The sequence below is a fragment of the Uloborus diversus genome, chromosome 9 (assembly GCF_026930045.1).
Source record: "Uloborus diversus isolate 005 chromosome 9, Udiv.v.3.1, whole genome shotgun sequence".
Lineage (NCBI taxonomy): Eukaryota > Metazoa > Arthropoda > Arachnida > Araneae > Uloboridae > Uloborus > Uloborus diversus.
In genome coordinates, this window is record NC_072739.1 from 88,039,787 (window position 1) to 88,183,965 (window position 144,179).

The 144,179-nt window shown below is 33.2% G+C and overlaps 1 protein-coding gene across 1 annotated transcript; it reads left to right on the forward strand.

Annotated features, from left to right (window-relative positions):
- Positions 1 to 37,319: 37,319 nt before the first annotated feature.
- On the forward strand, positions 37,320 to 72,879 carry LOC129229485 (transmembrane protein 163-like). The gene is made up of 8 exons (XM_054863800.1): positions 37,320 to 37,563; positions 54,575 to 54,706; positions 56,479 to 56,522; positions 59,759 to 59,850; positions 61,906 to 62,002; positions 64,057 to 64,168; positions 67,677 to 67,818; positions 72,393 to 72,879. Exons 1-8 carry the CDS (start codon positions 37,413 to 37,415, stop codon positions 72,454 to 72,456), a joined length of 834 nt encoding a protein of 277 aa, XP_054719775.1. The 5' UTR covers positions 37,320 to 37,412; the 3' UTR covers positions 72,457 to 72,879.
- The last annotated feature ends 71,300 nt before the right edge of the window (positions 72,880 to 144,179 follow it).

The following is a 144,179-nucleotide window of genomic DNA, read 5'->3' on the forward strand; positions in this document are numbered from 1 at the left end:
AAAATATTCTTTTTTCTCTTTAAAACCACCAAGATTTCTGCAGGGGTAGTATTTTGTTCTCTTTAATGATTATAGATAGCAGCAATGCAAAACAGCTGATTCTGCTGGCTCATTTTTTTTTTGTTCAAATCACCCCAGTTTTCAAACTCAAAATTGTGAATGTTTGTAAGATTTTAAAATTTTTATTTACCCTAAAACAGTTGACCATTTTTCTTCATTTTCCCTGAGGTATTCCATCATATTTTTTTGTGAAAGACCCAAATTTATTTTTGAATGCATAAATACATTTCTTTCGTGCCCTTGGTGTGAGCAAATGGGGACGTAACCCCTTGGGAAAGAAATAATAAAGAAAAAAGGTCTGTAAAATCTATGTCTAGATGATCAATTAAACAAATTCAAAGTGGTTTTTTTTTTTTTTTTCATTTTCTGTGAAAACTTTTATTGCCTCACTCTGAAAAAGATTTTAAAGTTTATGGTATTGTCTTTATGTACAAATTTACATTTGCTGTCTAAATCCTTTCAATCATGTTTAAAAATATCATTTGTAAATATTAATTTAAATGTTGTTTAAATCTGACAGTTCACAGTGAAGTTCATTTTAGGCTACTTATTCCTAAGGTTTTTAACATTTTGTTATTGATCTCTGAAAGATATTTTGTTAGATTTATCTATGTATAAAACTTTTTTTTTCTGCGAAATATTTACTATATGGGCAAAATCTTTTGTTTTACAGATGTTCGATTATAAGCATCTTTTTAATAAAAAAAACGAAACAAATATATTTAATTAGCATCAAAATCAGTTATAATTGAACTCTGCTTTCAGTATTACAATTCCTTTTGATCTGCTTTAAAGTTATGTATCTTATTTCTATGTGGTTTTAATTAGAGAATAAAAAGTAACTTTAGAAAAAGGAGCAAACTCGTGTCAGTAAATAATATCTCATTTAATGAGCTTAATTAGAAAATACAGAACAAAAGATAGGTATATTTCTTTTAATTTAGCATCACAAACATTCATTATTGTAATGCATATTTATTGTATATTTTTCAGATTTTTGTTTCAGTTTTTTTTTCTTTGATTTGGTTGATGGACTTTTTAAAATTAGGAACTGTTGTAGAAACTTTTGACCGATGGAGAAGAAATTATTTTTAGTTGAATTTTTTTATTTGAAAAATGTAGAGTATTAATATAAATCTTTATTATTTTTTTAAATTTGTGGTATTGTGAATAGTTTTAGTTCAAACCACTCAAACCAAAGAAATAGCACAAACCAAAGTTAAAAAAAAAGATGATTATATGTTGCTTAATAATTGGTTTTAAAATACATATTGTGATAAATAAATTCCTATTCTAAATGAAAATTTATTTACATCAAATTTTGTTAAATATTATTGAGGTATGATTGTTTTAAATATGGTTAATCATAAAAAAAGTTTCAGTTTTAGCATGTAGCTTTTTGTTTTTATTTTTGTCATTTTGAAAATTTACTTGCTGTTTAGACATAAATGATAAAAATTACCTACACTTAGGATAAAATATCATTTATGCTCATTCATATCATGCAGTATTGTCAAATTTCAAATGATTTTACAACATTTTGAGGTGTTGAATGAATGAATTTGGCTTTCCTCGGATGACTTTTCATCCAAAAGCTCACATTTCTTTGCTCTGAAAAAGGGGTTCTTTGTAACCCTGAAACACATGTCTGCTGTAATTTGCAATTTTTGTGCATTAAAATGTTGGTAATTCATTCATTTAATTTTCAAGCACTAAGGTATTTATTAATTATTCGTCGTGTTGAGGTGTTATAGTGCTGAAAAATCAAAAATCTGTAATAAGAAGTCTACACTTAAAAGTTATATGCTTTCAAAATTACTTCTGTTTTTTCTTCTTGTCATTCACTAGCATTTTAAAAATATCATTGAGTTTCTTGTAAAAATCAAGATATTTTTACTGGGATTTGTTAGAGTTCTTTAGGACAGTATTGTATTTTTTTATATTATTTTTGTGAAAATTGTATACAGAATTTAATGCTCCACATTTTAAGTTAATTTTATGTAGTGCTTGATCAATTGATGTTGCTTACATGAACTCATATTTCCAACTACAGTTAAATTGAATATTTGCTACTTCTCATCATTTTTTAAAAACTGATTTTACTAAAAATATGTTAAATGTTACCTTTGTGACGTAATTTTTCAGCCAATTTTACATCCAAAGTAAAATTTAAGCTATCTTTTTTGCACATTCCATGCATCAGTTATGCACCCGCAATAATTTAAAAATTAAGTGGGTCAGTAGTAATGCATTGGCCATTATAAAATGTTAACTATGTATTTTGTATCACTTTGCTACATGATATTTTTTTCATTGGTCAATAAATTTTTAAGGTTTTTTTTTTGTAATGCATGCCATTTCCAAAAAAAAAAAGCATGCCATTTTCTTTTCTTCTTTTTTTTTTAATGTTCCACATCGTAAAAAAAAAAGGTTTTTGAAAGAAATTAAAGGTCATTTATTATTTTCACTTCTGTTTATATGACTCATTAATTTCTTTCACTTGAAATGTCTGCCAAATTAAAAAATGAGTAAGCATTTACTAATTTGGTAACCAATTGATGCAAAATGAGCATGATACATTGTCATTTACTGGTTCTTACATTAATCTGTATTATGCATTGTTTATAAAACGTCATTATTTTATATATTTTTATACCTAAATTTTGCTCAAGAACTCATTTTAAAAAGTTAAAATTTGAATAAAAATAAGAGATTTCGATTATTTCTATAAGATATGTCAAGAGATTATGTGTTGCTGAATTTTTTTTTCTTTTGCATGTTGGCCCTAAGTATTTGGAACTTTTTATTCACAACCAACTGATATGATTTTAAAATACTATCTATCAAGTTAAATTTATTATTTAGTCATTTATTTAAGAGCTTTGATTCTTTGGTTTCATACAGTTTTTTAAATTGTTAGGATTGTTTTTGATACAAAGTAAACACTTTTCTATGAGTTTTTTAGAATTTACATGCATGGGAAAAATTTTGGAAAACTAAGTTATTTCAAAATATTTTACAGAATTAAGTACTTTTAATATCAATAAACAAGCTAAACATTTGAAATAAAAAAGTTACTTTTTTATCATGACAAATTGTTCAAGCAACATCTTGCCTTATTTTTTTTTTTCCTTTTTTCAGTTAAAAATTTTTTAAAAAGAGTTATGTCAATGAAAAATATTACAAAGCCGCTTTATTGAATCAGTCTCTTTATGAAATCAAAACTGTTTAGAACAAACGTGATTCATATAAGTGACAGGCACTGTAAAGGGGTTGTTACCAAAATTTTAAAAGTTTTTTTCTGAAAGAGCATATTTAAAAACATAGAAACTGACCATTTTTTAAATAATTTGTTTTTGTTTAATATTTAAAAAAAATTACTTAAACTCGGTTCACTTTCATTGTTTACCGCTTCTGCCGGATGACATCACAAATGATGAAATGCCATTTATTGTTGCTGTTCACAGGGCAAAATATTTAATTCGCATCTTTACTCACGTGTATTGGCAACGATATGGTTGATAGCAAGCGTAGAGCAATTTTAATTCACTTCTTGATTATCATAACATGGAAAGGTGGTGAAAGATGCAGAAAAGTGCACCATTTGTGACATCATCAAGACCACACCTTGTTCGAAAAATCGGACATTTTAAAAAAATAATTAAAAAATAACGGTTAGGAAAATGAAAGTATTTTCTGGGTCCAAGTTATTTTTTTTTGCTTGTTCTATCAATTTCAGTGACTAAAAGTACTACTTTTGACTGAGGGGAACCACCGCATTGAAATTAAGTTTGCTGACCCACTTCATTTTTAATTATCATGTTATGCAAAATATTTTATTAGAGTAATTTTGTACTTTTCTAACAATTGTGCAGCTAATGTTTTAATAATCTGTGCCAAATACTCTACTTAAGACTCACAGTTTTCCAACAGTTGGTAATCATATTGTCATTGATTGATTCATATATTCATCTATCTTTCATATGTATAAAGAAGTGAGAGGATATGATGTATAATTTTAGTATACTCATTTCACAGATACTCTCCATGCAGTGTTTTTGTAAGTGTATCTTATGAAAATACTGTGAATTTTTTACATTTGTATCTATTTTAAATTATAATTTGTTTGTGCATATGTTTTGTTTTGCAACTTTTTTTAAAAAAATATGATTTAAAGTGCCTTTTTTTGCAAATATTCTATGCCAAAAAAAAAAGAAAAAAAAGGACACACGAAATTTTACTGACGTTAGAGTTGAAAATAATATTTTACAACTTTTATAAACAACATTAAAATGTAAAATATAATAGTACACACGAAAATGTGCACAACCTTGCAGGAAACTAGAAACCTTTTTCTGGGTTACAAGGAACTAACTCTCTTTTCAAAACAAAAGCTTTTGGTGAATATCTTTTTTTATCTTTTTCATCCGTAAGCTTGTTTTTTTTTTTTTTGCATTGAAAAGGGATTCATTGTAACCCTTGTGCAGTTTCCTACACATTTTTGCAGATTAACGTTGTGTTATTATCTTTTACTTTTCAGCACAAAAGTATTTCTTGAATTCTAACATGGAAATGTCTTGATTTACCTTACTTGTAAATTTTGTTTTTAATTACAAAAAATAAAATTTCCTCTGGAAAAAAAGGCTTTTTCAAAGAAGCGATTCTTTTACATGAGCTTTTGTAAAAATATAGTTAAATTATGATCTCTTCATTAATATTAAATCTGTAGGAATTTATTAAATGATGAAATTCATATGTATGAAACTAAAAACAATTTAATGATATGTAACAAAAATACTTGGGGGTGTGAGGAATAAGTACAATCATTAATGGAGGTTTTGAAAACATGTAGTGGTATGTATTTAATTGTGGTGTTAAATATTACAAATTTCTTAATTTTAACGACTATACAAAATGTGCAAAATATCTAAATTATCTGCTCTGCAAAAATGTATTTTATAATTTGACATTCATATGAATCATTTTTATATTTTGTTGTACTTGTTGAATTCACGCTCTGGTCTATTTTTTACAATATAAAGTTACTTTATGATAAAATTACCGGAATTAAAAAAGCAATTACAATGTTACACAAAGAATGCTTAATTTTTATCTATTAATTGCTTAGTTGAGTTAAGAATCAAATATGTTTTTTAAATTACTAAACTCTTGACTAACCTTTCAACAAAAAATTATTTTTAGTTGTCAGAAAATTGTATTAAAATTATTTATTTGTAAATTTATTATCCGTAATTTAGTTCAACTGTTAAAATGTTTTTTTTATTTACAAGGATCTACTGTATTTTCTAGTAATAATTCAGCTTAAATTCTAAATATTAAAAAATGCTTTATCAATTGTAACTGGTTTCTACCTATAGCAATTAAAGCTTTTTTGGCTGTAACATTAGTTGTAGGCATATTGAAAAATTTGAAGAATTTGAATTTCAGATACAGTAAACATCATACTCACTACAATTTTCAAAATTGAAATTAACCATTATCTGTTGTTAAGATGATTATTTAAATCTTAGATAGTATGTTATTAATGCTTATTCCCTTTGTTTCTGAAACTTTGTTTTGTGAAATTTTCCAAAATATTTCTACTACACAAAACTATGCTCAATTGCAGTTTCTGTTTTTATAAATATTTTATGATTTTAACTTTCTGAAAGATTGCTCCTGCAAAGGAATTATTTCATTCATAATTTCTGGGTTTATTGATTTTATATTTGTTAATGTGATTTTTCTTTCGTTAAAAACTTTTTTTGATTAGTCACATCTAGTTTTCTTTCTATCAATCATATTATATTCTGGTTCTTTGTTGTGTTAGTTTTTTTGTTATTTTTTAAAACATTTTTGGACATTCTTATGTTTATTATTGAAGAATAAGATTTTGAAAACATTTTCTTTTATTTATGGGAAAGGGCACTGTGATATGCAATTCTGTCGTATACTCTTTTTTTTTTTGAATTTTTAAATGTTTTTTTTCATGGAATATTTTTGCATTTTTAATGTAGCGCAGCTTATTTTATACTTTTCAATTTGCAATTTTGAAGATTTTCCGTCTATATATTTCATTGAAATCAATATAATTATACAGTAGTTAATACTTTTAAGGATAAATTAATTGAAATTTATGTTTGATTTAGATATTTTTAAATGTAGTTTGTCTTTCATAACACTTGGTAGGTGATGCGTACTAGGGATGCACCGATTAATCAGCCATAATGGGCTACTTTGCCGATTATTCACAATCGGGCAAATTTTGCCAATTAATTGGCCGAAAAAAATATTTTTCAAAATATATTTTTTAAGCATACCTTCAACAAGAAACTATGATGAATACATTTTTGAACGATAAATAAATGTAATTTGCCGCAAACTTTATTACAGAACTGCAGTATGAAAGTGTACAGAGTAAAAACAAATAGTTTAGAAAGTGGTGTAAAACTGAATAAAATGTTGAAGAATAATTTTCACAGCTTACTACATTGATAGAATAAATACATTGATAGTTTGTACATGATACTACTAAGAATAATTAAATTCCAGTACTTTTGAATTGGAATGCGAAAAATATTTACTCCTCCCCCACACTTTTTATATCCCCTGCTTTGCAGCTACTTTTTATTTTTATGTTATTAGTGTCATTTCGATTTATCTTTTGAAGGACAGAAATAAACAAATGTGCATATGATTCCACTGGAACCTCACCTTAACTCTCTATATAGCAAAAAAAAAAAAAAAAAAAACTTCCAAATCCTTTTGTTTTGTTTCTTAAAGAAAATCAGGATCATTTCCTAAAGTTTACAATGATACAGTCACCCCAGCTTTTGGGGACACAACTTGATTTTTTTTCTTTGTTATTTCGTTCTTCCTAACTATACATATAATTACGTTATACATTTTACAAGTTACTATTTATATAATTAATTTTTGATTCAACAAAAAGTATTTTTTTAAATATTATTTGATGTAAAATTTGAAAAAAAAAATGTACGTACTTTAACTATTATTATTATTATTTTTTTTTCACAAACTGATGGTTGAAGTAATATTATTTTTGAAATTTAATTTTTTATTTTGAATTAATATGCACATATATACAATGCTGCATAATGTTTCATAGGCTGATAATTTTCCCCTTTAAAATAGTGTTTTTAGATAATCTTATAATTTTTTATAATGAATTGAAAACTTGGATTAAATGACTTCTAATAATTTTAAAATAAATTTAAATTAAAAAATGCTCTAAATTTGCCTGCTGACCACGGGCTGCCCCCTAATATTTTTAAATTTTCATGTCTAGTTAACAGTATGTGATTTCATTAACATTAATGTATAAATTGCATGAAATTTTGAAACTGTATTTTGAAAATTAGGAAAGAGGATAACAAAAAAGCGACAGAGGAATTGATAGCATTAAATATAATTATTAAGATCAGTAATCGGCCAATTATCTACAGCCGATTAATCGGTAATTGGCCAATTTGCTTATCGGTGCATCCCTAATGTGTACAAAACATTTTGAACTGAATCATTCATATCATATCTGTTAGCAAATGTTGAAATGTGTAAGTTGAATTCTATTATAAAATGCCTCAAAAATCTGGGTGAACAACTGGAACATCAAACTGGTAGTCAGTATTATGTTCAAATTAGACACCTTAGTTTCTATAGAAAAGAATATACAGTGGAATGTCAAAAATTCAAGACATCAAAAATCTGAATGCACCTCCCATGGATAATAAGTAAGAAGAAATGGAAGACAAGCAGCAGTCATGTAAATTCACTTACAGTGACTTAACACAGTTTACCCAGGGGTGCCCACCACTTTAAGAGCAAGGGAACATACCCCCTAAATATCACAAAGACGCCCTCTCCAAAGCAATACCCCCCCCCCCCCCCCCCAAATAAGAAAAATACCCATCAAAACGACCCCATCTAAAAATGTAAATGGTGCACTCTGCACCATGACCAACCCCCCCAGGTGAGCACCCATGGTTTATCTTATAGGGCATATATATAGGATATAATAGGATACTCTGAAAAATTCTTCAAAGGGTGCCGCAAATTGGTCAAGTTTGGGAACCCCTGGTCTAGTCCTGGTCCTTTGGGAAACCCCTGTTCTTTTTGAGCTATTTCATTTTTATGGGTTGGTGCTCCATAGCATAGGACAGAGGCACACCATCTCTCTTGGGGGGGATGGAACCACCTAGTATTTACCCACCATACAAACAGTTTATTGTTCTACTTCATTACCAGTGTTGGACCTGGATCATTGCCCCGGTGACAAATTCTGGGGGGTAGCAAATTCGCTTAATTTTTGTTGTGTTTTGTTTCCCATTCAAACTCGATCTGAAAACTTGAAGGAAGATGGGTAGGAGTGGCAGTTTCAAGATTTACTCTGACTAAAGATTCGGCAGTGTTCCTTGCTTTTGTTGAGTGTTTTTTTTATGCATATTTCTTTTCTTGCATTGAAAAGGGGGTTTCTTTTAACTCTGAAACATGTGTCTGCAATTCTTATGTCCAATTTTAATGTTATAATGTTTTTTAAATAATGTAAGTTTATTCAAATGCAGCAGTATATTAAGCAAAGTAACCTACTAAAAGGTATCACAAAAATAATAATAAAAGTAAAAATTTTCTCAAAAAACCCATGATTTTTCTGCATCAGAAAAAATTTGTTCCAATGTTCCAAGGTAAATTAGAACGTGAATTATAACTGTTTTTAACTAATTTCATGCTAAAATGTAGATAGCCTTCAATTAGAAATTCATTGTTGAACCCGGTCATTGTTGAATAATGATTTTATTAAAATTTGTAGCGTAGTCATTGAGAAGAAAGGTATGTTGCCATTTTTTTCTCAAATATGAGCAAATAAAATTCTGGTTTTTGTTTTGAGGCTTTTCATGTAATAGGGGGATTAATTTTTTTTTCCTTTTTGGTTATTTTTTTCACATTTAGCCTGGAAATTTCAGATTATTTTTGTTCAAGCCAAATTGTTGAACACAGTTCACGTGACGTAACTTTTATTTTTTAAGTAGACGGTGAAAAGCCAGGCGACACTGCTAATGAATAATAAATAAATATATAATAATAGAATCAATAAGATTTAAAAAGAGAAACTCTTATTTAATCAAAATCTTGAATGTTTCCCTCATATTATCTCATCCATTGGGGAAACATCTGTTATAAGGTATTTCGACCTTTAGAAAAGTAATTGATAAATGCTTCCTTGTGCTTGCATGAGCAAAGAGATGTATCTAATCTTGAATGAATTTTATTTCAATATATTTTGTGCAGATTTTTGGTTAAGATTTTGAGGAAATAAAAGGACATGCTTTTATACTAAATAACATCTTAATAAAGTTGTAAATTTTTCTGAAGACTAAATTTTTTATATGGCATTTCTTAAAGAAATATTCTTATTTATATTTTTCTTTTTTTCCCATTACCTATTTGGGCATAGGTATTGACCAAAGAAAAGAGCTATCTTTGATTGTTCCTTTTATAGTACACATACAAAGTTCTATTCAATATATTTATTCATTTTGAAAGTTAAATTGGAAATTACTGAATTTTTAAACTCAAAGCAGTGGTAATTACTTTGTAAAATGTTGTACAATTTTTTATGTGTTTTTATGGCTAGTCGTATAAACAACACGCAATGCAATCTTTTAGCTTTGCAGATGAAAAATAATTTATTCAAAACAAATGAATAGATGAGGGGGGGGATGAAGTTTAGAATACTTTATGAAATATTTTTGTATGATTTTTGTTTTGTTTGTAAAAATTGTTTTTAAAATTTTTCATATCACACTGCCTTTTTAACATTTACACTGCATATAGTAATGTATAAGTATTTTGAGTATTTCACTTGAGTGATACGGGTTTTATTTTCACTCATCTTTTGCAAAAGACATTTCAAAAAAGTAGTCTTTTTTAACAAAATGTTTTACATACATACATATATATTCTGTTCTATCATACAATTTTTAAATTTCAGAAAGTTAAAAAAGTATTCTTTACACTTTAAAATATTATTCATTTTCAGTATTATAATACTATTATTTGATGCCAACGGTTTCAAAGTAATAAGTGGTTTAAGGATATCTGACATTTTTCTGTGTATGAGATATTTCTCAAATTGCTCATTATGAGAAATATTTGTCTTTATAATGTAATTGTTTGGCTCCGAGCAATTTCATATTTTAAATGTGTTGTGTACTTTTCTATAATTGTAAAAAAAAATTCACCTTTTAAAAGGTACTTTATGTACAAATAAAATGTTCTTAATTTATGCTTTCCTTGTTTGAGTTTTGGCTCTTCTACTCAACTTGATTTTTTTCTCATTTGTGTGCAAGATGTTAAAGAAAAAAAGAAGGGGGGGGGGGGAACAGGGTACTCCTTCTTTATCTATCTTTTTTCTTCTTTTTTTGTTGTTGCCCAGCATCTTGTTTCAAAACAGCATTCAAATCAACTTCTTAGATATGTTTTTTTTCTCGAAAAAAAAAATATTTTGAAGTAAAATTTTTAATTGCTTTTTCATTGTAAAAAAAAAAGAAAAAAAAAAAAAAAGAAAACTCTTTGCAGTGAAACAATTTATGTCATCATTTACATTAAAAATAATTAATTTTGGCCATGTTTTTAACATTTGTGTGCAATACTTTCGTAGTTCCAGAGAGAAATCCAACAAAGAAAGAAGAATTAATTTTATAGTTTATTCATTATTGAATGCAAACAATAGATTTACAACAACTATTTTAATTTAATAATGAAACATAAAATCTTGCTTTAGTTTCCAATTTTTGATTAAAAGAATAAAATTTCGAGTATAATATTGATTGATACAGATTGTTAATAAACGACTCATTAAAGAGAACTTAAACTTGTTAAAATTTAACCTCATACTGATGAAATGACTAATTTATTTGAACTCTTATTGTTACACAACGGGGGAAGTGAGGCAAAATGAAAATTTAAAAAACATTCTTAAAGCTTTGGAATAGCGCTTTCTATTGACATATTGCACAACTCTACTGGGATTGATTTCATTTTGAAGGTCATTCAGTGCGACCTTAAATGTCTCAAAACATTTAAACAAAAAAAAAAAAAAAAAAAAAAGTCGTGCTATTTCATAAAACCAAAATGTAGGCTACCACTTCTATATCATGGTATTATAAAGTTCACATTTACAAACAGTCGATGCTTATTTTATCCATTGTGCGGCTAATTTTAATTTAAAGTGCCATCAAACTAAGGATAATTAAAATATAGTTTAACGTTTGTATAAAAACATATTAAACCACAATTGGTAAACTCAAAAACATTATTAAAAACAATAGCGTACATAGCACCTTGCGATTTCGGAGGGGGGGGGGGTATGAGTAAGAGGTATGAGGGCTCACCCTCTGAAAAAGTAACGCTATGTTAAAAAAAATAAAACTCTTAAGTGAGGGGGGGGGGGGTACCGAAGTCTATGTACGCGTACGCTACTGATTATCAAGTTCATGTTAACTTCAGGACAAAGCTGATAGATAAATCATCACATTCAAGGCACTGATAATTCGTTATTTTCTTTTGATTGGTAACTCCAGCACACACAGTTCGTGCTCATATATGTGCAGCATATGAAGCGCAGGATCATGTCCTTCCCCTGATACTCCGGTGTCCTAATAAGGAAAACCATATGGCCTTATTAAATTACAATCTATACTTTTCCGGGTTTTAAAACCACCGGAAAAAACGGCAGTACACTATGACAGTTTTCTTTTGAATTCGTTTAATTACACAAATTCTCATTGGCTTAAAAAAATATAAATAAATAAGATGTGAATAGCTTTGAATCAACTGTCGGACATCATGATGAAAAACATACCATACTATACTAATGTGTAAAATTAAAACAATGCTACAGAAGAAAGTTTGCACGCGTTTCTCTTTTAATAACACATATTTTGCTTCAACTGTCATTGTGTCCCAATTTTTATCTAAAATGTCATTACGCATAATAGTTGACACCTACAGGGTGCGGCAGCTGTTTGAGGACACACATTATAGGAGCCACATTTTTCTGTATTTTACAAAAATATACATTTTTTCATTGGAGATAGAAATTGCAGACCCTATTCTTACTCAGGAAATGAAGAGGCATGCCGTTATTGTCTCTCTGGCTTCAGGGCAGACCGATTCAGAAATTGCCGAGTTCTTGAATTTCGCCCGATCATTTGCTTACGAAGCTCGTAGAGAGTTGGGAGCTGCAAAGGGGGATGTGGTAACAGTTTTGCAAAGGAATCGACATTGTCGACGTTCTGAGTGTCTGGACGCATGAATTTGTCAGCCGGTCCATGCTGCTATCGATGATGACACTTGGAAATCTATGAGGACACTCGCTAATGAGCAGCAGGTTAATGAGGCTACTATCCGACGTGTGCTTCACGAGGACCTCCGTTATAAATCATACGTGATGCGGAGAGGACAGCTCATGTCCTACAGGACCAAGGTTAATCGCTTGACCAGAGCCAAAAGCCTTCTGATCAATCTCAAACACCCCGAGGAGTCAAGGTTGCTCTGGTTTTTCTCGGATGAGAAGAACTTTGTTCAAGACTAAAAGGTGAATTTCAAAAAAGATCGTTGGCTGTGTAAAAGCCCTGTTGAGGTACCAGCGGTTATGCATACCGAATTTCCAGCATCAGGGATGGTTCTTGGTGTGGAGAAAGACATGTGATGCCTCCTCATTTTTTTTTTTTTTTTTTTTTTGTCAAAGTGCCAGAGTTGCTTACACAAAGGTATTAGTCCGAGTTTTTCAGCCCTGGATCACTACTGTAGCATGTGGGAGACCGTATGTTTTTCAACAAGACTCGGCACCAGTCCATAAAGCCAGAAAAAACTCAAGATTGGTTAAGCAAAAATTTTCACGATTTTGTCATGCCTATCATTTGACCCCTTATCTCCCCAGATCTCAATCCAATCGACTACAATGGGTGGGGCGTAGTTGAGAGAGACTCCAATAGTCGTTCCGACATCACAGTTGCAGCTCTTAGAACTATTATTTTTGAAACAATGACAAAAATTCCGAAGACTCATCTTAATATTGCCTGCGGTCTTTTTCGACAGCGTATAGAAGCTGTCATTGCCGCTGTTGGTGGATTTTTTGAATGGTGTCGTCGTTATGTATCTGACCACCTGAACGAAAACTTCAATTTGTAGGGTCTGGTGGGGGAAAGTGGTCAATGGGGTAAAGTGGTCATAATTCAAATAAATGGCTATACCTTAGAAATAAATGTTCGAATGAATGTGAAAATTTTATTTTAGAGTAGTGCAGTTAGAAACTACATTTTGAATACAAAATTTTACAACTGGCAAAATTTTATTTGGTAAAAAAAATATTTTGTGTGATTATGAATTTTTTAAAAATATAAACACCTTTTTTAACTTCCTTGGGAAATTTTGTTTGTTAGAATTATGAACAGATTGACTGTACAGGAAGCTTCCTACATGTCTCAAGAACTCATACTCATTAGCAATTAGCTGAATCTATTTTGAATATTTTTTTAGAACAATTTTAGTAAGATGGGGTAAAGTGGTCATAATATTAGGCTTAACGAATATTGTTCTTTTAAAATCACTTAATCTTTAAGTATAAGGCAGATATAAATTAAATATTATTTTAACTTAATATGTATTGTTTTTACAGTAAACAAGGTTAAATATATGAGTATATGCGCATGCATACGCATATATTCGTGTAGGCACGTATATATACGTATTCACATAAATGCACCAATAAACACGTATTTGGGTATCTCGTAGTATTTTTTATCTATACAGATATACATTCGACTATACACGTATATACCCGCTTATACTTGTACAAATACGAACACTTATATACTCAGGTAGACACGACGTATATACGCGTACGTACTCGAGCTGACACTTACATACTAGCATATGATATACATGTATGCAGTGTGAGTTTAAACTCTCGGGGAAATTTTTAAAAGGTGTTAGAGAGGAGGATAAGAAGTAAGAATCATAAGAAACATATGGCCACAAACACAACGCTGACGCACTACATGCACGCACAGCCAGAAACTAATGAATGCAAAACAGGTCACAAATTTATTACAAAATAGACAATTTTACACAACGACTTAAGAAAGTTTTAAAGTGATTGATGAAACTTGCGGCCGGCATCTGTAATACATGCGTCGCAATCACTCTGTTGCAATTACGAGACTCTTGAAAAACTTTCATCAGTCGCTGCACCTTTGTTGCGATGCGTGTATTAGAGCTACTACAGGCTTTACTTTTTAACAACTGTCTAAATATTTCTTAAGTACTAAAATGTCGGGTAAAATCAACTTTGTGTAACAAATTTGTGACCTGTTTTCATTCCATCGATTTCTGGCTTTGTGTGCATGTAGCGCGTCAATTACCATAAGTTCCTTATGATTTTTGCTTCTTATCCTACCCTTTCACACCACTTAGATTTTGCCAAGATCTTGGATTCACTATGTAAGCATACATGTATATTAGCGGATATACTCGTAGATATATGTGGATACATGTACTGGTGTTTATACGTAAATGTACGTATATACGTCTAACAAGTATAGAATCGTGTTTACACGTAAGCATACGTATATACTCTTGCTTCCACATATATATACGTGAGTAGACACGTACCAAACACGCACTGGATATATCAACGAATTAACTCGTGTATACCCGTATATGTATGTAAGTACACTACTGGCCGTTAAAATTGCTACACCAAGAAGGAATAGTCTGAAAGAAACAAAATTTTGCACACGTGATGGCAACATTGACACTAGAAAACGATTACAAAATGAAAGCAAAATGATCATTTATTACTGGAAAAATCTCACATGAATGGAGGTTTAAGTACCCTGTTGCGCCACCTCTACTTGGAATTTAAGAACCGATACGGTCGAGCATTGAGGTACAGCCGTTTCGTACGATGTCTTACGTCTTCTCGTACCACAGTTGCTGTAAACGCGCCACTAATTTGATCAAACTTACAGGCTGTCCAATTTAAAGTCTCAAGTGATCCCAGATATGCTCAATTTGTGACAAGTCACAAATCGCAGACCATAGAAAGTGATAATGCGGAAGAGGAAATCCCTTTACACCCTTGCTGTGTTTCACCGAGCATTGTCATGTTAAAAAATGGTTCCTGGGAGCCCCGTCGTGAGTGCTAACACGTATGAGTTTGATCGAATGAGTGGCACGTTTACAGCAACTGTGGTACGAGATGAAGCAGGATATCGTAGGAGACTGTTATGTCTCAATGCCCGATTGTTTCGCTTCAAGTACATCATACATTCACGCTAGAGGTGGCTTAACAGGGTACTTAAACCTCCATTTATTCGAGATTTTTCCAACCATAAATGATCAATTTGCTTTAATTTTGTAATCACTTTCTAATGTCAATTTTATTATCACGTGTGTAAAATTTAGCTTCATTCTGGCAATTTCTTCTTGGTGTAGCAATTTTAATGGCCAGTAGTGTATCTATGTACACTTATATATGCGTATATACGTCGACTATACACGTATATACTCAGAAACTCAGGTATGCACGTATATACTTGAGATACATGTACAAACACACAAATGATGCTCGTTTTGCGCGTATATACTCGCATATACACGTGACTCGTATGTAGTAGTAGTCGTGTAGACACGTATACACTCCTGTAGGCAATCACGTATACATGCTTATATGCTCGTATATACACGAATATACTTGAGTAGGCACATGCATGCATGCATCTGATGTATACATGTATTTATTCATATGTGAACATGTTTACTCTTGTTTACACGACACGTATATACTCGTGCATACCCGCATATACTCGTACATATACTTCTAACTATAAAAATAACCGAAATATACAAATAATAGGGTAATTTGTAACAGTTTTGCAGCTGTTTTTAACTATGACCACTTTACCCCATGCTATGACCACTTTCCCCACCCTATGGGGTAAAGTGGTCATAAATACAAAGGGAAATGAAAATGTTATAAAACTACTTAAATCAATATTTTTTTTCCTGAAATTCAATGTACGTGTTCTTTAATAATGCAATGTAAAATAATAACAAAAAAGTTTGAAGTATTTAAAGAATTTATTGTATTTATTATCCACGTAAGTTGAAAACCTACGATTTTATGACCACTTTACCCCACCAGACCCTAATAAATGCTCTTCTTCCTCAATTTGTTCCTTTTTTTTCTATAGACATCAATTTGTTCTCAAATACCTGCCGCACCCTGTAAAATACATTGTTTCCGAATGATTGACATTCTACAAATACCTTGAATTTGAAATTCGCTTACCCTGTCTTAATGTTACAAAATCGATTATTGTATTTAGGATGCGGTGAAATCGTGCGACAAAACATATGGCGTTATAATAAGTATTGATTACTATCGCTTTAGCTTCGAAACATAGTAATAGGCACGTAACTCATAAAAGTTTAGTTGCGAAAAATAGCTTTTATAAGCTTTGCAAAATGTTAAAGGAAAAGGGGGTCACAAAATAAATTACCGGTTGAAAATTTTATTAGTGATAATTTTATTAGTGAAAATGTAAAGGAAGGAAAGTTTCTCGACTACGAAACTGTGATGTGATGAAATTTCTCTTGGGGCATTCATTTTGAATTAATTTTACGAACAAGATGCATGAAGTCTAGTTAGCTTTGCAAATCATTTCAACGAAAAGTAGACAATCTATTTATTTTCAAGTTGTATGAGAGATTAAGAAAATCGGGATGTTTCAACTTACAGTGTATAATTTTGCTATAAATAGCTTTCTTTTTCTTTTTTTAAAAGAAGGTGTTTGCTTTATTAATATTGGATAATATTGATTTTTTTTTTGCTGTCAATGCCATTGCTTGTTTTGAACACTTGCACCAAGAATGTCAGAAAGCACACCGTCATCAACCTGAAAAACTCTCCTTAAAATAACGTAACTGATGTAACACAAATTAGTGACGTCATGAGGGGGCGTTAAATAGTTCAATTTTTGAAACATTAATTTCAACTCTTTCTTGATTTCGAAGCTTCGAACAAGTTCAAGCAAAGCATTAAATAAATAAAAAAAATAAATAAATAAATAAAAATAAATAAATAAATAAATAAACAAAAAAAAAAAAAAAAAAAATCAGACCTTTTGAATGGTTTTAAAATTTAACTAGGGGGCTATCGCCCCCTGCTCGCTATCGCTCGCCAACCCCCGGAACTGCTTACGCAGTTCCCTGTGGATCGCTTCGCGATCCATGCTCGCTTCGCTCGCTCGCTGTATGCCAATACATTAGCCTAGCTAAAATTTTCCGTAAAAATTAAAGTTGGTAATTGCATTTAGGTCACCATCCATTTAACCAATATGAAAATTACGTTCATAATGTTAATTTGTCTGCTTTAGCCAGATTTTCGACAGTTTAACTTTGCTGTATGTAAGATGACTGCCTTGGCAATGTGCACAACTTTACCATTATAGATACAAAAGTGTCTGTGATTGCTTTGGAGAGATTGCACTTCTACCTGTTGGTCCGCGGAAGGTATTTTATTTCCCTTCTACCACCCATTGGAAAACCAATGAAGGCATTCCCCTATCCGCCACCTGGGGACGCGCCCTCTAGGGGTTACAGGCTCCCCCGAGGGATGTATTTACATTATTTACACTCTTATATATTTACATATTTACACTCTTATATATTCTAATCTGAGAAAACTTCCTCATATACACAATTAAAAATGTCCCGTTTGGGAGCCACAACTGACACTGCTTCAAAAGATCTTGTTCTTGATAATGCCACATAGAGCTGGCCATGACTAAAAACAGGCTCAGAGAGCACCAAACATATTTTCTCAAACGTTTGTCCTTCTTGTTGTTATTCTGAATCCTTGCCACGTCACGAACAAAAAATGGTTTAACTAAAAACGCGAAAACTCGCCAAGGCTACTTTGCTTGCACAATACTAAAACTACTATAACCCTAAACAAATTTGGCGAAACCTTTCAGCTGAGAATAAAAGGAATAAAGTAAATTCTTTCTCGGTTATTCATTTTGAACTGAACTGTCGTACTGAAGCAGAGAATAGACGACGCTCAAAGCGCCTACGCGTTCAAAACAACATTGCCGATGAACATGATTGTGGAGCAATGTGTGAAGAATGCGAATTTTGTGGTGCTCTTTATTGGCAGAAAGAGCGTAATACTGCAAATAAATATACTAAATGTTGCCATGACGGAAAGGTGCGGTTACCGGCATTGTGTGACGCACCTGATCTGTTGAAGGAACTGCTGACTGAAAATTCCCCAGCCGCTAAAAATTATCGGCAGCGAATCAGAGAATACAACTCTGGAAATGGCTCGTCTTAAATTGGATTCAAGAACTGTTTCCTGCCTTCTTTGAGCTTTTCTTTGCTGATTAAGGTTGAAATGGGCCACAGCCCGACTCAAACTCATCTCAAAAAAAAAAAAAGTTCGTTGAGTATTCTGTGATTCAAGATTTCAAAACAACGTAGAAGTTTGTTTACATGATTTATCGGCGAAGTGTTGCCAACAGAGGTTTAGAAATTCACCCCTTCATTTGCCGGCACGTAAGAGAATTATATATATAGATGCCTGCGATGATTTTTCTTGCTCTCAAAATAGGTAATTAACGCGAAAATTTTGTAAAAAGCTAAATGAAGAAATAACAAAGTTGAAATAAAAAAAAGTTATCGGGTGCACACACACAGGGTCCTGGCGAATTGAGTCCCAAATTTTTATCTCTGTTGATAAAAAGAAACGTGAAATGGAAAATATAACCGCGGAACCAATGATTAAAATGGCACAGTATATTTCAAACTATATAAGTTTCATTCCTCTCCTTTCGTAACTCTCTTACCATAAGATGTTAGTACAAATTTCAATGTTTTTACGTATTAGTTAATGCCAAAGAATAAATATCCAATGACGTATTAATTTGTTGTTGCTTGTAGCCAAGAAAAAAAAGTCGTTGTTATTGAAATATTAGTGGCACCTCATTTGCTCCTGAGAAGATTCCTAAAAAATATTTTCGTAAAAATGGCGCCAAATGTTTGTGTGCGCATCAATGTTGAGCAACAACAAGTAGTAGAGTTTTACAGAAAAAGGTACCCGTTAATTGATGAAAATGGATAATTGTAACGAGCCAAGAGACCTTGATTTTATTTTTATTCAAATAAGATGTGTTATTCAACTGTGAGATCTGTTCATTTGCACTGGACGTACGTCATCATTTGCGGGACCGGTTTGCGAGTAAATAGTGAATTGATAGTAGCGAAGGGAAAGCCTTTGACGTCAATCGATCGACGATTGATTTGGTCCAGGATACAAGCTGTTGAAATGTAAATTATCTAAAAAACATTGTAAATAACCTGATTGTTCTTTGAGACAAACTTAATTGTTCTTCAAGACAAAATTTATTGTTCCTTAATCTTTTTTAAATTATGAACCGGTATCAAAAAAAATACAGGATGTTTATAAACCTTGCACTAATCAACACAATTTCCTACCAAAAAAAAACTATTTTATTCAGTTTTATGCCTTATTATTATTATTATTTTTTTTGTTTTGATTATTATCTCAGAAAGTTTTGTCTGCTGACAAAGTAATGCTATTTGAACTGAAATACACACATGTTTAAAAATATTACTCAGTTTCAATGAATTTAATATATTACCCTTTTTAAGTGTAGAGTAAAATCTTGATCTGTATTACGTGGGTTCACAATACTCTTTGGAACGCAAAGGTGTCGAATGCTTTTGCTTAATGTAAATAACTTAATTTCAAACACTACATCCTTTTCTGTTAAAAAATATTCAGAGTACATTTGTAAAAGTATAACGAAATCTCACTTAATGTACACAGCTTCACTAACATTTAGTTTAACATGAAAAAAATGATGTTGTACACTTTTTGCAATATATTATTTTATTGTATTGTGTTTTTAAATCCAAAGAAACTTCGTTTGTGTGTTGACTGAGTACAGTTTTTGGGTAGTTTAGAACAGTATACGGGCAGCATGTTGATGCTTGCTAGATAACAATGACACCGATAAGCAAACTGCCCAATAACCGATTAATCGGTGATTATTATTCGTTAATCTATGATATTGTATCGATAATGGTTAAAATTTATCCATTACATTTTTTTCTTACTATTTTGACTTTAGTAATATTTGATAGTTTATTTTTGAGTGATGTATATTTTTGATGATTTATTTTTCACCATTTTCATATTTTATTTTCAAAACAAAATTTCATTCAGTTTCTGTGAGAAAATTTTCATATTACTGTTAATAAAGTTACGTTATGGAAACTGGATATGATAATTCAAATAGTTAGTAGCCTGTGTTCAGCAGATACTTTTATTTTAATGGCTATTTTTTATTGTCAGTAGCCACTTCATCCAAGACTTTTATTCTTTATGAAAATTTTAAGGTAATCTTTAAGCATCATGCTAAAGGTAAAGGGTAAAGAAAAGTATCAACACATGCAACTTACATTAAATTTTCGTAGAACTGAACTTAGTTTTTTTTTATCACCAGTTTTTTTTTTGCAGAAAACAATTGTTATTGTCCAAATCAAATCGCACCTTTGTAAGAAAAAAATAACTTTCTTTTTCTCGAAGCTGAAAACAATTATATATTGGTATCTTTAATGGGTTATCATTGCTCAAATTATATGATTTTTTTTTTGGATGTAAAAGGATAAGAGATTTGGATGTAAAAGGATAAGAGAGTGTGCGACTTGAAAAATCAACCTTCGATTTTTTTTTGGGGGGGAGGGGGATCCTGACACACACAAACACACACACCGTAAGAAAATTGAACAAAAAAGATTGATAAATTAGCTCATCAGAAGACATTAAGAAAAATGTCCGTTATTATATTCTCACACACTGTAATGCTCGTATTTATTGTAAGTCCTCCAGAACAGTTCAATTTCATCCTTTTCTATAATATTTTAAGTAGCTTCTTTTTATTTGGTGAATACTGTCAAAAATTTAAGCCTCGCTAAAATATTTTTGTTTTTTAATCTTCGCGGTCAGTTCATATAAAATTCACCAAATTTTCAACTCGCGAAATCACCGATATCTTTATTTTCGCGAAAATAAGTGCTTTTTGCAATATGAATATTGTTGAAATGTGAAAATTACAACGGCAAAAAAACTAATGGCGTCAAACAGATAGAACGTATGGCGTCAAAATGAAATGCCTGAGGTCAGCTCGTATTTTTATGAGTCTTATTTCTCATTGCATCCGCTGATGTACTTGTGTAACATTTGAGCCAATCAAATTCGTTTGAACCTTTTTTTTTGTTTTCAGTTTATTTAAAAGTAGTTTCCAGAAATCGCTACAAACTACTATTTTTTTGTAGTTAACTACTCACTACACTATTTTTTAAAAAAAGTAGTGCGCTACACTACTAACTACTCAAAAATGTAGCTACTACAGTAGCGTCGCTACTTGTATGTATATATATATATATATATATATATATATATATATATATATATATATATATATATATATATATATATATATATATATATATATATATATATATATATAAGATGTATCGTGTTATATCGGAACCAAGTTTCATAAAAACATAGTAAAAACTTATTAGAGTTATCAAACATAACCAGAATGTATGAAACAAAAATGAAATTCTATCTTTTACAAATATAACATGCGAGTTATATCAAAATCATGAAGTATTAAATTCAAGTTTCGCACCGTGTAATATCGAAACCGTCTCGTAGAAGTATCGTGTTATACGAGGAGCACCTGTACTTCATTTTTCGTTTTACAAGAATCGATGGTTGAAAATCTTAATTCCATAATTTCCATTGCTCTATTTTCCATAACTATTCATATCATAGCGCTGCAGTTAGGTCTCATATACCAATGTTTTTATTTAAAAAAGTTCTGGATTAAAGAAAATAGCTACTAAACTAAAATTGTCTACCAACCACCGTAGACTAACTAAAAATTTAAAATTTCAGGTCTAGTTCATTTTTTCCCCCTGTGGTTTTATTTGAGTTTTTACGGTTTTATTTATGACCATCACCACTGAACTATGCTTTTGATTATAAAAATTAATTTATTATGGAAAACCACTTCATATGTTACAACAGAATTTAGTTGAAACTGTGTACGTGCTGACCGCAAAGCTTTTTTAAACAAATACAAAACATATTTTTCCATCCCATTTCCGAATCTCTAGATAAATAGGTCACCTACGCCCGTGTTGTTTACTACGTGCATTTCTCGTAACTTTACCGTGTCGATAAAGAAAATGTTTCACAAAGGTGATTTGAGTAAGCTAAAAGTGTCCCACACCATCAAAAAAGTTTCCACTTAGACACATAAAAGCGCACACAAAAAATGACCGAAAATTCTTTGCGCTGAAATATGAACAAAGCCACTAAATAAGACTGCACGGCAAAAAAAAAAAAAGCGTCTGACACCACTCTTGCTGATTCTTATGTATAATGACTTCCTGAATCTGAATATGACCACCGTTCCCCCCCTTTTGAAGATGCCCCCCAGTTTTTTTAGTTTTCGATAGTTTCGTAGCCTTTATTATTACTTGGAGGGGAAGGGAGCATTTTAATAACCTTTGACATTCTTTTGAGGGACGACAGCAGAAAAATTTAAAAGCATGAACATTTGTCGCTAGGAAGGAGACTTATTTAGGTATTCTCCCCTGAAATAAATAAAAAAATCAGCAAAAACAATTTTTTTCTGGGTTTTCTGTATAAAACCAGAGTATCAGACTCACACACTTACTACAAGTCACATGTCCGAAAACATTTTTTGAAAAATCCTTGGAAATACCGCATTTTGTATACGAGTCGTACCTTAGAGCTTTACTAAAGAATCTTCCCGTGTTGTGTATTCGATTTACAAATTAAGATTATAAATGAAATTAAGTATGCTTATAATATAGTATTAATGAAAATTCATATTTTCGGGATGCATTGCCCTCACTGTTTATCACTTCTGGATATAGGGATAACATTAAAATTCTGTAATAATATGAAAGGAAAATAAAGGATAGGTTCATGTCAAACGCAAAATTTTGACTTTTGAAAAGAACTCTGTTGACTTTACTTGTCTGCTATCGGAATCCTCCAATATCATTTTTTTTTTTCAACTCAGATTCTCGCAGGAACTACGGTTTGAAGCACCCTTCAGGGAAGTTTTCTGGAAGAACAATGTAGGGGATTCTAGCACAGATGTTAGCAATCATTTTGTGTTTTTGTAGAAGAGATTGTTTCCCATACTCAAAAATAAATGAATTAATAAGTGCAAAAAGAATAAAATATCAATGAGGAAATAAATAAAATGACCCAAAAATGGTATAGTCATGGTTGCATTGCATTCTCACATTGGTTTCAACATATAGTATTTAGTAAGCCCGTCTAACTTTCACTAAAGCCGATTACGCGTGACTTGTTACGTCATAGAAAATTCACTCACAAGTTTTACAGCATACAAATACCGTTCCGCGGTGACGTCACGAACGAACGTTGCACTGATATCCCATAATGACGCAACCGCGACTGTGGTCACTTAGTGACAGTTTTGCGATGTCACGACACAGTCGAATGAACTGTCGGGTCATATCAGTGATCTTTTTGAGTCGTGGTGGTGAAGCCTCATTATGTTTTGTGATTTAATTAGAGAAGAAAAAGTTGATGAAATATAGCTGTTGAATAATTTTACTCAACAGCTAAATTTTAACAAAGCATTAAGTTCAATGACTTTAGTAAAAAAAAAAAAAAAAGACAAAAGCATTCTGCGTCAAATCCCATGAAGGTCATATATAACATAACATATAATAACATCTTCATAACGTAAAAAAAAAGGTCAAAAATTAATTTTTACAGCGATGACCAAGTTGAGTCAGGTGTAAAATATGTCACAACGGGACTCGTGTGAAGATCACAATTCAGTCACTTAGGAACTGTGACCATTGAGACTTGCAGTGACCTCACTACGACATAATATGTTATTATGCATATCATCTGGACACTACTAGTTTGAACAGTGATCGAGGACAGCCAGAAACTTTTCCTTCTCTCTTCTGACCAACTGTCCTCTGATTTGAAATAATATATCTAACCAGGGAGCCACACGACTTCAGTAATTATGAAAAAAATTCAAAATGGTCGCATTCCAAAGAGCATATTTCGACATTTTTTTAACCCATGAACTGTGTACCTTCGTCCTCTCGTTTTTGAGACATAGGGTCCTAAAATTTGTCGAAGTCACAAGAAAATTCGCCACATTTAAAGACTTGGCGACAAATTTAAAACACCACGCTATTTCATCGTCTGCAAGGGTCAATTCTGCCGGGGAAGTTAAAGTGCAGTATCAGCAGAAGTGAATTTTTTAGATATGTGAAGAACCGCGTTTCGGATTCTATAAAGAGAAATGTTAGAATATAACGTTCCTTTCGTGCTTGAGACCAAAAAAAAAAAAAAAAAAAAGAGAGAGAGAGAGAATGTCATAATATTTTCAATGTTTTTACAAAAAAAAAAAAAATCGGGTGACAGCGTTCCCCCGCGTCCCCCTCCCCTATCATAGAACTACACTTTTGCAAGTGACTACTTTTTCTTAAAATACCAGGAGGGTCAACTGACACCTCCTGACCCCCCTTAAGTGGTGGGCCTGCTTTCATCACCAATAATGAGAGAAAACTTAAGCTTAATCTTGCTTTAAAGTTGTCGTTTCTCTGGAAAAACTTTCCATTTGATAAGCTTGACAGTGGTGCTAAACTTTAACACACGCAAGTAAAGCAGTTGTTTCCTCCAAGAGCGATAGTACTACCCCCCCCCCCCAATACCTGCATGATCTCACAAAAACAAAAGTCATCCTCCAGACGAGAAAAGAATACCCCTAAAAGCAAAACCCCTAAAAATTTTAATGGAATAGTCTGTGCCACGACTCGCCCCGGTAGTTACCCCTGAGTAAAGAATTTATTTTAAACATCTTTCTCGCAATTTGTCCAAAAATGACCAAAAATGGCAATGAGCTGTCTTGTCAGATGCAGATGTTGAATTCGTGACGTACATTCCGCAGTTCCGAACGAAACTCGTTAAATTTGGCGACTTTACTTAAAATTTCAGCAATCTTTAAGACTTCGTATTTCGATGATGGGGCCACGAGGGCACGTAATTTTTGTGCCACAAATATATTTTACTATGCTCTTCCAAATGCTACCAGTTTAAAATTTTTTCGAATTTCTTTGATCGTGTGGTTTCCTGGTAAGAATGAGAAAAGAGAAGAGAATGGATAATATTGCCGTGCTAAACACAAAAGGGCAGAGCCTGATTACCGCAGGGGCATGCAGGGAACAGGGCCCTCCTCATTGATTTTGGGTCCCGAAGTTCCCTTAATTTATCACGTTAATTAAAAAAGATAATGATTTCACTCAGAATCTAGGGTACAATGATATCATTGATATCTTTGCAAATGCCAAGACAAGGAAAAAATATTTAAATTGCTGATAAAAATTCCCCTTAAAAGTTTGATCTCTTTGCAAATCTCAAAAGCACTCCAAGTTTAGTCTGTATTTACTATTAAAAGTTATATCATAGACAACTTTGATATTTAGGTAAACTGGCAAAGTTTAACCACATCTTATATAATTATCGTATACTATATCTCTTCTATTTTTTGAATGTGATATGAGGTACCACCGAATTTAGCATGGTTGTGTTAATACGCAAGTATCGAAATATTTTATAGCTTCAGAATGAGCGAGAATGGGAATGGGGGGGGGGGGCACAAAATGAATCTCATGCCCAGTGTCTTTAAAAATCTTGGGCCCTGAAATAGAATTGTGTCCCATTTTCAATATCAGAATGATCGGGCTCTGCAAAAAGGTATCTGCAGCTGAATTCAAAATGAGAAATCACCTTTTAAAATTGTGTGCCTTCATGTATTTGATTCAGATGAAACTTTTTCAGAATTTTTTAAACGATATTTCCCATCGACAAATGACCAGAAAACATTGTATTCGGATAAAATGTGTGGCAAAGAACCATTTGGTGGCAATAACTGAATATTGACAAAAAGTTCAGGTACGACTTTTGTGCTCAGCACGGCAGAATATATATGAAGCAAAGAAAAAGCAAAGTTTTTTTTAGAAAAGGGATTTCGCCTGGGTTTCATCCATAGAGTAACAATCAAACTAGAATGCTTTTTAGGGTTATGTTTGGGCTAAACGCATAAAAGTGCTTTTGACCCTTCTCGGTTTTGGTGGTCGTTAACCAAACGTTAAGGCAACTGACGACAACTCCTCCACTTCTCTCCCGAATGGTAACAAGACCTTCTCGGTTTTGGTGGTAAGGCAACTGAAGACAACTCCTCCACTTCTCTCCCGAATGGTAACAAGACCTTCTCGGTTTTGGTGGGCCACCAAAACCGAGAAGGTCTTGTTACCATTCGGGGCAGAAGTGGAGGAGTTGTCTTAACGTTTGGTTAGGTTAGCGGAAAAGTTCGACTTTCTCCCAAATAAGCAAACTTTTTTATTCATTTATACAGAAGCTAAACAGTTTGTCATAGATAGAGGACTGCGTGCAAAGCGCCTTGCCTCCGGACACCCACAGGAAAGATTTACAAGGCAAGAGAAGGAAATAACATCCGGAGCACCGGCGGAAATCGAACCCACTTAATACAGGGGTGCCCACCCCACCTGAGAGCAAGGGCGCACCCCCCTAAATATCGCGAAGATCCCCCAAAAAGAGCAGGAGCTCCCCTCCCCCCAAAAAAGGAAAAAATACTCCTCAAAACCCCGCTCAAAAAATTACAATGGTGCAGTCTGCGCCATGATCTCACCCTACCCTAGGTGGGTACCCCTGCGAAATAATTTAAATTCATTTTAATGTAGCGAGAAGGACGCCAGTTATAGAAGCCTTCTTATTTAATCACCTCTTTTTCCTCATGTCCACAGGTTTTAGTCAATATTTTAGTGGAATTATTAACTTATCTTAGCTGCCAAACAAGTGTTTCCTCTCTCTTCGAAAAAAGAAAAAAGGGTAAAAGTTATTGAAAACTTGAAAAGATTGTAAAAATTTCATCATAGTGTACCCATGGGTGTCCCGATGAGAGGTCACCATGGTCTACTAAAAATTTCCTTATTCGGCAAATTTTGTCTGACGATTCGGCAAAAGTTGTAGTTCTGCTCGGAAAAATTTCATCATTCGGCAAAATTTGGAGTTCCATACAGCAAATTGAGAACTTCTGCCCTTCCAAAATTTTGAGTTCGGGGTGCTCCTGAGTGTACCACTGTATATAACATCCATAAAAGTAACGAAAAGCGAGGATGGGTGACGCTATATACAACGAAAATAAGATTCGAAACTTAATCTCAAATCCGCGAATCTTTTCTCTTCTCGGTTATTGGCCATTAAAGATAAAACTCCTTAAAAGCAAGAGAAGAGGAGCGTCAGCGGACGCACTTCGATTGAATCAGGTAGAATCGTTATCGCTTCCACTAATCACTTGCTGAAACGTTCGTCTCTTACCTTCACTGGCTGATGACACAATTCTCGGTAATGAACGTGATCCACTTCATCGCTACAAAAGCAATTCACGGTTATCTTGTTTCTGCCTTTGTCTTAAGTCGCTGGAGGGACCGTCTCAAATTGCAACGATGTCTTGTTTGCCGGTAGGACAGTATCGCCTCGGAATCACGCTTTTTTCGTCTTGAATAGATTTTAAGAGTTTTCTCAGGGACGGGATATATGATTCCGTGGCGTCGTGAAACGTTTTTCATGAATGAGATTTCGTCTTTCGCTTATAACTAGGACTGCGGAGTCGGAAGGAAAATGACCGACTCCGACTCCTTTATCCAAAAATCATTGTTACTCCATCTTCACGATTCAAACTCCTACCCCTCAGTCATGGCAAAGTTGTAGACTCAGAGGGAAAATTACATGCTGCAACTTGACTCCAGGAATTTTAAAAACTCTGACTCCTACTCTATCATCTCAAAATCAACGTGACACCGACTTTTACTCTGCAGCCATGGCAGAGATGCAGACTCGGAGGGAAAACGACTGACACCGACTCCTGGAATTAAAAAAAAAACCGTTTACGATTCCTGTACCCCAAAATCAATCCGACTCTGACTCCACGATTACGACTCCAACTCTGCAGTCATGGAAAAATTGCAAACTCGGAGAGAAAAATGAATGAGCCTGACTTTTGGATTTTTAAAACCTTCGGGTTCGACACTATTTCCCTAAAATCGATCCGACTCTTACTCCACGATTTTGACTACTACTCCGCAGCCATGGCAGAGTGTCAGACTCGGAGGGAAAATTACCGGCTCCAATTCGACTCCAGGAATTCTAAAATCTCTGACTTCGACTCTTTCATCCCAAAATCAATCCGACACTGACTTTTACTCCGCAGACATGGCAGAGCTGCATACTCGGGGGGAAAATCACCGACCCCAACTTGACCCCTTGAATTAAAATCCCTGACTCCGACTCTTTCACCCCAAAATCAATCCTTCACCGACTTTTACTCCGCAGCCATGGCAGAGTTGCAGACTCGGAGGGAAAACGAGTGACACCGACTCCTGGAATTTTAAAACCTCCGACTCCGTATCCTGTACTCCAAAATCAATTAAACTCTCACTCCACCACTCCGACTCCTACTCTGCAGCACTGAAATTGTTGGAGGAAAACTGATCGACTTCGATTCCTGGAATTTTAAAACCTCCAAATCGGTACAACTCCAACTCCGCAACCCTGCTTACAGCAGCTGCGCTCATCGGGGAGGAGGGAAGGAGACAGAGTGAGCTATTGGAGTTTTTGGTTGATTTTATAAAGTTTTTGATCTCCTTTTATGGGGTTTTCGTTTTTAACTGATGACCGTCCGAATGAAAAAACTTTCATGTACTGAAAAAATGATAAATTTTGCCGTGCGAAATGAATTAAAAAGTGTTTTCCCAAACTGAAGCTGGGTCAATAGTTTCCTTGCAAATTTTCGGCAAACATTTAAAAAAAAAAAAAAAAAAAATATATATATATATATATATATATATATATATATATATATATATATATATATATATAAAATTAATTTGAATTCTGAAATTTTTAATTCAAATTATGTTTTTCCCAATCACGAACTGAGGCAGGACCCTACTCATTGGAGTTATTGTTTCTAGAAACAGCTCCTGTCCCTTCCCCCCAAGCCTGGCTCTCCTCCTGGGCGGTTATGTGTGCATAGTTGTGTGTGTAAGTGTGTAGGCTTGTGTGTGTGCGTAGACCTGTGTGTATGCACGTAGGCGTGTGTGTATGTGTGTGAGTGTGTGAGCGTGCGTGTGTGTAGGTCATGGACGCCTCCGACCAGGAGAAGCGGATAGCTCAGGACCGGAGCAGCCGCGCCGCGCCGCCTGTTCAGCAATAACCCAGCAACCCTCTTTTGAAGAAAACCAACATCTTGCCAATTTTGAGCAATGTGAGGAGAAAAAAACTGACCGAAAGAGTACAGAACACTTTGTGCTATTTTAGGAATGGCATGAGATGTTTCTATCGATATTCATTGATATACACAGTGAAATTTATTTTGCATTCATACAAGAAAGGTGAGCTGCCAATTTCTATCACCAAATTGAGAAAATTCCTACCAGACAAGAATATTGCTACTGAATTTTTCAACGGAAATGCTTTTTTTTTGTAATTCTAGATATCAGTAACAAAGTACTAAGGTCCGGTAATTATGGAAAATTCATCTTTGGTATCACATTGCAAAATATTTTGTTATTTTCCAACTATTCGTGCAAAATTTTGGTTCCTACTTATTCACGTAGTCATTTTATACATTAAGATTTCCTAACCAAAGAATAGTAACATAAATTAATTGTTTAAAAAGTCCAATCTTTTCATCTATCATCATTATCATCGTTAGTGCTACAGACATGAGGACCCTCGACTTTCCTTTAAGACCTTTCGGCATTCCACACCACTTGTTGCCTTTTGCTTTCAGGCTAGTTTTTTAAGTCTCTTTAAATCTTCCTCAACTTGACCTTTCTATCTGAGACTTTTGGTCTTCCTCTCGATCTTGATCCGCTAGGGATCTCCTTAACGAGTCTTCTTGTTATTCTGCTTCACTCCCTTCTTTCTACATGATCCAGTCATTGGATCCTCTTTTTATCTCCGTGACAAAATCTAATTCCTTATAGCAATCATCGATTTCTTTGTTTGTTCTTATTCTTCATTCGTTGTTTTCATATACTGCTACAAAAATCTCTCTCGTTTTATCCATGTACAGATAATTTAAGATTTAAAAAACGATGCAACTTAAAATTCCTTTGCAAAATTGAGCAAAACTTTCTGGGACAAGTCTTAGTTGGCAAATTAACATTTGACGACGAGAAAGAGAAGGAAGTTGTAGTGTTGGCGAAATGGACGTGAACTTATGATGATGTCCCCAGTTGTGAGAAATTCGCCACCGAGCGTGGGAAGGACATTTTAGTGTTGGTGAAATGGATGTGAAACGGTGAGGATTTCTCATTTTTCAGAAATTTGCCAACGAGTGTGGGAAGGAAATTTTAGCGTCGGCGACGTGATCTCATGATGATTTTTATTTTTTAAAAAAATTGTCAACGAGCGTGGGAAGGAAATTTTAGCGTCGACAAAATGAACGTGAATTCAGGCTGATTTCTCCATTTTTGAGAAATTTGTCAACAAGCGTGGGAAGAAAATTTTAGCGTCGGCGAAATGAACGTGAATTCATGCTGATTTTTTCTTTTTTTGAGAAATTTGTTAACGAGCATGGGAAAAAAAAAATTACTTTCGGCGAAATGGATGTGAACCCATACCCATGACGGTTTCGTCATTTTTGAGAAATTTGTCAATGAGCTTGGGAAGAAAATTTTAGTGTCGGCAAAAAGAGGGATAAAACTGAAAAATATGGAAAACCTCGAATTTCTCTATTTTTAAATCCGCAAATATTTTTATTTAAATTGGTGCATTATTTTTGAAACTGGAAGAAATTTAAACAACATTTGCTGTTTACATTCTAAATTCAGTCTTTTGTGTCTTGATTTTTCTCAATAAATTTTTTAAAGTTTTTATTCATACTAACGACTCTAAGAACATACGTAAATTTCGCAAAAATATTTTACATGCTACATTGCTGCACAATAAACCTTTACAATCTGTTGTAATTGCAATAGAATACTACTAAATATCAGTCAAGCGGACAAAATATGTTTTTTTGTTTAAAAAATCAAACATTTTGCTACAAATTTGTTAAAGTTTCTTATTTGTAATTCAGTACAACTTATGGCAGTCAATGATGAGATGGATATTAAATGTTTGGAAAATAAAGAGAAAGTATATCGCTCAATTGGAAGAAGAGTGCCACAATACGAAGAAACGAAATTTTACAGGAGAAGCGTTTAAAGTTAAACTCTTCAGGAAATTAGCTGTGCTCTCCAGTGGTTATTAGAACAAAAAAATCTGTCATTATTCTCCAAAGAAAATAACGTCGTTTGAAGTCTTTTAAGAGGGGGGGGGGGGGTGGAAGAAAATTAAAAATTTCATATTGCGTCACTTTTCGTCCAAACAAGCGATATAGTAGAAGTATTAGAAAAATGTTTATTTTTATGTGGAAAAAAAAAACAAAAAACAATGCCTGTTATATCAATTAGTTATGCTGGAATTCAGAAAGGTATAAGAAAAAACTGTATTGAGTGTACATCTATTTTTAGAAAATTGATTTCAAGATTAGTCTTATAATGAATCTTGAAGACACAAAGATAAAAACATAACTCTTGTGCCATTTTAAAGTCATGATGAATTTCATTTCCAAAAATGGATAAAAACTGAGAACTTCAAATCAAATCTGAACATGCTTATCAACCTGTATTTTGAATTCCAATACAGATATAGAAATACTATATGCTTAAATTGTATATATTGTATACAAAAATAGCGCAGGATTAAGTATTGAGTTGAAAATTAAGCTCCGCTTTATGAAAGAAAATGATCATTTTTTTTCCCTTTGTGAACTTTAAATTCCTCTTGACTTATATACCAACAGTTCCACTAACATTTTGGTATTTCATCTTCCACTGTAACATTTTTTAAACCGTTTAATATCCTGTTGAAAAGCTTTCTCTTTGTTCTTCACTTACCATTGCAAGGTTAGGATGAGACCAAATGAGAATACAAGATACGTATTTATAAAGGTATACTGCACCCCATTATTTCATGTTTTTGCAACGAGTCTTTTCATAAATTCAGCATTCTCAGTTTTATGTGTACCCAAAATCCTAGAATCGAGATAACCAAACCACTATTTCTTTCTCTTCAAGATTTTCACCGAACTCATTGTTCATCTTAAGTTTTTTTCTTTGTGGATCGAAAAAGAAACCCCTTTTTTACTTAATTATCATTTAATTTGAAAAATTCACTTTTCAAATACAAAATTTCTTCACGATTTTCATCCTATCCTCTTGATAAAATTTTAGAAATGTTTAAGAATCACATTTTCTTGATGAATAAGAAGTTCATATATGACATTTGACTTAATCGATTAAAAAAATCTATATCAGCGTAAGCAGAGCCGCGGGTAAAAGCTAGTAATGACACATTTTGAGATATTTCAAGCATTATTTTTAAAATTTGGTGCAAGAACGTCCAAAATAAAACGCAACTTTTTAAAACTTGATACTTTTTACACTTAGTATTCTTGAAACAGAGAAATCATAATTACTTTATTACAAAAGACCTTATGCACGAAATGTTTCAATCAGCGGAATTATATAGATTTTTCTTCATGATATCGTACTTTTAAACTTTAAAATCGCCTTCCTAAAAAATCACTTTTTTTTGAGTTTTGACGTTGTTGAAAGGAGTGACCGATACATGCAAAATAAGTTAGAATGCGAACTCCTATATTAATTATATAAAATTCACTATCAACTCCTATCATGTCGTCTCTAACTCTTTAATCCTCTTTCAGAGAAATGAAAGTGATTTCAATTTGTTTTATTCTTAACCTATTAAGAGTTTTGAAGGTTGAGAGAATACGTCAAGAACGAGCTTGAAGTTTGATAGAACTTAGAGAAGAAAGTTTAGGCGATGTAATTATCTCTCTGTATATTTAAATAAATTGTTCTGTTCATTTCATATCCTACAGTTGTAAACATATTAATATGCTGCCTCATTTTTCACAGAAATTCTTTGTCCTTCAATATTTTTGAGTGACGCAGATAAAGAAATTCCAAACTATTCTCTCAATTTCTCTTAAATATATTTTTTAGCAAATTGTGCCTTTTGAACGAAATCGCACTTGTTTTTAAGATTTTTTAAAAGTTAGTTTATGAGCAAGTTGTCTGTGAATAAGACAGACTTCATCTGCTGACAAATGTATAGCGATCTATTGATGAAGTCTCATTTTTGAGAGAGAGGAAAAAGATTAGAATGAAATACAGTAAAACCCCTCCTAACGGACACCCCTGAAACGCGGACACTCCTCTTATGAGGGCAATTTTTAATTTTCCCATTCCAATACAAATAACATTATTAAATTAATGTCTTGCGGACACCCTTCTATTACGGAAAATATTTTTTGTCCCGTTAGTGTCCTCATTAGAGGGGTTTTACTGTATTTACAAAATGATGGGTTTGTAATAATATACAATACATTAAAAAGGAGTGCCAGTTATCACATGTAAGCATATAAGTGTACAAAGAGGCCCATCTGTAAGAACTTTAAGCCATTCCAATTAGAAGGTTGTATTGTGGGTATATATCAATGAAGACAAGCACCGGCAGCTGGGTTTAAAAATGAAAACGCCTGGTCTCTCAGTGGATACCTGAGCATTATGGCATTTTAGGAAGAAATAGGCCTTAACTCACCCAGTACTCTCTCTTTCTCTCTCTCAAAAAGAAGGTCGTGACTGGGCCGCCATTTCAAATGACTTCGAGGTGGGGGGGGGGCAAAGGATTAAAATTCATGCAAATTGATCGAGAAACAACAAAAACCACTCCCACTTATATAAAAACACAAAAATTTCCCTAAGCCGAGGAGGAAAACTACCCCTATTGACCTCCCTCCCCAATTGAAAGAGCATAGGTCGAGAATACTGAAAAATAAACTTTCCTTTCTTTCTTTCTAGTCAATCAGGCTTCAAACGAATTATAGAAAATGGTTTGAAATTGCGATTTAAAGAAAGATTAAAGTTATACCTTTGGAGAACTGAAGATCTGTTTCGCCTCCTGACTGGACATGGCTGCCTGGTAGAGCCATCTCCATCGATTTAGCATTTTCTCAAACGGTAGCTCTCTCAGGGGACCCTCGGGTGTGAGGTCATTCGGAAGATTTGATAAATAGATATCACCTTCGTTGTAGTGTATCACTTCTTGGCAACTCTATAACGACTCATTACTATTGATGTTCGTGTACTTATGAAATATTCCTAGGCTTGCCAGAGTTCTGAAATGTTCATCCGGGACACCGGAGGACCCCCTCCCCCTTGCCAGGGATTTTGTTGCGGGGGAATTTGGTTTTCACCGGGATTTTTGTTGAAAACCGGGACGTCTGACAAATCTAATTATGCCTATGTCTTCAATCATTTTCGTTTTTGTTCTTTGTGTGCCACTTAGTACAGTACCACTTTTGCACTTTTAGTGCCATTGGATTAAAATATTATCGACAATCTAAAAAAACTTTTTGAGGGAAAATTTTTCTTAAAAATTCCTTTTTTTCTATTTGCCATTTTTAAATAAGATAGGTGTAAAGCAGCCACTGTGCAGCAAACTAGAAATCGCTGTGACATTTTTACGTTGGCTACCGATAGTTTATAGGAATGCATCTTTTTTCTGGCTTGTATGACTGATCGTGAAACGTATAGGCTTGTAAACTACGTCCTATATTATGGATGGAACACGAGGGATTTACTGGGATTTACAACAAAGAGGATGACGGAAATTACATTCACGGCGATGGAGGGGATCGGGCTGTCCGCTTCTTCCGCGCTCATTTTTTTTCCAGTGAGGGGAATCTTTAGAGTAAATATCCAGAGATGACATAGGCTTGCCTCCTTGTCGCCAACACGAAATAGGTTTTCGTTTGATTGGCACAATGTCTTTCCTTCGCGGCACCAGATTTCAATTGTTAGAACCCTATCTGTCGCTTTTTCTTTTGGCAAGAAATTTTTTGAACTACTTGACATGCCATATTGGATCATATTGTAATCAAGAATTGCCAATGAATTGTCACGCCAAGGAGACTGGAAAAACCTGGAATTGAAAGGTCCTCGCGAAGATTTTTCTCGCGATTCCAAAATGGATTTCATTTCTCCACTTGAATTGAGACAATGAGAAACAGAGGGATGTAAGTGGACTTCTCTGTTTTAAGTAAAATACGTGCATACTTCAAAAAACGTAGGAGTGTTTTCTAACTCATGCTGTACAGCAGCACCTCCCGGGTTACTAGTACCATCTCTTACTCCAAAACAAATGAAAAGTCCTTGTGACATTAGTACTAGACATCTGTAATTCTGGCACTTTCACCCCTTTGCTTCTAGGTGCTCCAATTCTTCTTATGAGGCGTGAAACTACTAGGCTTTAAAAGCCTCTCCTTGATAAGAAATCCTTTAAAATTTTATTCTGATAACATTATGACTCAGATGCCGCTTAGGAATCCAAATTTTGACCAAAGCTGCCCCTGATCCGTAAAAATTAAGCCAAGAATATAAATAAGAAAATGCACATCATGCCTAATTCAAATAGAATAGAACTACGGGTACTGCTTGACCGTAATTCTACTCAATGATTTTTTATCACGCACTCATTTTTAAACTCCACGAACAATGTAAATAGTTATTCAAGCTTGCTGTCAGGATCAGATGCAACTAATTTTTTTTTCTGGGTGAGGATTCGATTCCCTCATACATCATACAATGTATTCCTTATAAGGACTGCACAATACTCAAACCTTCAAAGGGTGAATTCATAAGTTTTCTAGTTCTGGAACGCCAATGAGACATAATTGACTCCTTAGTCGTTACCAATTTCATGTGAAAGGGGAATTCCTCTTCCCCCAAGAAAGCAGTACCAGAACCTGGCACCAAATCACCCCTGATACACGCAGACAAAAAGTTGCTCTGGGGAGGAGGGATTCTCGATCCTAAAAATTTTACTCTATAGTTGGGGCAAACCTAACCTGGCAGAACTGGGAAGGCTGCGCAGATCCTAATCACAGCATTACGACGCTCCGAGGATAGGTTTTCCCCAATTTAAGTCTTGGCTCATCAGAAAAGTGACTAAGACATAAAATGTAAAAAAGCAACCTGAGACATAAGACGACTTTTCAATATGACTGTCTTATTGTCGACCATTGACCATACATGTCATTAGGACCACACGAAGTCTGCAGCATTTTTTAAAAATCTTCCTTGTTTTCTTTCTTAGCAACTCATATTTTTTCTAAAGCTCAATATTGTCAATAATTAACTTCGTGAAATTGTATCTTCAAGAACTACATACAGAAAAAATAAATAGATAGATAAAAAATAAATAAGACGGAAAAACATCAATAAGATGCGAAATACATCAAAAAGCGTCAAAAAGATTTGTAGTTCACAAATAATGAAATGAACTAAAAAGATGCGAAAATATTTATCGCCCCTGAAAAAATAAGAGCAATTGATCACGTGACTGGATATATACCAATCGCAATACGATATCGTTGGACTTAAGGTTCACTCCCCACACGAAAAAATGTATCATATGATTCGCTATCTACCAATCACAAACGAAAATGGAATGAGAAAAGTCAAGAGAAAGTGAAATCAAAAAACGATCTTGATTGCTCAAAGTGAAGAAGAAAAAGAAAGAAATTGAACGGAGTACTTGAAAGAAAACTGATCTCGTCAAACAGTTGGAAACTAATATATGATCCCTCCTTGAATCATTTTATTATCAATTCTTCTTTAAAGTGGACTTCAAACAGTGACTCGATTTCTACGGCGAACAGTAGAAAACTATTTTGTTGCTTCACGTGCTACTTGTTACTTGAGGTCACAGAAAGAAGATAATATCGAGAAGTTTCGCGGCCGCAAACAAGCGTCGTCTGTCCAAAGGTCGCCAAGTGAAAACGGTGGGGAAAACGGAACGAAAACATGTCTAATTTGATTGATGTATAAAAGCTGATAACCTGGCCAATATGTCATCAGTTTAATATCGATTTCGCGCCTGAAGAGATCGCAGCATCCCCGATTAGGGAATCCAGTGAATGTCTAACTTCTTTTTCTCCAGAGTTGAAATTTTATTTGCATTAATGTTGTGTTTATACTTTTTTGCGGATAACGCGATGGCAACAGGACTCATCGAAAAGAAGAATGGCGGCTATTATAAATATAGTCTTTCACATTCCTCCTTAAAAGGTTAGTGTTGTGATTATGTTGATGGTTTAAATGTGCTTTATAAAAAAATTCGGATTTTGTGCTTTTTTAAAAATCATGTTTGGCGTTTTGAGGTACATGCATCGGAAGGTAATGATTTACCGATGAAGATTACAATGAGTAAGTTTTTTATGCATAATTTTGTTATGTGTCGCAACGTGAGAAATATTTTTGTGACGAAAAAAGGGTAACGTGCTTCAAAATCTGAACCCTTGATAATGAAATTGTTGTCTTGATTTCTTCAATTGAAGGGCTCGGGGCGGAAATGTGACAAGCCACAAGGAGTGATTTTTCGATCAAAATCTTTATTTCTCATAACTAAAATTGAAATAAGCATAACAATGGATCATGTCAATTGGAGAAAAACATATCTGGTTTTCGTGTTGCAGAATATAAAATGTATAATACCTATAAAAAATATTTGTAGAATTTTTCAGAAGTTGGAAGTTGACCTACTAAAAAATTCACATCATGTGGCTCATCAAGTCTTGCCCGAGCCCTTCAGTTCTTGAAAATTGATTCAATTCTTGCAGTTCGTTCAATTTTGTGTCACATGCAAGCAATATATGAAATAAATGCCACAAAGAGTAGGAATTTGAAATTTTACGTAATTCGTTAAATCTGAAATAACAAATTTTTTACTAGTTCTTATTCGGTAACCAAAAAAGGGGGGATAGTTGAATTTCTATTTGTCTTCTTTGTAAAAATCATGTTTGGCATTTTGAGGTACATGCATCGGAAGGTAATGGTTTACCGATGAAGATTGCAATGAGTTTTATTTTGCTATGCGTTGCAACGTGAGAAATATTTTTGTGACAACAAAAGGGTAATGTGCTTCAAAATTTGAACCCTTGATAATGAAATGATTATTGATAAATTCAATTTTTGAAAATTCAAAAAGGTTCGTTCAATTTTGTCTCACTGGCACTGCAATTATATATGCAATCAATTAAACGAAGAGTAGGAATTTAAAAATCTTACGCAATTTTTTAAATCTGAAATAATTAATGTTTTTCCTAGTTCTAATTCGTTAAACAAAAAAGAAGGGACAGTCGCATTTCTCTTTGCCGTAATTTGTTCTTTGCAAAAACCATGCTGGCCATTTTGAGGTGCATGCATCGGAAAGTAATGGTTTAACTTAGAAGATTGTAATGAGTAAGTTTTTGATGTAAAACTTTTATATTTTGTAATGCGAGATATTTTTGAGACGGCAAAACGGACTTCAAAATTTAAATTCGTGATTTTCCTGGACCAACTGCTGTATGAAACTAATGTAACGAAGAGTAGGAATATAAAATCTTACTTAAGTCGTTAAATCCTGAAGTAACAAATTTTTCACGAGTTCTAATTCGTTAACCAAGAAAGGGAGGACAGTTGTATTTCTGTTTGTCTTATCTTGATATAAAATTTTGTTATGTGTCGCAACGCGAGAAATATTTTTGTGACTGCAAAAGGGTAATGTGCTTCAAAATTTGAATGGTTGACTACATGATTGTCTTGGCAAATCTAATCTTTGGAAATTCCCGAAACGTTTGTAAAATGTTTTCACTGGGACCAGAATTACACGATGCATAAGACTAATGCAACGAGAAGAAATAATTAAAACTATTCGTAATTTCTGAAATTTGAATCAACCAATTTTTTACGAGCTCTTCTTCGTTACTATGTAATATAAATCGAAATAAATTTTTAATAAAAAAAATTGATCTTTAAATCCTGCAATACTTTTTCATATGTAGGAAAAGAATGAGAAATACCACAGTGTTAGCATACAATGTGAGAATAAAAAAATATCGTAATAGACTGCATCAGTACTGGAAATGATTTCAAAATTCACTTACTGTCATTTGTTACTTTCCACTATTTATACTTCTCATTCATTTATACTGCATTGAAGAAAATAATGAATATAATTTTGGAAATAATTAAATATCTAAATATGAGGAACTTCAATTCAAAACATGTACAAGAAATACTGAATCAAATAGAAAGTTGAGTATTTTGCTTAGGATTTTAAAACAGTATTTATAAATTTGGGTTAATATTCGTATATTACCAAAAACACGAACGGTATTTTATTTCTGCCAATTATTTTGTATTTATTCGAACCTTCCTTACTAATACGTTCGTGCAGTTTCGGAAATTATTATCCAAAAGTGTAGAATGCAATTAAATGTAACTAATAATTTTTTTGTCCCTCGAACAATGTTGACCTTCAAACTTAGATTTTCGGAGCATTATTGGAATGGTAAAGACCACAAATTTCAAAGTTTTACAGCGAATAAAGATTTATACTGTTTATCAAAGTTTTAAAACTTTTTTTCTGCTAAATGAACACATTTTAGCCAAAAGCTATATCCCAGTATTTCGAATTTTTCCGGGGGAGGGGGGAGAAAACAGGGCTGAGACGAGAGGCTATGTCAGCCTAGTCTTAAACTAGGGGCTCGGAATCGGAGTAGAATATAGTTGACAAGTTTTATGGGGGAGGGGGGGCATGTCAGTTTGGCTCGGCGACCAAACTGACAACGGATGTGCCCTGGCGCTCCTCGGCCCCTCTGACGCCCTTTCAGAGGCGAAAGTTTAATTAAAATTGTTTTTTTTTAATATACATATTGTTTAGAAATAACTGTCAATTTCGATCTTTTTTTTAAATTTGAATTTTTAAAGAATTTTCTAAATTTTGCGAAAACGTTGCATAAAAATTATTTCAGTTAAACGAAATATTAAAAAATTAAAGTATTAAATTTGCACATACTAGAAATTGTTCTTTGGTACTATTAATTTTTCTTAACTATTGTTATTGTATTTACCTGGATTTCTCTTGTTTTTCGGGGGAAGAAAGGTTATAAGTGATGCACACAAGGTTTTCCCCATAGATTAACTAAACATTAGTTACTTTAAGTTAATTACTTCAGAAAGATGTAAAATGGGAAGTGTATTCTGACGTGGGAAGGTAAAGAGCAGTATTTGCAGAAATGAGTTTTTGAGATTTTGGAAGAAACTCGTTTTGGGTTCTAAACTTACAATTGTGAAATGCCGGAATTTTTTAAGTTTTATTTTCAGCAGAAACCAAATAAGCAAGTATCAATATTTTATTTTAATTTGTTTGCTGATTTAAGTTATATTATGTTTAATATTAATATGAAGAATAACAACACAGTTTGGATTAGTGATACGTAAATTATGTTTTTCGAGTTGAGTAAAAAAAAAAACCTCTAATAAATTTTCGTTGTGTGATTCCTTATTGGAAATAATAAAGTAACGTTAATCTTCTAATAGTTGGGGAAAAAGAAAAAATATTTTAATTTTATTTATTTACTTTTGAATTCTTTATAGCACTGCTCTCGCGCTTTATTTTCAGCAGGAAACAAATAAGCAAGCCTGTATAATAAAGCTAAAGTAAAATAGATAACAAAAAATTGAAAAATTGGCAGATAATGCCCTTTACCTTCCAAATGCAGATACCTAATAAGTTGAAAAAACGGTCTTAAGCACACTTAACAGAAAACTGAAGTTTTGTTTCACATGAAAATCAGATTTACCACTTGCTGTTAGAATACGTGTGTTCTGTGAATTAAAAAAAAGAGAGAGAGAGAGAGAAAGGAAAATATAATCCTCGTTTTTACTACAATCAATGAGAATCATGTTGCAAGCATTTTGGATTAAGTTTAAACTTATTAATAACATTGAGTTTATAAATAAAATAGTTTTAAAGATGGCAGAAAAAAATGAAAACAATAAACTAAAGCTCAGGACCGATGACGAATTCCAGACTGAAACGTAATTTAATGTCCTTAAAAATATGTACATTAGGCTCTCTTTTAAGCAAATTAGACTTTTAAACTTCACTCAAATAGAAGTTTTGTTCTGCAGAGCTGTTAAAGTCAGATTTATACGATAGAGGTTGTAGAAGATTGTATAAAGAAAATCAATATGTGGAAAGTTGCCAGTGTTGGTTACAAATTTGGGACATGACGTCTGCTTTTAAAGCAAAACTCGTAAAAGGAAAGAATGTGACATCCAAATGCATGAGGGGGAAAAAAAAGAATCTGGTATTGCGGATAAATGAGAAAAATAAGCAATTGACGTATTTAACCATTTTTCGGATAAGAGAGGAAAATGAAAGAACTTAAAAGTAAGAACTAAAAAGCTTGAAAATTAATTTAATTATCGGTGAAAATGCTGCTTAAAATGAAAATAAGTTTAATAAATATTAAAAAGTTATTAAAATTACAAAAAAAAAATAAATAAATAAAAAAAAAGTTTAATAAATATTAGAAAGAAAAAAAAAAGAGATTTCCTATCTGTCCTTCCTTGTAAGGTAAAAACTCGTTGTCGAATTCGAACGGTAATTTTTTAAAATCAAAGATCTGTATTAAGAATTCTCATTCCTATTTCGTTTGTTGATTTGATGTTTTTTCTTTTTTTGTTTTAAACAATTGAAAAACTGGAGCAGAAGGTTATACAGGAAAAAATGAACATTTTACTAATACTGATTTAAAGGGTGTATTTGCTTTCAATAAACTTAAGCAGACAATTTTTTGCCGTGAAACATCAGCAAGTGTTTTTTTAAATTTTAAGACATCTTTATTGGTTAAAAGATGTTTAACATTATCATCTATGGGCCAATATCAAGGCTCATTTTTTGAGCATCAAAACATCCGTTCATAATTTTTATTTTAAATCTTCGTCTTATTTACATTGGCTTAACTATAAATCAGGGGTATCCATCCCCCTCAAGAGCAATGGCTTAACCTCCCAAGCACTACGAAGACCCCCGAAAAACGAAAGACTCGAAAAAAAATACTCTTAAAACACCCACTTAAAAAATTTCAATAGCGCAGTCTGCGCCATGCCCGCCTTTGATGGGCTCCCCTATATTAATCTACAGTCGGCCAAGAGTGATTATTAACTATTTTGTAATTTTGTTAATTAATATTTTATTACTTATTGCGCAATAAACTTGAAAACTTGTTTTATGAAAGATTTAACTAGAGTATTAAAAAAAAACTTTCTTCCTCAGGAAATGTTTTGAGTTTTTGATTACCATTCCTAAAGCAATATTGTCTCCATGGCTCAAATTTCAATCGCAAAGCCGCTGACTTTTGATGTCGCCAATCAAACAAATTTTCTATAGCAATTGTTGACTTAAGCAATTAAATTTGATTCCTTACATCATGTACAAATAGGACGGGGGAATGTCATAAAGAAAAAATAAATATGTTATCACCAAATGAGTCAAGTCAAATAGATATGCTCAATTGATGAGCCCGATTTGTATTTTTTTTTCCGTGCAATCAAAGATCTCCGCTAAATTTACTTGATTACGCGGAAGAGAAGATAAACGTATCTGTCTTGCCTTTATCAATTTGTAAACATTCCGTAATTTTGTCTAACCGACAGAATCCGGAAATGGAAGGAAAATTGAGATGAGTAAATATTAGCGCGTGGTTTGCAACGTGAAATCTCATGCCTAGAAACATGTGCGGGTCTCTCTGGTAATTGCTAGAAAATTGGTGTTTATCAGCTGACAGTTTTATGCCATTGATTGTTTTAGTGATTATTGACAAGTCTTGAAGCAAACACTAATGCGAACAAAACTAATCGTCGGATAAAATAGTTGTACTCAAGATTTGTTTACTAAATGCAAAAAATAAATTTTTAGGCATATTCGAGTCTATATTTTCAAATAGATAATCGGATTAACCGCAATGGTTAATCTTATCAATGCATGAGATTTTGTGCCTAGGAACAGGTGCGGGTGTCTCTATTAGTTGCTAGAAAATTGGCCTTTATCCCGTGTTAATTTTATGTCCTTGACTTATAGTTATTATTACAAATCTTGTAGCAAACACGATTAATCGTCGAAACAAAGAGTTAGAATTCAGATTTGTTCATTGAATGCAACAAATACTTTTATGAGTCCTTTTTTTTTTAAATGGATAATCTTATTAACCGCAATGGATAGTCTAGCAACATGATATTTCGTGCCTAGAAATACGTGCAGATGTCTCTGGTAATTGCTAAAAAAATGGCTTTTATCACTTGACAGTTTTATGTCATTGATTATTTTAGTAATTATTGATAAATCTGCTAGCAAGCGCTAAAGCAAACAAGATTAATCGTTGGATTAAACAGTTGTAATCCCGATTTGATCATTGAATGCAACAATTATTCTCATGCATTTGAGTCTAAATTTTTTAATGCTTAACTGTAACAGTTAATGCAATTAACGCAACGCGAGATTTCGTGCGTAGAAATGTGTGCTGATGTCTCGGATAATTGCATGGGAATTTGTTTTTATCACTTGATAGATTTTTCTTTGATTGTTGCAGGGATTATTGACAAAGCTTGAAGCAGACGCTAAAGCAAACACGATTAATCTCCGGATTGAATAGTTGTAGTCCCAATTTGTTCATAGAAAGCAACAAATACTTTCATGTGTTTGAGTCTATTTTTTTAAGTGGTTAATCTTATCAACCGCAGCGGTTAATCAAAACAATGTAAAATGTTGTGCCTAGAAATATGTGTGGGTGTCACTGCTAGAAAATTGGTTTTTATCACTTGAGTTTTGTCATTGATTGTTTTAGAGACTACTGAGAAATCTTGAACCAGACGCTAAAGCTAGAGTAAGATTAATCGTTGGATTAAATGATTGTAATCCCAATTTGTTCAAAGAAAGGAACATATACTTTCTTGCGTTTGAGTCTAAATTCTTTTAATGGTTAAACTTATTAACCGCGGACGCAAATGCAAACAAAATTAATCGTCAGATTAAATAGTTGCAGCAAATACAGTGGGTGGCAGGTTATTAGGGACACCGCTCAAAATCTTGTATTTTCTAGTTTAGGCTAACTGTTTCAAGAAATAAACAAAAAAACCATTAACTTTCTTAAATTCTGCTTTGCTATTAATATCTTTATTATTGTTTTTTAGAAGTACAAACACTACCAGTCTGCGTCATTTTACAAAATAGTGAGGTTATTCCTGTTTTAGTCTCCAATGTGCGAAAAAAACTGTTGTGAGGTTATATTTAGTTTTTTAGAAATATTTCTCAGTAAGTTTTGATGCCTGCCGTAGTCAATACGTATCTAACACTCATAGAAGAAATTTTGCTACAGTTTGCGATTAAATTTTAATATTTAATTAATTTTATTACTTGATAATGTCAAAACGTTTTTTAAGAAGGGGCAAGGCTTCAGATACGTGCCCTAGGAAGCGTAGGAAAACATAATTATTGATAGGCCCCCCTCCGCCTAAAGAATTCTAGAAGGCTATTGCAAATTTAACAGGTGTTTCAAGTCAGTAGTTGCACGTATCAAAATTTTTTGACCCAAACAAGTCACTAGAAGCAGATTGCACAAGCAAATCTGGCAGAAAACGCATCACTTCCTCTTGGAAATGCCACAGAATCAGGGATATGTGCTACCTGAATGTTCACCCTCTCTGAAAAACGGTTTTGATGAAACTGCTTCCACAATTGGCGTCGTATGAATGAACTTTTGAAAATGCGTGAAAAATAACAAGAATAATAAAAGATTACTGAGTGTCATGTATTTTATCACTAATAATGAATTTTCAAGAAATTAAGTTGCCACATATGCTTTATTTACGCGACCAACAGTAGTCATTTTTAAACCACCAGAACTCGCGTCAAACTGAAGTAACCTGAGAATTTGCGTGAGAATTTTTCTCACATCATCCACTTCCCTCAATAAATGTTAAATGTTTTTAAGTTCAAAATATTTAATTAATTTTACATTAAAACCGTTTTATACTGTAATGTCTGCTTGAGTTAATCCCTGAAAAATATTTGAATGAAATGAAACCGCAAACGATTTGTAACTATGACGACGAAAATTTTGCTCTCGGAATAAATATCAAAAACAATCGTCGTCATGGTAATCTGAAAAATCAGAGCAACATCAACTTTGGTCAAGTAAGGATAATTCCCTTAAGTTCCCCTTTCGTTCTTCTTTCGAACAACTTTTTTTTTATAACTCTAACGTTTAAAAATATAAATTTTTCTCCATATTACCATTCTTTTCAATCTATGCAAATCTTATCTAATTCAATTAAAATTGTCGTAAATGACAAATGTCTTCATAATGAAAAGAACGGATCTGCAAACGGAATTACATAATCATCTACTCGATAATTTATATTTTCTCCTTTTGGGTACTTGTTTTCTACCATTGTTTCAAAAGAAGTTTCTTTTTGCGTCAACAGGTGACTTACTATTGCACGTAAGATTATCTGAAGAATTCGCAAACATCCTCCAGCCCCATTATTGAAAGAGTCTGAAACAATCGAGAGTTTTGTGAAAGGAGTTTCATTATCAACCTTTTCATTGAAACAATGCTCCTACTTGACGAAAAACGACCAGAGTCTTTATCTCCAAACAAACAATTAGACACATTTTGTTTAATTTCAAGCAGCGATAAGGCTTGTTTTTATATTTGCTTTGAAATCGTCTAGGTTACGTAAAACGTATCCTGTTACTTGATTCTTTTCTACATTCTCTCCCCCCCCCCTATTTTACCAGTTTCGGACAAAACTTGAGTAGAAGAGGTACAAAAAAGCTTTTTATACAGCTACATCGGATAAATGCATTAATTATGCTGAATTCATTTCTAACAACTACTGAATTAATTGACTGTTTTTAAATTCAGTATTAAAATTGTTGGAATATAGAGCAATTCCCAGTGAAATAAAAAAATTCTCACTTTGGGTAAAGAGTATTTTAGCCAAAAAAGAAAAGTTGCCGAATGGAACACAATTTTTCCGAATGATGATAATTTTGCTCAATAGAACTCCGAATTTTGCCGAACCAAGCACCAAATTCTACAGAATGATGATAATATTGCCAAATCGTCAGACAAAATTTGCTGAATAAGGAAATTTTTGGGAGGTCACAGTGACCTCTCGTGACCATTGGGATGCCCCGACTCCAGCTGAACGCAGACGAGAATACCAAGCGTTGTTGCCTAGTGAATGATTGATACCGCGAGTTTCCTGAATTATTAGTTGCTGAAACTAATTTTCTTATGTATATGATGTTGTTGGAAATTGCAATTTTTCACACCTTCAAGGCAAAGATTAAATTCCCTCAGACCACACCTTTTGTTCAAATCTATTGTGTCCAATGTTCTTTTATTTTAATCTAAATTTCTATCTTGCTAGCTTTTTCTAAATTGTGGTTTAAACTGGTTTACTAATTAGTTAATTATTGATTGATGTTTAGTTAAGAAAAATCTGTTTTCAAGGTCATTAGTTTCTCTGAAAATGGGCATTTATTTTTGCTTCCAATGCTAAGCTAGAATGGAAAACATATTGACTAAAAATCGGAGGCAAGTGTAGATGATAGACAAATGTTAGCTTTTAAAATTGGGTGGTTCAAATTGTAGCAATTCATACATTTAAAAACCATACTTATTTTTATATTAAAAATTGGTTCTACTTGATAGTTTTATAATACTCAATTTGCATATCAAGTAGAAGAGTTGGTGGCACCCCAAGCTTGGATGAGCGGAAATTCTCAATTTGCTGAATGGAACATCAAATTTTGCCGAACGATAAAATACCGGTATGCACACATAAGTACTTCTATTCACTGTTTGTCTTCTGCTGATGACATCACAAATGAGGAAATGAAATTCTGTGTTGCCATTCACAGAGCAAAATATTTAATTCGCATCTTTACTTACGTGTATTGGCAACGATATGGTTGATAGCAAGCGTAAAGCGCAATTTTAATTCGCTTCTTGATTATCATAACGTGGAAACACAGTACAAAGATGCGGGAAAGTGTATCATTTGTGACGTCATCAAGACCACGCCTTGTTTGAAAAATCGGACACTTTAAAAAAATAATTAAAAAATAACTGTTGGGGAAAATGAAAGAATTTTCTAGGTCCATGTAATTTTTTTTGCTTATTCTATCCATTTCAGTGAGTAAAAGTATTACTTTTGATTGAAGGAAACAACCCCATTATTGATATTCGGCTTTTTTTTAAAATAACGGATAACGCTAATACTTCTGAATTTTTAAGATAAGTTGAGGGATCTACTTGGGTTTCCAATTATAAAAGTTATAAATTGCTATCTCTCACGCATGCACAATGAAAATTTAATTGCTTTAAAGGTTAATATTTAAAGACATTTTCAATATTTTATTTAAAATTTCAGTGTTATCCTTTTTGCATTCTGTCAAGTTATCTGGAAGTTTGTTATGGTTTGAAACATTTTGCGTGTTATGAGCCAAAAACCTTCAAATAAAATTCGTAGTTTTAAAAGAAATATTTATACCTTCATGAATATCAGCGATACGTTCGAGAAAGTATATAAAATAATTGTACATAGTAAGCTAACTAATTTCTAAAATTTACAGCTATTTACGATGAGGAATGATAAAAAAAAATGTTTTTTTCCCCCCAATTGTTGCTGATTTCCTAAATTCGTGGGTGATTCAATTTATATTGGAATATGACAGCTGGAGCATACCTTCCACGTGACAAAAGCTGCAGAAAAATTGGTCTCTTATTTCTCGAAAATCGGTAAAAATGTGAGTTTTTAAAAGTGTCCTGATACATTTGGTGATGTAGTGTATCTTTGTCTCAATCGTACATTGTCTAAATTGCTTCAAATACATAATTGTTAAAAAGGTTAAACAAATGTTATTGCTTTTTAAATAGGTATGTATATTAAGCACATTTCATGCTCAGTATGTAAGTTTACAGTTGAAGAATAAAAAAAAAGTTGTAGAACTGATTAATAGCAAAAACTGCCGAAATGTATGATTTTAAATATAAATAGAAACAATGAAAAAAGTACCTATGCAATATTTTACCTGAGCGTATAATTTATAGCAGATAATATTGATATTAAAATATATTACACTATCGCGAAAATATTACATTTTAATCACCACTAAAAATAAGTTAAGAGAAAAATAGAATGAAATCAAAAATTAGCTGTCCATAACAATTGTATTAAAGCTAAGGTCGTCTGAGGCGCTTTGTGTCCTGTGAAAAATACAGCGCTTTAAACTTATTGAATTCTGCCTGTCAATCAATAAATCCCTTGCTCTTTTCAATGTTTTTCTAATAGAAACATTTATTTTTATTTGTCTTACCTTTTCTTATTTCTTGAATCAAAAACTCAAATATATTCAATTTACAAATCCTCATATATAAAACAGCCAATTCCCTGATCGAGTAACGCTCTTGACGTCACCAACAATGAAACTCGCGCCACGGCATGATAATCTGATAAGCAGGGAAATGCTTAATTTTGACAAGGCTGAACTGGATCCGGTAAGTTAAATGTTTTACTGGTAAGACTGTCATTTTAGGAGAACGAAGAAAGGAAAAAGTGGTCAACAATATACGCAACCAACAAGTTTAGGGTTTATCCACTGGAGTTAGGGCTAAAATTCCAACTATCAAAATAAAGGGTGCTTTTTTTTAGAGGTATAGAACTTTAAGTAGGCAATACTGTCTGATATGTGTGCCATTTTGATAGCTGTCACTTATTTTGTGTTCAGTACGGTTTGCCATTTCATCATGAAGAGACAACAAGGCGGTGCAACATGCCTCACAGTGCGTGGCACAATTGATTTATTGAAAGAAACGTTCGGTGAACGAATAATTTCGCTTAATGGACCCGTGAATTGGCCTGAAAGATCACGCGATTTAACACCGCTGAACTACTTTTTGTGGGGCTATGTGGAGTCTCTGGTCTGCATCGATAAGCCACAGACGATTGACGCCTTGGAAGAGAACATTCGCCACCATATTACTGACATACTGCCTCTATTGCTGAAAAAAGTGAGAAAATTGGACTTTCCAATTAGACTTTCTCCGAGCCATCCGAGGTGGCCACATGCCAGAAATCATATTTAAATAAAAATGGCAAAGAATCATTTTTCGAATAAATCAACATTAATGGCAATTAACAACATTTAACTGTGTTTTATTTGAGCCTAAATTTCTCTACTTCTAAAAAAAACACCCTTTGTCACCAAACAGGCAATTGCTTCGTTCAAATGTAGAAGCAATTTTCACTCGTCATATCTTGACGGGCGATTTTCCAGTACATTATAACATTCTGAACGTGTTATTTAAACCTTCTTAAAACTAATCTCAAAGTAAATTCCACAAATTTAAAATATGTCAAATAGAACTTTGTTTTTTTTTGGGTTGGAATTCTATGTACAGTCGAGCCCGCTTATTGGAGTATTGATTAAAAGAACATCCCGCAATTTTCACCTCTCATACCTCAACGGGAGATTTTCTAGTGTTTGAAATAATTTTCTTTAATATATTGTTTGTTGAAGTAAAAATGTTTTAATCTCTTCTATATCTACGCTAATAAAATAAAAATATCAAAATGTGGACCTTAAAATAACCAAATCAAAATTCTTTTTTTTTGTACATATCGGCAACACTTAAGTTACTCTCCGAGATGTTATTTACCTAAGAAGTAATTTATCTACCTCACCTCTTTCTTTCCTTCTAAGATTTTCTAAAAGTTTCAAGTTCCTGAGACCTTAAAAATATTGCCACATGGCATCCACCGAATAGTTCTCACTGATAATTCCTCGAATGAAAGTTATCTTCTATTCTAGAAGGACTGAAGGGGAAGAGCTAGAAAAATTTTATGATAAAGTACGATGCACTTAACTGGGCAGGTTGTTTGTCACGTTTTCAGAAAGAATGTTATCACTTATTTGTCATTTACGACAAGCCTATTTGTTTTCTCACTTTGAAATTTTTTTGAAGTGGAAATTTTTTATGCGAGGGCTTTGAAATTCAGATGCTCAACCTTTTTCTGTGACAGAAGGACGGAGTTGTTTTTTAATTGCTGCCAAAATCAATGGAAAAATGCTGGCAAAAATAAAGTTAGTACTTAAAATACACCGCCAACTCGGTTATTCTATCCGAGGACTGCAGTTTCGGACGGTAACTTACTTCAAAATAAAGTTAGTACTTTAACACAAACTAATTTCAAGGTAATTTTTTCAACCTGAGCAAGCAAATATTTGTGGTTTTTGATAATTTTCAACTTTTTAAGTAACGCAGATTTTCGAGGAAATTTCATTACAGTCGTCATCTGTTAAAAAGTGTAATCCACGTTGCGAAAGTTCAGTTTTGAAATTAGTTTAACTTTTAAGACAAAATTAACTTTATAATTACCATTATTTTTGGCAACAATTAACTTGCGGATTTCGAGTATTGTTTAGTTTCTCGCTGTTTTCAATTCATTTTCTACATTAAAATATATAATTTTGTTGTGAAAATGCCAGTCAAGTCAGGGGCAAAAAGAAAAAGAGCTTGTCATGGGAGAATCGTGCGGGGTGAAGTGACAGTTCAGAATATAATGAAAAAGAAAAGATATAAGTTTCACATCTATATGTCTTGAGGAAACATTTTTTTTAAATACATTTGGGAAACAATCCTTTATATACATATCATCAACAATACTAGGTACCTGCTAATTTGGAAAAAATAGAACGTTTCATTTTTGTTGGAAGTTCGGAAGTTTTTGTTTGAAAGACATAAATATTCATGATTAAAAAAAATTTAGAAATGGAAGTTTAATAACATTTGAATAGTTTTCACATTCTCCAAAATCGTGAAAGAGCATTAATTTGTTGCGTTTGTAGACTGGAAACTGAATCGTAGGTACTAACTTGTAGCATCCCTCCCAAGATATTATTTATAGTCATTAGGGTGCATTATTTATGGTCGGGAAAAATTGGGAAGTTCTTTAGTCGTCAGTGGCGGATAGTAACAATGTCAACAGTCGCCACTTGTTTGAAATAATGGCTACTTTCTTTTACATTACCAACAGAAAGCTTGTTTCATAAAGCTTATGAATTTTGTTGTGTATAAGGTCTATAATCGGGGGTGAACCAAGAGTGGCACCTCCAAATACTACGGATTCCTTCTAAAAACAAGAGCCTAACCAAATTCGAGAAAAACACCCTTAACACTACACCTAAACATTTTAATACCACAGTCTCCACTATGACACCCTTCCCCCCTCTTGAGTACCTGATATAAGTTCAGTATAAAAATTTCTATATAATTAGTAATTTTATTCTAAACTATATAATTAGTAATTTCTTTGTTAATAACATTACTTTAAACACTAATCGGTTTTGTAGCCTTTTTTTAAATCCATGATGATGCACCAAAGGGGTACAGCGGGCGGGATTTTGGGAACAGGGGCACCCTGATGGGAAGTCACTAGAGATCACTGTGACCTTTTACAGCTCTATTTTAAAATATGTGCGCAATATTAAAATGAGCTTTATAAGCACTGCAAAGATTTGATGCATTTTCCACAGATACTATCTCTTTTCTAATTTTCTCACATACTCACTTTCATTATCGACATTATTTAATTTTACACAGTATAATAATAATAAAAAAATCAGTTAAGGCTTACTTTAAAAATTTTAACTCCCATCACATCGCTTACCTTTTTAATTACTGTAAATGAAACGCTAAAATGTGTTAGGAAATTCTGCAGCAGCAGAGAGTAGTAATAGTTCCCCGGGAAGTATATCGACATTTTTACAGCAGCCATCCTTTTCAAACTGAGTAAACAAATATGATTAAAAATTTTCTGCACTTCAAATGATACTTACATGATAATCATCCACTCTTGCAGTTTATTAATTTTTTCAATGTGGTGCATTTTTAAATCAGTCTCCGATCTGAAAATAGCTTAACGATGTGAACTATATGTAACTTGACGATTTATTTTGGAACATAAACTTAAGGAAAAAAATCTGCTATGAAGTTCTCTTCTCTTTTCCGTTAATTAAAATTTTAATTACTGAGAGAATCACGTTCTAATTACTAAGAATATTTTTTAGGGGTTTGGTTGATCACTGGCACATGTTTATCTTCCGTCTATGTTACTTCATATTCTCAGTCATCTTAACGCGCTGATAGCTTTAGATTAATATAACACTTCAGATCGTATAGTATGGCTTCGTGACCAACCCCATGAATCCACGATTGATACAATGCATTATCTACAAAAATATGGAAGTAAAACAGTGTTTTAAAATTGAAATTAATAACTTCTGAAACTTGTGCAAAAGAACTACAGTAGAACACCAATTATCCGAATCAATGTGGACCGGACGCTATACGGGTGATTTTCTTTGAAAAAAAAAGGTCTATTTTAATTAACTGCTATACATGTATGTATAAAATAGGAGAAAAAACAACTTTTTGCTGAAAAAAAGCTTTTATTTAATTGAATGAAAGGCTATACTTGTTACGCGTACTTTCAAGTTCAGCACATTAGAATCCATTAATATAACTGCCCTATGAGATGACGACTGAACGTCCCATTGTTTGCACTTGTGATAGCAGCAAAAGGCGGAGTTACTAAGTATTAAATTTTTTTTAACCTATTTATAGTATCAATCAGATAGTACTTTGCGTTTAATGTGTTTAATTCATATTTTAAATAAACTTTAAAGTGTGTCAAATAATAAAACTATGTAACAACAATAAAAAAACAATAAAAATACAGAAAAGTTTGTTTGAGTATGACGATTTGGCCACCCTCTGTAGTTAATGTCACTTGTTAAGTTAATTCGTAAGTTCTTTAAAGTGGTTTCATTTTCATATTTTAAAATTTGAAAGTCATAATTTTCTTGGCAACTGAAAGTACAAACTTAGCTATCGACATTTGTGCGAATGTGTGAGAACAAATTTCAAGAAAACTGCACATTTTTATTCTTAAAGTTAACTTTTTAACTTGAGAAAGATATTTCATCTATAAGGAAACTATCGAAAAAACCGTTCTGATCTTCAATTGAACATTTTTCATTTTTCCGTTTCCTGAACCGTCCTATGTGATTCACCTTGTCAACACTGTCCGAACTGTTTCTAACTGCATTCAGTCTCAAACAATGAACTTTTCTTTACACGTGCTTCGAGGAAATATATTTATATTTTAGCAGCTAGTCAAATACAGTTACTACGTGCTTATAGCGATTTCGTTCTATGTCACGATCATTTTGTAATCATCAAGGTAAGAATCATGATTTCTGTACATGAGTCACTACTTCAGCTGATCAAGCTTAACGTCATTCTTACTCATAAGGTCTTCACTTTGTTGGTACAGGCCAAGTATGTTTTCAAAAATTTCATGCAATGACAGCTAGAAAACCGCTTCTCTTATCTGAACGTAGATACCTGAACCTTTTTCGATAAGAATTTTAAATATAGTTAGTGATTTAAACCTGGATATATATGTACCTGGATATAAGTCATTCATTTGTAGAAGGTCTGATTAATATAATGTTGGAATGATTAACATTGTACTGTGATGTATCCTAATTGTGCGTCTCTAAACATTTTCGGTTTTTGACCGATGGAAATTTCGTGACGGATTTCAGCTATTTCGAAACCATACAAATGATTTCCAGGATTGCCGAGCACTAGTTAATAACTCTTGTGTCGTCATTGGTTGAAATTTCTCAAACTTTGACTCGTAACTCGTACTTTTGTGTTGTTTGAAGTGTTAGTTTTGAAAAACCTCCGTTCTGGTTCGTTCTAAATCTTTTGATTCCAAGAAGCGATTCAATGGATTACTTATGGAAAGCTGTGTTTGTTTCAAAACATTTATACTATTCCGTAAAGTGAAGACAAATGCTCTAGAAAAAATTTTGTTTCGAAACTCAACGTAGAAGTTTTTTCTGTGCTTTCGCATTTTGTGATCGTGCTTTCAAGGAATAGTGAAGATCTGATATGCAAAAATGAAAATCTTTAGATTGTTTTTCCATAAACAGAACTTGTGCAAACGATCAATAAAAATACGTTGTAAATGGTGAAATCTTTCATAACATATCTCGCTCAAAGAACAACTGTGTATTTTAATCCTTTATGTTTGCTATTTGAACTAAAAACACCTTACTGAAGAGTAGTGGTCAAAATGTCTTCACAAACTTTTATTTTGACAGAATCGGTGTCTTTGACTTTGAAGGAAGTATCCATGCAGATGGCCGATGATGTTGAACGTCGACGTCTGTACGCTCTTTTGACCTGCATCATTACTGCTATCTTTGACGTTTTTCTTGGAACAGCTGCATTTGGTAAGTAAAATCCTTTTTACGTAATGAGGTTTCATTTAATATTGTTTAGGGGTACTTCGAAAGGAGGTCAGTGTCACCTACCAAAAATGCTCCTTATCCTGAAAATTTTGTCTGACGGTGCGGAAAATTTGGAAAAAGCAATACCAAATTGTGATTAATTCCAGTATGGACCCGCTTCAAATGGCATGTTGCCGTGTTCTGGCCACCCCTCTTGGCAAAATTTGATAATCGGAGATAAAGAGCTACCCTTCAGAAGTTCTTTTATTTCTTGTAATTTCTCAGAAGCAGGAATGGTTTTTACACTATAATTAACACAGGATTGTACTTCATTGTCCGAAAGCTCATCGTGATTCATTTTATGTGTTTCTGGAGATCTTGATAATGTATCGGCAGTTGCAATTAAGTCACCTGGAACGTACATCATATTGTAATCAAAACGCATCAATCTGATTCTGAAACGTTGAATACGCGATGGAAGGTCTTCGATGTTCATCTTGCCTAAAAGAGGGACTAGAGGCTTATGATCAGTCTCTAAGGTGAACTGAAGTCCTAGCAAGTATTGTTGAAATCGTTCTGCTGCCTAGGTCGCAGCCAAAGCTTCCTTTTCGATTTGCGAATAACGCTTTTCTGTGTCACTTAAAGATCTTGAAGCGTACGAAACTGCTCTTAACTCGTCATTGGGTTGTTTTTGGAGTAAGACACAGCCTAAACCAAAAGATATTGTGCACGTTTATGAGAAATATTATATTTATTTATGTTTAGTTATATTTATTTATGTTACTGTAAAAGAGCGAAACTGCGGCAAATGTCGACGTTCGCTGACGAATGTTAACATTCACACAGTAAAAAAATCTGTAAAAGATCGAATATTGATAGTGAATGTCGATATTCTCCAATTTTGGTCTTTCACAGTGTTATATATGCATATTTATATAACATGTACAATGCACTTTAATATGGAAATCCTTTTCATGAATGAATAGTTGGAAAACTGATAAATAACAATAGAGGTTAATTTCTTTGTCTTTGGGAAGTACCACTCTAACTGGATACCTGTCTTTATAACGTCCATCTGTGGCAATAGGTTTTCATTAACTGAAAGCGTTTTATAACTTAATAGAAAAAGTTTTTGTTCTGGAGATAAAGAGGAAAGAATCGAATTAATGAACTTGTGATGTTGTATTTAACGACCTCTGAATTATTTTATTCTACTGAATGCTAACTAATATTTGATCTTAAAAATTTCGATTTTGTTGATCGTTGGTAGCGGAGAAATGTCAAAAAAATGATGTGCAGCATGTATTATTTGCAGGTCAAGAATCCTTTAACAAACGCTTTAAGACAGAAGCATCCTGAATTTAAATTTTTGAGAGGCGGGAAATTTTTGATTTACCAATTGAAACTCTAAATTTTACCGAATGATAAAATACACGCATGCACAGATACATACAATTTGAATGGGCATTAGAAATTGCTATATTGCACTATTTTCTCCAAATTGTGCCAAATAAGGAATCTTTTTGGAAGGTCTAGGGGACATCTTGTGCGTTCCCTCTGGGAAGCCTGCTTCTATTATAAAAGTTGCTTCGTGTTTCACGGTAATTTTATTCCAAATATTTTTCAAAAAATGTTTTCTTATGTGGTTAGGGTTCCAATCCTCGAAATCTAGACTGGTTCTTTGCTGTTAAAGTACAAACTTAAAAATGAATAAATTGGCATTTTTCAGAAACAAAAAATCAATTGCAAAATTAATTGTACTTTAATTATTTCAGTTTGTGCAGCCATAACTGACAGCTCAGCAGGATATGCATTTGCGGTGAGTTAATTTTTTGTGCTATTTTGTATTTTAGTTTTTTAAAAATAACTTTCTATGTTTTAACAAAGCTTAGGTCAGAACAGGGGCGTGCAAAGAGTGGGAGAAGGGGCGCCTGTTGGCCCAAGCCTGAAGGGGATCAGAAGATTTTTAACATGCTGGGTGAAATATATGTAGGGACGTAAGTGTAAACAAGGTGGTGAGGGGGGGGGGCTAAAATTTAGTTGTGACGGGGCGTGTGTTTGCGCGCCCCTGGGTTAGAAGCTTTAAAAATTCTAATTGATGAAATATATGCAACACGGAATATTGATTAAATTGACTGAAGTATAATACATTTTTATATTGTTTTTTGTACTCCGATTTTTTTGTGCAAATGAGTTAGATTGAAAGATTGTTCCAGGATCTGAACAATCTCCATTTAGACAAAATAATTAAGACCGTTTAGAAGTACGACCAGTGAATGAACAGAGCCTATATTTTTTCTTTTTTAATGAGGTTTCAAAATCTTTTTTAGATGAGCTGACATCAATTTACTTTCAGACAAATCAGAAAAGGAAGCGCTAGAAAATTGTTTGCTCCCTCATTTACTGGGTTGCTATATTCACCTCTATTGGGACATCAATGTGGATTCAAACTGTTACTTTTCTGTTTCCCTCTTTATTTTTTTCCTTGTTAGTTTTTATTTTAAGGGGCCCGTTCATACGCAACACTCGTTGATTTTAAACTCTGCTCCAACGCACGATAGTACTGCGTTAAATCCATCGATTCTAACCCTTGAAAGTTATAAAGTTCTATTGATTTTCAAACTTTTTGAGCCTATCGTCCCCCATTAAGAATTGACTGACAGCGATCAACTCCACCCTTTCTTGAAAGAACCTTAACTTCCTGCTGGTGACCATAGATATTTGTGAAAACATTTACATTTTACTTCTAATTTAAATTTTTATGATAACGTAATTTCAGTTAATCACTCTTAAACCAAAAAATAAATAAAATTACCTTTTTTCACGTTTTTTTTTTTCCAAAACGAACTTATAGGTATTTGAAGGGAAATACTTGAGTAAGAATACCGGCGTACCGTTCGAAAAGACAGAACTTTTAAGAAATAAATTCTTTTTTAAATTGGACTCTCGGAGAATTGAAAACACTGACACTCAAAACTAAAACTAAAAAAAAAAAAAAAATAAACATTCATAATTTTAGGAATTATGAGGAAACTTCGTTCAACCGAGGTATGAGGAGTTAGCTCTTGAACTTTAGTTTGTTTCCTGTTTTAATTTGTGATTCCTATTCTGAACTCTTTAATTATCGGTTTCATATAGGTTTTCAATTTCGATACTCACAGGATTTGTATTTTCTTTTAGAAACTCATTGTCCCCTCTATAGCTCCCATCGAGGAGATCGCCCCTTTCTTGGAACCACTGTTCTAAAGCGACGCAATCTCAGAGCAGACTCTCTTCAGTAAAATGTCACGCGATTTACATATTGCGCGATTGCGCTGTGTTAGCAAACGACATTTTAAATCACTGTAAGGAATTCCAAATCACTGAATAGGAGCTGCGTTAAGATCAGCGAGCGTTGCATGCTCCTCTAGATTGCAGGTTTTTAATTAACGCGCTTTGGCTCTAACCATTGATAAAATTTCTATCTTACATTGATATCCAACATGCTTCAGCATAAAAACGAGCTCTAGGTGCAGGGGCGGATACAGACTACCATTTTAGAGGGGGGAGCACGCTGAAGAATGACCCCGACTGCCACGAACGAACTTATGGTTTTGGTCCTAAAAATTTCTGAAACTACTTGGGGTGAATAAAAAGTACCAAATGGCCAGGAATAAGGTACATGGTAGAGCATAGACGTTACTAATTCATTTCATTTGCAACAAAAAGAAGCAATATTTCAAACATTTACTTGAAAAAAATATTAATAAGGTGGAAAAATTGCTGAAATCGTTAATATTTTATTCATCAAGTGCTTGAACACAATGTGGACTAATGATATTATCGAAGGTTTAGGGGGGGGGGGGTCATGACCCCCAGACCCTACCCTTGTACCCACCACTGCCTATGTGTTCTAGCGTCAACGTTTTGTAAGAAAAATTCGTCTCCAAAACTCTCACGAAGACTTTTCGTGTAATCTTATCTGTTGTGGAGTGCAATGTTTTAGTCCTTCTACTAAAAAAATTACAATATGCTAGAGTGAATCAAACTTTTTGCATTTAGAAGCAACGATATTTCCAAGAAGATAAATTAAACTTGGGGGTTTATTATTTTTTTATATATAATAAAATACTATAGTTTGAAAAAATGAATGACTAAAGAACAGATCGTTAGTTGTTGGAAAACTTGTCTAAATTTTAAAAAATCTAAAGTTATCTAGACAAGTTGGCAACTGTAATATTGATTGTGGATTCTTTCTTTGAATTTAGCTTCTCATCATTTGGCTGCATAACTACAATGTGGCAGTTACGTAGATCTTAAATCTTCATAAAGGAATCTTTATTGGGTTGTTGAAGACGGATTGCTTCTTCCTGTAGACAGTTCAGCCCACAGATTCCAATAGTCGTGAAGACGATTTCGAACAAGAAACTGACAGGGGATTTGGATAAATCTTTCGGTAGCAGTGGTAATAGAGGGTATGTAAAATATGTCATGAACACCGGATATGTGTTTAAGTTGCTTAGTTTGAAAGTTTATAATCAAAAATGGTGATTAAATTAGTTACACGAAGTGAAGTAATAGTTTTTTAAGTCAAAGAAGCCGAATACAGTCGAATTAATATTCGAGACCTAGGCGATAACAATTATAATGCTCTTCAGATAGATTACGCTGAATGTGTAGCAGAATTATTCTGTTATCAGTCAAGATATTTAATACTGGGTATTTTTGAGGTATTTTAAATTTTAGTTTGTCTAAGGGACCGTCCACAAATGTCAAGTTTTGTGACAAGGGGAGGGAGGAAGTAACAAGAAGTGCGACATCACTCTCTTTTTTTGCAGCAATGTTTATGAAAATATCTTGACAGGTAACAGAGTGGGGGTGGGAGGGAGTGGACGTAGGTCAAAATGTTGAGAAAAGTTGTGACATCATTTATGGACAGTCCTGGAATTTCTTTTCGATACTACATGTGTATTTTGCGATTGTTCCATTTTTTGGTACTATATCACTTTGTTTTGAAGTTGTATAACGTTAAGACTTATACTAACATTTAACAAATGTTGTTTTCTCCTTTGATAGCTCGATTGTTTGCTTGATGTGGTGGCCGCTTCTCTTGTTATTTGGAGGTTTTATGGGTCAACATCAGCTTATTCAGATTTCAAAGAAAAAATGTAAGCATATAGGTCGTTTATTTTCATGTTTGCTTTAAACTTCTAAGAGTTACTTTACTCTTTTAGGAACTGGACATGGGTAAGTGAAAATTTCTTAACCTTTCATAGCGTTTAAATGTTGAATGACAAAGTAAATCGTGATCTAAAAGCAATCAAAATTTGAAGTTGCTTATAAAAAAATATATCAGAGCGCACGGTGCACTCCATTGAAGATGTAAGTATTTATTGCGAATAAGTTTGGCTTTTAGTCTTTTTGTATGGTCAAAAAAGGGGGAAATCCTGGGTTTCGGCAGGAGATGTCCCTCGACATCCACCTCGGAAACGCTGCTGCGATAAGCAGAGGAAGAGAATTAATAATGAGGAATTAGTTGCAGTGAATACTCTCATGCATAAGGCAAACTAACGATTAATAGTAGACGATATATGAATAAATGACCTAGATTCCAATATGTTGTCAGAGTATATCATGTGGCGTGATTGAATCGGTTTACGAATACCACATTGTCTTTTGAAAGGAATCACTGAATATTTCGACGGGTAATTGAATAACTTTAAAAACTTGAAATGAAACAAATGTGTATGTTTAACAAATTATTTGCTCCAAATCTAGATTGAACCAATTCAAAAACTTTTATACACATTTTGGTTGAATTAGTTTTGTAAGCTTTTCTTACTGTAATATAATTTCATAAGTGTCCCGGAAAATATAATACTTTTTTTAACCCATTTTTTAAATACTCGTATGTAGACTATTAATTAACGGGAGGATTTGATTTTATATAGATTCGGGTTTTTTGAACAAAATCCGACCCTGAACAAACCATGAAAAACCAACCCTGTTTCCCCGAAAATAATTCTCGGTCTTGTATTAAATTTCGTTGCGAACGATTAGGGCTTACCCAAGCTACTTATTTTTTATGTCCAATAATTAATACTTTTTTTTTTGTTTCAAAACACTTATTCGGGTTCAAGCACTAAATTTATTCAAATTTGAAATATTTTAATGATAACCCCTCTTAAACCAAAATATGCTTTCGTTTTTGGGTGTCTTCGCCTTACTCAGCATTTTCTCTTATCGCCATTTTTGTAACGTTCGGGGTTCATTTAACTGTTTCTCGTTGCAGAAAAGCAGTAAGAGTTTTTTTATTACTAGTGTTCCACAAGAACTCACTTCCATGATATTATGCCCTTTTTTGCATTTGTTTCGTCTGAGCATCGAAATATATATTTTAAATCCTATTATTAAATCAAATATTGGTAAATCAAATCTGGCTGCTGTGTCATAAGACATTCTTTTGAATGGCTATCTGTAAACAAGGGCTTATTTTAGAAGTAGGACTTTGGAAGCACCTAGAAAAATCGTACTAGGGCTTTTCTACATTATTAGGTCTTTTTTTTTTGGAGAAATACGTTATGTTTTCTGATGAGCTCAATTTTTTTGTAGCCTTAAATTATCGTCTGAATTTTATTTTCTGCTATTGATCTCTGCTTTATACTGCGGATAAATGCAAAAAAAGACTTCGCGTTTTGCATATATTTTTAAAACAAATCTAGGTTAATCGATGTTTATCTATTTTAATATTTTCAGAGTAATTTTGAAATCAGCAGAAGAATACCATAATTTTAATGAAAATTAAGATGGGTACACTCAAATTACTTAAGCTTACATATGTTTAAAATAAACTGCATTTGCAGTAAGTTCAGTGGGCAAGATGTCTAAATAAATAAAAAATGTGTAAATAGCTTTGTAAATTGAGTTGTACGCATAGAAAAGTTAACATTACCCCCATGAACCTGTTTCAGGTTTTCAATCATTAAACAGGATATGAAATTTATCACTTTCATTTTGAAGTTTCAAAATGTAAAAAGAGTAAGTTTCTTAAACTGTATGCTTTTTGATGCTTTTCTATAAGTGTAAAAAGTTAAAATCCTTTCAATTTCATACGTACAAGAACTATCTCTTTTCATATTTGTTTATTATAAGAATTCAGTACGTTCATATGAATTGAGTTCATGAAACCCACAATTTTATTGACTAATTCTTTTTTGTTTCAGGGCATGTGTTTCATTGGGAGTTTTATTTTGTTTAGCTGCGATGGGAATCGTATGCAAATCAGTGTATGATTTGGCTTGTCATACTGTTCCACAGCAGGTACATTGTTTTTTATTTGCAGAATAAGTTAACGTTTTTTGAATATCAAGGTTTATTATTTTTCCCCTTTTGTGCAAGTTTTCCTGAAATTCTGTATAACTTTTCACAAAGCATCTTCTTCATTGTTTCACTTTGACGTATATCGCTTCAAATTTCATTATACCGGGTGCTTTTTTTCAGTTGATAAAACTTTAACACCATTCAGTTTCATATAATTTTTATTCAAGAATAAAATCTATCGTCCATCAGTTCGTACGTTTCGCGTTGGGCCAAGATCATTCAACCCTATTTTCATGAAATTCGTTATAAAACTTCTTTGAAACATAGTGATGTGAAACTAGAAACACATTTTTAAAAGCAGATTTTGGTCTTATACAGTCGAGTCCCGACTTACGTGAGGGATGCGTTCCAAGACTCCTCGCGTAAGTCAAAATTTCGCGTTGCGGAAAAATGTATCCATAAACATTTTTTAGAAACATACCAAATTTTTTAGACATTTGTAAGCACCCCTCAAGCTACTTTAAAGCATTCCTCAACTATACATTACAGTTTCTTACATAAACTCAACTTTTACTGTATTTAAAAACTAAAAAAGCTGTTTTATTAAACATAAAATAGTTAAAATGCACAAAAAGAATAATTGATAAAATAAAACACGGTACATACAGTATGTAGTAATAATAAAATGCTGCACTATAATAGTACTGTACAGTAGATACAGTAATAATATTTGAGTTAAAAAATGAAGATGATGAAGATTTATGCTGCATAACCACATTGTTATTTTTTATTAAATACATTTTAAAATACGTCTTCCCAATCTCTTTAATGCACAATGCAAGAGAGCAGCTTCCATTTTCATATACTTTACTCAGACTCTGCAAGCTTTAACATTGAAATTAAGTTCTGAACTTATACGGATATTAATTTGTTTTGACTTTTAATTGTACGTATGTACACTGTTAAAAAATTCAGGAAGATTTTCTGGTAATTGTTACTGTAAAATGGCGGGCTAACGCATCGCTGATTTTTACGGTAATTTTTACCGGAGAAATAAGCGATTCCAGCGCCAATTCATTGCTGCGGCCTACCAAGGAAACTGTAAAATTTTACAGTAACATTTGATTTTTACGGTAATAGTTACTGGCAACATGGATGCCAGTAACAATTACCGTAAATTTTCCGGAAAATTTTTAACAGTGTAAGATTCACCCATACTTATTGCGTTGCTACCGTCAACGTTTGGTAGTTGTCCAAGCATATCGAGAATCTTAATCTTCTTTTTATTGTCAGAAACTTTATCCCCCCCCCCATCTTCATAAACTTTAGATGAAACAGCGTACTAAGGTGCCATTATATTTCATAAACTTTAATGTTTAGAATGAAAAAAAAAAGAAAGATGCTGAGCGGTTTTTTTATGCACTAACAACATGATGCCTAGACTAGTTTGATGTGGGAACTTTCGATGGTCAGTGTGATGCTAATGAGATGTAATAACATTCACAAAATATGCTAGTTGTCGATAACGAAGCCGGTACTTCCTTCTAAAGAAATTCGTGTTGTGGGGCGAGGAATTCGCTCGCGTCAGCTCTAAAATTCGTTACTCGTGGGAAAATTCGCGTTATAGCCATTTTGCGTAAGTTGAATCGCGTTGTAGCGGAAGTCGACTGTATTATGATTTTAAACATTTTTCGAAATTTTTAAGGAACATTTAATACGAGACATTACCTGATGTGCTTACTTTATAAACAATTTATTGAAGGCCATAAAAATTATACAGCAGGAGTTTTGGGATCGCACTAGGTCTGCAAAAGACAAAGGTTTCTTACATAGTCCCATTTTGGATTTTCCCCCACAATTAAACGAAACTTTTATGTTTAAATAAACAAAAATCCAATCGCCAAGAAAGAATAAAAAAAGTATTGATTTGCTGTAGTTCTGGAGTGTTATCTCCTGATAAAATAACTGCATTCATTAATCTTGGGATCCATTACTTCGCAATTTATGTGTGTAGCAAGTTTTTTTCCACTTTAAAAAGAAATACCTCTTTGTAGCTTGTGTACGTATTCATTCTTGCTGCTATCGGTGGAGTAGTGAATTCAGTTCTTGGAACAGTGAAGTACATTCTCGGGAAGAAAATGAAAAGCCAATCTCTCATACTAGAAGGTAAGATTAGTTCTGAATTTAAAGGGAAGTTGCATTTTAATGTTTTGTGGATTGCATGAAAAATGAAACATTGTTTATATAAATATGAATGTACAAAAGCAAGTCTGCACTTTTAGAAACAGTGCTGCACTTCTTAACAGAAAACCATACTATAATTCAATAATGAAAAAAGAAAAAAAAGGGGGAAAAAAAAAAGATTAAATTAGTAGCAATCGAAAGAGCAGTAGTCCTGGATACATAAAACTACTTGCCCTTGTGTCCCCGTTATTAAAATAGGAGGTGTTCAAGTTTGTCGGAATTTTGAGAAGTCGTAAAATTTAACGATTTTTGGTGTGAAATGGAGGATATCTTGCACGCGATTTGGAGATCGATGTCTTGCCACATGCAGAGGATGAAATCGTGTGGTATCTTCAATTTGTCGTAGAGTTTCAAATTTTGGTCCTTTTCTTAGAATTTTGGAAGATTTTAAAACGTTATCTTGAAAACGGGGGCACGAGGGCAGATAATTTTTGCGTCCTAATAAATGTTTCAATATGCTCTTTCGATTGCTGCCTACTTACTACTTTTCATTATTACAGACTCATGTGGTTCGAGGTTAGTAATATATGTATAACATTTAGGGTAACGGCACCAGTAACAGACAAAGGTCCAGTAACAGACAGTCATAACTTTGGATTTAAATAAGAATTTTAGCCAGGTAAACTGATGTTGCTGTGATCCATGAATACGGTGCAACCATCTAAAGTTATCACAGTGAATTGTATGAGCCAGTTGGTATTTACAAGGCAGAGGTGGAAGGAACAGCTACCACGAGGTCAGCTGGTGTGTTTCATGTTCATTTGAATTAAATAAGGCTTTAGTTTAACTTAATAACTCAACAACTTTAGTCTTAATAAAGAACTTTTGCACATTTTGAAGAGAAAAGGGGAATTTTGTCCATTGCTCATCCTTTTCTCATCCAATCTGTATCAGATATTTAAGTGTCTGTTACTGGGGGTCGGACCTTTTCAAAATTGAGCAAAAAAAAAAAAAAAAAAAAAGCTAATTCAGAGGATCCAGAAGCAGCCAAACGTTAGATGAGATACAACTGCATGAGAGAAAGTTAAAAAGCTCTTAATTACATTAAAAGGGTTAGAAAATTGAGTTAACCTGAGAGCGATGTCTTAAGCATGTCTGCTACTGGTGTCGTTACCCTAACTGGTGAAATGATTTGTTTTGTAATGTTAGTTGTGAGGGTGGGGTACATGCAACCCCAACATTATATTTCTTTTGCGCTACACAAAATTGAGCGAATTTAGTAGGGAAATTTGATTTTTGTGTTATTCATATAAATACAACTGAATGATTACGTAAGTGAGCATACAAACACGTATAAAGCCTTAAATGTCAATAAAGTAGGGCCTAATTACTCATAAACTTACAAAATTGACTGTGGGGGCGGTATACCAGAACAAATTATATCTTCATTTTGCTACGTGATACACGTTTTATATTTTTAATCTGCATTCGATGTCACTATTAAAAAATGAATTTTCTTTTTTCTTCAAACGTTAAAGTGCTTTGCGTATTATTACTCTTTGTCATAAGTTTTCACGTAGAACAATTTCCCTAAAAGACTGGCAATACGATGTTTTAATAGAGTTTTTGATAAAATGATGAAAATCGGTATTTGACATTATTTGAAGCTTATTCTGTTTCTGATTTTGTGATTGTGTTTTTATCTTCACCTTTTAATTATTTATCAAAAACTTCCAAATAAGTCGATTTTTTGACAAAAAGAAAAAAAAAAAGTTTTTTTTTTAAAGCGTTTGAGATGTAGACTATATTCGTCTTGGCTGATGAGGTCGGGGTATGCTCTAATTTGTCTTTCTCTCACAAATCTGCTGATGATAAAGGAATCTACTTTTATGCTTAATTCCAGTCGACTCTACCTAGCTATGAATATTTGAGGCATAAAAATTTGATTTTGCCAATTTTGCTTTGATGTTAGAAGAATCATAGTAATGAATAAATCGATAAATTGATAGTTATCTATTTTGTACTTATTTCAATGATGCAGTATTTAGAAAAAGGGTTTTTTGCTAAACTAACGTCATACATAAAAAAAATCAGTTAACCTCTTCGCCGCAAGGATAATAGCTGCTTTTTTGGGGGGGCGGGGGGTAATGATCAAGACAGTGTTTCTTTTTTTGAATGTAGATTAAACTCTTCAGAGTTAAAAATAAAACACTTCAAAAAGGTGAAAACAAACAAGATCAAACATCTTTTTTTGAGGCTTCTCTGGAACTTTTTCTTCAGCGCAAAGTTCAGAGAATCACATTATCTTGTGAAGTTTGCATTGAGGTGAAAGAGTTAAATATCCGACCTTGCATTGAATGCAAATGTTTTTTGTCGAATCGTTTATCAACACGTTCTTCAAATTTCTTTTATTTGCGCAAAAGTGAGAGGTTGTTATTCTAATTGCTTCAAGGTCTTTTCGGAATGTATGTTAGAATGAAGTTTGTGCGTCATTGATTTCTTAGATCGAACACGTGAAATTAATGTGAGGAGTTCCATTTAGGTATCGAGCATAATTTTCAAGGACAAGGTTTAAAGAATTCTCGTTGGTATCGGTGGCTGAAGAAAAGTTTCGAAAATGAGAGATCGACTTTAGAATTTATTTTTGAAGCTACATTTTTTGTTCTGCATTGAATGGTATGAAACTCAGCCTTTATGATAGACTTAGGAACGATGCTTTTTCATTAAACAATGACGTTTAGCTACAGTTGATCGTAATGTCATTGTGTCATTTCGTAATTTCTTTGATAAGTGGAACTTTCATACATCGTTCCCTGTTTTTCGCGAAACCTTTGGTATTTCTTCAATGATATAGCTTGAACGCAGCACTCTGAAAATCGTTTACTAGCAATAAAAATAAATTACTTCGCGAAAATTGAAAATAGTTATCTTTTAAAACTGCACTAGAATTGCAATAACGGCCTTAATTTAAACTTTTGGAAGCATTGATAATAAATGATTTTTTACTAGTATAGTAAATTGTGCTCTTCAAACACAGGAAGTGAATCAGAGATGACTTTAAAATAACGATTTTTCAGAATCTTTTTCTCAAACTTCTTATCTACTGACGGGAATCAAACCTCCAGTTAAAATAAGAAATATAATTTTGGTTTAAAATTTTGCCGTGGTCAAGTTCCATTTTTTTTGTATAATTTATGATTTTAGTAACAGTCCTACGATTTTCGTTGCCAGATGCCACCGAAGTACACTGCCGAAGGCGGTGTACACTAAGCAGCTAACATTGGATTGTGGAGCGAAACTAGCAGGTGGCAAGAGCCCCCTCGTCTGTGTCATTGCATGAAAAATAGGCGCTTGGACATGATATAATCTATGTTTAACTATTGTTAATGCATAAAATAACTCTTTGACAATCAGTTTTGTGCATTTAATATTCTTGAACTGCAACTACTATCGATATTCTTTATTTTTAATTATTATCTCTCTCCCACAGCCATCAACACATCTTTGAGTGCAGTATTAGCCCTGATGCTTGCAATCAGCGACATCTTATACTTCTATCACCCATCAGCATGGACCATAGACCCCATCACCAGTTTATTTGTTGCATTTATTCTCCTTCTTGGTGGCATTAGGTAATTGATTATATTTTCATAGTGCCTTACATTAAACCATGGCCGCACTAAATTTTCGCTTACGCTTATAGGCCGTGACAATCGCTAAAACTCATACCAATAAAAGGGGCGCTACAAGGAATCCCTTTTTTTCAGTTACGTTGCCATTGATTGGTGGATGCAGAGTTCCGTTCAGCGCCTTTTGCAATTGAAATGGGCGACGTCCAACCAAAAATAAACTTTGAATCGTTGGCATTGATTGGTGGAGCAAATCATAGTTGCATCGGTTTAACACAAAATCATAAATTGTCAGGGCCTGAAAGCGTCAACGCCATCTAGTGGGGTCATATTAAACTTAATCTTGAGATCATTTATGAGTGGTGCCCAACCTTTTACTACCAGAGAGCCGCGTCTCATGTCAAACTGATTCTCGCGGAACAGAACACACGAATTAAAATTTTGAAATTTTTTTCTAAATACCATAGGAAAATATTTTTTAAGGAAAGAAAACCAACAATTATTTTTATCATTACTTGATGCTTTCATTAATAGGATCTGTTTTTCAGAAATCGGTTTTTGATTAATTGGCTCCATATTTGTATCATTGTCATAAAATTGTGTTTTTCAATTTGTAGTATTTAAACAAAACAACGGGCCGCACGGATGAGCTTCGCAAGCCGTAGGTTGAGCACCACTGATAACATTTTATGTCATTTAAGGGTTCAAGCGTTAGCGGTTTAAGGCGCAGATTGATCTGTGGCGTACGGATGTGGACGTGATGGGAGTGAGCGATGTGTGCAGGGGCCAGAAATTTTGGGGCCTGTCACAAATGATTTTTACGGTCACCCTCCATTAGAGTTGTTCAAAAGAACTTTTTTCAACTAGAGTGCAGGACACCCTCTATTTATTTATTTATTTTTTAAACTTACTAATAGTATTGTGCTGTAAAAGTTTTAGCTTCATACTCGAATTTTAAGAGGGTGCTCAATGAATCCTTAATTTAACATTAGCTGTAGCATAGAAAATGCTACAAACTTAGAAACGTTTAATTTCCCCAGCTGTTTTTGTAAATTTTTTCATTGCAATGTATATGCATATTATTAGTGTATATTATATATGTAGCATTGTTTTTTCCGTTCAATGAAGCTTTTAACCCCCCTCCGCATACTGATGAAGTTTGGGGGAGGGGGTTGATTACCCTCTTCCAGTTGAAATAGGAAACTAAAATTCTTCCAGTGTATTGATATCCTCAAGTCTGAAAATATTGAGGGGTGTCCTGTTATCTAGAAGAAACACTTTTTTTACATGTATTTTTGAAACTTCATATTGTTTACCCCTATATTTCACCTCTCATTTTAAAAATATTGGCCCCCTTCAGGCTTAGGCCAACATGTGTCACCCCCCCCGTACACGCCCATGGATGTGTTGGTGGCGGGGTTTGATCCGCGGATCTTTGTGAGAGTAACCCAGTGCTTTACCTCTAATCCAAAAGGACCTTAAAGCTCGGGAGAAAATTTTGGTTATGTGCTCTTGGAGTTTATGCCACAGTACATAAAAAGATGAAAGAAAAAAGAAAAAAAGAAAATTAATTTGAATTCTGAAATTTTGAATCCAAATTATGTTTTTCGCACTCACGAACTGAGACAGGACCCTACTCATTGGAGTTATTGTTTCTAGAAACGGCTCCTGCCCCCCCCCCCCCCAAGTCTGCCTCTCCTCCTGGGCGGTTACGTGTGCATAGTTGTGTGTGCGCGTAGACCTGTGTGTATGCACGTAGGCGTGTGTGAGTGTATGTGTGTGAAGTCGTGTGTGAACGTGCGTGTGTGTAGGACATGGACGCCTCCGACCAGGAGAAGCGGATAGCTCAAAACCGGAACAGCCGCGCCGCGCCGCCAGCAGAGGACGGTGGGCGGTGGTGCTGCAGCGGCTTCTGGTCCAAGTTGAAAAAGGCACGGACACCAAAAACGGTCAAATGAGAACAATAAGCAATCGTGATTGCTCAAAAAAAACCTTTTGAATTTTCAAAATTAATTTGAATTTTGAAATTTTGAATTCAAATTATGTTTTTCGCAATCACGAGTTGAGACAGGACCCTACTCATTGGTTACTACCCCAGTCGCTTGTGCCTAGAAACGGTTCCTGACCCACTTGGGCGGTTACGTGTGTATAGTTGTGTAGGTTTGTGTATGTACGTAGACCTGTGTGTATACACGTTAGCATGTGTGTAAAGGCGCGTGTGTGTATGTCTGTGTGTGAGCGTATGAGCGTGCGTGTGTCTAGAGCATGGACGCTACCGATCAGGAGCAGCGGCTACCGGGGGACAGCGCTCAGGACCAGAGGTATCGCGCCGGAGCCGCGCCTGCAGAGGTTGGTGGGGTTGAAAAGGAACCGGCCATGAAGGACGGTCAAATGAAAACAATTAGCAATCGTGATTGCTGAAAAGAAAAACACATATTGGCAATTAAATAAAAAGCAAACACAAGCAGCACGAACAGGATTTGCGGTTGTCTCGAAAAAAGGGTAACATAAGGTATACTACAAGTACTTTTTACTAAAGTTTTGAGAGGTTTAATAAAAAAAATTATTTTAAATTAGTCACCACCAAAGATATTTTTTCAAAAGTTGTGGTCGCCATTGAATTTTTTTAAATTCAAGTATTTGTAGTTTTTTTTTTGCCCGAATATTTTCACTTTATTTTTATGACAATTATTTTTTGTCTGAATTATCATAACGAAAAATAGCCCCATAATTATTTCAGTATATCATGAGTACTTTCCATTAAATTGCTTCTTTCATGAGGCAAATTTGGAGGCAGAGCTTTGATTTTGTTACCGAACCTAATTACGAACTAATTGCCATGAACTGTCATTCATTTCTATTTCTAGGTATTAATTGAATATATATCCTTAACAATGCAGTGGGTTGATCCATTATTCCAAGCGAGCCATTTTAGCATCTATTAACTAATGACTGGCAGGCAGCATTCCGCGTCCAACCTTCAATCTCTCTCTATAAAATGTGTATCTGTATAAATGAATAAGTTACGTCCAAGTTTATTAAATCGGACAACTGGTGATCTAACTGCATTAAGTGTAATGACTTAGCTTTTGTAGACGCCAATAAGTTCAAAGATTTTGTTTTAAGATGGAAAATAAAATACTTAATTGTTATCTTCTATTTATTCACTGGAAGAGAAAATTGTTCTGAAAGATGAACTTCAAACACTCATGATTGAACTTTCAAAATGGCCCATCTCCATTAGCTTATTTTAAAACGTTTCATCTTTATCGTCTGGATTGTCAAGAAAGCTAGATCCTAGAAATTTTAGATGTTTAGTACATTAAGCTCCCAGACAAATAGACAATATATTCATACTCTTCCAATTCATAATTATAATGAGTCTGGTTTCATTCAATCAAAGGAAGATTTTGAACAATCTAAGCTGATATTGAATTAGATTCGGGGTGGAAATATCGCTTAGTGTCGATTCAGTTTCGTCCATTTATTTCAGTTAAAACGTTACGTCTCAATTATTCAAAACGATGAAGGCTGAAGTTGGTAAAATATAAATCTATTAATAAAATGACTCCCTGTTTCACATTTGATTATAAAAGAGGAGCTGTTACTTTTTTTTTTTGGAAAAGTAGCAGTTTCCGCTTAGTTGAAATTTTTAAAACTATTTTTTTTAACTAAGACAATGTTACAGTATTTTAAGCCGAGCAGCACATTTGTTCCGTTTAACATAGAAATTACTTTATGTTCTGTAAAACAGAGATACAGGGTGTTCCGAAAATGACTGATACATTTGAAAAATCAATAGAAACTAAACGGGCAGCAGTAGGAAAAAAGGTTTTTTTCATTACGTTTGGGACAACAGTAAGTTTCCAGATTAACTTTCAAAATTAGCTACAAAGTTCTCAACAGATGGCGCTGCAGGTATTCAGAGGGGGCTGCTGTGTGTCTGTCTGAAAATTTACTGTTTTTCCAAACATATTGCAAATATACAGTATATTTCTGTCGCTGCCCGTTTAGTTTTCATTGATTTTTCAGATATACCGGTCATTTTGGCGATCTTACAGACTGCGTTTTTTATACCTTTTTAAAATACCTGCAGCGCCATATGTTGAGAAACATTGTAACTAATTCTGAGAATTCATTTACCTGAAAATTTATTGTTTTCCCAAGCATAATGCAACAAACGGTGTATTTCTATCGCTGCCCATTTAGTTTTTGTTGATTTTTCAAATGTATCATTTTTGAAATACCCTGTATTTGTACTAATATCAAACTAAAGTTCTCCTAATAAGATAAATAACTTAGTGACTAGAAAGCGAGTAAAAGTAATTGCTTTTGTGCCTAAGAAATTAATTTCCTCTGAAATGAATGTCACTCTTCTGAAAAATGTCAAGGGGTATTTTTACTCCTCTGAAAAAAGTAAAATATTTTCGCTCTTCTGAGAAAGGTCAAGGAGTATTTTCACTCCCACAAAAATGTCAAGGAGCATTTTCACTTCTATAAAATGTCAAGGAGTACTTTCACTCCTTGAAAAAAATCTATTTGCTGACAATGCTTTGAGAATTCTTTTTCTTTTGCAGGGTTCTATGCCGAAGAGAACGAAGAGCCGAGACAACTCCGCTGCTTACGGGGAGTGCGGTGTGAACGACACGCCTTTTTATCATTCTAGAATAACCAAACACAAATCCCAGTCCTAGCTCGCCGGGCGGAGTGCGCTACCAACTCTGCCTGACGTCATCCCAGGGGGCCACCGAGGCCGGGACCTAGGGCAAGGCTCTAGTCCCCAGGCTGGTCGAGGATGACAGCGGAAGCGAATTCGATGCGTTTGCCCTGTCCTCCTGGTGTGCTGTTTCCACCAGGACCGAGGGCCATCACGTCGGAGCCAGATCTTCGAAATCATCGTCCATGTATTTCGTTCTGTTTCTTGTTTCGAGTTCCAGATCTTAACCAATGTGATTTTTAACGATGTCAAATACTTCCCTTTTATAATCGCGCTGTTGATACGCTGTTTTTACTGTGTGTTGAAAAACTTGATTTTATTGTCGAAATTAAAGTGTTCTTTTTACTTTTTCGTAGTGTTTTTTGTTTCAAAATTCGTTTCTTTTATTGAAATTTACCTTTTAATCGAAGATTATATCGTACTCCGCAAGAAAAGTAATACACACAGGTACACACAATCAAACTCATTTCTTTTATTCAAGTTTACCTTTTAATTGAAAATTATACCGCATCCTGCAAAAAAAAAAAAAAAAAAAAAACCACACAATCATATTTTAGCAGAGTTTATTTGTTAATTTTTAATCTAAAGTAAAACTCGTTGAATCTAGTTGGAGACCTGCTGGAGAGGAAAATGTAAGCTCACTGAACTTTAAAAAAACAAAAACTTTTTACTGTTCCAATCTTCAAGCAATGGGACTCCTTCGACAAAAGTGGAAACAAGAGAGGGTTGTATCTTCTATATATTATAGCGTGGCTCTCTGTTGGCGCCTTGACAATGTTCACCTCTTTTTGGGGTATACAGTGAAAAATATTGGAGGGGATATGAATTGAAATACTTCTGCAAAACTACTACGAAAGTAGTCCAACATAAGTCAGCTCTAACCAGGCAGGACAAGAGGCCATGTCATCTTTGGCGGAAACAAGGGACCCGAGCTTTGGGGGTCCCGGCTACACTGACGCAAAAAAAAGGGGGGAAATACTCTGAATAATCGAAAACGTAAAGATAAAGTAAAATTTACTCTTTCGGGAAAAACTGTTGCGGCACTTGAAATAGAATTGTTTTCTAGTAAGCCGCTTTTAATTTTTGGGGGGAGGGGCAGGGGAGGGGGCCCGCCGTGGCTCTAGCTACCCTATAACATTCTCAAGGTCATAGTTCAACTTATCGGAGCTATGCTATACTTAACCAAGCCCTCAGCAACAGTTTAGTTTCAATAACTACTGCAAGTGTGGTGATATATTTGTTTCCTTTTATACTTCTACTGACCCTATAGACATTTTCCTTGATTAAAACACTCATTGTGAACCTAACCACTGTTAAAATAACATTCATCGCAGGCAGCTATCAAGCAAACAGAAGGCACACCACGAAGAAAGAATCATCACAGTTTAAAGCAGGGCTGCATAATGAGAGTCGGAGTCGAACTGATTTTGATGTGAATCAGAGTCAGGAGTCGAAAGCTTTAATTTTCAAAGAGTCTGAGCTGGAGTCTCATTTTCAACACAGTGTCGGCCTTTCTGCCAGGGCTGTAGAGTTGAGGTCTGATCTCCGAACAGGAATTTTTTAACTGGAGGGCGGAAGTTCAATCATTGGCTTAGGAAATACTGAGGCAAAGATCTCGTGTCACATGGTCCAACTTTGACGAATAGAAGACACGTTTTATGCAAAAATTGTGGAAAAAACCCGATTTCCAATACTTATTTTTCAAATATATTACGTGACTTAGGATATTTGCTTAAAGAATTGAAAGGTTTACTCTCTTCACCTTTTATTCCTTTTCAATGAGTCAGACGGATTTCGGGGTAAAAGAATCAGAGTCGGGATTGAAAGCTCTAAAACTCTAGGAGCTCAAGTCTTGAGTTTTTCTCTCTCTTTTTCTTTTTTACCTCCGACTCCGCAGTCCTGGTTTACAGTAGAAACCAGATAAGCTGAGTCGCTTGACATTTTTCGGCACTATAGCTGAAATTTAATGTGTTGTCCTTCTACTACAGATGCACTATTGTACGTTCCTTTTTTTTACTCCCAATGAAGCACTTAGTCCCTATAACTCTATTTTGAAAAAAAAAAAAAAAAAAAAACTCTGATTATTGAAATAATTTGTTCAATTTCCGGCTTTAAATTTTTACTTCCTTCTCCGATATTTATTTATTTACACAGGGTGTGGCGAGGGAACTTCCTTTTTAGAAAATGAAATAAAAAATATTACATACCTAGAAATTATGTATTACCTTTTTCCTGTCACACATAATGGGTGATTATGCTTTACACTGTTTTTAAAACATTACCTTGTAAGTGTTGTTTCCATGGTCAACACACTAATTCAACTTGGAAGTTTTGGTCAACTCTTTGGACCATGTCGACCGGTATATTGGCAGTTTCGGCTCGATTGCGGTTCTTCAGGTCCTCCAGGGTTTGTGGGCGATCGTTGCAAACCCGCGACTTTAGATGACCTCACAGGAAATGTTCACAGGGGACTTAATCATTCGACAGTGTAAGGCAGTTAAGTCCGCATTCCGATCTAACGGCTGTTAGAAAACTACGCCTCCATAGTACAAGTGCAATGCTGTCTCGTTCAAATGATGATGTATCAAAACTTCCCATTCAGACCTTTCCGTTGAGCGCCTCTCCCCATCACTTTGTGATGTTCCACACTTTTTGCGCATCAAATTCAAAACAGGAAGTTTCCGTGCCCTACCCTGTACAGTAGCCAAACAGCTTCATATACGTAGAGGACTGCGTCCAAACGCCTTGTCTCCAGACACACACAGGAAAGATTTACAACACAAGAGAAGGAAATGACACCTAGGACAATGACGGGATACGAACCCACAACCTCTGGATTAGAAGCCGAAGTTTCAACCACATAACCACGGATGCCCCCATTTTATACCAATATTTTTATTTTACACAGCCTCGAATGAAAATTGAGTAGTTTTTTTTCATGTCGTTCAAACGTACAGGGTCTGTATAATAAGTCATGAGACTCATTTTTTTCTGATGAGACTTTACCTCCCAAGGGCGCACAATTTGGTTAGGTCGGTGGTGGGGGCTACTGGTGGGACTCACTCTGGTCCGCAGTCGCCTGGCCGCATTCTTAGCTCGGGCAGCATCGTCGTTATAGTAAACCTCTGTTGCTAACGTCGGTTCCAGCTACAAAATGCAGAGAACATTGGAGCACCGTTACGCGAGTAAGTTTTGTGTGGAATTTGGTAAACATCGGCCTCAGAGATTTTAGAGATGTGTAAGCTAGTGTCTGTCAAAGGCGCATGTGTTTTGGTGGCACAGTTGTTTCAAAGATGACCAGGAGAGCGTCGAGGATGAATCTCAAACAGGATGTCCGTCAACCAGCAGAAAGGACGCAAATGTAGATCATGTGCGTGTTGTACTAAATTCGGATCGCCGGTTAAGTGTGAGAATGATTGCAGATGAAATTGGATGACAGTTCACAGCATCATCGCTGAAATTTTGAGAAATGTTTAAAACACCTGTTTCATCCTATAAGACTTCCTAACCAATAATGGTATCTCGACGCTTCCTCCAGCCCGCCACCAGCCACTTTTTAGCCCCAGCAGACTTTTTTCTATTTCCGAAGATGAAAACATCACTAAAGTACCATCACCATGGAATTCTGGATGCCGTGAAAGCGCTGGTACAAGACCTTTAAATGACATTCTGAAAGCAGGCTACAAAGTAACATTCAAAGCTTAGATGACTCGCTGGGATAAGTTTGTGCTTGCTAAGCCAAGGGTCATACTTTAAAGAATTTAGGTGTGAGTATTAATATCTGCAATATCTGATAGAACACAACTCAGTCTCATTACTTTTAGTACATACCCTGTATATACAGGCTGTTTCAGTTAAACGTTTCAGAACTTCTAAGAGGGGTAGGGTACATCCTGACAACTCGAAATCAGATAACAATGTGGGGTCAGAAATTCTTTACTGAGGCGGTGTTGTACTCAGAACTACCATTAAGAAAAGAGACCGTAAGTGAGAAACCGTTTTAATAATACATGAAAAGAAGCAAAAGGTGTCTGGATTGAAGTAAGTGTGCGAAGTTTCTTCCACAGGCTACAAAGCACACCTCACATGTTCTGAGCATGAGACTCCGAAAAGTCTGAAATACTCACGGCATATCAAAAATTTCTCGGGTTTTAAAATCATTTCCGATTACCCATTGCCATATGAGGCAGTGAGAAGCAAAGGGATGCAAGTAGACAATTTTAAGATTCGAGTAAAACGCGTTTAAAGATCAGATCCTAGGTAGGATTTCATTGAAATTTTTTCTAAATCATACTATACAGCAGCACCTACCAGGGCTACTAGTAACATCTCTTGTCCCAAGACAGAGGAGAGGTTCACCTATCATGTGTACTGGTTATCTCTAAATTTTTAATTTTGCCACTCGCATCCCTTTGCTTCTCACTACCTCATATAATTTCGAGTCGTCAGGATGCATCTTAACCCTCTTAGGAGTTCTGTAACATTTAACTGAAACACTCTGCATGTATCTACGAACGGAATGAACAAATACCCATTTTGACCATCCTCGAGTTTAAAATCTCCATTTTTCTCCTGATGTGCGAATGTTCATACGTACGCATTTGCGTGTCGAGTGTAAATCACAAATGGTATGTCACATAAGGTTCAAATTTCGTATGTAGAGTCTGTGTAGAGTGTTGTTGAGCACTTCTGTTTTTGTTTGTATTGGATTTTAAAAAGGAATCTTTACACGTTTTTTTCACAAATAAATGTTCATTACAATGATGACTGTAATGAACAGTGAATCGCGAACTGCGAATCTATAACATAGTAATGTTACAGATTCGCGAACACTTAGCGATATGTTGCAAGTTTCTTTGCAGTTATTTTTTTTTGTCAGAAGTGACTTGTCGAATCCAGTGTCAATTAGGCGATATATTCTTCTCTGAGTTTATTGCTCAGGTTTTATTTGATGAGGACTACAATCTCAGTAGATGCTTCCATCTCCCTTACATATATTATATTTTTGTTCTATATACAGTCGAATTCCGACTTACGCGATTGATGCGTTCCAAGACCCCTCGTGTAAATCAAAATTTCGCGTTGTGGCGAAGGATGTGTGTAAAAACTTTTAGAAATACACGCAATTATTTTAAACACTTGTAAACACATCCTAAAACAGTTAAAAATCATTTCTCAACTATACATTACTGTTTCGTGCATAAAAAACTGTATTTTTTAATTAGTATTTAAAAAAAAAAAACTGTTTTATTCAACCCAAAAAACTGCTACGATGCACAAAATCAATGATCAATGGGAAAAAAAGGTATAAAATAAACCAGTACGGTGTACGTACTGTATGTAGTAATAAAAACAAAGCACTATATAGTTATGATGTATATTAGATCCAGTAATGATATTTGTGATAACTTAATAAAGTGAAGATGATGGTGATTTATGCTGTGTGATCAAACCGTTATTTTTAAATATTTTTAGATAAACAATTACAGTTGCATCACTATTTTTTTTAATAACGTTTCCATCTATGGTAACACCCCTCTTCCTGGTATCTTAAACTCACAATACAAGAGCAGCATCCAATTTCATAATTTTTGCATTTTCCTTAGATTCTGCTCGGTGAACTTTTACGAATTTACTTTTCTTGACTTTTAATTGTACATGTGGAAGATTCAATCATACTTAACTGTAGTGCTACCTTCAACGCATTTTATAGTTGTTCATGCACATACCCTTTAGCTTTTCTTTAATTGTCAGAAACTTTCTCTATTTCTTTCACCTTCACAAACTTAACATGAAACGGCGCTCTTAGGTGTCATTATATTTCATCAACATTCATGTGTATTAGAATGAAAAAAATAAATAGAAAATGAGAAGTACTTGTATAAGCGATGTTCAGACTAGTACGATATGTGAACTTCCTCTCTCAGTGATGCTAAAGGGATGAAGGTCCATTCAAGAAAAAAAAATTAGTAGAAAATAATAAAGCCGATACTTACGCACCGCAATTCCATTCCGAAAATTTTCGTGTTGCAGGCGAGGGATTCGCATTAGATCTGGAATTCTTTACTGGGGAAAATATCGCGTTATAGATATTTCGCGTAGTAGCGGGAGTCGACTGTAGTACAGAACATGAAAGAATTTTCAGCACAAAGAAAGGAAAGTACATCCGGAGCAAGGTTGGGAGTCGAACCCACCGCCACGAGTGTGTCAAGCAATCGCTCTGACCACTCTGCCACTGAAGCTTCAATTAGGCAATATTTATTGTAAAAATACATATCAAGAATGGGGAACTTTTTTTCTGAAACTTCTAGGTGACGCCGTTTTGGAAGTAAGTTAGCATCTTCTGTTGAGGCAGGGAGCCGGTATGTTTCTTAAGACATATTTCATTCCCCCTAGAGAATGATTTTGACCCCCCTAGGGTTTCAAAAAATTAAGGTATAGGAGGGGGGGAGGCTATTCCTAATTTTTGAGATCCTAGAAATCTTTAATTTGTCTGGAGATGAAAATCTGACACCTAATTAATGAACTTTAACCAACATAAAAAAAATGGAAAACTTTTTTTTTAAAGGAACGGTATATTTTGAAGAAATGTGAATAAAACTCTTTTTGGATATAATTCATTTTGCTTTGATTCTGCCTTGTATTTATTAAATCTTTGTCTCTGTTTAATAGTGAATCACTAAATTCTATTTTATGATTTAGAAGCCACTTTATAACTCGTTGAATTGTTATTGGTGATATGTACTTGAACTTTTTCCCAGGCTCAAAAATTGGGGAAAAGATAGCTTATTCTAAACAGTTTCCCCATAAGAAGAATAGTGTAGCATGTGCTGATGGACGAACAGTTGAAGGTAAATGCATCAAGCAGAAAGCCGAAATCCAGAGACGTACTTTGCAGCACTGAATTACATAGAACTGACAAGCTATTGATGTGATGGGAAAAGCAATTTTTATTGCATAGGGAAACAACTTTCACAAAATTTCTGGTGAGTTAGATTTTTGAGCTGTTTTATTGTGAAATAGGCATGGTAATTTTAGAGTTGCAGTTACGTTTTCTTCTACCGCGTCAGGTGTTTTCTCTACTACTTCGTAAATGTGACCCATATGACCATTTTCCGCAAAAGAAAAGTGTGCTTATTACAAAATGCCCGTCTGCTCTCCTATTGCGGATATCAACCTTTTTAAATTAGGAAAAAGTTTTTTCTCAAATATATCAGTTTTGACAAGTTTCAATTCACTTCATAGTGCCATAGCAAATATATATATATATATATATATATATATATATATATATATATATATATATATATATATATATATAAACAATAAATAAATAAATAATGACAGAAAAATGAAGAAAAAAAAGTGATTAAGGAACATAAATCAATTCTGAGTGCAACAGAAACACAAAAACTAATTTTACTGTATTTTGTCCCCAATATAATTGTTACTTACCCAAAAAACATTTTCTTTTGGGCTGTCCTATATTTTTTCTAAACTGTTATGAATTTTGCAAATTGGTCCCTTGAACATTATTACCGCTTTAAACCTTACCTAAAAAACTTTTGACATGCTGGACTAAAATTGATACAATTTTTGGACAAGGGGGAAAGAATTTAGTATAAAACAAATAACAGACCTATGACAGCCAAATAACTCTTCCTCAGTACAATAAACTTTAAATATTATAAGCACGTATGACTGCTATTGCTACGTGTAAATACTCAATTCCACTATGCTGTAAGAAAAACTCTGAGCATTTCCCAAATTGTAATTTTTTCAACTAAAGGTAAGCATTGTATAAAACTCTTTCAGTGTGTAATTAGGAAGTTTTACTTCATAATGTGTACTAGCACTATGCATCTGTTAAACTTACCTTTATTTATTAGCGGGCACGATTAAAGTTTTACTAGGCGTTTTTTTTTTTTTTTTTTGAACTGGAACTCGTACTTTTTTTAGAGATTTATGTTTTTAGAACTGTATTTTCTGAACGTATCTTTTGGCAATCATGTAGTTTCATTGAACAATCAGTTTTGAATTCAGCATTCGTAAACAAAAAGTTTGAGGTAAGTTCTATTTACTGATAAAACATCATATTACTTTTATAGGTAGAGGCACCACGATGGGAGGTCACAGGAGGTCACTGAGACTTTTGATGAACTTCCTTATTTGGAAATTTTTGTCTGATGATTTGGCAAAATAATAATCATTCGGCAACATTTGGAGTTTATTCAACAAAATTATCATCATTCGGCAAAATTTAAAGTTCCATTCGGCAAATTGAGCATTTCCACCCTCAGACAAATTTAAATTTGAAAACCCCCTGTCTATTCATAGTGTATTTTAAGTCCAATTCGATTTTTAGTTTCTATTAGAACTTTTTGAGGAAAAGGTACATGAATTTCAGCTTTTTAACATTACGCGAATATAGGGCACCGACTCCTCTTAATCTTTTAAAATAAATTGCAGATCAGAAAGGATTAAAAATTTGAGACATGAAATTAGCGAAACTAAAACGCAAAAATTTGGCAAGTGTCGGCTTTAACACTTGCTTGTTTGAGGTAATGAGGGTACCTCGGTACCTCTGCTAAACCCGGTTTAAGCACCAATACATACTTTCGTATGAAAGTGCGATTTGTTTCAATGTACTCTTCACTGGAATACACATTTTTATCTTCATTCTTATCATATAATATTTTCTGACTTTATTCTCCCTTACCAAGTACGCCCAGTTACTAATAAATTATTTGTACTTCCATCGCGAAGTTTTACAAACATGTCTTACTTAATTTGGACACAATCATTTTTATGCATGTTCCTATTTATCGGCAGGAAATAAAACGTCATTAGATGAGGGAGTTATTATTTAATGACGTCTGCTGCAAATAGAATAAAGTAAGAACATTTTGTTTTCCTTTAACAGTTGGTTGTTTGCTCCGTAAAATGAGAAAGTGCTACGTTACGAATAAAAGAAATCCTTATTGTTTCAATTCTTTTGCAAAAAATGCGTTACAAACAATAGAGTTTTTCTGTGAAATTGATCCACTAGTTTGTTTGGATAGAGGAATGTTCGTAAATGGTGTAATTTTTTTCAGGATTTTAGACCCCCCCACCCCTTGTCACAAAGTGTCATACTTAATCGTACCCCCTATCTCCCCATCATCACGTGTCACGCTGTTTTTCATTAGCACATTTTTATCAAAAAAAAAAAAAAAAAAAAAATGTACGATGTCCCACTTCTTTTCACAATTTACCCCAATTTCACAACTCCTCCCCCCCTCAAAGCTTGACATCATTTGTAAACGGTCCCTAGATCCATAATTTGACATTTTCTTGTAAATTATAGTTAGTAGCTGGTTGATAAAATTAGACGTTAGACGAGGGGAGAAAAATGTAAATTGTATTTCAATTTTGAGTACGTATTTCTTAAAGCTTTGTTGTATCTGTTAGGGGCAGGGGCGTGCACGCGAGGGGTGGGGGAGAAGGGACACCTGTTGGCCCGCGCCCGAGCCTGAAGGGGACCCGAAATTTTAAAAATGAGTGTTAAAATATATGTAGGGACGTAGGGCTAAACAGTATGAGTGGGCTGGTGAAACTCATTTGTGATGGGCCACGAAATTTCTGTGTACGCTCCTTAGGGGCCGTCCATAAACGCTTGTGTTACGCTTTGAGGGAAGAGGGATTTGTAAAATTGTGTAAGTTTGTAACAAGGAGGAGGGGTAACAAAGTGTGACGTTACACATAAAAATATGCTTAAATTTATAAAAATATGCTTATGAAAAACAGCGTTACATGTTATGAAGAGAAGGAAAGAATTAAGGTGAAGTGTTGCATCTTGTGACAAGAAGGGCGGGAGGAGGAAAAGACCAAATTAAGTGAAACAAAGTATGATATCATTTCTGTACCTCAGAGCCAGACTAAAGTAAGTCACATAATTGTCACTTTACAGGAGAGAGGGAAAACGTTTTCGTCGTGCATACAAAATATGGGACTTGCGCTTTTTTAACGCAGGAAGCTAATTACTAAGGATTTTTTTAAAGAATCACTTTCACATGACTCGATGCGGAATAGGATTCTACACGCAATGCACTAATAAAATGAAAATCAATTTTTGGACTTGCGCTAGTCTGGCTCTAAGGTTCAGATTTATGGACAGTCCCTTATCTGCAATGTATGAAATCCAGCGATCTAAAGAGTGCCTAAAATGAGAAGCCTGTAATGAATAAAATGCCAAAGAATGCTTTTGACTGCATTACCGTTAGCATAGATCAGCGGTTCCCAACCTTTTTAGTTGTGCGGCCCACCAGTTTTGTAGAAAACACCGTTGAGGCCCACTAACTGCTATATATTACTTGCACAGCCAAAATTAACTTTCTGGGGGGGGGGGGACTTCTGCTCATAACTGTCCCTAAGTGTAAATAATATACCGTATTAGAATTAAAAGTGTGTTAAAAACAAGGGGGGGGGGGAGTTCTGTAGATGTTAATCCCCTTCTCCCTTCATCCTGCACCGCTGATGTAGATATACTGTACAAGAACAATTTTCAAAATAATTTTTAAGAAATAAAATAACTTTTTATTGCATTTACTTAGCTGGCATAGCTGTAAGAAAAGTCAAAAATAAGTCATCAAAGTCAAAGCTCCATCGGATTTTTGACGTTGTTTTTCATCTACGAGGGAGTTTTTTCTGGATTGTGTAAAACTAGATAGTTTTAGTCTTAAATTACACGCAATATTCAATGCATTTCTATGCTATTTAAAAAAAAAAGTAAGTGCAATAAAAAGTCTCATTTAACTAGGTAGGTTGTCAAAAACCCCCTCAAGTGTCTGAATTTACTGAGTAGTCATGTCAGTTCAAAAAGGAAGGAGCATTTTTAATTCGAAGCTTGAAGTTTCTAGCACTAGTTTTTTTTTGGCAGTTTTCTTTAAAAGAGTTTATGATTCATTAGGTTTCATCTTTAATTAGGGAAAAGTTCCTAAGAAATGTGAAAAATCTTAATCATAAAGTTCCTTATTGTGACGGTACATCTAATAAGTTAGTGAATTTTCTCAAAAAAACGGAAATTAAGACCTCAAGATTTATCTTGGTTCAGATTCTCGACCAGTGTCCACGGCCCAGTAACACGCTGCTCGCGACCCACTTGTGGTTATGGGCCCCGGCCTATGGGTTGGGAACCACTGGCATAGATATAACTCAAAATTAATTCGTTTATTATAATGCTCAATTTCTAATTTTGCAAAAATACGTCTGTTATTACCATGTTTCAATAAGAAAAACCTACTCTTGATAATTCAGGGGTGGGCTGGGTCAAGAGATTGATTCATTTCACCCAGTTCATGAAGGCAGCGTTGAGTTTATTACATTCATTAATGCCAAAATGGCGATCCATCGTGCTTGTGCTTGAAGTGACATTTAATATCATTTAATATTCTTTTAATTCGTGTTTTCAAGCTCTTCTTCTCGTTAGATGAAAAAAGTTGAATAATATTTACTGAAAAGGGTTAGTGCTTAATGATGATAAAAATGCTCGAAATAATATAATGTAACGGCTTCAGTAACAGACATGCTTAAGGACATTGCTCTCAGGTTAACTCAATTTTCTGAGCGTTTTAACGTAATTAGACTTTTAAAACTATTTTCTTTCACACAACTACATCTCATCTTACGTTTAGCTGCTTCTGGATCCTCTGAATTAGTTAATTCTATTTTTATTTGCTCAATTTTGAAAAAAGGTCCGACTCCCCCCCCCCCCCAATAAGGGACACTGAAAAATCTGACGATACCCAGTAACAGACTGGATGAGGACAGGATGAGTAATTAACAAAATTCCCTTTTTCTCTTCAAAAGGTGCAAAAGTTCTTTATTTTTACAACTAAACCCTCTTGCCCTTATTAAATTTAAATGAACATGAAATACCAGCTGATTTCGTGGTGGTTATTCCTAATTTTCCGCCACTGCCTCGTAAATATACCAACTGGATCCTAAAATTCACTCCGAATAACATTAGATGTCTGCATCGTATGCATCGGCCACAGCAACACCAGTTTTACCCGCCTGAAATGCTTATTATTAAAATCCAAACTTATGATTGTCTGTTATTGAACCCTTGTCTATTACTGATGACATTACCATACCACATAGATTAGGAAAATAGTGGGGGGCATCTAATAACTACTTTTTTAAAACATGTAAGACGTTTTAAAAATTCTTTAAAATCTATGCTATCAAAGTCGTCAGTTTTCTCCATAAAATTATAATTTTTATTTTTATAAAACAATTTAGGTCTGATTTGCTAGGCATTTGTTTGGATTTCATGCTTTTCCATTATCCTTGTATGAAGCAAAATGCATACAGCATAAATTTGCGTATATTTTTTTAATAGTAACGTTTTGGAAAACAGCCATTATGTGAATTATTTGTTTACATTTCACCAATGGCGGCGAAAAAAAAATTGCCTTGCTTTTGTAATTTTATAAAGCATTAAGATAGCATTCACAAAAAGAAAAAAAAAAAAAAAAACCCTTCAAAATACCTTTTAAATTGATACCTGACTTATGAAGTTTGACGATTTATTTAGGAAGTTATGGCGTTCTCACAACGAAACACATTTGAGAAAAAATATATGATCTAGCTGACTCATGGACCAGTGTGAAGCAGTCGCCCTAGTAGTGATTCAAAAATCCGATATTTTATGGTAATTTTTCAAAGAAGTCATAATGTAAGTCGTTTACCTGTTTTTCGATCGACTTACTTTTTCAGTTTTATGAAGTATGTATTAAAGAAGCGCAAAAAAAAAAAAAAAAAAAAAAAAAAAACCTTATAAAAATATTATTCATGATCCTGCGATTTATTATGCTGAAGAAAACGTTTTCTTTTCTGATTTTAATGCAACAGTACGACTGTGATTCAGAATCCTGAAATGAGTTTAGATCAGGTATTCTTGGAAATTTCGATCAAGATCAACCAGAGAGAAAAAATACATTCAAAAATGACAAACCAAACCATGATGTTCGCTTATCCAGAACCACGCTCAAACCATTTCAGTCCATAGCCTCACTCGTAAGGCACTATAAATCAAAAACACGCTTAGTAAAAAAATAAACCATTTTTTTTCGAAAAACCACCGCATTGTGAGTTTTTGCTTATTTTTCGCCGAAAGCGGGGAAAAATCTTTAAGAATGATGCCTTCCAAATGAAGTTTGATGAATTGATGACGAAGTTATGACGTTGTTATAAAAAAAGCACAATTGAGGCAGTGAGAAGCAAAGGGATGTAAGTAGCAAAATTAAAAATTTGGAGATGACCAGTACACATGGTAGGTGAACCTCTCCTCTGTCTTGGGGCAAGAGATGGTACTAATAGCACTAGTAGCTATACAGCATGATTTAGAAAAAAAATAATTTAGTAAAAACCTACCTAAGATGCTATCTTTAAACGCGTTTTACTCAAAACTTGAAAATGTCCACTTACTACATCCCTTTGCTTCTCACTGCCTCAATTGAGAAACAGTATATGAGCCAGGGAAAAGCGAAGGGATGGTAGTGGCAAAATTAAAACTTTGGAGATAACAAGTACAAAAGGTGGGTTAACTTCTCCTCTGTCTTGGAGCAAGAGAAAGTACTAGTAGCCCTGGTAGATGCAGTTATACAGCATGATTTAGAAAAACTTTTCAACGAAAGCCTACCTAGGACTTCATCTTTAAACGCGTTTTACTCAAAACTTGAAAATGTCCACTTACTACATCCCTTTGCTTCTCACTGCCTCATATGTTATGTCAGAAGGATTACTACTTCTTATGTCCTTGCATTTTTGCTAGTACTGTTATTCGTAATGGTTTTTAAAGAACAAGCCACAACAGAATGTTGAAAGGAAAACAAAATCAAATCTAGCTATCCTTAAAGCAGCTATTCACTAAAAGATAGCAATATATTTTTATAACGCCGAAAACACTGAAATAAAGAGCAAATGTTTTGTCTCGGGAGAATAATTGGAAATGAAATTTCAATGAAAATTGAAAACCCAAACCCCTCGAGGTTTGGGTTATCAAGAAGACGATCTAGAAAGATGTTTTCAGCTAAAAGATTTGAGTTTTCCAAATAAGGAAGATTTAGAACTCAGTTTATATGCCCTTGGGCATTGAGGTATTTCAAGCTTTGTGGGCTCTCATTCAATGTACATTTCATTTTGTTTAATTTAATTTTTCAGTGAATAATTCTGCCGAGATTGTAGGGAGAGAATTTCTTTTGTTGGAAAAAATATCTAAACTAATATTTTTCACGTTTATTCAGTTATTATTTCCTAAATATTTTAAGAATAATAAAGAAGGTTTAACGTATTAAGTGATTTTCTTTTTTTTTGTGAAATATATCGTTAAACATTTTTTTTATAATCAAATTTATACTTCGTTTGTTGCATAAATTAGTCTTTTAAAATTTTTTCAACGAATTCAATTTTATCTACTACTGTCAAAGAAAAAAAAAAGCTTATATGACACGTATTAGATTTTTCCTAATAAATTCTTTTTGCATCCTAAAGGTAAAGATGTTTAAAAGAGTATTTCTTTCCCTGAAATTCTTTGCTGCTCATAAATGCAATTTACTGAATTAATGTAATTTATTAATGGTTGGCTACAAAATGCCATGGAGAGGGAATCTCCTTGAGGAAATAAGGAGGAATAAAAGAAGATAACCTTAGTCGTAAAGGATAATTAAGGTCAAAAAAAAAAAAAGATACACCAGATGTGTTTTATTTTATGATTTGTTTGTTGAAAAAAAATCATTACTTTACATAAATTAAGCAAAAGCTCTCAAATCTAGTACAACAGGGAAAGTAAATATGATGGTTCCGATATACAGTCGGATCCCGACTTACGCGAGGGATGCGTTCCAGGACTCCTCGCGTAAGTCGAAATTTCGCGCTGTGAAAAAGTGTTGTATATATGATTCTTTTATTCACATACCCAATCATTTTAGGCATTTTTAAACACCTTTTAAACTGTTTTAGACCATTTTTTAACTGTATATATTACCGTTTTTTACATAAAGAGCTTACTTTTTTTTTTTTTTTTTTTTTTTTTTTTTTTAAAGCTGCATTATTCAACAGAAAATACTGCTACAATGCACAAAATCAAAGATCAACGGGAGAGAGAGAGACATAAAATACAAAGCAGTACGGTATGTCGTAATACTAAAGCACTGCACTTTAAAAGTACTATAGAGTAGATACAATAAGTTACATTTATTACTTAAATATTGAAGATGATTTATGCTCCGCAATCTCTCATAGTCATTCTAATATTTTTTGAATACAGTAGCTTCGAATTTACGAACTTAAATTCGAATAACGAACTTATTTTATAACATTTACATCTATGGTAACACCCTTCTTTCATAATCTCTATAATCTACAATACAAGAGCAGATTCCAGTTTCATACTGTTTATATTTTGCTTTAACACTACTCTGCGAGCTTAATATTAAAACTAAGGTGTGGACTTATACGGATTGCCTTCTCTTGACTTTTAATTTTATGAATTAAAAATTTACTCATACCTAATCGCGTGCTACCTTCGACCCACTTTCTAGTTGTTTAAGCGTATCAAGAATCTTTACCTTTATTTAAACTGTCGCCAAATTTTTGCTTTATGTTTCCATTTTCAAACTTTAGATGAAACAGCGTCCCTAGGTACCACAATATTTCATCACGTTTCATCTGTATACATAAAGGGCTAATCTCTCTCCGGATGTCCGGGGTAAACTTCAAAACTACTTGAGGGATTTTAACCATTTTTTCACCATAGATATCTACATAATCGGGGAACAACTTAGGCTATAATTTATTGCTAAAAAACTTAGTTTAAGAACGTCGTGATAGAAAACAGTAAATGTCATGTACTTTCCACATCAAATGATTAAAGATTAAACCCATTGTTTCGAAAATTCGTTGCCTAACAACAGCAATATTAAAAGTAATCATAATGTAAATTTTGAATCAAGGCCTCTCTGGAGCAAGCATGACATTGCTTTCTTAGGAATTGCATCCTCATCTGTATACATAAAGGGTTAATCTCTGTCTGGATGTCCGGGGTAAACTTCAAAACTACTTGAGGGATTTTAACCATTTTTTCACCATAGATAGCTACATAATCAGGGAACAATTTAGGTTATAATTTATTGCTAAAAAACTTAGTTTAAGAACGTCGTGATAGAAAACAGTAAATGTCATGTACTTTCCACATCAATTGGTTAAAGATTAAACCCATTGTTTCGAAAATTCGTTGCCTAACAACAGGAACATTAAAAGTAATCATAATGTAAATTTTGAATCAAGCCCTCTCTGGAGCAAACATGATGTTTATTGCTTTCTTAGGAGTTGCATCCTTATCTTTATACATAAAGGGCTACTTCTGTCCGGATGTCCGGGGTAAACTTCAAAACTACTGAAGGGATTTTAACCATTTTTTCACCATAGATAGCTACTTAATCGGGGAACAACTTAGGCTATAATTTATTGCTAAGAATCTTAGTTTAAAAACGGCGTGATCGAAAACTGTGAATGTCATTTAATTTCCACATCAACTGATTAAAGATTAAACCCATTGTTTCGAAAATTCGTTGCCTAACAACAGCAACATTCAAAGTAATCATAATGTAAATTTTGAATCAAGGCTTCCCCGGAGCAAACATGAATCTAAAGTCATTTAAACATTTGGAAACTCACTTTTTGCACTCTTAGGTAAACATAGTAGAGGGCATTTTTTTTCTTTTTTTTGTGTGTGTGTGTACTATTTAAGTAAATAAAGCGCGCAGTTTTTTTTAGTGATCTCTGTTTTTGGTAGATATATGTTGGACATTCTTCAAATTTTTATATGCTTCACTTTGCGCTTTTGTTTCTAAATGAATACTCTTTCGTTCTTTATACTTATTGCTGTTTTACTTTTATGGGTAAGGATGAAGCTCAATTTTTAATGACGTCAAGTGGTGTGTTTTGAGTTCTTTCAGTTAAAACAGAAAACAGAAGAAAGTAGCGATTGTTTCTCGCAATTATTACTGACCCAGGCAACGCCGGGTATTTTTGCTGGTATTTAAAATAAATAAATGAAAAATATGAGGAGGGGTGATGAATACACATGCTATGTTTATAGTGCGGTGTGTGGGAACTTGACAGTCAGTGATGCTAAAAGAATGAAAGTACATTCACTAAGTCAATGTTTAGCTGTCAATAACAAAGCCGAAACTAACCATCACGATTCCTTACCGAATATTTTTATAATATTCGCTTTAGCTCTAAAACTCTTCGCTCCTGAAAGACTCGCGTTATAGCCATTTCGCGTAAGTCGGATCGCGTTGTAGCGGGAGTCGACTGTATTTTCGGAACTCTACTGCAAAAAATATGGTTCACTCCTTTTCAGAACATCATATCTCAAACAGTAGCGGTTTTGAGTTTTACCTGTTTTTAAACTGCCATGATTGAGTAGCATTTCTCTGCAAGACCTGCATTTCTATAACTCAATATTTTGCCGACAGAGAGCAAAAGTTAAACGCAACTTTTTTTTATACTTATTTATATACATTTCTTCTTCTTGAAATTCGATTTGAAACACATTTACTAAATCAATGTTTTCAAGTGAAAAGCAGTCAAAACTTTCATGGAATCTTTGAACCATCACTAGATAAATCATGACCTGAAATGTAGGAATCAAAAATTCAGCCAAAACCATTCCTTATTATTGAAACTACTCATTGGAAATACCTCTTAATTCAATAAAGAACAAACAAATGCATGGATAGTTTTATTTTTGATCTAAACAAGAATAATCAAAAGGAAAAACCGCATGGAAACGTACCTGAATCCCCTTCGGGCTTCAGTACCCAGAAGAATCTTAGAACTTCTCTGGAAAGAATTTCTTTCAATTTTACTCTTTTCTGCAGAGTAAAGGTATAGTTTGTGCCCTTGAGGTCTGAGAGTCTTTGAAATTCAGAGGTTGTCACTCATTGTTTTCCAGTTTTAGATTTTTCGCTTGCTTCTTCGAATTTAATGTTTTAAATACTTTTTTTTTCGGCTCGTGCTTTTCAAATGCTTTGAATTATTTTACTTTTACGTAAATTGATGTATTTTAAAATTTAAAGGCAAGGAAGATATTTAAAAGGGCAAAATTTAAAAATTACTTTTAAATAAAAAAAAACCGTATTCAAAAAAATACCCAGGAACTAAAAAGCAAAAAATAACTGATTACACTTACATTCTGTTTCTTACCCAAACATAGAAATGAAATTTATTTTACAATTCCAGTACAAAAATCAACTAAACTAAACACCGAATTATAAAATAAACACTGATTTAAATTACTATACGATGAATTATTTTAAATACCTAACTAATTATATACGATCTCTTAATTTTTAATAACCTTTTGAAGTCGGGGCCTCCTATAAACAACTACATAACGTAACTGTCAACCCACCGAATCCTGAATTAAACACTAATTTAACTATACGGGAAATTAGTTTTTAAAACTAAACCTACTCAGTTACGTTAGGTAGTAGTTTACAGGAGGCCCCGACTTCAAAAGGCTATTAAAAATTAAGAGATCGTATATGATTAGTTAGGTATTTAAAATAATTCATCGTACAGTAATTTAAATCAGTGTTTATTTTATAATTCGGTGTTTAGTTGATTTTTGTACTGGAATTGTAAAATAAATTTCATTTCTATGTTTGGGTAGGAAATAGAATGTAAGTGTAATCAGTTATTTTTTGCTTTTTTAGTTCCTAGGTATTTTTTGAAGGCGGTTTTTTTTATTTGAAAGTAATTTATTTTTTGCTTTTTAGTGGTGTAAATAACACGGCGAGCGTCTCGGAGACTTCCAACGACTGTGAAGAAAGGCTTTTTCAAATGCGTAACTATGTACAAAAAAAATTGTCTTCATCATTTGTTCAACTTTATCAAAGTTTGCTTTCCGAAAGCAAATGCACGAGTCACTTAAAAAAAAAAAAAAAAAAAAAAAAAAAAAAACGAAATCGTTTAGAGTTTAAATTTGTGAAATTGTAAATTTTAGAATTGTAATATTGTAAATTGTAATTTATGTTTCGCAATTTGTGTCATGTAACTCGTGATAAAAGTCGCATGTTTCCTCACATGGCCCCACAATAGATGAAGATTAAAAATTCCAGTAGAATGAAATTTATGTTTGCTTCAGAGAATCCTTAATTCAAAATTTTCATTATCATTAATCTTAATAGTATATATTTTTAGTACTTTCTTTAACTATAGGTAAAGAAAGTATAAACCTTTGTTTTATGGCCTTTGTTTATTAATGGGTTTTATATTTAATCGTTTGTGAAGGAAATTGCATAAAATTTATTGTTTTACCCTTATTTTTTTCTAAAGAACAAATAGGGTAAATCAAAGATTTGGAACCTAAGTTAGACCACCCCTATACAAAACCACCACAAAAAAAAAAAAAAAAAAAAAAAAAAAAAAAAAAAGCATAAAAACCGGCTTAATAAGTGAGACGATATACAAAGTTAATAAAGTACAAATCGATTTAAATGTGAGTATGATATTTGAAGAGTTCCTACAATTTCATCAAACCTGAACTTGATTAACATTAGACCACAGCGAAACTATGCTGTTTCAAAAAAAAAAAAAAAAAAGACTTTTTCTTATCGGTACAGGGCAGGGGCGTGCACAGAAATTTTGGAGCCCATCACAAATGACTTTTCCTGGCCCCTCTCCATATTGTTTACCCCTATATTTCACCGTTAGTTACAAAAATATTGGGCCCCTTCCAGGCTCGGGACCGGGCCAACAGGTGTTCCTTCACCTCCCTGTGCACGCCCCTGGGTACAGGTGTCTTCGAGTATTTATGGAACATTGTACAAAGGAAAAACAAATCCGACGAGTTCAGAACCTCCTCCTCTTTTTGAAGCCTGCTAATTAATGTAACCCTAATTTCAAATTGAACTGGCGGCATCGTGAAATAGTAAATCCAGAATATTGGTCAAATTCGGAAATCATACACAGTTATAATGTATATTATTAAAGAATATAAATAAAATCGTGGGGGAGGGGTGTTCTGTATTCAATTCCCCCTCAATTGAACACTAAATATATTTAAAAATTGGAATATTAAGTAAAGAACTTTATATTTTAGTGCCTAAATAAAGTTATTTATTAGTAAATAAAATATTAAGGTAATTGATTCAGCTATTAAAGTAGCAAAATATATTTAATTTACTGCTTTGCTACGCAGTAATAAATACATTAGTAACACCTATAATAAAAAATTACCATGCGGCGCAGCGTTGAGAAAATTAATCATCCATGTGCCGCGAGAATTAACTATCGTTCAAAAGAAAGCCAAAAGCTTAGGTGTGAAAATACACCGATCACAGCAAAACCACGTGACCGTGACGTATGAAATTTCAAGTTTCTTGGATTTCTCCGAGACCCCTTATCAGATTCAGATCAAATTACAATGGGACCATCTGGGAAGTATACCCTTCCAAAAAAAAAAAAAAAATCAAATCGGTCCAGTAGTGTTGGAATAATTCGAAAACACACATAAAAAGCCGCAATACGAAATCATAATCTCCTTTTTTGAAGTTGGTTATAAAGGGTAACTAAGCTGATCAAACATGTAGATTAGAAATTGAGTTACAGTACTGTGAGCAGGTAAAGGACAATAACTTCAAAATTTTCAATAAAAATCTTTTTTGCATTTTTGCCATCTATTGTACGTTAGCTTTATTGTACCAGCTTGCTTATTTGGTTTCCGCTAAAAAACACGAAAAAAACCATAAAAATCATCTAATTCGAACATTTTCCTATTGTTTGTACTGAGTCCAAAACGCATTTCATCAAATATCTCGGAAACTCATTTCTGCTGATAATGCCGTTTACCTGCGTTAGACAATATAATGCGTCGCTAATGTATTAAAAGTATTTTTATAAAGCTAAACAAATATATTTTCATGTATGTTGTTTTACAATTTACTTTCAACGTGACCTAACAATATAATATAAAGCAAGCAAAAAAAAAAAAAAAAAAAAAAAAAATTGCTAGCTGGAGTCTACTCTAATATCCAATGATAATGCTGTTATAATGACAGTCATTCAGAATAACTTCGGATCAGAGTTTTTCTCTTTTAACCATCGCTATTGATATTTTAATGGTTCTAGTGTACTTAGAATAAAGAAAAAACACTTCTAAACTGGCATAGTTATCCAAAGTTTAGAAATAATGATTATTAAGTACATTTAAAAGGAATTATTGACCTGGTTCAATGTTATCCTGCCATTTAGGGTAACCATTCAGGGGCCATTTAGGGTAGTTATCCAGACATTTAAGGTAACTTTGATTCACGTCAGAAATGGGATGCGAAAACAATTATTTTAATAAAACTATTGCAACTTCAAAACCTAAAAAAATATTTCTATATTCTTAAAAACTCCTCCTTTGTTACTTCACAATACTGCGAGATTTCTATCATTTATGATATTGCGTTGAATATTGCAGTGTAAGCAGAGCAATTTACACAACTTCAAAAATAACTTCGAAAGAGTAACTGTAGAGACATCGAATGATAAAATAAGCAGTATACAATATTAACAACTCTTTTTTTTTCAATTCCTACTTTTATCTCACACTCCCCACATATAGATTTTTATATCTTGCTCAAATTTTCAATCGTTAATTAAATACTTTTTATTCATCAGTTCAAATGCATTTTTTCAAACTTGTAATGAATGACACTTGATGCTAATAGATTTTTTTTTTGAAATATTAATTCATTAATTAAATGTTAATTAACTTCAGTTCTACACGGGAGAATTTTTTTTTCTCATTTAAGATATTTATCACGACGTAGCATTACAAGGGATAGATAAAATGATAAATTATAGATCACCATCAGCGTCATTAATTAGAAAATGGGGGAAAAATAGGATTAATAGTAACGAACAAAAATAGCAGTCCATCGCTAAAGGAAAATGGAAAATTTCAAGGAAATTTGCTGTCCATTTTGCCATTCAATATTGTAATTCTGTCAGATGTAGAATTTTATGTAAATATTTACATTACTTGTACACATTTAATACAAAATAACTAAAATAAAATTTTCCTTTGTTGACTAGGATTAATAGTAACTAACAAAAATAGCAGTCCATCACTATAGAAAAAGGAAAATGGAAAATTTCAAGGAAATTTGCTGTTCATTTTACTACTCAATATTGTAATTCTGTCATATGTAGAATTTTATGTAAATATTTACATTACTTGTACTTATTTAATACAAAGTAACTAAAATAAAATTTTCCTTTGTTGACCTAAGTAGTAACCGACTTAATTTTTTTTATATTACTTGTTTGTAAAATAAGTGGTAGAGGACTTTTTCGTAACTTCGGCAGGAAAACGCAGTTTTGCAAATTCTAGATTTTTTTCAATAAGTTAAATATGCTCAAAAAGGGCGAAGTTAACCTGTATAGCTCAACGAGATCAAAGTTAACGAACGTTCTCCATTTTGTTTAGATGCTATAAAATGACACACTCCGATTCTCAAATGGAATTATTGGTCGTCCCTTTCACATTAAATTGGGTTTGGGTCTGAATAAGATTTTATAATTAACTGAAATACGCAGAAAAATCGTTCCTTAAAACTAAGATACGAGTCTTGCCTTACATTCACACAAGTTTCTGCTTAAGAAAATCAAAGATTCTAAGATGTGATATAATATGCTTAAGGGGTATGCTTTTGGGGTATAGTACCCCAAAAATGATGAAACTATCAAAAAAATTTTATTGCTTATTTCAAAACTAAAAACTATTCTGAATACAGGGGAAAAGTTTCATTGCTTTAGTTCAAATATTTAAAAAGTTATGAGTGGTTTTAGGCCATGCTCGCTATGTGTTCTTATGCAAAAGAAAAACTTTAAATTTGTTTTTTCTCGATGATGTTTTTTTTTGTGTTCTCATGTCATTGAAATCCCTAAGTATTTTTTTCTGTTAAAGATACAGTTTTAAAGTAATACTTTTTGCAATTGAGATAACATATTTGACAAAACTGTGCATTGGATAAGCATTTTATAAATTTCTCAAATGTTTAGAGCATGTTAAACCTTTAAAAACCAATTTTCGTAAAAATTTTTTTTTACATAATTAACCACAGAAAATTTTCTAATAAATTCATAAGCAAATGAATGCACATATTTTTAGAGATGATTATAGTGATCGTTTAGCAAAAAACTTTTTTTTTAAATTAGTGCAAAAATAAAAAAAGCCTTAGAAATTTTAAAAAGTTGAAATTTTTCTCAATTTTTTGAATTTTTAGAAAAAGTAGGCAGTATGTTTAAATTTTGAAAATAAAGTATTGATTACGAAATAACTATGCATGTTATGGTTTCAAAAAAAAAATATAAAATTTACTTAAATTAAAAACAAATGTTTGAAAAGTACTGTGACCCCTTAAGATACAGACAATAGAGTTTCGTTATATCAATGAAGATATAGACATTATGAATTAGGGTTGCACTAAACATTTTGATGCACAGTTACATATAAAACCACCCTTCGTTCGAAATTAGCATTAGTAAAGGTTTGCTGGTAGTGTAGCAGGGTTTTCCCTACATTGATGGTATGCTAGCAGAGAAACAACTTTTACCGAATTCATTTGCTGTAAAAGCACTCGTATTCGCGATTATTTTATTTTCGCGTGCCCGTCGCAATCGCGAAATATATTTTTTTAAATAATTTTTTTTGTTCACATAAAATTCGCGAAATTTTTGGCTCGCGAAATCACCGATATCTTCATTTTCGCGAAAATTACAGCTCGCGAAAATTCATGCTTTTACAGTATTTGGTGACTGATATTAACAAGGCAGTACATGGTGACTGATATTAACAAGGAGAGGATTTGCGATGTAACTGGTCTCCAAAGTACTAACTTAATGGCATTAGAGAATCAAACTTAAAATATAACCAAAAAAGGAAAGAAGGATGTAGAGCAGATGCCTACATTTTTTTTCGTTGCAGGACAAAATGTACGAAAGAAAACGCACGTTTTAGGTCAACGGAGTTTTCATTTAAAAAGTTTTTTTTTTAAACAAATAAGATAGTATATTTTTTTCCATAAAAAAAACTTTAATAGCTTTCATCTGCAACCTTCTCTGTAATTTTTTTGGCTACTTGTCACTTAGGATGAAAACCTGATGCATGAATTTAGGAAGATCAGAACAGCTTGAGATGTGTTCGACTGTATAACATTACGACAGTCTGTGATTCCCTTCAGAGTGATTTTACTCAGTGCTGTATTCCGTGTACGGTAATGCTGACTGGTGCACGTTAAATATATCGTCATCGCAAAGTCTTCCAATTTCCCATGCCAAATCAATACTTTTGGGTGATGGGCCAGAGATTGCTCGGCTTCTGGTCTGGATGAAAAAACAGTTGTCTTCAATACACCATACAACCTGTTAAGCCGCGTGTAGTAAAATGTATGAAGGACTCTAGAGAGTACGGTAGTGCCAAGTAAGCCTCAACCAGATTTTTCTCTAGAAATAAAATGTTCGCGAAATTTATTTTTTAACTGCTCCTGCTCCAACGTTAAAAAAAATCTTTTCGTTAAAGCCACATGAACCGTTACATGATTGTTTCCATCTGTCAAAAGTACTACTTTTAGTCACCGAAATTGATAGAATAAGCAAAAAACATTTTCCCAAGAGTTATTTTTTGTTTACTTTTTTTAATGTCCGATTTTGGAAATAAGGCGTAGCATTTATGACGTCATAAGTGATGTACTTTGGTGCGCTACTCCATTGGCACGCTGAATGTTAACGCTTTGCTCTCAACCCCATTGCTAGGACAGGATAATTTGCGCTGTGTGCTGATGGCGTCAGTGAATGGCATTTCATGACTTGTGATGTCATGTGCAGAAGCATAAAAAATGAATTTTAATCTGCGCACCGATTAAAATAATTGTTAAAAATATTAAACTTTTTAAAATTATTTAAAAAATGGTTTATTCCCATGTTATTAAGCATTCTCTTTTAGAAAAAAAACTTTTAAAATTTCGAAAACAACCTAATTCTAAGAAACTTTCTGCGAATGTTCGCGAAAATATCGTTTATCGAATTATTTTAACTTTAGTTGTTTCATAAGCAAAACAAAACATTAGGCTGTTTTCTCCACATAGTTACAGTTTTTAAGGACAAAGAAGTTTAAGATACGGAATTTCAAAATAGAGTAGACTTAATAAAAGTAGCATTCTATGAACTTTCTGGCGTCATTTAAAATGTAAATGTTATCCGTTCAGACTTCATGACTCTTTTAATTGTTCTCAGCTGCGCGCAATTTAAGCACGCGAAAATTTGTACTTTTTATATTAATTATTATGTAACTTGTCTAAGAGTACTAAAAAAATGCTTGGATCACTACTTGTTTTGGTTATTTTGAAACAGAGTGCATAAAACACATGAAGGAATATAGTTAAACAAAAAGAAAAATTAATGAAATTGCTTAACTATACTGTGCTGGTCAAATTATTAGACTAAAGAGTTTTTTGTTTTTTGTACACTATTTGCACAAAAATACTATTTATTTTACTGTTAAAGTACATTACATACTGTACACTGATTATTCCGTTATTTTAGCACAATTTAATGCTTGCAGGTGGAAGCACTGTCTGCTTTGTTTATGTTCTTTGTTTATTTATCTACCAGGAACATAACCTCAATCAGCTTAAACAGTTCACTCGTTCTTTTTATTAGTGTGTTCTGTTATATTTAAAGTTAGTTTTAGGTAATTAGTGAGTATGTGTATGTGAGTATATATAATAGTGAGTATAAACAATTTTTTACCTCCTTTTTCAAAAAGTTAAGAAATGGGGTAAACCTTGTGAAAAGTGTGTCAAAAAGACTTAAAATGCTCATCAAGAACAAGGGAATGCATACTAAATATTAGGTAATTATTTAACTGTTCGTTAATGTGTCTATAGTTATGTCATCAATAAAGAATTTGCTTTTAAAACAGTCTTGTTCTAATAATTTGAATAATTTGGTTAGCACTGTATATTGTTATTTTGAACCTCGTATTTAATGTGCATTTTTTGGGATGAAATTTATTTTAAATTGATTTTAAAACAGAAATTCTTTGGGAAGCATACTATACTTTCATTAAAAAATATTTTATTGAATTTAGGTTAAATCATGGGCCATTCCACGAAAAAGTCAACCCTTTCTTCCGCACATGACGGTTCCTATATTTCATTAAAAAGTAATAATTTTTAAACGGTAATGACGAAATTTTTTGCGAAAGAACTCACACATAAGTTTGTAATTTGTTAAGCAGAAAAAATTTGTTCATCAATATTTTAAAGTATTATTCTTAACTAGTGGTACCCGCACGGCGTTGCCCGTAATAGAAAAATTAAAAGGTATTTTGGTTCGCCTGTATATTTACAAATAATGTATAGTGAATTTTCTCGCCAATTGACTTGTACCCATGTTACAGTTCCACGTTATGATAATTTCGTATCTCGCCAATTGGCTTGTGCCCATATTACGGTTCCACGTTATGATAATTTCGTAATTTACTCGTCCATCTTATAATAATTTTGTTCTTTAAAATTGGAACAGAAAAAGAACCACATCGAATTTTCGAAAAATCACTTCGAGGTGCACACCCCCATACTACAAACTAACTTTGTGCCAAATTTTATGAAAATCGGCCGAACGGTCTAGACGCTATGCGCGTCACAGAGATCCTGACAGAGATCCTAACATACATAGAGAGATCCTGACAGACATAGAGAGATCCTGACAGACATAGAGAGATCCGGACAGAGAGACTTTCAGCTTAATTATTAGTAAAGATGAAATATTTGAGGCATCATGTGCGGGATAAAATGACCGTTTTCCGTTGAATGACCCATGAGCATTCCGTTGATTGATATGCGATGATTAACTGATAGATCCATATTAATACCCTTGTTTTCGGTACACCGCTCATGACTTAAATCTTTGCATTTAAATATAGCAACAAAAATATCTTTCATTACATTTATTCTGCTGAAAAGTGATAGTTTAGACATAGACTCTCGGGAAAAACCGTAAAGTTAGAATTTATTTCAAAGTAAATATAAAACAAGAAAATCAAACAATTCCTACACGCTTTTTAGAACTTCCACGTTTCAGAATTCTAATGCCAGCAATTCAATGAAAGTTAAAATAAGACGATTTATTATTAGAATAATTGTAATATGCTTTATGAAGCACAAATAATCGAACTTCAGGGTTTTTAAAACGCCACATGAAATGTATAAAAATTAAAAATATGGTTTAAGTGGGTTTCGATTGCATATTGAGAGCGTTGAGTATTTATGCTCCTCGATGAATTTCACAAAAAAGTTAAAATATTGCAAAACGTTTAAATATTTGAACAATAATATTTGAGTAATAAAAAGCCATAAATTTTGTCTCTACATAGTATAAAATGATGTTCCCAAAAAGCGTCTGTGTGTTTGAACTCGCAAAATTCGAGAACTACTCTGCCGATTTCGCTGAAATTTTCAATTTGTTCCTTTAAGTCCTGAAAAGGTTTGCAGACCAGTTCGAAAAAAATTCGATGAATAGTTCTTTTTTTTCCAATTTAGGCCCAATATTCACATACATTCCGAATATGGGGGTGAAAAATTACTTGAATATATTGATATTATATATTGTTGGAAAGAGTAGAATTTTCCGCTTTCTTCGTAATTTGTTTCAACGCTCTAACTTAACTACGGCGGGAGTTATTTGCGTTTTTAGCTCGAATTTTTTCAGGCTTAGTTGAAATTTAGGCACCACTATCTTCATTAAATCCATCAATAAAAAGTGAAGGAATTGTCCCACAGTTTTCACTTTGACTCCATTGGAAAGAGCTGTTTTTTTTTTTTCTTACTCCAGATCTAACTAGACCTAAGGTCGAAAGTTCAACCCTCTATATGCATTAGAAAAAAAGTTACAAGCGAATTAAATGAAGTTCAAAAATCTCTTCTCTATTCAAGTTTTTAACTAAGATTTTATTTTATTTTGTGTTTACACAATAACGCTTTTTGAATCCATTGTTTATTTCCATCTTTCTCATTTTCAATTCTTAAACTGATTTTATTTTGTGTTTCCATGGTTACGCCTTTTAAATCCATCTTTCTCATTTTATTTTAATTTCTTAAAAGTATTTTAGTATCTGTCGTCATTGTTTGACGGGGAAATTTTGCGTGATGGTTTTTTTTTCTTTCATTTAATCCTGATTATTGATTATACTTTACTTGACACAATAGTTTTTTTCAAATTAGACCGGGCAAAGCCTGGCAATCAGCTAGTTATTATATATGTTGTTGGCAGATAATAAACAGCTAACGAGAAATGAATCAAACTTCTGTGCATTGAATTAAAAATTAATTCGATTTGAGAGTCGAGTAAAACGGTCATTGAACAAAAACTAGAAATTATTTGAGAACACAAAAAACGGGAAAGCATATAAGGCAGTGAGAAGCAAAGAGATGTAATTAGATATTTTAACCTTTTAAGTAAAACGCGTTGAAAGATAAGGTCCTAGGCAGGCTTTCATTGTTTTTTTCCCTAGACCATACGGTACAGCAGCACTTACCAGGGCTAGTAGCACCATGTCTTGCCACAGAGCAGAGAAGAGGTTCTCCTACTATTTGTACTGGTTATCTCTAATTTCTTAAATTTTAGTACTTAAATCCGTTTGCTTCTCACTGCCTCACATTTAGTTACAATACGCATCCTTAAATACAGAAATGCATAAGAATACTTAGGAGTTTAATGATCGGCATCCAAATCACCGAGTTCATTTTCACAATCAAGTCATTTTAAATGCGAATTCCATCGGAGTAAATCTTTTCATTGCTTTTGTCTCCGGGATCAGCTTCAAACTTAAATCACTTAACATTTTAACTTAGGCTGTAGGTAGGGACTCAGGCTGTACCACCATTGAGAAGGAATAAAAGATGGAGATTGAAGCCTTCAATTCCTGAAGCAAGGTTCTGAAGTCACGTGATGTGTTTGAAAGTAAGGCATTGGAAGAAATCAGATTTCTTCTTCTCGTTTAACGTAAAACGTGTTTCCTATTCGTCGAAGCTGAACCATGTGACTTAGATCTTTTTGAAAGTGTTGATATTTACACCCCATTTTTCTGGTGCTTTTTAAAAGATTTTTGTAAATAACCGTTTTTGAAATGAAATCATTAGTATTAATCATTGTTTTGCCTTCTTGCATTTTAGATACTTGTTGTAGTTTTAATGAAAAACAAAAACCTAGAATTATTTTGAATTGAAAGTAACTTTAAATCAAAACCAAAAGCGGGTGCATATATTTATACCTTTATATTTTCTATGCATAAAAATACATTATTTTCTATACATAAAAATTTGATTGAAACCAGAATTTCCAACCTTGGAGAAATAATTTGAGGAGCATCTTAAATTTTTTCAGAACAGTTCGGTACTTAAAAAAAAAAAAAAAACTAAAACCACTTATTCAAAATTGTTTTTGAGCTTTAATAATCATTTTAAGCACTGGTATGAAAATCATTATTTTTAAATCAATAAAACAGGTTTAAACACTATTTCAACACTAGCCTGTAAGCATCCATTTCCCATATTTACATGTTTGTTATGATAAAACTAGTCGACCCGTGCGGAACTCCGCACTGTGCTTCGAATCGTTTCATAAGGCATTTCGCTCTTTAAAAATTTCAAAGGAAGAACATTATGAAGAAGAACCGAAAAAAAGTAAACGGAAAAAAGTAATCGCACAAGAGAAGGCATGCAATTTGAAGACATCAGTAACAAAACCTCATTACTCAACGTTAAATACAACGTTGTGATAATTTGATCATCGCTCACATTTTGATTCTATGTATTTTCAATGCAAACATAAATATCGCTAAAAGTGTGGCTGAGTAGTGACTCGTGAAAAAGCAATAATTGTGGATGTGAAAGAGCAGGTTATGGCAAATACAGTCCTGCCCATGTGAGCATCTGACGAGAAAAAAGAAACATTAGGGAGATATTTATTGGCACGGATTCGAATTGACGCCATTCTGATTAACAGCCCGACCCCCAACAAACCTAGCAATTGCGCCTTTCTTTTCGAAAGCTGTTCATTGAAGGAATGCGTAGTAAAAAACAGCAAAAAATTTTTTTCCGAAAAAAAAATAATAAGATCATGCTTCGATGTTTTGTCACTAACCAGCATGATACGATTTAAAATTATTCGCAAAGCATAGAATTTGATTAAAGAATGACGAAGATCTCACTTAGCGATTGAAACAAACACTCTAGAGAAGTAATAAATTCCATTGAAAATAAGTGTTTTTATTTTTGAATATTGAACTATTTCACATGGAAGGCTGCTTTAACCGTTACGGCTTAAATGCCCGCACATGTCTCTCTTTTAATCGAACACTTAAAATTCAAAACCAAAACTAGTTGAACTGAGTCCGTTTTTTAAGTGTAACTTTTCGAACGTAGACAAAATGTATTTTTTTTTCAGCCGAAAGCAGAGGAGTAGAAAATGATTTCTTACTAATGAAGTTGATAATAATTTTTTATAATGTTTTATATCGTATTCGCGCGAATAAAAAATTAAAGGTTTACAGGGTGAAACTCGTAGTTTTAATTTGGCGTAGTATTTTTTTCATTTGTACAAAAGGTTGAACACTGATATTAGAAACATGTTTTTCTGCACAAAAAGGATTTCCTTGAGGTAAATCTAATACTTTTTATGCTTACATTATGCTAAGTGGTCTGGATGAAGTCAAAGCTTTAAAAAAAAAGGAAGAACAACACCCTTCATTAACAGTCAACTTATCCGAATGATAACTGTAGAAGTAGTCGAAACACCAAGTAGCATTCCCATCGCATTTATTTTATTACGTGTGATATCTGCTGTATGTTACGAGTACATGTAATGTGTAATATTAATCAAAATTTGCTTTTATGTCGGAAAGTTCGAGCTTGCCCGAAGTTCAGTTAGTTTATAGCCGAACGCTCTACCGAAAAAAACTTATCAATTTAACCGAACAACTAAGTCCAGTGCTTATAAGCTTTATTAAAAAAAAAAAAAAAAAGGCCACACACACAAAGAGGATAATTTTATCTTTTTTCTTGCCGAAAGTGACGTAAAAAATTGGAAAATTGTATTAGAACTTTGCTTAAAAAAAAAAAAAAAATCTGCATAAGAACTTCAGGCTGCATCCAGGTTTTGCAACAGCAAGGGGCGTTTCCGAAAACTAAATTTTTAGACCGTAAGTCTATTTTTCGTCATTAGCCGGCCTGATGTTTTAAAATGAGTGGGGAATAATATATAAGATAAGATATTGAAGAGAAATGTTTTTATTTTTGAAAATTTTTACAATTTGTTACCGCAGGCTGCTTGAACCGTTATAACTTAGATGGCAGCACGTGTTCATCATTTAACAGCACGGTTGAACTAAGCTCTTTTTTAAGCGTAGCTTTTCGAATGTAGTAAAAATGTGATAGGGTATTTGTTTTTTACAAAAAGAAGAAAAAAATGTAGTTTACCCTTCAAATTAAGGAAGTATTTTTTTTCATTTGTACAAAGAGCCAAAAGCTCATTAGAAGAATCTATATTTCAATGTACGATTTATTATTTTTTTCTGAACAAAAAACAATTCCATTGTAGTCTGAAATCTTAAACTTGATACTTATATTTTCGCTCACATTATGGTTTAATTTTCTTACTGGAGCCAAATCTTTAAAAACAGACAAAAGAAAAAAAAGCCCTTACAATTTAGAAGTAATTTAGCACAATGTTACATCAAGTTTTCATAACAGCAAGGAGCGCTTCCATCTCGTTTATTCTATTCCCTCATATTTGCTATTCACTTTATTTAGTAATCTTGTAATGCGCGATATTTCTCTAATTTTTTGATGCAGATTGTCCGGACGTAGGCCCGAACACTCATTCTCCTGGTTACCAGTCGAACGCTCTGCCGATCAAGTTAAGCAGCTCTGTCGGTCATAGTGCAAGTTAAAGTTATAAATTTAACCGAAAACCTCATTCTGGTTCTTTAAAACAGGTTTTTTTGCCGAAAAAAAGCAAATTTTAGACCGTGGGTCTTTTTTTCGTCAGTAGCCAGCCCGATAATCTTTAAAATAAGGTGTAAATCAAAGAAATCGGTCAAGAATTGAGGGAAATCTCGCGTAGAAACCAAAAACAGGCTACAGAAATAATATATAAGGATAGCAAAATTTTAGTTTGAAAACATTCGGTCGGGAAATGAGGAGCAAAAGAACTCCTTTGGCGGAATTTCGCCATTTTTGCGTTGCAGCTCCGTAAAATGCGGAGCAGTTGGCAAACCTGTTGAAACTGAAAAAGAGGGGCAGGGGGGTGGGAGGAAATATTGTGTCGGCGAAACTGGTCGGACACCCTTAATTTAGAAGCAAACTGTGCATAAAAAAAATAACGCAAAGTAAAAAATTAAGCATCAAAAGATTTTGTTCCCTTTAACCTGCAAAAATGTTGCTAAAAAACCAGCTTTTCTTTTTTCAGGCTTTTTTATTTAGAGCATTTTCACCACCGATCTGGAAGAAGCTAATGGATTAAGTTAAAATAAAGATTGATTACGTTCTTTTTTTTGAGTTAAGGAAGATAAATTCTGTTTAGAAGATGCTTAACGAGCCATCACATGCAATTCTGTTAATGTTCTAATTTGATACTCAACGCTGAGATCTGGAGACACTTCAAACTTCTGCCAAGCCGGAAGTGTAATTAAAGAGCAAGAGAGTGGAGGAGTTAGTAAAACGGGCAGGCGATATGTTTTTTCACTTTAGCAGTTTTGCTCAAGCATTTTCTCTAAATTAATGAACAAACATTTGCTTTTCGTGTTTTTTAAAGTTTATTTGCATTTGAAACGAGAGCTTAAAATTGCAAATGATTTCACAATCGTCTTTTTCTATACTTAAAAAACGTTGTCATAAAAATTATAACCGGAAGTTGTACAGAATTATTTGAGCCTTTTTTCTGTGCACCAGTTTCCAATTTCTAATTATCAGCTACATTTGCCTCTTAATTGAGTTAGGCAAATTATCCTTATTTGTACTGAAATAGTTTTTTTTTAAACTCTTTGGAATAAATTAAATGGGAAAAGATACGTCAAAAACCATGTTTGATATTAGCGAAAGAATTTTATTATTTAAGTTCCCCAAAAAAGCAAGTAATAGTAACAATATTAAGTGTTGTTGAAAGCAGCATTAAACTATTTACGTCAAAAAAGGAAAATTTAACCTTTTTTCAATGAAATATTTTAAACTAGCTGTTGATAACTAAATAATTTTGTAACTGTCGGATAAATTTGCAAATGGAAAAGAAGTAACTTTTGGTCTAAAATCTTTTTTAAAAGATTGCTAAAGACATTACGTTTTCCAAATTTATAACAATATTTTGGTTGTTACATTGCAGCAGACTTCATGCAATTCATATTTAAAAAAGGAAAAATAAATCTGAAAACGAGGCTCAACTTACGTACCAAGTTCAATAAAGAATAATAGTGTCGTTTTGTGGGAGCGGAAAAAAAAAAAAAGAAATATTGCAGTCTACTGGTTTTGTCTTTTAATAGTATGTCAGAGTTAATTACAAAATTTTAAAGCTGTATTAAACTATACTCAATTGGGTAAAGTGCCAAGAGTAAAGTATATCAATGTTTAAAGCTAAAATTAGCTTAGAGTGAGATAATCTTTTGGGCGTTGTTGGAATAAATGAATGAAATCATGGCTTGAATCTTGTTACAATATTGAAAATTTCTTCAAACAAGCTCCGGGAGAGAGCGCTGCGATCAGACACTTAACTGCGACTCATCAACAAGAACGGGAACGAAATGTCGTTTGAGAAATGGGATTGTTGCCAGCATTTACTAAAAGAACAGGATTGGCGATGTGACATTTGGTGCGCGATTAAAACAGAAGCTGTGTGTTGTTACGAAATAGACTTTATTTTTTGACTGATTCCATTAAGTAATCTATTTCGAGAAGCGTTTTACAATCCGTCGATTTGTAATTTATTTTTAAACTTGTGTTTCGGATTAGTGTCATAATTCCTTTGGCACTTTTAATGTGTTACGTTTGTATGTTCGGTATTCAAAAACTTGGCAGGATTTATTGTTTTTTTGGACATAAAAAAATGCAATCGGATATTTGTGCAAAATTAACGACTAGCACTGCACGTGCGTAGAAGTTCCACCAATTCTACTTAGTGTCCATGTCTGTTGAGCAATCCGACCAATTAAGAGTCCTTCTTGGGGGGTATAGCACAAAGAAAGTTTTAATTTCCTTTCAGGAAATAGTGTAAGTTAAAAGAATACGAAAGAAAAACCATTCCATTACATTGTAATCATTACTTAAAAATAAAAGCATTCTAACGATGAACTTTGCAATCGTTGTTATTTTAGAGTAAGTAAATTTAATTGATGCTTTTTTAACAAAATGTCGTATCTACGGAAATAGCGAAGTCATGTAAATATTGGAAAACTTTCCCCCAAATTATTTACTAATTAAAAAAATGAATTAGTCCTGGCAGAGGGGACTTTGAAGTTTTTCATCTTTAAACATGAATTTTAGCTGTTGTAATTGCAGCTTTGAATAAATTTTACTTTATATTAAAAAACAACTTTGCCGATTATTGTAAAAAAATTCTTTGGTCGAAAGTTTTGCTTCCCCAAAATAGAGAATTTAGCTGAAAAGCTGGATTAAAATGGAATGAAAACAACAAAATTAAATTGAAAAATAATTAAATTGAAAAATAACTAAGTAAAAGTTAAGTTCACATCCTAAGACAAATTTTGCCAAATTTCATAGCGTTAATTATTGAAAACAAAGTGTAAGCGAAAACTGTCGAAAATGCGGTAAATCAGAGTCAGTTATCAAAAATGCAGCGAACGTATATCAGATGATACAGAAATAATTTTAAGTGCAAAATGCTGTAGGTGGACAACCCCCCCCCTCAAAAAAAAATCGAAATAATGTTAGAATAATAATAAAAAAACCTAAAATGGCCGCTAGCAAACAAAAAAATATCCCTTAGACTCGATTTTTCTTCCTCTTCATGCGTTAAGTACGGACATTTTAACCAATTTAAAACATTCGAATCAAGTTAAATTTACGTAAAAAAAGTAAGACTTTAAGTATAAAAAAAAAAAACCTGCTTTCAAATTTATGCTATGTATTATGCTAAATTGCCACGTGTGTGAAAATTTTGCTCAAAATTGGTAAGAAAATAAAAACAAAATTGAACTTAAAAAAAATTGCCTTACAGCAAAAATTTTTCTACGGAACAGTACAACAGTTCGTGTTCTGAAAAAAGGGGAGGGACAGCTTTTGATGATCGCTTATTAATATAAAAAAAAATAGTGTATGGGAAAAATTCACCTGTAGAAGATTCGTTTTCCATAACATGGAACTCATTTAGATTAGAGCGAGAATCGTCCTTAGCATGCACCAGACGATATTTTTTCCGTTCTCGTGCAAAGTGGCAGCATAATGTGACCTACGTTAGTCCGGCTTTGAGGTATAGAAATATTCAATGCTTTTTACTTTTATTTATTTTTATTATTTTTATTTAATTATTTATTTATTATTATTTTTTTTGAAGCCAAATTTTTGTTTTAAATAACTGATTTTGATAGTCAATTAAAAATCAATAGTAGGCACAACCATTGAATTACATTTGAAAATCCTTAAATTAAAAAATATTATTTGCAGCAAATACTGAAAATACCGTTATTTTACAATGTAAGCAGTCACTAGTTACTTGTAGTCACTCGTTACCACAAAACCGGGCTGATATTGAATTAAAAGAACTTTAAACACATGATCGGGAAAATTTTATATTTTTGACATAGTGACATTAGCTTCCAAGATTTAAAAGGAAATTACAGGAATTTATCTAATTTTTTAAATAACTTCACTTGATAGTAAACATAAGAAGAAAAATCGATAGTTCTTAATTTAAAAAAAAAAAAGATTCCTACAGCTTTTTTATTTATTTTTTACAGCAGTAGAAAAAGTTTTCAAACTGTAAATTTACTGAAAAAACTTTCAGACTTTTTCTCCAGATAATTGGGATAATCGTTTGTTTACTTACGAAATTTTGCTTAAAAAAAAAGTGGTGAAAAGAATGTGATGCTTATACGTGCGTTATCTTTCTGTTTTTTAATAAACAGACAAAACACGGATTAATTGCTCTAAGTATATTTTTTTTTGATCATTTATTTTCAAAGGATTCAGTTGGAAATGAATTTCGGGAAGGTGTTTTCCCCAGGCAGTACTGTCTGGCTGCTTCTATAATTAAGATAGGTCGTGCTGTTTGGTAAATAGATGTAGCACCACACCCCAGGATTTTTAGAAAGCACTGTTTATCCAATAAGTTGATTTGTCAGTTACAGAGGACTTCTAAATTGTGGAAAATATCTTACTTGGTTGAGAGCTAAATTTTGCAAAATATCTGTATCAAGTAATTCTGTAAGAAATTCATAAAGAAAAGAAAATCAGTATGAAGTTACAAAAAGTAGTTGTTCTTTTTACAGTTTCTAAACAAAAATTGATGACAGAGAGAGAAACATTAGATTTGAAGTAATAATGAAAAAAAAAGTTTAAACGTTCTAAATAAAATATTTTTACGTAAAGTTTATCAGAAAGATTATTTATTAACTAAATTATTAATGAATTAAAATTCTTTTTGTCTTCCTATTATAAATACAAAGTTTTCGAACATTTTAAATTTTATTCGGTATGTGTTGGTAGTTAGTGAGTCGACTCATCCATTTGCACTGCTTGAAATATTTTCTGAGAGTTTTTTTTAGATTGTGGTAAGTTTTTGTGCTGCATCATAAATTATATTTAAAAGTAGCCGAGGTGTTCTTCAAAACGTGAATCTATTTTTTACTTCCTTGATAAAGTTACAGTTATACGAATGGTAGTAAGACGGTATTCTTTAATGTTCTTTTGAAGTGGGTTCCTTCTATTTTTAAATTAAAAAAAAATGTTATTAATGCCACTAATTTTTTTCTTGTATTTTTTGTTTACTTTAAAAGAACTTATTTTTACAAGCTGTAATTTTAGCCAAAATGAAAAAAAATTGTGAATTTTTAATGAGCAGAACCGAAAGTAGAAGTAAAAGGTTGAAGTAGTGCGCGATTACGATGAGCTAGCGAAAATAAGTGCTTTTACATTATTCATTTGTACTAAAGAAAGGGATTCCTGTATCTCCAAATCATCTGTTGGATAATTTTTAGTCTCAGTGATTTTTTTTTTATAAAAAAGTTCAAAATATTCTTTAAAAATGTAAAGCTTCGGCCTTATCTCCTCTTTCCAGCACAGAGGAGATATTTTTGAGGATAGCTTTTTGTAAGAAAACGAAATGTAACTGACAATAATGCACATATTTATAGAACAATTCAAAATATTTTCTTTTAGTATGTCGTTTGACTCAGTTACGTTGAACTAAGTTTATCAAATATCGATCCCTACTGAAGTTAGTGCTACGTGTCAACAATTTTCCAAATGAACATCAGTGATTCGTGTTCTCAATTGTGATTTGATGAAGGATAAAGTGAAATAGTTAAGATAACTTAAGATTATTTTTAGACTAAGCAAATTAGACATTGTACATCAAGAAAGATCAAAGCATTTTGCAATAAAACTTGCATTGAAACATTATCTTTTATATTTGGCAGTAAGTTTGTACCTCCGAAAAAAGGTGGAGTTTTTTTTTCATGGGGCAAAACTAAAAATAAAATATCTTTAAAATGAAATACTTTCTATTCGATCATTACAGAATTATTTTAACAAATAAGTGAGTAAATAAAAGAATGAATGAATAAATGAAAAGGAAATGAAATGAAACAATAAACAAATGCATAAATAAATAAATCAGTCAATATATGACAAAAAATATTTGAGTGAATAAAATTGTGTATGAATAAATAAATAAGGGAATGAATAAGTGAAAAAGAAATAAAACAATAAACGAATTGCATAAATAAATAAAACAGTGAATGTATGAGAAAAAATAAATGAGTGAATAAAATTGTGTATGAATGAATAAATAAGGGAATTAATAAATGAAGGAATGTAAATTTACTAATTAATAAATGAATGCGTAAGTGATTTGATGAAGCACTGAATAAGTAAATAAAATGAACTACTATTTAACTCCCCCCCCCTCCACTTTGCCCCGCATGCACTTAACTGACTGTACAAAGCATACAAATAAGGCTTAATATCAAACAAATAAACACTGCACTGATTATTCATTGGTCTCAAGTAATATTTCAAATGTTAAGAATATTTGATAATATCAAAAATAATTTTTGGCTTACAACAAAAGGTTACAATATCAGTATTAAATTTTTAAAATTGCTCGTATTATCATATTCATTAAATTTTCAGAGGCTAACATTTTCTTGACTAGAAAACACTACATGTGTTACTACATCTATATACATAAATAGCTACTTCTGTATGTAAATATGTCTGAGGTAAGCTACAAAACTATTGGATCGATTTTTTCACCATAGATAGCTACATTATCACGAAGAAACATAGGATATAATTTATTTCTAAAAAACTTAGTTTAAAAAATTTATTTTGGAAAAGAGTAAATTTCATGCAATTTCCCCATTAAATGATTAAATATAAAACCCAGTGTTACAAAAATTCGTTGCCAAACAACAGCAATATCAATAGTAATCATAATGAAACTTTTGAATCCATGCTTCTCTGGAGCAAGCATGACATTTGTTCACTACTAGCCGGGTACCCGGCACTGCCCGGGCATTTAATTCAATAAAAATAGTGATTTTTTTCTTTTGCAAAACGCTACATTTTGCACACTACGGGAAGCATAGGAGAGATTTTTTTTTTTCAAAATCTTTGTTTATGTTAGGGAATGGGTGGTTAGGTTAAAATAAATAGAGATGGATTAGAAAATTTTGAGATAGGTCGCATAAGTAGATAGAAGCCACCGCAGGCGGTATTCTTGGCATAAAACGGTAAATGGCACAAAACAAAATTGGAGATAGATACAGAATGTATTTTATTCAGATTCATATTGATAAAGATATATATAGATTGATTAATACCGCAGCCAACTTTATTTAAACAGCCGCCAAAGGCGGCCATCTTGGCGTAAAAAGGTGAATCACAAGTAAGCGTAACAGCGGCTGCTTGCATAGAAAGGGTAATGACGAAAAGAGGCGAATCAGCTGGTCGCCGCAGGTGGCTAGTAATTAATATATAACTAGATAGGCGGCGCTTAAAGCAGAGTTAATATTTCCCCATTTCACTTTGCCTCACATTCCCCTACTTCATAGGACTAAAAACCATTTCCCATGCATAAGTACTTCCAAGTAGCGAAATTATTTATAGATCATGTTTTCAAAACAGAGTGCAATGGCACGTTGTGGTGATGGGCGGGGGGGGGGGGGGGCAACTACTCAAAGATTTTGATTTCATTATTTTGCCAATCCTAATACGGTAGATTCTCACCACGTAAAGTATGTTATGACCATCCCTTCCCACTTTCAAAAAGGTGAATTCTGTGGGTATTCACCTTTGTCCAAATGCGTTCTATAGAATTTTTCCAAAGTAATTTGATTGAATTTCTCTTTCAAACATTGCACACCACAATTCAAAATGCTTCAATGAAAACCTTCTTGGCAATAAATGCAAGTCTACAGAGAATGGTGTAGCAAACGCACGAAAAACCACAAGGTAGTTTTTAAAACCATGAAATTGGTTTTCAAATTTCAATTCGGATATCAAAGAAGCTTACATTTAACCACCCCCTGCGTGAGTTTTCTTATTTAAAACAAGAAAATCGCCCGTCAAGGTATGACGGGCGCAAATTGCTTCTACAGTTGAACGAAGCAATTGCCTGTTTGGTGATATTTTGATACTTGAAATTTCAACCATAACTCCGGAGGATTAACCCTAAACTCCAGTAGATAGCATTCATTGCTGACCATTTTTTCGTGCCTTATCCTCCAAAAAAGAGTCTTACCAATAAAACAGTTAAATTACCGGATTTAGTTCAGCTTTGTCAACATAAAGCATTTTCCTGCATGCCAAACATTACCAAAAAAAAAAAATTATTAAATTATCATGCCGTGGGACGAGTTTTATGGTTGGTGACGTCAGGAGGGTACCTCCGATCAGTGAATTCGTATTTGGGGGCACGGCAGTGCCCCCGCCAAGTCGAGCGCGAAGCAAACACTGCCGTACCATCTTTACTGGAACCATTTCGTCGCATTTTCAGACCCCTATTTGAGAACCTTCTGATGAGACCAGAACGCAGAAATTTTCGTCATCCAGTAATCTATAATCACATACTTAAAATCCGAAATTTCAAGTCTGTAGGTCATTTAGTTCCGAAGTTAAGCGAAAGCAAAGTTTCGCATTTATGACACTCACTCACTCATGATCATCAAAATAGAACTAGTACTTCCCATAAACTCAGAGAGGTGAAATTTGGTACAGAGTTAGGGTTTAATGGGCACATAAAGGGAAAACTATAAAAAATCGATAATCGAAGATCTGGCTATTAGACCAAACTATTTGAGATCGACATACCGCCTTTACAAAAAATATTCAACTTGGTTGGCCGCTTCATTTGATGTCAAAAATCGAAAGTCTGAAGTATCTAATGAAGAACCCTCAGCTGGTCTCAGCTGTATTAGAGATATGGTAGTGCCCCCTTCTACTATTGGTGCATAAAAAAATCGACTGTCATTGCAAAAGTCCAGCGTAGTGGGACACATCTTCTAATTTAATTTAGCCTAACTTTAGTCTACTCGAATATTACACAAATTAAATGTTTCTACAAAAAGAAGTGAAATCCCACCAAAAACATTCTGTAAAAAACTAGCCAAGTCTCGATGGAGCTGTTTGTTTATCTCTAAAAAGTAATGAAATCTAGACAAAGTTATGACAAGTCGAAGGTTCCTTACTGCGATTTCTTTATTGTCATAGTTAATGTTGTGTGACTTGGCCGTTAAAGGGTACACAAGGGTACAAAACCAGGTGCTCCATGACACGATTACACCAATCTGTCGCCAGAACCGCTACCCATTGACGATGGAAAATTGCCACTTGGAAAACGTGTAAACAAAATTGACCTGTACCCACTAACGTATAAAGAATGTTTAACGGCCAAGTCACACTACATTAACTATGACAATAAAGAAATCGCAGTAAGGAACCTTCGACTTGTCATAACTTTGTCTAGATTTCATTACTTTTTAGAGATAAACAAACAGCTCCATCGAGACTTGGCTAGTTTTTTACAGAATGTTTTTGGTGGGATTATCTTTATGAAGATTCTTATTCTTACAAAATGAAACACTTTATCAGGTTTGCAAACTTTAGCATTCTTAATAAGTCAAACTTTTCTTGGCATATTTTTTTTAAGAGAATGAAAGAAAGGTGATGGCGATTTTTTAAATGATTTGCTTGTTAAATCTTCAAACTTAATATAACAAACTCCACGAGCCGCAACATGACTCTTGACGGGCCACGTGTGACCCGCGCGCCATATATTTCCCACATCATCTTTAAAGTATATACGCTAGTCTGTCCAAATTGGTTAGCAGTCGAACACAATCAGTCAAATATATTTCTGATTTACAATTATCTATTATTATTTTCTTCTTCACATAGTAGATCATTTAATCATTTTCTAAATATTTGGTCACACAGGGTAGCCCTACATTTTATATTGAATTCATTTTCGTACTTTTATTTATTGGTCCTATACTATATGCGTTAAACAAAAAAAAAAAAAAAAAGAGCTGAAAATGTTACTTATCCATTTTATTTCTTTCTGCACAAGTTTAACAAAATCCTTATGTGTATATATTTTTTAGTTTAGATATGTCCTTAAAGAACCTCGACTTATTTCTGGATAAAAACCGAAGAAAGAGTACGAGCATAGAATATTTTTTGATCCTCTTACGCAAGATGTTTGAACTTTCATAAAATTTTAATGTTCTTCTTAGCTTTTTTTTTGTTCGTTTTGTTAGTTCATCTTTGTTTTGGCACGATTCAAAACTGGACAATGCACCCCTCTTGGCTTTTTATATTGTCATGTTCTAATAGTTTATGCTAAACAAAGCGACTTAAACATGTTTTCAGCATAGTGATATTAATTTTAATTTTGAAACGAAAAGCAAAAAGAAGCAACTGTACACGGAGTCGCATTTTTATCTTTCGGGTTGAAGTTATGTTTATGAATTTATTTGGCTTATAAAAATTATTACTTTACGTTTTATCTTTAACATGGGGGAAAAAATGTCTGTTTTCATTTTTCATTTCGTCAACCGTTTTGATATAAAGAGACCTGTTTTCGTAATTATCTTCTTGAGTCGAATATTTAAAAGTCACTAGTCATTTGATATACAGTAGACCCTCGTTTTACACGGGTGTTACGTTCTGTGGAAATGCCGTGTAAATCAAAACCGCTTAAATTAAGAATTAATTGTAGTGTTACAGTAGGGGTTAGGTTGAAAAAAATACTGCATTCTAGTGATGACTAATTATTTGATATGCTTAATGTTTACTTATACCAACATACAGTTGAACTCGGTTAATGCGAACTGTCAAAAATCCGTGAATTTCTTCGCATTATCCTTTTTTCGTAACAACCGTGAGTGAATGATGCTGAGAAAAAGCGAAGAAATGCTTACCCATATTTAAAAAATATTACTACTATTACACATTGTAATCTGACTACTAGTATATTCAGAAAACTAGCACTTATTTCTTATAAATGAATACATTTGGAAAATATTGAAAAAGGAAGATGATAATCAACAATCGCGGAATAGGGTATTGTAATCCACAATGGAAGATGAACAGTTTTATCTTTGTATAAACTGAAATGCCCACAGGGAAAACGAAATGTGCGGGCTTTATTTTCTATGTGAAATTTTTATCACTTTCTTCTCGATACAAAATGGGACTTTTACTACAGCCGAACTCGTTTATAACGATCCTTGATTTAACGAGAACCCGGATTTAGCGAGGAAATCAGGAATAATTTAGTTGGTACAATGTTAAGTCTATGGGAGCATACATCGCTTTTAAAGCGAGCAATATTTTTGCGATTCATAAATTTCTATTGACTTTCAACTCAATTTATCCTTTCTTAGAAAAATTCCTTTAACTTTCTGAAGTCAATCGAAAGTTAGTGATAAAACATACATCCTGAGAACGCATTGGAACAATATATATTTATTGACGCCAATATTAGGTAATCGCTTTTGAGGCTATTACAGCTTAAATTTGAGCAAATGCAGATGAAAAAAATAATAATGAAAGCGACGACGATAATGACAAATAAGAGGAATTTGAAATTGAACCACTGTCAACATCAATGCCTTTTTATGTAAAGAAAGACCAACTTTTTTTCTAAGTCAAAGGTGTAAGTATCGATTTTTTTTCGGGGCACAATGAGGCCATAAGGCAGTCCAAAGCAAATTAATCAGAAATAATAATAATAATAAAATAAGCAAGTGTATATGAATTTTCATAACTTTTTCAAACTTGTTTTTTACGAGCACCGGTTATAACGAAAAAATTTCGCAGTCTTTTCGCTTTCGGTTATAAGCGAGTTTGATTGTACCTAAAAAAAAAGATGAATAATTTCTATAAGAAAATTAAGGTAAACTACAAATATTTTAAGTAAAGAGGTCACATTTTTTTTCATCTTAGCCGAGGCTTTCATTTTAATGTGCTTATTATGCGTGAAATTTTTAATGGAATTAAATAACAAACTAAACTTAACGAACAAGACGTTCGGTTTAGCCATGATTTTGTATTAAACATAATCGTATCAAGAGAGTACAACTATGTACATTGTGCATATAGTTGAACACTATTGTTAGTACTGTTACGCATTATTGAATACTGTTTTATGTCTCTCTCTCCTATTGATCATTGATTTTGTACATCGTAACAATATTTAATAAAGTAAAAACTCACTTCTTTAGGTCAGAAATGGTAATTTATAGTTAAGAAATAGTTTAAAACAGCTTGAGAGGTATGTAAAAATGCCTGAATTAATTTGGTTTACTTATAAAAAACTCGTACACACACCTTTTTCTACAGTTCTAAATTTCGACTTACGCCACGGGTCTTGGAATGCATCCCTCGGGCAAGTCGATACTCGATCGTAGTAAAAGTAGATTTTACAAACTTGAAAACATTTAATGTTTTTGTTAACATCTAAAATTAAGAAACTGCAATAACAATAAGACTTTTGAATGCACAAGGGAAGAAAACTACAACGTAGTTTGGATTGAAGAGAGGATCATCAAAAAATATTTGCACATCCTAGTTTGCAGTGAAGCGGTGCTGGAACGGCATAGCAAGGACGATAAAAATTTCGACGGTGGGATTCTATGGGTAACTCAAACTTTTCGGAAAATGGTAAAAATTTTACACTGCAAAAAATAATTGTTGTTTTTACAGTAATATACTGCTTTTTCCTACAGTTTAATACTGCTCTTCTAAATAACAGAAAAAAACTGTAAAACTGTTTTAGATTGCGCAAAACGATGCGCAAAAGGTGTTTCTTTTCATACGGGAAGAGAAATTAATGAATTCAAAGTATCGACAGCCATGTTAGTTATTTTTCGGGTGTGCTGAGACAGGACTGCTCAGCTGTAATCCAAGTTAAAGGTAAGTGCTAGTAATATTATTCATTCCCTTTTCTCAAAATGTAGTTTTTTCTATCATCGATAATGTATGTAAAATAACAGTATTTATTTTGAAATCATAATTCGTATTCCAATATTCATTGACGTTGACTTTGCAATTTCTTTTAGTTGCTAAGTTGTAGCGATTGCTTTATAGCAAAAATCCGAGTAGTTGTTGTGATTCTGAATATTTTACTGCCCGTATGATAGTTTTTAAACATTTTCTGAAACTCAAATTTGATTTAAAAATAAATCAGTTCCTTTCTTTATCGTTTTTAAAGTTATTAGAACATTAGATTTTGTTTACGATAATATTTTGTGTTATATAGCATGTGAGTACTTAAAATTTAAATTCTTATGTCTTTTAGTAAATTTTTAGCGAATCGCGATTGACTTCTTCCTTCTGTTTTTTTTTTCTTTCTTATGTTCAGTTTTAAACTCTTTAACAGTTTGCATTTAACCATTTTATTGATAAACTTTACGTTATAGCAATGTAAATAAATAAAATAACAACGTGACCGAGAGACATGCAAACAGTATCAAGTTTAATGATACTTTTGTTGAAGAATTTGCCACTCTGAAAGACTCAAAATTCTCTGAAATCTGGAGCCAGCTTTCATACTTATCTAACAAAACTAAAATAGTTATAATTAAAAAAAATCATCAATGAAGCATTTCAAAAAAATAAAAAAATAAATAAAAATAAGCATCTTTAGATACAAACACGAAACCCTTGTGTTTTAAAAGTTTTATATTTGCGTCAGTAAGAAATTAAAGTTTTACTTCTGGAAAAATGCACTAATAGCATTGAAACTTGTCAACTTAAAAATAATTTTAGAAACCATATTCAATGGCACTCGATGGGAGGTCACGGGAAGTCACTATGACCTCCCCAAAACTGCCATATTGGGAACACTTTGTCTGCCGATTCGGAAAATTTGGGGACATAATTGTAACGATTCAAATTTTTGAATTCTCGAATGTCCAAATTTCATTAGGTATTGTACTTAATTGTGCGTACTTAATTTGTGCATGCACCAGTATTTTATTAATCGGCAAATATGTAAGTTTCGTTCGACAAATTGAGATTTGTCATATTTTCTTCGCCTTGAAAGACATGCTCATTTAGAAAAGTAGATACCTAGAACTACAGTAGAATTTGAAACTCTTTTAACCTTGAAATCGTCAGTTTCCTTATGTTTTAACTTTAAGAACCCTTTGAGTCTTAAAGTTTGGTATCAATGCGTATCAAAAACTATATTATAAATACTGAAAAATGTGATTCTGTACTTCACTGTCTTTCACTGGATATAAAAAGTAAAAATATGTCAGATTGTTATCCCCGTAAAAAGAAAAATTGCAGAATTTCGTTTAAACCTGTAACGGAGATTCAAGCCAAAGCCGGGTAAGATCTTTTGCATTTAAATGCGATGGGTTCCTTAGCAGTTGAAATCTTTAGGGGGGGGGATTATTTTCACAATAATAGACGATTTTTCAAAAAAGTGAGGTTTTCGAATACTTTGTCAGGTTTCAAAAGAGAACAGAGAAAATTACGGGAAAGATTCGATTTCAAAAAGAAACTTCTGAACACCCGGTTTGAAATTTTAAATTAGCGACCAAAGCATAAGAATAAAAAAAACCAACAAATCCTCCATTTAACAAAGTAGCGTCATAGAACATTATAACTAAACATTAATGAATGGAATTAGAACACTTTTAAATGAATCGGGTTTGCCTCAGCAGTTTTGAGCCGAATCAGCTATGTGCTTCCACTACTTACGGACTAGAGCGGTAAACTATTTGAGGGAAGAAAGCCATCTATTAAACACTCCCGTGTTTTTTGGCTGTATTTCGTATATTGCACTTCTAAAACAGAAAATAAGCAAATTGGATATGAAAGCTAAACAGGGAGTCATGGTAGGATATGCGTTTTTATATGAAAGGTTATAGAATTTGGGATCCCGAAAAATAGTGAAGTGACAGAAATGCTGAATGTTAAATTCGATGAAAATAAATTCTGGGCGGGAAAAAAAAAAGGAACGGGAAACAGAGGTATACCGTTTTATTTCACTTCTGAGTAAATCTGAAGTAGAAGAAGAATATCCTGAAAATCATGAAATAGCATGTTGTGAGAATTAAATTGGTTGAAGAAAATACCAAGGCAAAGCATATATTGACACGACGATTCTAAAGTCCCGAATCGTGAAACCGAGGTTAATTGTTCTGAAAATAACATTGAATATGACCCAAAATATTTTGATTTCATTTCTGATGATAATTCAAGAAAAGTATCAGATTCTGATGAAGATAGGGGGGATAAATTCAAGTAAACTAGAAAACTAACATTTCCGAAGATGTAATTCCTTCGAATTTGAAACAAAGTTTGAGAATGCCAGAAAGGGAAGATTGGCAAAAACGCAACAGAACAGATGAGCAGAACGAAATAATTCGCTTCAAGGCCAGACTGGTAATTTTAGGTAACAACCAGCTATTGGGGGGGGGGGATACTTTTCGCAAGTGTTCTCTTCAGTAATTTCCTTTCCTTTGGTTGAGGCTTTTCTTTTCAATTTTTGTGTATAAGTTACATTGGGTCCATTTCCGAGCAGATGTCTGCAATGCGTATCTATATGCGGATTTAAAAGAAGAGATTTGTGAGACAACCTGAAGGGTTTGTCGGTCCCTGAAATCTAAATTTTGTCTGTAAACTGAATAAATCATTTTTATTCTGATACAGATTACGCCTCAAATCAAGACGACTGGGAATATAATGCCGGGGGGGGCGGGGGGGGGGGAGCGCTTGTAATGTTTTTTGGATAGGGTACAAATAATATGGGTGTACATTCAAACAAAAATACGTAGCACTCTCAACGATAGAAGCAGAGTATATTTCAGTTAGTGAACAATCTAAGGAAGTTATGTGAATAAAAAGAATTTTTAAATGCCACGAAAATAATTCAGTATTTTTAGACTGATTGTCACAGTATAGAGTGCTATTAATCTAGTTGCGATCGATTTTTCTAGTTCTGCAAGAAAAAAATTGCAGAACAAAGCAGATTGATGTGGGGGTACCATTTCCTACGGAATTTGATTGATGAAAATGAATTTGGAATAAAATTTTGTTGAGAAACTAAAAATAATTTAGCTGATTGTTTCACAAAACCTTTCTGTAGGGAAAATTTACGTAAAGCTTGAATTGCAATGACATATTTTTTCTAGAGTTTTTTTTTTTGAAATGTCTCAATTATTCCATTATATTTAAGCTATAATTTGTGCACAAACGGATGGACTATAATATTTTTTAATTTTTTATTCATGTCTTAATGTATTTCCTTTTTTCGGTGTGCTGGCGTGCCAAGAAGGGGGAAATTTGCTAGCGCTTATTTTGTTACTGTCCCTCCAGCGCACGAAGGAAAAACAATTGTAGTTGATTTCATTTTGAATTAGTGCCTGGTGATATGGTTGCGGTTAGGTATTTCGGAAAAATTTAAACTATAAATTTCATTCTAGCCGCCTGAATTTACTTCATTTAAAATTTATTCACTAATGCAAAATCATTTCTTTATTTTTAGTGGTATGCAAATGTAAAGAACTACGTAACTTGTGACCAGAACTGAATGGAATAATGATTTGTCTCATTTTATCAAGATAACAGTTCGCGGTTGTGCTCCGCTTTGGAATTTCAAATAAGCCTCTAGTCTGAACGATGTGCGATAATTCACTTTGTGACATGAATGCCGGCAACGGAAGTTTATAAGTATCTCTTTTCATTTATATTTTTTGTGTTTTTCGGATGTAATTTTGTAATTACCAATGCTTTTGAGTTTTAAAGCGTTCTTAGCCACGTAAGCCTATTCGACGGTCTGCGTGCCATATTGGACACCTGAAGCTGATTTTTGTGGCCCGTTGTCAGGTTCTATGTTACAATCAAGAACTATCTTTTGGAAGAAGTTAAACTCAATTTTATTTTGTTTTGATTAAAATGTGATCGGTCCATACAATTTATTTAATTCTGAATTTTTTAAATTTGTAATTCAATATTATATTTTACGGGTAATTGAATATTATCACTTCAAGAATCACCGGAATATAGAAATTTCTGTTGCTAGAGCTAAATTAGACGTAAATTTCTTTCATTATTATTATTTTTTTAATTTTCCAGTAAATTTTGGAACACTGATTCTTTGTTTTTACATGTTATTAAAATCGAAGGAACCAAAACAGAATGTTAAAAGTACGATGTATTGCAGCGTATAAAAACTTTCTTCGCATATTCAGACTTGCAAATGTGAACATGTTTTAAATCTACAGTTAAAAAGTGGTGCGGTCTTCCGGCAAAGCATTTTCAAGAAGGATAGCATTGTTTATAACAAGGACGGTGGGCCAAATGTGGACTTGCAATTCCTTAATCATTAGAACTGGCCCTACCAGATTTTACTCTATTTTGACATGTTTGACGATTTATTATTTTTGTTGAAAACTTTAAACTTTTCTGACCGAATTTTCATTTTTTGCTGAATTTACTTTAACTAAGCCATTTTGATTTTGGGAATACAGAACTGTTTTCGTCCAGATTTCAGGTACATTCCGAAAAAACTTAAAGATAAATTGCCTAAATCCTCGCAAAAAAAGTGCCACTTAAAACAAAAAGGCCCGCTGGTGGCTTAAATGGGGACATCGATAGTTGTTCAAAATGGGGTGGTCGGGGGCGGGGGGCTTCCCCATTTTGAAAAGACATAGAATATACATGAAACATCATAAATTATGCTTAAATATTAAGACATATATAAGATAGAATGTTCTTACGATATTGTTTTTATTTCAACTCAAATGACTCTTCAATGTGATTTCTTTGAACTTAAGGAAAAAATCTCCAAAAAATTAAATTTTAACAATATAATAACACAATTATGGATTAAAATGCTATTAAATTTCTTTTATATAATTAAATTTCTAATAATAGGGCAGCTGTCAAAGAAAAAAGAAAATGAAGCTGGTATCAGTTGAACATACCTCGAGCTGTTAACAAGTGTTGGAACGGAATATGGGTTACAAAAAAAAAGAAAGTAAAAACATCTACGGTTTTCAATGCTACTGTAGCAACTTGGGGGGGGGGGGGGACTAAAAGAGGCGAGATACCGTATTCATTGTTTTGAATGAATACCCCAATATTTCCCAATTGGTTGTCCTAAACTTCGACCTTGCTCCATTTTCTAAAAAAATATTTCTCTACCTTATCCTTGATTTTCGTTTTGAAGTAAACATATTGCAATTCGATAATCTGGAGCCTATTATAAGGAAGAGACTAGTTTCAAGATGTATCGTCCTTAAAACATTTCAATTTTTTTTCTTTAGGCCAAGATGTTTAGTCCCATTTCGGAAAAACTTTCCGCTGCTTTTTTTTTTTTAATTCTTCACTTATAGAAGGAGTTACTCTCCCGAAAAAAAAAAAAAAAAAAAACATTATTCTTAATCAACAGTCTCATATGTAATTAAAAATCCTTCAAAAATGCCGAAAATTAAAAGGATTTTTTCTTTAAATTGTACTTCAGAAACCAGTACAAGTGCGTTTCTTTGTATGGAAGAAAAAAAATGTAAGATATTATTTTCTTTCTTTTTTGAGTTCTTATGTAAAGTATCCAGATTAAGTCTACTTTAATTAGACATTAATAATCACCGTTACAAATGCTTAGCTTGCAAATTGCTGCCAAAAAAATTTTTCTCTCCTTAAAACAGCATAAGCGCTTAACTGGTTCCTGAAATAAAAGGTTCAATTACAATTTAGGTATATGTTGAGAGGTTCCAAAATAAAAGCAACTCCCAAGGCAATTTCAGATCATTCAGAGTCATAATTTTAATCATTTTAGGGCGTATTTTTATACCTACGTAATTTGATTTTTCCATGTATGTTTTTTTGATGTCTACAAGTTTTATGAGATTCTAACAATTTTTTATTTTGACAGATGCTTTCATAATATAAGTTTCTAATGAAGGCACCGAAGTCGGCTAAGGTGTCACAAAGAAGAAGCAAGTTTGTGATGTAAAAACGCTGACCTTGAAAAAATTAGCATTCGATTTTAAATGAATTTCTGCAATTTCACTGTAAAAACTACTAATCGATATTCAAAGGTGATGTATACGAAATAAAATAATTTGGCAATTTTTATTGGTGTGAATGTTTCGTTTTTTTCTCATGAAAAACATTATAACAGAATATAAAAATTATATAATTTTTTGGAGTAGTAAAAACCAATTTTTAACTTAATACTAGTAGTGATAAACCTGACAGATTTTATTATACTAAGTGAAAAAATTGTTTCTGTTTTGTTCTGCTTTGGAATTTTGAACCGTCATATATTTGTTTTCATCTATGAAAATTTTAAAAGGCTAATAGGATAAAGTATTATCTAATCTATAATAATCAGTTTACAATAAAAACCATTCTGTGCAGTCTCAATAGTGCACATATGGTGTGAAAAGAAGTTGATTTGTTACTAGTATTTCTGAAATACAGTAGGTCCATATGCAACTTATAACATTAAAAAAAGAAAACCATAAAAATATTCTGTTTTACCAGAAAAAAGAAAAATAAAATGCACTGAATTGCATGTATAACAGTTAAAATAAGCTTAAAAGTTTAATGGATTGCATACAGCAAAAACATTTCCCACGTTATGCTGCACATTTCTGCAACTCAATGCTGGAAGTGAAAAAAGTACTTTTAGTGAAGATACGATGTAGTATTTTCAGTTATGTATAAAAAACTTTCTAATTTTTAATACCTTCATGGATCAAAAAGGTTTGTTTTATGAAAACGCTATAACTGTTCTGAAAATAAAGCTTCAGACCATATTTTGCAATTTCCTTCTATTTGTAAATTTTTATGTTTGCAATAGAGCTAAAAGTTTTTTGTATAAATGAAAATGCGCCACTTTTTCTTCTTTAACAGGTATTTGTTTTGTGTGCAAGGAAAATATCAATAAAACATATATTTAACAGCAGTTAATTATTTTTATGTAAAAGGCTTTTATATTTCTTTACTTGTCGCTTTTCATAGCCTAAAACATTATTTTTTTTTTTTGTTGAAAAACTTTAGAAAAGGAACCGATTTCGTATGTAGGCTGATTTCTACAACTTACATACAAAATCAATTGCTTTACTTTTCTAAATTGTTCTTCAGCTGTAAAAGCAGTGATTTCGACTATGAAAAGAAACAATGATAGGGTGAAAAAACCCTTTTGCATAAAAATTGATAACTATTTATTTTATGGTTTACTGCTGTTAATTTTACTGTACAAATCATTTTTTAAACCGTATACTACTGCTGCTTTTATGGCGCAATTTAGCTGATTCCGCAGCATAATACTGCTAACTTTACAGTTTCATACTGTTAATTTTGCTGGGCAATTCCGTTAAAAAAACAGTATATTACTGTTAATTTTACGTATTATCTCTGTTAAATTTACAGGTTAAGTCATTCCTAAAACAGTATATTACTGCTAATTTTACAGTTAGATACTGTAAGCTTTACAGGGCAGTTCCATTAAAAAACAGTATTTTACTGCTAATTTTGCAGTTAATCATTGTTAATTTAACAGGGCAATTCCATTAAAAGACAGTATATTACTGCTAATTTTACAGTTAGATACTGTAAGTTTTACAGGGCAGTTCTATTAAAAAGCAGTATATTACTGCTAATTTTACAGTTTATCGCTGTAAATTTCACAGTAAAAGTCTGTTATAAAACAGTATATTACTGCAAATTTTACAGTTTAGAATTGTAATTTTTGCAGTTTTTCTTTGGAATGCGAGCTGCCAGTATTTTACTGTAAAAACAACAGCTTTTTTTTTGCAGTGTAGGACGTGACTTCCACTTCATTAATTTTGTTTTATGTTGAAATTTTATCTTCATCAAAAGAAGTTAATCTCAAAAGTAATCCCATCCTCAACATGAACTCCCACATCATATACATAAGCGTTCACAAAACGTGATCTCCAGAATTATTTAAACCGAAATTTCTAATGATGCTTTCATTTTGATTAAACATGCAGCCATTTTGAACTTTCTCCCTTCGTGCCGCAAACCATTAAGGTTTGCGGCACGAAGCATTCGTTAAATATGTAACTTAATCCTACTTCAAAATGCAAAATTGGACACTGGGGACTAGCAGAACCTCAAGCATCGTTAGAGCCGTTAGAATCATTTAGAGACAGCTAGCAAACACTTCTGGAAACTGCAGAATTAGAAGTTCCTTCCGAGATTCCAGGAAAGGTGTGCTCCATTCTTGTGGTTAAGTAATTCATCACCGAGATGAAAGACTGCAAGATTAGAAATGGGAATGTTGCCATATTTCGGAAGGGAAAGGGATCTGAAAGATTCTAGCTGGAGTTTGATACTGGAGAGTGACCGTATTAATTCTCTATTCTACTATGAGCTGGCGTTAAATTGAAGCAGCCAACAGTAGAAAATTTTTGGAGCATATAGTAAATTTGATATTGATTGAAGTTTATTCTGATAGAATACTAATTAATGAGCACATATTACGATGTAGTACTGGTATCTTCTAATTAAGAGGATATTTTGGCTCATATGCAATGCCGCATAATGACCATGGATTGCGTCTCCCATCTCATCAAAAAATGGTAAAAATCTGGTAAGAATATGAGTTTTAAAAATTTGGTTTTGCTGCAGTTGACTTTCTGTTTTAGTTAGACTCCTGTCCCCTTGCTCTAAATGGAAGCGAAAGATTCTAGCTAGAGTTTGATGCTAGAAATGAACCTTGGGCTGTTGTGCTTAGGTAATGGGCAGTAACTGCAAATTTTTCTTTTTCCATTTTCCTTTGTCATCTATTGTACTTTAGCTTTATTCACTGTAATAACTTTCCGAAAGGTCACTGATTATTTCAGTGGAACGTTTCGGGATATTACGGGTTTTCATCGATTTCCCCGTAAAATCAAGTATCTTTGCAAAAGGTTTCCTGAATTGCTACAATTTGCACGAATGCAGACTTTTTACTGTTTCGAAAAAACAGGTTGACTAAGCTCCCAATGCGAGCGAATAAGTCTCTGGATTGCTGTTGCAAGACGAGAATTGCTGGCAGGGGAAATGATTGGTTCTTACTTTCAACGGGGTTGTTTCCTTCAGTCAAAAATAGTACTTTTTGTCACTGAAATGGATGGAATAAGCAAAAAAAAAATATTAATTTGAATTTTTGGCATCTTGAATTCAAATTATGTTTTTCGCAATCACAAGCGTGTGTGTATGTATGCGCGTGTGTGTGGGTGCGTGTGTGAGTGTATGTATGCATGCATGTGTGTGCGTTTTGTGTATGCAGTGCTTGCTGTGCGCGTAGGCGTTCGTGTGTGTGTGTGTGTGTATGTAGGCATGTGTGTTTGTGTCTGTGTGCAGGCATGAGTGTGTAGGAGTATGTGTAGGTGTGTGTGTAGGTGTGTAAGTTTGTAAGTGTGTATGTATGCATGTGTGTGTAGGATATGGACGCAACCTGGAGACGGTTTTCGCAAGAGGAGCAGCATCGTGAGACCTGTCGACGCGACGGTGGTGCTGGCAGAGGGTGCTGCTGGGAAAATAAAATCAGCGTAACATCAAAAACAGTCAAATGAGAACAATAAGCAATCGTGATTGCTCAAAAAAAAAAAAAAAAAAAAAAAAAAAAACTTGGACCCAGAAAATACTTTTATTTTCCCAACAGTTATTTTTAAAATTAATTTTTTTAAAAATGTCCGATCTTTCAAACAAGGCGTGGTCTTGATGACGTCACAAATGATGCTCCTTGGCGCATCCTTCTACTGCGTTTCCACGTAATGATAATCAATAAGCGAATTAAAATTGCGCTCTACGCTTGCTATTAACCATATTATTGCCAATACACGTGAGTAGAGATGCAAATTAAATATTTTGCTCTATGAATGGCAATACCGAATGGCATTTCATCATTTGTGATGTCATCGGCTGAAGCGTAAACCATAAAAGCGCTCCGATTTAAATACTTTTTTTAAAAATATTAAACTTAAACGAATTATTTAAAAAATGGCCAGATCCTATGTTTTTAAGCATGCTCTTTCAGAAAAAAAAAAAAAAAAAAACTTTTAAAATTTTGGAAACGACCCCATTCTGTCTTAGCTTTGGCCATGGTAGCATTCATGCTTCTATAGCTTTCTTAGACTCAGGAGGATTCTCTACCAAATTTCCCGTGACTGGCTTTAACCGGGTAGACCTGTAGGTTAAATAAAATCATTGAGAATAAAGATCTGTAGCCATTTTTTTTGTCGAATATGAACAAATAAAATTCTCTCTTTTGTTTTGATGCTTTTCCTGCAATCGGGACTTAAAATTTTTTCCTTTGTAGCTATTTTTTTCCGCAATCTGTAGGGAAATTTTACAGATTATTTTGGTCAAGCTTGTTTGTTGAACACGCGTCACTTGACATAGCTTTTGTTTTCGAGGTAGACCGTGCAAAGCCGGGCGACGTAACAAGTTAACCAATAAAAACCAATGATTGCTCATTAATTAAAAAACTACTTTTAATACTCTTTGGCTTAAAAATCGTTTAAAGTAAAAAAAAAAGAAAACCACTCAAGAGTAATTAGACGTCGATAATCTTTTTAAAAATAGCTTAATTTGATTTTGTTAAAGGGTTTTGTGAAGATATCTATACATACAACTTTTCTTAGCAATGACGAAGTTTAATGCTTTAAAAAGTAAATGTTTTTTTTCTTGCTATTATTTTGAGAGTAGCTACGAGATTTGTGTTTAAAAAGTTTTATAGCAGTGGAAGATTTTGACTTTTATGTTTTAACGGAAATTGTATTTTAGTCACTGAAAAATATGTATAATTAAATAGTGTTACAAGGAAGAAAGAAGAATCTAGATTAGAATACTCTTATTACATTACTGTTTTTCTGTAAATAAAATTTTCGATAGTTTGAGTTCGTTTGATTTTTCTGAGAGCAAACATTATTTGCACGCATTTAAAAACAGGCTAGAAATCGTGTTTTGGGTTTATAAAATTATTTACTGGTGAAAAAATTGATATTTTCTCTGGAGGTAAAATGTTTTATCAAATCTTACCAAATTTTCACCTTGACCGATAATTTCGCTACGTTAAAAAAAACCTATGCAGTGTACGTGAGATGCTATTACTTTTATGATTTTGGAAGGTAATATTGTATTCAGTAAGCAATACAATACGACATTTTCAAAATTTTTTAATAAATGCGAAAATTTGTGAAGGCAAGATAAAATTCATCTAGGGAAAGAAAAAGAAAAAACCCACTCAAAACGTATTTTTAAACTGATTTTGAAAAAAAAAAATGTTTTTTTTTTTTAAATTAATCTCGTAGCTGCTCTCTAAATGATAGCAAGAAAAAAAAACATTTATTTTCAAAGCTCAAAACTACGGCATTGTTTTATTTCCCGCTCTTGAGCACGTTCTAAATTTAACTCATTCATTAACACTGCGTACTTTAAGTTCCCCACAAATTTAATGGTTGGAATTTATTTACCACGTTTTGTGACACCAGGGATCGTATCAATATTACGGGAAAAAAGTGTACGTTTTAAAGGTGTTTTCTTTATTAATCGAAGTTTTTTCCTTTATTTTGTTTCCTACTTCTCTTTAAAAAATCTGCTTAAAGCATTATCTTTACTACTGATTCTCAACTCCAGTTCCCTATAGGTGGCGCTGAATTGTCTAGTCAATGGCTGCTAAAAGAAGTAAAGCCAATGTTTTCGACTCCCACACCAAAAATTCTAGAACCTCGGACTCTGACTCCGACTTATTTACCACAAAATCAGTCCGTCTCCGACTCTGAAAGCACTGGCAGATTTGCGGACTTTGAGGGTAAACGAATGACTTCGACTGCGACTCTTGGAACTTTAAATCTTCGACCCCCGACTCTGACTTCGACTCCTTTACTCCAAAACCCGAACCTCAGACTCCTAATATGGAGCCCTGGGTTAAAAAAAAAAAGGCTGACTCCCTTGTTTGCGCAAGATAACGTTTTACCTCTTTGACTAATTTCTTAAATTACCTCAAGGTGGCGTATATAAGCTCTAAAACTGCGAACATGAAAGCAGCAAGTATGGGGGGAGTTTACACAAACTAGTGGGGCAGAGACTAAAATTGTGGAAATGTTTATGAGAAAATATAATTTTGAGATTTCTGACTTCGTGTAACACCATTTATAGTAATACCATGAAATTACACATGTTTTTAGAGATTATTTGAGGTAGTGAGAAGTAAAGGGGCGTAAGTGGACATTTTCAAGTTTTGAGTAAAACACGTTTAAAGATAAGGTCCTAGGCAAGCTTTTATTGAAAAGTTTTTCTTAATCATGCTGCATAACAAGGTTACTAGTACTATGTCTTGCCACAAGACAGCGGAGAGGTTCACCTACCATTTGTACTAGTTAATGCCAAATTTTTAATTTTGCCTCTTACATTCCTTTGCTTCTCACTGCCTCATTTAATGAAGTATTTATGTCTTCGTTCGAACAAAACTTTTCAACAAAAGTGAAACATTCTTCCAAATTAGCAGTTCCCTAGTTGTAGTACTCAGTCGACGATATAATGTATGAACCAAAATGGAAATTTTATTTCAATTATGAAACGGTAAATTATTAAAAGCAATAAAAAGCTTTATTATTGAACAATCAAACCTGTTCGCAAGATAAAACTGGTCAATACCTTTTAATTACCAGCTTATAAAACTTTAAAAAATTAAAAATCATTTAGTATTTTTTAATTGGGAATGCCATTGTAATTTTCTGCAGGCTTAGCCCAGAAAGTCTTAAAGAAAATCGGGTTAACAGTTGCTGCTCCAGAAAAACAAAAAAAAATTCTTTAAGTTTCTATTCAAAAAAAAAAAAAAAAAAAGACGGTCTTGATGAAGCATATATTTCGGTATAAAATCATACAGTAGGAGAGAAAAAAAGTTGAAAATATTTTACGGTTTTATTAACTCTAAGTAGCTAAAAACTTCCCCAGAATTTTCTTTAAAAACAATTAAAAACTGTCTCTTAAAAAAGCAAACATATTTCAATTGTTTTTAGGTTTGGCTAAAGAGCACGTTTTCGATATCGCTTGGATTATTAATTGTCTAAGCGGAAGTTAATGGTAATAGGAAAAGGTAACAATAGCTGATTTCTGAGTGGTTTTTGCTAGGGTTTGTATAAATATAACATTTGTTAAAAAATTGATGAGGTTGTTTTTCAAAAGCATCATTGCCTCTTCAAGTTTTTTCGTAATGTTTGTGAATTCATGTAAAGTGTGAACTTTTTTCTCTAGAAACAAACTGTCACAAAAAATACATTACTATTATTATTAAGTAGAAAATCGCCCGTCAAAGTATGACGGGTGAAAATTGCTTCTACATTTGAACGAAGCCATTGCCTGTTTGGTAATATTTCATAGTTGAAATTTTAACCCTAGCTCCAGTGGATTAACCCTAAACTCCAGTAGATAGTGTCAACTGTTGACCACTTTTCATTTCTTCATTCTCCTAAGATGACAGTTTTACCAGTAAAACAGTTAAGTGACCGGATCCAGCTTAGCCTTGTCAAAATAAAGCATTTCCCTGCATATCAAACAAATATTATCAAATTATCATGCTATACCCAAATTATAAGAGCTAGTATATACGTATGAACTAATTTCAGAAAAGTTCCCACGCTAAGTTATGGACAAAATTCAGTTTATGAATTCGTTATCACTGATTGGGTGAACTTTTATATATATAGTTCATATATTAATATAGCATTGCTTGTTGCAGCCTCTTTTAACAGTTGGGGATTGGTTACCAGGTGGACAAGTGTGAAATTCGGATACATCATACATCAAAATAAATTCCAAAAAGAAACAATGAAAATAAATCAATAGTATCTTATGAATTGTACAATTAAAAGATTTTCCTTCTATAACATTATACACTGCTTTCAATATGCATGCCTATGCATTTTCAATACTAGCGAGATATTTTATTCGTTCGGACATATTGTTATGGTCGAAAGCTATTAATTTCGGTTTACACGTGGGCTCAAATGTATCGCTATCTACTGCGATATTAAATTTCAGAAGCATTTGAGTAGCAGGAAGTTATGTGGAAACTTTAATTGAGAGATTGATTTTTGAATGTCGTTTAAATGTATTTTAAAAAGTCTCGAAAACATTTAGGCTGAATTTTAAAGATAGGATAAATCCGGGAAGTAAGCCATAATTTTTTTGGAAGCCGTATTAAATATGTCATGGTGCTCACAAAGTAAAAAAAATAATGATGTGCTATTCAATGGGAAATGAATAATAAATATATTTCGACAAAAAATAAAACTTGATACGTTGAAGATTTTTTTTGACTATGATGCGCACTTCTTAAGGTAAGGTCCAGAGGCATGAAACTTGATATACAGATGAATCTTTTGACGATGATGTGCAAAAGAATAAAAGACGGTAAGATCTAGAAGCATGAAAATTGATATCGTACAGATGAATATTTTTTAATGATGATGTACAAAAGACAAGAAAACGGCAAGATCTAGATACATGAAGCTTGATATACAGAAAAATATTTTTGGCGATGATGTGCAGAAGACTAGACGACGCAATGGTAAGATATGGAAGCAAAAACTTGATATACAGATGAACCTTTTTAAAGATGATGTGTGCTTCTTAAGGTAAGTTCTAGAAGCATGAAACTTGTTATACAGATGAATCGTTTTGACGATGATGTGTAAAAGACTAGAAGACGGTAAGATCTAGAAGCATGAAGTTTGAGATTCAGATGAATCTTTTTGACGATGATGTGCAAAAGACTAGAAGATGGTAGGATTTAGATGCATGAAACTTGATATATAGAAGAATCTTTTTGACGATGATGTATGCTTTTTAAGGTAAGGTCTAGAAGCATGAAACTTGTTACACAGATGAATCGTTTTGACGATAATGTGTAAAAGACTAAAAAGACTAAATGACGGTAAGATCTAGAAGCATGAAACTTGAGATTCAGATGAATCTTTTTGACGATGATGTGCAAAAGACTAGAAGATGGTAGTATCTAGAAACATGAAACTTGATATATAGATGAATCTTTTTGACGATGATGTGTACTTCTTCTTTCGGTTTTTGACAGATTAATTAAAAAAAAAGTAAATGTTTTATGTGATTTCATCATTTTTTATCCAATAGAGAGAAATTATTACGGAGTCTCATCACTAAAACACAGCAGATTTTGCCATAACATTTGTGAGCGATTGCAAAATTATTAGGTAAAAGAAATCAATACAACATCATTGCATTTTCCTTTTTTTTCTTTTCAAAATGCCCTTTTGCCCTTATACGAAGTACCATTAATGATCGGATGGAAACGTGATTGTGCATCACAGCGCTGAATAGCAATTTTCTGGGTTCAATATAAATTGAGGTTACTATTTTCCCAAAGGTAGTCTCCAATTCTCGTAGGTAGATGACATAAATTGATATACTTGCTCGCAATATGTAAGTTGAAATCAGAATTTTTTTCTGCTCGTATGTTAGAGCACTAGCTCAACTGATGGTTACTTAACTGTCGAGGTTGGAATGAAAGTGGCGTAAGCGATCCTAACATAGTTTCAAGTATAGTGAAAAATGATCAAACCTCTACCTCAGATCCAGAACAACGTAATAAGTCACATAACCTCTTCTTTACAGAAGAGAAGAAAAATGATTGTCTGGCGCATGTAAAAGATGGGACGCACTGGTAAATAATTTAACACTGGTAAATAATGGGGTCGTTTCCAAAATTTTAAAAGTATTTTTCTCTGAAAGAGCATACTTAAAAATATAGGATCTGACCGTTTTTTAAACAATTTCAATAAGTTTAATATTTTTAAAAAATTATTTTAATCGGCGCTTTTCCATTCTTTACACTTCTGCCGATGACATCACAAATGATGAAATGCCATTCAACGTTGCCATTCGCAGTGCGCAATAATTAATTCGCAACTGTTACTCACGTGTAATGGCAACGATATAGTTGACAGCAAGCGTAGAGCGCAATATTTAATTCGCTTCTTGATTGTCACATTGTGGAAACGCGGTAACAGATGCGCCTAAGTGCATCATTTTTGACGTCATAAAGACCACGCCTTATTTTCAAAATCGGACATTTAAAAAAATTAATTAAAAATCAAGCGTTGGGAAAATGAAAGTTTTTTTTTTCTCGTTCCATACTATATTTTTTACTTATTCTATCACTTTCGGTGACTAAAAGTAGTACTTTTGACTGAAGGAAACTACACTATTACAACGGTTTTGTTTTAGAATTACGTTCATATGGCTCGATGCGGAGTAGGATGCTACATACAATGCACTAATAAACAGAAAATTGCAGTTTTTGGACTTACGTCAGTCTGACTCTGAGGTACAGAAGTAAGCTTTGTGCTTCAATGTGATTTAAGTAAAAAATTATCGTAAATAAAGCCCAAACTTTAAAGAAAATGCATCAATAAGCTGTGTGCTACAATGTGATTAAAGTAAAAAACTCAACGCAAATAAAGCACAAATTCTCAAGAAAATACAGCATTTCAAGTAAATTTGTGCTTTATTTGCGTTGATTTTTCTCTTAAATCAGAGTTAGAAGTAGTTAAATGATTTGTTAAAACATCTGCAGAAGACCAAGGGTGAGTAAGCTTTAATTTCAGGTGAAGATTTGTATTTAAACATAAGTAGAAGAATGTGGGTAAAGTGAACGGGCACAATGAAATGGTTAACTATTTTCAGCTTGCAGCGCCCTCTATCAAGCAATATTTTAACGATGTTCTTAAACAGATAATTGACTCTAGACAAAAAATAAATAGCTCTAAGCTACAAGGATTAAATAATACAAATTATTTTGAAGACTTGATATGCGTATTGTAATACAAGATGTCTGAAAAGTCCTTGGCACATTTTAAAAAATCGTGGGAAGGCAACAAACGGTTGTATGAATATGCGTTTTGCGCCATTATACTTCACTGGTTAAAAACTTTTTTTTTTATTTAAGACACCGTACAAAGTGAAACAAGGAAAATAAGGAGAAGAAGAAAATGAAAAGAAAGGAAAAAGTATATTTATAAGTAATTGCTGTATCGTCACTGTAAGAAAACAAACGTCATATGAGGTGTTTGATCATGTTACAGTACTGGTAAAAAAAACTGCATCACCCTCGCATTTTCACAACAATGGAATTATGTGAGAAGTTTTTGTCGACCGATTAACGATGAATGTATGTGAAATTCTGAAAAACTTATGAAATAAACATTTAACAGCAGGAATCCGATAATTGTTTACGTTGAATGGGGCTGTTTCCGGGGCAAGGCAAACTGCTGACCTCATGCTCATTTTTCCATTTCTGAACCTGCGTGTGAGTTTAGAGAAAAAAAAATTACTTAACCCCATGTCAATTTAAGTCTAATGGCAGGAGAAAGGCCTCTAAATTGTTACTTACCAGTTTTGCCCTATGGCACGGAGCAGAATCATCCAGGAAAATGACGTTTGGAACTGAAGTAAAGTGATTCCGGATAGTAGGAAGCAATTTCTCCTCCAAAATGCCAATATACGCCTGAGCGTTTACTGTTCCTTGAACAAAGTGAAGCCCACCAACTCCTTGATCAGAAATACATCCCGAAGTCATCTGGGATACGGGATGCTTGACTGTGTGTTGAATGCAGTCGGGATGATATTCCTATTCTTTGCGGCGCGGATGATACAATTTTTTTTACCACTACCGCACAGTGTGGCATAGTGGGCAAAAATCCACCGAGCTCGCGGGTTTCAAGCTAGAACCTTCTATTATGGTTAAAAATGCGGCAAAATTCTTCGACTATTTCGTAGTGGTGCTACAATTTTGAATTTCTTAACCCCCTAAGCCCCTAAGAGTTCAGAATGGACCCAAGTCGCGATTTTGAAAACTAAAAATTATGACCATATTTTTCCCTGATATGTGGCTCGATGATTAGTATAAATCGAGAAATTGGATGATAAAACACAACTTTTGATCGCTGCTGGGTATTTAGAAATGCTTTTTTTCCATCGTATAAGTCATTAAAAGCATGATTTTTCAGATTTTTCCGTTGAAAAAATGGGTTTTAACGGTCTTCACACATCTCCCGCGCAAGAACAAATATATATTTTAATTCTAATCTGCAAGTTTTCAATCATTTTCCAAAGTTCAAAAGGTAAAAACCTCCCTAAAACACCGAAAAATTACTCTAAGTCCGAATTTCAGCTCGAGATCCTACCATTGTACACGGAAAAACATCTGTGCAATAGCGGCAAACAGCTTATTTTATATGTATACATTTATATGTATACATTTTGAGAATAAATCGTCTGCGTTCGAATAAAGACCTTTACATTTAAAATTTCCGAATGCTTTTGAAGTTTTTAAGAAAATTTAATGTATTAAAGTAACAGTTGAGCAAATGTGTAGACGCAAAATTAGTATGTTTGTCTGTTTCCTCGGAATAATCGTAATATTTGAACTGTAACAGGTATGTTCACTCTTTTACGTAAGTGTTTTTATTGAAATTCTAACTTAAAATGTAAAAACACGTTAAAATTTTAATGTGTTTTAAACTAAACAATTAATTCTCAGATGAACCCTTTTAGCCCCAGTTTTGTTCCTAACAACATCATTTGCAGGTTATAATACAGCTAAATTTAAGGTAGGGATGAAAGGATTAATGAAATTATATGATTTTACTTCACTCTATTTAATTAAAAAAACAAATATTTACAAATATATGTCCATTAGCTTTCACTTTAGAAGTATGAAAAACAGTAAATACAAATTATTTTAACTTTATTATAAAGTTTTATTGAATTTATATTAAAATTTATGTTGTTTTGTTGGTCTTACACGCAGAAACTAATTTAAAAAAAAAGTAATTTACATAATTTGTTTAAATACTTATTTATGTAACAGAGGACAAAGTTTTCTATTTTGTATACTTATGTAAAAGAGTGAACATACCTGTTACAATTCAAATATTACTATTAATCCAGGGAAACAGACAAACATACTAATATTGCGTCTACACATTTGCTCAACTGTTACTTTAATACATTAAATTTTCTTAAAAACATCAAAAGCATTCGGAAATTCTAAATGTAAAGGTCTTTATGCGAATGCAGACGATTTATTCTCAAAATGTATACATATAAATCTATACATTTAAAATGAGCTGTTTGCCGCTATTGCACAGATGTATTCCCGTGGACAATGGTAGGCTCTCGATCTGAAATTCGGACTTAGAGCAATTTTTCGGTGTTTTAGGGAGGTTTTTACCTTTTGAACTTTGGAAAATGATTGAAAACTTGTAGATTAGAATTAAAATATATATTTGTTCTTGCGCGGGAGATGTGTGAAGAGCGTTAAAACCCATTTTTTCAACGGAAAAATTTAAAAAATCATGTTTTTAATGACTTAAACGGTGGAAAAAAACATTTCTAAATACCCGGCAGCGATCAAAAGTTGTGTTTTATCATCCAATTCCTCGATTTATACTAATCATCGAGCCACATATCAGGGAAAAATATGGTCATACCTTTTAGTTTTCAAAATCGCGACTTGGGTCCATTCTGAGCTCTGCGGGGCTTAGGGGGTTAAGAAATTCAAAATTGTAGCACCACTACGAAATAGTCGAAGAATTTTGCCACATTTTGAGCCATAATAGAAGATCGTAGCTCGAAACCCGCGAGTTCGGTGGATTTTTGCCCACTATGCCACACTGTGTACCGTACTAAACAGAACACAGTACCTTTCATTACTAGAGTTCAATGTGAATGCTGTTTGTGGACAGGGGATGAACTACAGTACCGATTAGATGTGGTTTGAGATACGATGCACACATTGAACTCTTATAATGAAAGGTGTTGCTCCCTGTAAAATGATTAAACACCTCACATGACGTTTGTATTTCTTACTGTGATGATAATTACTTTTGTTTACACTTTTTTCTTTTTCTGTTTTTTTACGATGTCATAAAACATTCGTGAGCATTTGAAGCATTATGGCGCAAGTTTTGTATTCATACGACAATTTGTTACTTTCTATGATTTTTTAAAATGTGTCGAGGGCTTTCCAGACATTTTGTATTTTGTAGTTCATCAAAAATATTTTTCGCTGTTATAAAAAGAAAGTTTTTGCTACTAAAATTTTGAAGTATTAATAGAGATCTATTGATATCAGTGCTGTACTTATCCTCATATATATATAGTAGTCAGTGATCGAGTAACGCTCTTAACGCATCAACAATGAAACTTACGCCACGGCATGATAATTTGATAATATTTTTTGGTAATGTTTGACATGCAGGGAAATGCTTTATTTTGACGAGGTTGAACTGGATCCGATCTCTTAACTGTTTTACTGGTAAGACTCCTTTTAGGAGAATAAAGAAACGATAAAATGGTCAACAATGAACGCTATCTACTGGAGTTTAGGGTAAATCCTACGGAGTTAGGGTTAAAATTTCAACTATCAAACTATCAACAAACAGGCAATTGCTTCGTTCAAATGAAGAAGCAATTTTCACCCGTCAAATCTTGACGGGCGATTTTTAGTTTAATTAACAATAGTTATGTTTTGGTTTTTAATATGTAGTGCATTTTTACTTCCTTTTACAAAAAAGGAAGTATTGTATTCGCGAAAAATTTTTCACTCAAAAATCAGCCTTAATTTCCATTTCTCTAACCCCCGAACGAATGTTGAGTTTTTTTTCAACCCGACCAGACGTGGATAAGTGCTTAAGAACCTACAGACACCCGAAATATCCATTTTGACGACCCCAGAGTTAATTAAAATGAATTTTCTCGTGACGTCTGTATGTACGCATGTATGTGCGTATGTGTGTATGTATCTCGCATAACTCAAAAACGGTATGTCCTAGAAAGTTGAAATTTGGTTCGTAGATTCCTAGTGGGGCCTAGTGGGGCCTTTTGGTTGCATTCGGATGTTTCTAAGGAGGACTTTTGCCCCTTTTTGGGAGGAAATCATCGTTAATTTCGATGTAAACTCAAGTGGTGTTATAATTTGGCCGACACTTGGCGATATATCGCCAGTCTTTTGGTCGCCAAGTTTTGTCGCCAACTTGGCAACAAATTTGGCGCATTTTTTTTATTTTTTAATTTGGTTTCAATTTGGCCACTGTTGGTGATATTTAGAGAGTAAACAATTGAATCACATTAAAATAGCGAATAATGGGGAAATGACATTAAATTGGAGTGAAAGGAAGTCATGTGATGCACACATCAGCTCGTTTCAATTGCACGCGGGGCAAAGTGAAAGAATTCATTTCGTTTACTTGTTCACACTCTTGCGCATTTAGGATGAAGAAAGAAATGTGTTCCATTAATCGAGTCTTATTACTTCCTTTTATAAAAAAGGAAGTATTATATTCGCGAAAAAATTTTCACTCAAAATTCGTCCTTAATTTCCATTTTGCTCACCCCCGAATGAATGCTGAGTTTTTTTTCCAACTCGACCACACGTGGATACATGCCTAAGAATGTATAGACACCCGAAGAATCCATTTTGACGATCCCCGAGTTAATTACAACGAGTTTTCTCGTGACGTCCGTATGTACGTATGTATGTGTGTATGTGTCTCGTATAACTCAAGAACGGTATGTCCTAGAAAGTTGAAATTTGGCACATAGAATCCAAGTGGTGTCTAGTTGTGCACCTTCTCCTTTGGTTGCATTCGGATGTTCTAAAGGGGGTCTTTTACACCTATTTGGGGTAAAATCATTGTTAATTTCAATGTAAACGCAAGCGGTGTTATAATTTGGCAAACACTTGGCAATATATCGCCAAACTTTTGGTCGCCAAGTTTTGTCGCCAGCTTGGCGGCGAATTAAGCGATTTTTTTTTATTTAAAATCTGGTTTCAATTTGGCCATATTTAGAGAGTTAACCATTGAATCACATTAAAACTACCAATATTGCGAAAATTTATCTGTATAAACCTTTTTTTTGCTTCGGTTCGCAACAAACTTGGGGTGAAAATATTTAAAGTGTTTCTTTGCTCCCTTCGAGGCTTTAAATTGAAGTAAAAGGAAGTCATGTGATGCACACACACATCAGCTCGTTTTTCTATATAACTAGTTTTAGCAACCAAATAAATCAACACAGAGAGTTTTTAATATATGTGTGAGCAAATAAACAAAAACTTTATGTTGTACAATAATGCGCTGTGTAAGTAATGTATTTTAAGGTACGCGAAATGAGTAATGCGTTAATTTAGTTTGATATTTTTCACATTACTTACTATCCTCGATACTTCAAATTTAGGAAATTTTTAAATACGCTATAAAATTACTAACAAATTTTTTCTTGAGAAATGTTAGTTTCTTTTCTCCTTTCAATGTCATCTATTGTTCTCCCTTCTTACGAACTTTCTTGTTCCGAAAAATTGAGTTGTTAGGTTCCTTCTGCAAACAAGAAACGGAAATTACATGTTCACAAAGTCGTTCATGCTTGGTTTCATCAGGAAATAATATTTTTTGGATAGAAAAAAGCTGCTCCCGAAGTTTCTTTCTTCCATGGTAAATAATTAAGTTTTGGTGTGGTTAAACATTATTAAAAAATATCATTAAATAAGTTCATTAATAACTGTTCCCCATACTAATAATTTTCGAATGCAGTCAGGATAGAATTGAGTAAAATTCTTTTATTGTGAGCGAAAATAAGATAATTAGATCAATTCATAAAAGGAAAATCGATATATTCAGACCAACATCTAATAAACCAATTTAAATATACAACGAGGTATGTTCTTTGAATGATAAATATTACCCATTTGACAACATGTTACTTTTGACATTTATGGACTGACAAATAAAAATAGAAATCGTAAAGTAAGGTAAACGAATATTAAAAGCTTTTAACTAAATCTAAATTCATCATCAAAGTTGAAGAGAATCTGTATAAAACGCAATACATTATAATTGATAAAAAAAACTTAATATCAGCATTAAAAACTTGAAAAACGCTTTTATTATAATCACAAAGTAACAATATCGCTATCATGTGTAGCGCTTTGTACAAAGTACTACTTATAAATGCCAATAATATGCCATAAATACCCTAATATACCAATATCAACATGTACACGTTTGTTAATTGACAGAGTTGAGTTTAAAAAAGATTACTTGTATTCTACAAAATCTTAGACACTAGCCCTCACAATTTCAAATTCTCTTATAATTTCATTACAGCTAAGATTCACAAAAGTTTTGTGAAATCCAGGTTTGCTACAGGTGGGACATATCCATGTAACAATAAGGTTGAGTATATTTTCTTTGAAAAACTTAAAAATATCTTGTCAAAAGTAGCGGACGAAAAGAGTTTAATAATTTTAATAATCTAAAAGCTCTTGATATTTTAAACAATAGCAAAGGTGAAATTTATAGCATGAATTATTTTTATTTTGAGCAAATTAATCTTTTTAAATTTCCCCCATCATCTTATAATAGATATTTATCGAAAACCTCTATGACAAATATAAAGATTCTATCAGTCTGACAAAAAACTACTAGATTAAGCTGTTGAAGTTCTGTATTTTCGAGAATCATCAGTTTAATGACTTTAACGTCTACAAACAGACAAATGGAATCCCGTTGGCAACTTCTTTTCCAGTGCATTTGCTAATGTCTTGCTACACGTTTTAGAGTGTGTGAATTTTTGATCAAAATGTTAACAAAATCAATGAACACTTTGTGAACGAACAGATCAAAGCTTTCAGATACATGAATGGTATCATTATATTTCATAACACATACTTAATTTCCACAGATGTATTTGCAAAAAAGTTTTTAGAAACATTATTACTTCATAGGTTTTTAAATAGCTTACGTTCGACGAACCTCACCGGTCAACCGGTGATTAACCAGTTGCTAACCGCAGCGTTTTCTTGAGAGCTAACTGGTTTCTTCCGATGTCGTTTTATGAGCCTCACAGGTTGATCTACCGGTCGACCACAACTCTAGCTGGTTGATTGGTTGATGGAACCGCTTGACATTTTTGACCAAATATATGTATTTTCCACCTGCGTGTAATTCATCTGCGTCACGTCTGCGCAAGTAATCGGCGATCAACCGAAAGCGTTCGATGAAGCACTGGTTCGTGAACAACCGGTTAGTAACCGCTGACGTCATTGCTGTCACGTGATTAACCAACCGGTCGCTACCGGTCGTGCTTGTCGAACGTAAGATACAGAAAAATCAGCAGTATTGAAGCAAATCTGGAAGCAGCAATTAAACTTTTAACGACAGACTTGACTGAGAACCGTTACCCAGCAAATTTTACAGTTAAACCTCCATGGTGTTGGACAGGTAGAAGGTAAGTTTTGAATAATTCCTTGCTCTTTTATTTAGTTCAGTTTTTTGAACTTGGTCAAATTATTTATGTAATTCCATTTATTTTGCTCGTGTATGTGTTGATTTGCATGAATTGGGCGTCCACGTATTCCCTTGTGCTTGTTTCTGAGATGTCGGTGACTATTTTTGCATTTCTAGATTTTTAACCAGGAATATTCACGAAACATGTCATGTTATAACTACCCGAGGAGAGTTCCTCTGACAAGGCGGTAGAGTTTTTTGGGTTTTGTTTTTTGATTAATTTGGTTTTTCCTGAACAATCTTAACTATCAGACTTAGAGATCTGTCTTTGGCGCTTATTGAACTGTATATTCACAATTGAAAGGTTTTGTTCTGCATTATTGTTCATGTTAATTCGTTCAAATTTATATACATACTATAGCGGCTCGTCCCGACCTTGTTCGGGTTAAAAAACCTAACTATCTTTAAAAAATATTATGCTGTAACTTTCAATTTAAAGTTTGATAGTAAACAACATTTTTGTTTGGTTTTTATGAGATTTGAAACAAATTGATTTACCTTATTTCCTGATCAAAACAGACCAACATATAATTCTCACTGAAAAAAGTACAATGTTTCCGTATGCACCGTTGTATTACGTATCGTTTCAACTTCAGATTTGATGATGGTTACGGCATAAGAAATTTTCAATCCGCAATTGCAATCACTTAAATTGGAAACGGAAATATGCAGAGATCTCTAAATCATATTATTCCGTAGTGATTTTCATTGGGGTCAAATTCCCTTGCATAGTATAGGTAAATTAAAGTTGCGCAATAAAAGTGTTGGGATATCTCCATTAATTTTAAAAGCATGATCAGAAGTCCGAAGGAATTCATGCGGATGATGCACAGTGTTGTTGGCAAAAACTACTGCCCTCTAGAATAGCAAAACTCATATATTTTGATAATATATCCTTTTACAGGTATTTTCCCGTTACTTACTTTTAATAAAAGACTCTAGTAATACTTACCACCATCTCCTAAACTAACTCTTATAGTGGTTCTTAAGATACAGGGATTATAAAGGGCTCCTAAATGGAGACGACTTTAATCAGGATTGAAGTGTATCTGCACGCGTTCCTCTATGGCACCATAGAAAGAGTTTGATGAAAGACTTCATCAAATACGAAGGTGAAACCTCTCATTATTTTGTCTGAACCTTTTTTTCCTTTTAGGGTTCTATCTACGCCTTCTATAGCCAAACGGTGGCTCATCAAAAATTCGTTCTACATTATGAGACACCCTCTTAAAGAAGTTCTCCCAATTGCCAGTTTTTCCTTGTGGAACATAGGGAGTCTTTCTGGAGGATATATTCAAAGTAGTTTAAAAGTGGAATAGTAAGTTTTTGAACCACTAAGTGAAGTCCAGGCAGTTAAATAAAAAACCATTGCAACCCATTGTGCCTGTTGATTGATTTTTGGCTCGTGTTAAATTAATTATGTTTTCCAGTTCCATCGGCTATGCCTAAAAATATTAATTTGCGTTCCTAGTTTTCATGGACTAATTTTGTTTTTACCGAATTTTTTTTCGTTGATTCTCTGTGACGGTGTGAAACAAAAGTCCCGTATTGAGTTTCCGCTTCATTGACTAATTTTACCGTTTTTTTTAAATCTTTTTATTTACTATAATTTTTGTTTATATTGACATTGAACGACACTCTTCGTAATTCTGCTGACGCTCTCGTTGCAACATGTCGTCACAGAGACCTTCTTTTTAAATGTTTGCCATAAAGCAATAGGATCTAGAAATAGTAAAAGTTAAAATAGTTATAAACAATCCAGAGTTTAGGAGCAGAGTCAGAAAGTTACATAGTATCAATTAAGGTTAGTTTCTAAGCTTTGTCTTCCTCTAAAGACCAAGTCATATACATGCTAATTGAAAGGTTGGCAGGATATTTAACTGTAAAAAGACTTTGGAAATATGTTGGACCATGAACATGTTCTAAATGAATTCTTAAAAAAACAAAATTCCGAATGGCTAGGATGCGGCTTAATACGGGCTATAATTGGTTTAAACACGGTCAACATGAAGAATACTTCTCGAAATAATTTTTATTTAATTTTCCTCTTTGTCAGTTTCTTTCCTATCGAATGTTCTTTCTTCGTCATTGTTGTAACTTTGGATGTACGGTACTTATGTGCAATTAGTTGTCTTTGAGTTGAGAATTTTCTAAACTAAATGTACTTAAGGGAATTCCTTAGCAGATGTTTTTCATTTCAATTTTAGTATGAATTAAAAATCTTAAAGGATAGCCCGACATGCATGTAAAATTACAACTTTTAGAAACAGCGGTTAATTTCGTCAATCTGCACTACTTGAATTCAGAAACTAATTTTCTCGAAGCGAATCTCAGTTATAATTCGTTTAAATAGATTTTGAAGCATAAACATTCGGTGACTCTAAATGATTTGCAATGGCCAAGGTAAATAGAATGCTATGTACTTTATCCTCTGCAGCTTCAAATAAA

What these genes read in the sequence shown, in the direction of transcription:
- LOC129229485 (XM_054863800.1), top strand. Translation starts at nt 37,413, where the DNA reads ATGTCTAACTTCTTTTTCTCCAGAGTTGAAATTTTATTTGCATTAATG. An exon ending in TTCACATTCCTCCTTAAAAG is followed by an intron (nt 37,564 to 54,574) that starts GTTAGTGTTGTG and finishes TTATTTTGACAG; the next exon opens with AATCGGTGTCTTTGACTTTG. An exon ending in GTCATACTGTTCCACAGCAG is followed by an intron (nt 62,003 to 64,056) that starts GTACATTGTTTT and finishes ACCTCTTTGTAG; the next exon opens with CTTGTGTACGTATTCATTCT.